We start from the raw sequence: 120,682 nt of genomic DNA on the forward strand, positions 1-120,682 counted from the left end.
TTAGGAATTTGGGCTTTGGAACTGAGCTTCAAATCCTGGCTCTTAGTGGACCTTGGGCAAGTCATTTAACTTCTTGGTTCCTGTTTCTTCATATTTTAAATGCAGATCATGTATTTCATTGATTCTATGGTCTTATTTTTCCTGTTTACATTTTAAAATCTCTGAAGAATCCATCTTAAATTGAAGACATGTCATGACATAATGGTATATATTACAATTGATGATATCTTAAATTCTATGAAATGTAGCGGTACTCACCTTACAGGATTACTGTGAGGTCCAAATAAATTCATATAAAACACTTGGGCCTGGCCGGGCGTGGCTCAGCGGTTGAGCGTCAACCTAGGATCCAGGCGATAGGGGTTCGATTCCCGGTCAGGGCACATGCCTGGGTTGTGGGCTTGATCAGTGACTCTCTCATCATTGGTGCTTCTCTCTCTCTCTCTCCCTCTCCTTTCCTCTCTCTGAAATCAGTAAAGATATATTTAAAAAAAAAAGATTTGCCCAGCCAGCCGTGGCTCAGCGGTTGAGCGTCAACCTAGGATCCAGGCGGTCGGGGTTCGATTCCCGGTCAGGGCACATGCCCAGGTCGTGGGCTCGATCAATAACTCTCTCATCATTGATGTTTCTGTCTCTCTCTCCCTCTCCCTTCCTCTCTGAAATCAATAAAGATATATATATATATATATATATATATATATATATATATATATATAAAAGTTTATTTAAAAAAACAAACACTTGGGACTGTACTCAGCATGCAGTGAGCCCTCATTGACCACTGGCCATTATGATCGCTTAGTTAAAATCTCCTCTGGCTCTGCCTTGCCTACAGAATATAGGCTTGGCCCGTGGCCCTGACATGCAAGGCTCTCCATCAGCAAGCTGCTCCCCTTCTCTGGCCCTCGGGCATACCTGGCCAAACATATCAAACTGGAATCTCCACGTGAGTGCCTCACAGGCTTCTCATAATCCACGTGTCCAAACCACCTTGCTTCCCGGCCCCCCCCCTTTTGTGATCTCTCCCAGGCTTAATGGCAGTGCCACCAGATCACGGGCACCCTCTTTCTTCATGCCACTTGCCTGCTTCTCATCAGTAAGTGATCTACCTTTGTAACGCTTCTTGGAACCTGACCCCAGTGTGTCCCTGGAGCCTTATCTCTCAGCTCTGCCCACCTCACAGTCACTCTGAATCATTCATAGTTGGCCAAACACTGTTTTCTTACGTCTCCGTGCCTTTGCCCGAGCTTGTTCCTATACCTTGGAAACCCTTCTCCTTTGGCTCAGACATCACTTTTCCTGGGAAATCTTCTCCGAGCCTCTGAGACGGGTATATTGTCCCTTCTCTAGGCATCTCTCATGTGGCACCTGCTACATCAGGTGGTAGTATTTCTTTACACATCCTCCCTCTACACCATGCACTGCCCTTCAAAGCTACTCCTTAAAGTTTTCTATCTTTGTTTCCCCTGTGCCGGGCACATGGTAGATTCCAGGAAGAGTTCTGACAACTCCAACTCCAGCCCCTTCTCTGAACCCTTGTGATGTGCCCTCCCCATGGAAGCTCTTCCTGAGCACGTAGCACAGGAGGCTGGTAGAGTTCGTGTTTCTTTTCTGTGCATATAAGGCTAACTCCAGAGTGTGGCCTGCCAGGGCAGGGCTGGTTTTTCTGAGCCCCTCACCAAACAGGGCTGGTTTTTCTGAGGCTGCTGTGGGTACAGCACTTTTAAATAATGGCCCTCATGTTCTCTGACATGCTTCCTATCCAGAAGTAGGATTTATGTATCCTTCCCTTGAACCTCAGCTTCTTGACTGGTTGACCAACTGAATGTGGCAAAAATGATGCTGGGCTACTTCTTGGTCTCAGGCCTTAAGAAATTGCCATCTCCCACCCTCTGCCTCTTGGGATCCTCACTCTGGAACCCAGTCACCATGCTATGAGGATACCCAGCTTACATGAAGAGTCCACATGGAAGAGTTCAGCCAAAATCCAGCATCTATTGCCAGGCATAGTAGTGATAAAACAGCCCCCAGCTGTCAAGTCACCCCCAGACTTTCAGTTTTTCCAACTCAGACCCCAGACAGAGTGGAGCAGAGATACACCATCCTCACAGTGTCCTGCTGGAATTCCAGATTCTTAAAGTCCAGGGGAATAATAAATTAAAAAAAAAATCCCCCCCCCACTAGGTATTATTACTCAACAATAGATAACTGGAACAGTGGGGCAGAAAAAGGAGCTTAGAACTTGGCAGTGAAGGCCCTTGATATGTGGAGTCTCTCCATAGAGTGCTTGAGTGTTCTTATGATATGGTGGCTGGCTTCCCCCAGGGTGAGCGATTTAAGAGAGGAACACAGAAGCCACACTGTCTTTTATGACCTAGCTCAGAAGTCACACACCATCCTTCTCAGAATATCCCACTGATTACACAGGTTAGCGCTATTCATTCTGGGAAGGCACTATACAACTTGTGTGACTACCAGGAGGGGAGGTTCATTGGCAGCCATTCTGGGGACTGGCTACCACACACGTAGGCACAGTTCATTTTCCAATAACCCTGTAAGGTAGATATTCCTAATAGGCTTATCTTGAAGACAAAGAAACAGAAGCACAAAAACATGAAGTAACTTGCTCAGATTCACAGGATGGTAAGTGGTAAAGCAGGGATTCAGACTCAGGCAGTCAGGCTCCACAGGTAAGGCCCAAGCTACCGTGCTGTAAGTGCCCTCAGCTCCACTGTAAGCCTGGAAGGATATGGTCGATATAGAAGTGCTTCTACTGGGAAAGCAAACCAGCAGATACATACAAGAGGGTGGACCGGTAATTCTGAAAACGAGCAAGGCAAATGCAAATTGGGAAAGGATGGGACTTCAGGGTCCTGGGAGATGGAGATGGGGCGATGGAACAGGAAGGTTTTACCTAAGGATTGGGAAACAGCCAACCATGGGGAGCCACAGAGTACCAAATGGGGAGGAAGACAAGGATGGGTTTACCAGGAACATGCTTATGGGTTAGGTTTGGGAACTCCCATCCCCATCACTCCCAGCAAAGGAGCTCAATGTCAAAAATCTTTGCTTCACCCTACTCAGATTACTATCTCATCCATTTGTCAGCAAAGGTTACTGAGTACTTACCATCTGAGCCAGGCACTAGGTTGGGCATGGGGGACACAGCAATGCCCAGGCAAGATGAAGTCCTTTTCTACCTGGAGCTTGGAGTCTAGCAGGGGAGACAGACAAGTTACTGGCAAATTCTACCAGACCAGTGAGTGCAAACACAGGGATCTTAGGGTGCAGGGAAAGAGACCTGACCAGTTGGGGGTAGTTTTCTTGCTCTTAGCAAGGTCAGGCTGGGATAAGGGTGGGAACACTTTTCCAAGCAGAGGGAAAAGCCATGCAAAGGCTCAGAAGAGAGAGAGAGATCCAGAGCCACTAAGGTGCTTTCCCCTGTTGAGTGGTTCACTGGGTGAGGTAGAAGGGAAATAGCCCAGAGATCTCAGGGGTCAGAGCAGAAAAGATGCCAAGGGGGCACTAATGTGATTCCCGAAAGGAGCAGAGAGGTTTCTACAGAGAGGTGGATCCCACCTCCAAGCCAAACCCAAGGCAAGAGAGGGGGAGGCCACCTAGGTGCCCTCTCTACTTATCCTCTAGATCTCTGCCCTGTGAGGAAAGACTTGGCCCCGGTGGTGTGAATGCGCTCATCCTTCTCGAATGCAGAGGCTACAGGGCAGGGCAGAGGTTGAAGAAAAACATGAAGGGGTGGTGCCTGATCTGGGCCTCCAGGTTTAAATGTTCACCTCAGCCTGAAGGAGGTGCTCCCTGAGGGTGGTGAGGATAGCCAGGCTGTGCTCCCCCGCACCTCACCCTCCTTTACGGGCAAAGGTGGGGATGAGAGGCACTTAACTTCAAAAGTAAGAAATGAATAGGGAGAAGGAAAGGAATAAAGAGGCCTCTGATTACCTATTTTTCCCAAACCAAAGACAAAGGTGGGGCTGAGCCTCTACCTCTGACTTCCTGCTGAAACAGGAGCCCAGTTGATAGTGCCCCATCATCAGCCTCTTCTCCATCACATAGCCAGGGCCAATCTCTCTCCCCTGAACCAATGGTAAGAGTCTCTTCCCTGAGCTTCCTGCTTCTTCTCTCTCACCTTTCCCCAGTCTCTCTCTACAGCAGGCTGGTTTTGTCATTCCCTGTTTAAAACTCTTCAGTGGCCCGTCTGGGCGTGGCTCAGCAGTTGAGCATCGACCTAGGATCCAGGAGATCGGGGTTCGATTCCCAGTCAGGGCACATGCCCGGGTTGCGGGCTAGGCAGCCGATCAATGACTCTCTCATCATTGATGTTTCTATCTCTCTCTCCCCCCCTCCTTTCCTCTCTCTGAGATCAATAAAGATATGTTTAAAAAAAATAAAAATAAATAAAACTCTTCACTGGTTCCCAGAGTCACTGGGTAAGGCCTAAAGCTCCTGACTGTGTTCTGTAAGGCCCTGTAGCATGAATCCCACCAGGGCGGGTATTCTGTCTGCTTGCCCACCTGAGTGCCCAGAACCAGGAACAGTGAAAGTTTGCTGGAAGGATAAATTGATGCCTAGTCAGGCTACTGTCAACCTTTCTGGATGTATCTGCCCATAATGCTCTACACTCCCCATGTGCTCTACACTCACGTGTTCATTCAACTCCCAGAGGGCCTCTAGTGCACCCAGATCTGTGAAGACACTAGACATTCAGAGAAAAATCAGGTTTCACATGCTCTTCCCTGAAGGAGCTTATGGAGTCATTGTGTTTCCCACCAAGAAATTGTATAACACCAAGATGAATCTCAAAAATGTGTTGAGTGAAAGAACCTAAATGCAAATAATAAACACTGTGTAACTCCATTAATAAGAAGGTCAAGAGCAGGCAAAAGTGATCTATGGATTTTAGAAATCAGAATAGTAGTTGCCTCTGGGGAATGGGATTGACTGCAAATGAGCACAAGGTAACTTTCTGGGATTGTAGAAATGTTCGGGGTCTTTATCTGCATTAATGGATGTGTACATTTCTTGAAATGCTTTGATCTGTACAGTTTAATTTGTACATGTCACTGAATGTAAGTTATACCTCAATAAAGTACTGTCAGCATAGAAAATAATGTTCATATGACTATAACAATGACAAAAAAACACAAAACACCCTCATGTTTTGGATTATGGATTAAACAGCACACCAGACATAACCAAAGAAAGAATTGGTGAACTAGAAGACAGAGCTAAGGAGATTACCTGGATTGCATCATGGAGACAAAAAGAATGGGAAACATGGAAGAGAAGTTAAAAGACAAAGAGGACAGAATGAAAAGGTCTAGCATACTTCTAATCAGAGTCCCCAAAGGAGAGGACACGAAGAATGGAGAAAGGAAATAGCTGAAGAGATACTGGCTGAGAATTTTCCAAAACTGATGAAACATGCAAATTCATAGGTACAGGGAATACAACATATTGAGAAGAAGAAATAGAAAAGAATCCATTAACTAGATACTTTGTAATAGAACTACAAAACACCAATAATATCCTAAAATCAGGGAGAAAAGACAGATCACCTACAAAGGAATGACAATTAGACTAAGCTGACTTCTTCAAAATATGCATTGAACCTATTATATGACTATACTGTCCCAGGGACGAAGAACACAAGATGAACAAGACAGACTCAGCCCCTACCCTGCGGAGCCCACAGTATACAGGAAGGACAGATATGGAGGGAGCAATTATGGTATGAGGAATTGACCTAAGTGGCGGGAAGAGAATTGGCAAGAAAACCGTACAGGCAGAACTGCGCACTATTAAGACTTCCCCATCAATGCTGGAAGATCCCATGTGCTTATCAAGATGGGATGGGCTTCTCCTTCCAAGGGATCCTGAGGACAGTAGCTGCTAGGGATAGGAGACAGAAAAGATGTCCTAAGACTGGCAGCTTCCCTAGGACCCCTGAGGGAAAGGAAAAGAGCATATTCCTCCTCAGAGCCTTCATCATTGTCCTAGACTGTGTCCCCACAGTCACAGGCCATGTAGCAGCTTACAGAGCCCTAGGATCAGCAGAGGCTACCTGGGGAGACGGAGGTTATGCCCGAATGAGGCCAGGAGGTGCGGGTGTTGGGCGGGGCAGCCCTGACATATGGAGTGCTGCCAAGACCAGGTACCAAGCTGGGAAGGGGCTGAGGAGCCGCTCAGAAGCTCTGTCCCCACCCCGATACACACACATACAAGACCTCCCACAGGTTCCACCCTGGGGAGCTCCCCAAAAGGTCCTCGAACTTCAGAGCTGGGAAAAGGACAAGGGCTTCTATCTTGGACTCCGCCTACTGGGGTCACCTTCCGCACCACCCTCAACACCTCTGCCTCGCTCCTGCCGGCGCCCGGAGCGGCCGGCCCTCCTCCGTGAGCGTGCTCGGAAGCCCTCTCCCGGCTGGGGCAGGGGCTGCGTCCGCCGCAGCCTGATCTTCCCAGCGCCTGGGCAGGTCGCCTCCATCGGGTGCTTATTCATTTAAGGGGTGGGGCCCAGGTTGAGAGGGGTGAAGCATGTGGCGAGAGGGGTGAGAGGCCGGACAGAGGAGAAAGTCTGGGAGGGGTGAAAAGTCCTTGGGAGAGGCTGGCGAGAGGGCGCGGCGGAGAGCGTGAAGGCGGGCAGGCCGAGCGCGGCGGGCCGACCCCGCGGAGGGCGGGCCCGCGGCGCCTCCCGCCGCCTCGCCGTGTCCTACGGGCGGGCTGGCGGCGCGGGCCGGCTGCCAGGTCCCGCCCCGCCCCCCCCCCCCCCCCGCGGCCTCGGGTCCCGCCCTTCTCGGGATTTAGTCCCCGCAGCCCGGGAGGCCCCGTAGCCGCCGCTTCCGCCTTCGCCAGGTGAGGGTCCGGGAAGCTGGGCGCCAGGGCCGGGCTGGCGCCGCCGGCGGGGCAGCTGTCGCGTGGGCTGCGGCCGCTGGTGCTGAGCTCGGCCGCCTCACCCCCTCTTCTGCCCTCCCCTCCTCTGTCCTTTCCTTCTGTGGGAGCATGTGCCCCCCACCCCGCTCCCCGCGAGCGGTGCCGGCCGCCCAGGGTCCTCCCCCGCCCGTGCTCTAGCCCAGTTCCTAGCCCGCCTCCGGGTGCCCGTGCGGGCCCCAGCTTGGGGGTCTCCGCTTCCTCCCGGCTTAACTGTCTCTCCCTCTCTCTCTCTCTCTCCCCTCCCCCGTGTGTGTGTGTGTGTGTGTGTGTGTGTGTGTGTGTGTGTGTAAAGGAAGAGTTTGTTTGTGCAGGCTGCCCGCACCCAGCGTGCCTAGAGCCTTCCATCCCAAAGGTTGAAGCCGCTGGGCTGAGTGACTCAGGTGTGCGGGCGGGGCGGAGGTGAGCGGCCGCAGGCAGCGCCTGAGCTTCCCTCACAAATGCCTGATCTGACGGATGCCGCCGCCCCCTGTGCAGGAGAGGCAGTGACCTGAGCCCTGGGGGAGGGGCAGTATGCCTGCAGAGCTCCGGTGCATGCGGACACTACCTTGATGTCTCGTGTGTTGAGTGTGTTGATGTGGACCTTGGTGCTCTGGGGCGCTGTGTCTAGGGGGCAGTGAACTGCCCTGTCTCAAGTACATGTATGTGAGAAGTATGTGGAGTAAGCCTGGGTGTTTTTGGCAGCATACTGGGACGTCTCAGATGGGAGAGGACACGTGTCCTGGTGTCTCAGGCATCTTTTACAGCATATCTGTAGGTCTCAGTGTGTGTGTGTGTGTGTGTGTGTTTGGGTGTGGGAGGCAGTGTACCTTTGTGTGTATGTGCACGCATGTGTGTGTACCTACATGCCTGAGGTTCTGCGGTATGGTGTGGTTAGCACATCTAGGCATCTCTAGTATGTATGTGGTAGGTTAACATGTCTCAGGTGTGTAAGAGGTGTCTCAGGTGTACATGAGCTGTGTGCAGTGGTGTGCCTCAGGTCTGAAAGGGCAGTGTCTCTGGGTGTCCTAGGGGTACAGGGGCCTCTCAAGAGTGAGCAGGGCAACATACCTGAAGTCTGGTAAAATCTCAGGTGTGACGGAGGGCAGGGTTCTCAGTGGTGAAGGGGGTGGAGGACCTCGGACTCGGGTGTGGGGAGCATTCTTCCTGGGCTTTGTGTGTGTGAGTGGCAGGATACCTGTCTCTGATGTCCCTCCTTCTGTACCTGAATGTTTCTGATGGTTAAGGGTGGAGCTGGGGACCACATCCTTGGTGTTTGTCTCAGGTGCCTAGCCTGGGCTCTGTGTCCGGAGGAGAGTGTACCATCCTGAGGAGTTCTTCCTCCAGACATGCTCCCAGAGGCGGGCTCCCTGTGGCTGCTGAGACTACTTCGGGACATCCAGCTGGCCCAGTTTTACCGATCCATACTTGAGGAGCTGAATGTTACCCGGCCAGAGCACTTCGACTTTGTAAGACCTGAGGACCTGGATGGCATTGGCATGGGCCGACCTGGTGAGGGACCCCTATCCGGAGGCACTATCTCTCCTTCCTCAACCTATTAGTTGCTACACCCTCCCATGCCCCTCCACCAGCCCTCTTCTTGCCTTTAAATCCCTTGCATCCTGCTCGACCCCCACCCCACCCCCCGCTGCAATACTACCCAGCCTTTTAATTCTGGCCTCCCCCAGCCCAGCGAAGACTGGCTGAAGCTCTGAAGAGGCACCGTTCGGGGCACAAGCCTAAGAACTGGGTCTACAAGGTGTGTGTTTTGGGGTGGGGGTGAGAGGTTTAAAGGGCCAGCTTAGTCTGGGGAGTGGGCTGGGCTGAGTGGCAGAGGTATGCAGGGTCCCACATACCTGATTTCCCACCTGTTTCAGATTCTTGGGGGGTTTGCCCCCGAGCAGAAGGAGACCACCCCACCTTCAGACAACCCTCCATGCCTCCCTGAGCCAGAGGGGGGACTCAGGTGTCTGATCCCAGATGGTGCTGTGTGCAGAGGGGAGCTGCTGGGCTCTGGCTGCTTTGGTGTGGTGCACCGAGGGCTGTGGACACTGCCTAGTGGTCAGAGTGTGAGTACTTAGGGAGCCCACTTCATTCTGGGTACCGGGGCCAGCTGCCCCTCCCTCCTGCTGCCCTCTCTGCTCTGGCCCTGGTATAACTGTTCCCTACGGTGCCTGATGGTGCTTCCCCCTACACCCCCAGGTCCCAGTGGCTGTAAAGTCCCTCCGAGTGGCTCCCAAAGGCCCTGTGGGCACAGAGCTGAGGGACTTCCTTCGAGAGGTGTCAGTCATGATGAACTTGGAGCACCCCCATGTGCTGCGTCTGCACGGACTGGTACTGGGCCAGCCTCTCCAGATGGTGAGCAGACCTGACAGTGGCTCCCGGGACAGGCCCGGGCTGAAGTGAGACGGGAGGGTGGGCAGCCAGAATCCCGTGGGGCCTGACCACCGCTCCTAAGGCTGTGCTCCGACAGGTGATGGAGCTGGCGCCGCTGGGCTCCCTGCACGCGCGCTTGACCGCACCGGCCCCTACACCCCCGCTGCCGGTGGCCCTGCTCTGCCTGTTCCTGCGGCAGTTGGCGGGGGCCATGGCGTACCTCGGGGCTCGCGGGCTGGTGCACCGGGACCTCGCTACACGCAACTTGCTGCTGACTTCACCGCGCACGATCAAGGTGGCCGACTTCGGGCTGGTGCGGCCACTGGGCGGCGCCCGGGGCCATTACATTATGGGCGGGCCCCGCCCCATCCCCTACGCCTGGTGAGTGAGGGCTGGGCCCCCGGAGTTGGTTTGGGAAGCCGGTCCAAAGGGCGACGCTCTGGAGGGCAGTAGCTAGCTAAATAGGAGTGCGGAGGGAACTGGTCCTCTGAGGGAGCCTGGGCCCAGAGGAGCCCGTGGGTCCTCAAGGGCTTGGAAAGGAGGATTTCCGAGGACAGTGGGAGCACAGGCATGCGTGCTCAGCCGCAGGTGGACGCTCGGAGGGTCACAGATCCAGCCCCCTTCAGCTTCACTTCCGCAGGTGCGCTCCAGAGAGCCTACGACAGGGGGCCTTCTCTTCTGCCTCGGACGTGTGGATGTTTGGGGTGACGCTGTGGGAGATGTTCTCTGGGGGCAAGGAGCCCTGGGCCTGGGTCCCGCCCTACCTCATCCTGCAGCGGCTGGAGAAGGACCACGCTCGGCTGCCTAGGCCTCCTCTCTGCTCCAGGGCCCTCTACACCCTCGCCTTGCGCTGCTGGGCCCTCCACCCTGCTGATCGGCCTAGCTTCTCCTGTCTGGAGGAGCTGATCCAAGAGGTGGGAACCCTTGTATCCCCAGATACACTGTCTCTCTTCCCTCCATTCTTTCTCCCAGGATTCCATGCACAAGACTAACAATACTGACTCCTGGGCTGGCCAGGGCCTGGGACCCCTGTTTGTCCCGGACAGAACTGTCCCTACCTGCAAGGCACTAAGAGCCCTGGGGAGCAGCTTTGGGCTACAGAGATGAAGGCAGAAGGACTGAGGGCTGAAGCTGGGCCAGAGAAGGGGGAGCACAGAGCAGGAAGCAGTAGGTTGAAGTGGATGTCTGACGAGAAGAGGAAAGTTTCAGTGTGGGAGGGGGAAGTACATGCGGTGGAGGTGCTCAGGGGCTGCCCACGGAGGGATCTGTAAGGCATGATAAATAACCAGAGCTAACGTAGAGAGCACTTGATCTGTGTAAGATACTGTACTAAGTGCCTTACATGTATCCCTATGCATGTTCACTCATTTAATCCTCACAAAACCCCAACAAGGTCATTGTTATCTTGATTTTACAGACTGGGCAGTTAAGGCACTGACAGTTTAGGTGACTTACCTAAAGGTACATGTAAATAGAGGAGTTAGGATCTGAACCAGTTTATCTGACTTCAGAGCTATTCCCTAAATGACTGCTGTTTTTGGTATTTTTTTTTGAAAAATTTAAAAAAGTTTTCATTTACAGTTGACATACAATATTATATTATTTTCAGGTGTACAACCCAGTGATTAGACATTATATAACTTACTAAGTGATCATCCTGATAAATCTTGTACCCATCTGACCCTACACATAGTTATTAGAATATTTTAAAAAATATGTTTCTATTGAGTTTTAGAGAGAGAGGAAGGGAGAGGGTAAGAGATAGAAACATCGACGAGAGAGAAACACCAATCAGCTGCCTCCTGCACACCCTGTACTGGGAAACAAGCCCAAAACCCAGGGATGTTTCCTAACCGGGAATCGAACCAGCAACCTCTTGGTGCATGCACCACTGAGACACACTGGCCAGGCTGGAATATTATTGACTATATTCCCTACTTTACATCCCCATGGCTGTTCTGTTACTACATATTTGTACTTCTTGGTCCCTTCACCTTTTCCACCCATCTCCCCTACTTCCTCTCCCATCTGGCAACAATCAAAATGTTCTCTGTATATATGAGTCTATTTCTGTTTTTTTTTAAATTGATTTTTTAGAGAAAGAGGAAGGAAGAGGGAGGGAGAGAGGGAGAGAGGGAGAGAGGGAGAGAGGGAGAGAGGGAGAGAGAGAGAGAGAGAGAGAGAGAGAGAGAGAGAGAGAGAGAGAGAGAGAGAGAGAGAGAGAAAGAGAAATATTGATTGGTTACCTCCTGCACTTGCCCTGACTAGGGCTGGGGATCGAACCCAGGTACATGCCCTTGACTGGGAATTGCACCCACTCCCCTCAGTGCCCAGGCCAACACTCTAACCACTGAGCCACATCAGCCAGGGCAACCTTTTCATTTTAATTATTATGTGTTTTGGTTTGGGCCTCTTTGGGTTCATCTTATTTGGGACTCTCTGCAGTTCCTGCACTTGTATGTCTATTTCCTTCACCAGGTTAGGGAAGTTTTCCATCATTATTTTTATTTTATTTATTTATTTATTTATTTATTTATTTATTTATTTATTTATTATGTTTTAAAGAATAGTTTATTGATTTTTAGAGAGAAAGGGAGAAGTGAGAAACATCGAAGCAAGTGCGACCCCCACCCCCCACTGGAGATCGAGCCCAAAACCCAGGCATGTACCCTAACTTGAAATCAAACCAGCAACCTTTTGGTGCACTGGACAGTGCCCAACTGAGCCACACTGGCCAGGGCAATTATTATTTTTTTGAATCCTCACCTGAGGATAATTTCCATTGATTTTTTTTTTTCTAGCGAGAGGAAGGGCCCTGGCTGGTGTTGCTCAGTGTTTGGAGCAGCAGCCCCCACACCAAAGGGTCACGGGTTTGATTCCCAGTTAAGGGCACATACCTCGGTTGCAGATTTAATCCCTGGCCCCACCCCAGTCTGGGAGCGTCATGTTCGAGAAACAATCAATTGATGTGTCTCTCTCATCAATATTTTTCTCTTTCTCTCACTCCTCTCTCCCTTTCACTCCCTCTGAAAATCAATGGAAAAAATATCCTCAGTGAGGATTAAAAAAAATTTTTTTAAAAGAGTGACTGACTTAGAGTCACAGCACTCAAAAAAGAGAGAGAGAGAGAACCATCTCTGTGAGAGAAAAACAATGATCAGTTGCCTCCCATATGCGCCCAACCAGGGATCAAATCTGAAACTAGCTTTGTGCCCTGACTGGGGATTGAACCTGCAACCTTTCGATGTGTGGGATGATGCTCCAACCACCTGGGCCAGGGCTCCGTCACTTTTTAAAATAGGTTTTCAATTTCTTGCTCTCTCTCTTCTCCTTCTAGCACCCCCATGATGCAAATGTTAGTACACTTGATGTTGTCCCAGAGGCTCCTGATCTCTCCTCATTTTTTTGGATTTTTTTTTTTCTTTTTGCTGTTCTGATTGAGTGCTTTTTGCTTCTTTATATTCTAAATCGCTGTTTTGTTTCTCAGCTCTATCTACTCTACTATTGATTCCCTGTAAATTATTCTTCATTTCAGTTAGGGTATCTTTCATTTCTGACTGGTTCTTTTTTTAATGTTTTTATTCATTTCAGAGAGAGGAAGGGAGAGGGAAAGAGAGAGATAGAAACATCAATGAGAGAAACATTGATCATCTGCCTTCTACACACCCCCTACTGGAGATTGAGCCTACAACCTGGGCATTTGCCCTGATCAGGAATCGAACTGGTGACCTCCTGTTGCATGGGACGAGGCTCAACCAACTAAGCCACACCAGCTTGGCCCCATGTCCCTTTTTTTTTTTTTAAATCCTCATCTGAGGATATTTTTTCCATTGCTTTTCAGAGAGAGTGGAAGGGAGAGAGATAGAAACACATCAATTGGTTGCCTCCCGCATGTGCCCCGACTGGGCCTGGAGATTGAGCCTGCAACTGAGGTATGTGCCCTTGGTCAGAATTGAACCCAGGACTCTTCAGTCTGCAGGCCAATGTTCTAACCACTGAGCCAAACCAGCTAGGGCTGTCCTTTTTTAATGCTGTTGAAGTTCTTTTAAAGCTCATCTACTCTTCCCCTGAGTTCACTGAGCATCCTTATAAAACTGTTTGAATTCTGCCTCTAGTAGATTGCTTGTCCCCATTTTGTTTAGTTATTTTTCTGGAGTTTTGTTCTGTTCTTTCATTTGGGACATGTTTCTTTGTTTCCTCATTTTGGCAGCCTCCCTGTGTTTGTTTCTATGTATTAGGTAGAGCTGCTTTGTCTCCCAGGCTCAGTAAAATGGCCTAATGTAGTACATGTCCTGTAGGGCCAGAGGCACAGCCTCCCCATTCACCCAAGCTGGGCACTCCAGGTGTGCCCACCCCTTCCTGTGGGCTGTGTACACCCTCATGTCGTAGTTGAGCCCTGATTTCTGTAGGAGGGATTTACCCAGGCCAACTGGCTGCAAGGACTGACTGCAACCACCATGGAAGATCAGCTGTGCAGGAGCCCACCCCAGGAAAGAGGACTTACTTCAGTGGGGCTCTGGTGTCCACTGAGTCCACTCCTTGAGTGTGTCACTTGCAGAGGTGGTTGGGTGGTCCTTCAACATGGTCTGAAGATGTCCACTGGGTGCACTGGCTCTGGGGCCTCCTGGAGGTGCAGGCAAAGATCCACAGCCGCCTGTGTTCTGCCCAGGGTCACCCAGCATGAGCTACAAAGTGATCTGCAAATGGCTGGTACTTGTGCTAAGCTTAGAGTTGCCCAGGAGAGGCCAAGCTGCAAACCAAGGCCGGCTGCCACTATGTGGGGCCTGGGGCCACTTAGGGAGAGGTATGGGGCATGCCGAGGCGGGATGCTGCTTGTTTGAGAAATGCTGGGAAAGTCTGAAGCATGAGCCAAGATAGGCCATTCATATGGAAAAGCCACTGGAAACAGCTTGGGTAGGCATGAAAGTTGGTGGGGCGAGGTCTCACGGAACCACCAGGGCTGAGCAAACAGTGATAGCCAGGTTGATGGAGACTCAGATAATGGTACCCACCTGCCAGCTCTGTGGGGGAAGGACTCAGAAAAGGAACAATGGCCTCTGTCAGCACTTTTATCTGGGAGAAAGCTGCCCTTCCAGCTCTTTCCCTGATGCCAGACACTTCGGTTCCTCCCTGCATGTCCCTGGTGCTTTCTGAGCTACTGCCCCAGTGCTGGAGCTCTGAGGGAGTGAATCCAAGTAAGTCTGTGCTCACGACCTTTAAGAGGAACTGCCTGGGACTCCAGAAGTCTTCCATCCCACTCAGCCACAATCCCCACTGGTTTTCACAGCACAAGTTAGGGGGACTTCTCTTCTGGGTACTAGAACCCTGGAGTGGGGAGCCTGGGGTGGAGCTGGGACCCCTCGCTCCTCAGAGGAAGACCTCTGCAGCCAAGATATCCCTCCCAATTTTTATCTGTCATACCTGGGTGTGGGACCAGCTCATTCTGCATCTCTACCCCTCCTACCGGTCTCCATGTGACTTCTTTATATCCTTAGTGTAGGACTGCCATTCAGCTAGATTTCAGGCAGTTCTGAATGATAGGATAGTTGTTATGTAGTTTAGTTGTATTTTTGATGTGGTTGTGGAAGGGTGTACTGCATTTACCTATGCTGCTGTATTGACTGGAAGGGTTACACTGTTAAAGGCATTTAGTTTTTACTCTGAGGGCACTTGGGAGTCATGGGAGAATTCTGAGCAGAGAAGGAACAAGACAACTTTACATATTGTATCACTCTGGCTTGGTGCAGGGATGGATTAGAGGGATGATACTGAAGATGGGAAGACCAGGTAGGAGACAATGGCTGTGGAGAAGTGATATGAAGAGTCTGGATGAGGGTCGAGACAGTGGAGCTGAAGAGAAATAGAAACTTTCCAGAGGTGCTTGGGAGGTGGATGTGATGGGCCTGGGTGTGGAATAAAAGTACATAGGATGATGCCCCCCTTGATCTCTCTAGGTAGAGACAGGCCCCCCCTTCTGTTGCTCTCTGACCCCTGGGCTGTGTCCAGCTTGGCATGGGATCCAGGTCTGCCACCTCCACTGGACTACAATTGGGGGACAGGGACAGTCTCAACCTGGGCCCAGGACAGAGGACACACCTGAAATGGGTTTGATTGGTGGGTGCATAAACAAAGAGGAGTCTCCTTTCTTCCCTGCTCCATGATACCCTCTCTCTCAAGCCACAAGCACAGCCACCCTTTCCTCCTGTCTCTACAGGCCTGGCCTCCTGAGGGGCGTTGTGTGAGGGATGTCACAGAGCCAGGTGCCCTGAAGATGGAGTCTGGTGATCCCATCACTATCATTGAGGGCAGGTGAGGGCCTCATGTTTCCCACGAATCCCCAGGAGGAGGACTCCCTCCCCAACTGTCTGACCCGGCCTCTTTTCTGCTCCTCCCCAACTCCTTCAACCCTGATCCTCTGCTCCATTTCCTCCTCTCCCCACTGGGCCCTGAGAGCTCCACCAATCCTGGCCTCCTGGCTGGAGCCACAGCAGCCCATAGAGCCTTTTTGTGTTAGGGAGAAAAGGGCTTTCCTTCCTCCAGGCAGATGCAGCTCCATGGCACACAGCTTGTGAGCCGAATGCTGGCGGGAGCCCAGCCTCCACTCCCTGCTTGCTCTCACCTCCTTCACCAGCCTCTTCCCACAGCCCCAGCTCCACAACCTGGAAGGGCCAGAATGGTCGCACACTCAAAGTGGGCAGCTTCCCAGCCTCGGCAGTGACGCTGGCAGACTTGAAGGGCTCACCAGCCACCTGTCCAGTCCACAGAGGCTCCCCTCCCCAGGGAGAGCAAAGCCGGGAAAACATAGATGGGTGAGGACCTGAAAGAGTGGGGGACAGAGCTGGGCTGGGGGAACCAAGTTCAGCAACTGCTCTGGAAGGGAAGCTTGGGGAGGGGCCCGGGTGAAGCTGGGAGGCTGGACTTGCCTTCCAGGTGAAGCTTCCACTCTGGGTCTCAGTCAGCCAGGGAGCACCAGAGATTCTTTGGGAAGGAACATTGATATGTGGGTTGGGACTGAGGTGGAAAATGAACTGGATCACTCTCCAGCAGGGTCAGAGTGAAGGCAAAGCTTCGGGAGCTACCTCCAGCACAGTGTCAGAGAAGGAACAAGGCCCTGCAGAGGGTAAAAGGTGGGTATGGGGGGGGGGGGTCTGAGATCAAGAACAATCCTCCAGTTCTGCCCCTGCTCTGAATACATATATGATTCTGCATATATGATTTCCCCACATACGACTTCCTTCCCCTACTTCATTCTGCCTGTTGACATCCCATCTGTCATTTAAAATCTGCCTTCTCCACTGAACAGCATCTCCTCCTGCAGCACCTACACTCCCAGTTCTTTGGGTACTTAGCTGCCTAGGCCCGGTGTCTGTTCTGCACACCTGTCTTATTGTCCCACCTAACACAAGGACCACCTGAAGAGAGCATAAGCAGACAGAGAGTGGGGAGAAGGCAAGGCCCAGCATCTGGGCTTCCTCTCAAGTTGTTTTTTTGTCACTGTGCAGGCATTTCCAAGAGTCTGGAATCTGTTCTGTCCCTGGGCCCCTGCCCCACAGGGGGTGGTTTGAGCCCCCCTGAACTTCGAAAAGCCAGAGATGTGCCCCAGGGACCCCCAGGCCTGCCATCCTGCCCACCCTTTGCCTCCAGCTCTTCTCAGCCCAGCCAGCCCCCCAGGGAACGGCCTTCCTGGCCCAGAAGAGAACCCCTGCACAGTCACCCCTTGGGAGCATCTGGGGCCAGCAAAGCTACTGTTCTCTCTGGAGATCTCTTGTCTGACCCTGAGCTGCAGAAGAGGGTTATGGAGGTGAGGCCCCCCTGAAGTGGCCTGGTGTCCAGAAGGGGCTACAGGCTGGGGTAAGATGCTAAGTGAGGCTTTGTCCCCTGCAGGTGGAGCTGAGCGTACATGGAGTCACCTACCAGGAGTGCCAGGTGGCACTAAGAGCCACTGGAGGAGATGTGGTTTCTGCCATCCAGAACCTTAAGGTAAAGCCAGACCCTTCTCTTGGGTTGCCACCTCTCCTGCCCCTGCCCTCTGGCAGTCAACTGCCCTCCCTCCTGCTTCCACAGGTAGACCAGCTCTTCCACCTGAGCAGCCGGTCCAGAGCTGACTGCCGGCACATCTTGGAGCATTACCAGTGGGACCTCTCAGCAGCCAGTCGCTATGTCCTGGCTCGGCCCTGAGCTCTGCTCCTTTAGACATGGACACCATCATGCACCAAGGGCCTGACCATGGGGGCCAAGCAGAACCAGAACAAGGTCCTGGAAGGGTATACTTTCCCACCTGAAGAGAGCCTGCCATAGGCAGGTATAGGAGGAGTCCAGAGTCAGGCACTGACGAGTGTCTCCTCCTACCCTGCCCCTTGGCCTCTGAGCTGGCTGGGTCATAGAAGGATCTAGTCAACTCTGCCAACCACATTTCCAACCAGGAAGAGGACTTGGAGGAACAGAGCTGCTACACATCATACCTATAGGAAGCTTCTACTTGCTACAGAGAGTGATCAAGTGGCCATACTGAACCATGGGAACAGCCATCCTGAGCTGCCTTCAGCTGCCACACTGAGCCCTGTGGGAATAGCCATGTTGGGTGATGGAAGCAGCCATACTGACTTGGGGCACATGGCCCAAACTGCCTTGGCTTGGGCCGGGGCCATCATGGGGCATGCAAGTTGCTGTCCTGGATGCAAGGACACTTGATCCTGGCAGCATGGATTATGAGATGGGACAGCCCCACCCAACGCAGCTGTCATATTTCCCTTTGTTTCTTCCCACACCAATTATTTCTTCTACCCTCTCCCATTACATATATCTTCTAGTGTCCAAAAAGTTACAAAGTTTATATGAATATAACATACAAAGATGCAGCCTCCTTTGTAGGAACAGGGAAGGAAGGGGTGGTTAAGGCACATGGAGCTGCAGCAAGCACCAGCTGAGGGCAGGGGCCAAGGGAGAGAGGAGGTTGGCACTGGGGCCTAGGCCCTAGAGCTGTTGCTGGGAAGTGGGAATACCCTCTGAGTGCCATGTTCTGAGGCTGAAATAATTGGTCAAGCTAAGGCAGGGAAGGGTGGCCATATCAGCCATCTTTGGTGCTGCTTACCCTTTCCCACCCTAGCTCTGTTGTAAAACTCCAGAGCCCTGGATTCCAAAGGCCTCACCCAGAGCAGAGGTCCTGGAAGGGGGTGGGAGGAACTGAGTAGGGCAAGTTCGAAAGCCAAAATACCTGTGTGCTGAGGGATTGCTGGAGACAGTGGTGAGAGAGAGCAGGAGAAGGGCTCTCATACATACCCTTCTGTGGGGGCCACAGGTGAAGGAGGCCAGGGGAGTAGGGTAGGGATGGGGGACCATGGCCCCAGCCTCTTAGACATCCTTGTGTGTCCTCTGCATTGTACATGGAGAAAAGGGTCTGCCTCTGAGGAGGAGCCAGGCCAGGGCAGGTGATCATCTTGAATTCTGGTTGAGGTGATGGTCTCCTCACCCTGAGATGCCGTCTAGCTGGTGATGGCAGAGGGCCCAGTGCCTCCTCGCTTCTCGAAGAACATGTAGTCCTGAGGGGAGGGTACTGTCAACAGGAGATGTGGCTGGGCTGGCCTGGCTCAGCTATCAAAACCCAGGTCTGGAACTGCAACCCCCAGAAAGTCTGTTCCTAACCCTTTCCTAGCAGGAGGCCAGGAAGTGCACAAAACCCCCAGTGGGAACAAAGGAGGGCAGCCAACTCACAATGAGGAATGTGGCTCCCAGCAGTACAGCCTTCACTCTCACGTCCAGATCCAGCGGGAACTGCAAGCCAAAGTCATCTGCATCCGTGAGGGCTTCTTGGAGCAGCCCCCCCCACTGCTTGCTGATGCGGCCCACACTGCGGGACTCATCCGGAGTCTTCACCTGTCAGGAGGGGGAGCAGGAAGAAAAGACCCAACTAGGGTGGATGCAGCTGCTCTCACCTGTCTCTAGTCTCACTCCCAGTCACGCTGTGTGAACGATGCTGGCTCTACACTTATAGAATCCTCCTAACAACCTTGGGTTTCCATGTGACTTCTGGGGAAACTGAGTCACCATAGGTCACACTGTGACTACAGTGGTACCTCGGTTTTCGAATATGATCCGTTCTGGAAGGCTGTTCGAGTTCTGAAACGTTAGAAAACCGAGGGATCAACAGCCGACAGCTAGGCCTCAGGATCTTGCACTCAGTGGAAGCCGCGGGGCATGTTCGAAAACCGAAGCATTTACTTGTGGGTTTATGGCGTTCCTAAACCGAAATGTTCGTCAACCAAGACGTTGGAAAACCAAGGTACCACTGTATATAGCAAAAATCAGGATTCAGACTTAGATCTGTTTCTCTTGAAGGGCTGCACATGACAACTGAACATCAGTGGAGAGAGAAATGGAAGCATAATAGAGTCTAATCTCCTTAGTGTATGGCTGGTTGCTAGGTTTGTTTTTATTACCAAAGTCCCTGCCACCCACATATGGTGCAGTTTGTGCCCTGTACAAAGTAGCTTGACCAAGAAGGCAAGGGAGACTGAAATCTATCAGCCAACAGGGCTCCTAGGAGGCTGTGTCTGCCCAAAGGGGTGCATTTCCTCTGAAAAGTAGGGAGGGCCCCTGACTAGCACTGTATGCAAGCCTCATCTAGAGGGGATCCAGGCCCTCTCCTGGGGGGACAGGACAGCAGTAAGTAGCCTCTGAGGACCATGCTTTCCATTGGACCCTCTGGGCCCAGCAGCACTAGGCCCTGCTGATGTAGGTGGTAATTCACAGTGACTGGTCCGTTTCATATGCTCGTTCTCCAGTGACTAGAACTAGCATGATTCCCTTCTATGTCCTTCCCACCCCCTTCCCTCACTGTCCTACACCTCTGGGACACTTGATGACCAGTCCCATGCTGGGCAGGGTCTCTCCCAGCCAACCCTGTGGTCCCAAGAGTACAGCCCCAAATATGGACCATTCATAATTATGTAAAAGGGAGACTGGCCCTATGAGAACCCCAGAGTCTACACATTCCCGTCCAGAAGTTACCAAATTATATCTTTCCCAACCAGTACCTATCACAGAATCTCCCCTCAGCTGCTAAGGTGACTCAATTTTTAAAAGTAACCTTAGGTAGGACACCTCATCAGATGCCTTGGAAAATCTACTGCATTATACCTATTATTTCTCCCTTATCTGCACAGGTAACTATCCCTTAAAGAATTCAAGGGTCTGGCCCTGGCCAGTGTGGCTCAGTTGGTTGGGCGTCATCCCATGCACTGAAAGGTTGCTGGTTCTATTCCCAGTCAGGACACATGCTTGGGTTTTGGGCTCGATCCCCAGGAGGGGGTGTGCAGGAGGCAGCCAATTGATGTTTTCCTCTCACATTATTTTTTCTCTCTCCCTCGCCCTTCCACTCTCTAAAAATCTTAACAAACAAAAAGAATTCAAGGGTCTGTAAAGTGCTCTGTCTTCTAGAAACTGTCACCACTTGGGTTCTCCAGGCTCCAGGTTGGTGATAGGAATACATGGTGTGAAGGATATCACCTGAATTCAGGTTGGAGGGACCATTTGGGCTTCTAGGTTGGCAAGGTAATCCTCAGGATGTTAATCCGTTAAGTTAGCGCTTGCTCCAGGGCCTGAGCTCACAAACTCATGCACAGCAGTCACATGGGTCTAGCCCATGGCAGCAGACTTAATAATCATCTTCACCCTTAGATTGTTTCCCCCCTCAACACGGGGCTGTAGGTAACAATGAGCATTGGCCCTCAAGATAAAACCCTCTTCGTCATGCTTTTATAAGACCATAGAGCCATCCTATTTCTAAATGAAGGAACACTGGGAATGTGGTAGGAGTCACAGTGAATTTGGATTAATGAGCTCAGTGTCTTGACCTCAGTGTTGACCAGTCTGCTTTGTGGAAGCTTCCATCTTGGTTTATGAAGGTCCCAGGAATCTCCCCTGATTCTTTTTTTTTTTTAATCCTCACCTGAGGATATTTTTTCTATTGCAGAGAGAGTGGAAGGGAGAGAGAGAGATCGATGTGAGAGAGGTACATCGATTGGTTGCCTCCCGCATGCACCCCCGCCAGGGCTGGGGATTGAGCCTGCAACCAGGCCCTTGTCTGGAATCGAACCTGGGGCCCTTCAGTCCACAGGCCTACGCTGTAGCCACTGAGCCAAATCTGCTAGGGCTCCCTTTATTCTTGATACCTCAAAGTTGGTGTCTGTGCCACAGCCACAGGTCCAGCAGGGCCCTACCACTCGCAGGACTGTATGGCGATCAGCATCTTGAATGGAGAACTTGGGGAGGAAGGGATGCCAGGTCTGTAGCACATGGCCAATGGTGGTGCCGGGTGGAGACTGTACTTCCATCTGGAGTGGAAGGCAGACAGGGTTACTGCTGAGCCAGGGAGCCCTGGCCCAAGCTCTCACCGCTCCAGCTCTGTCACCTGTCTCCCCTCACAAGAACTCCCACCCCCTTTACTGGACCACCTGCCATCCACCTCAGTAGACCTCCAGGCCCCCTGCTCACTCCCACGCCTCACGCGGGTGGGGGATGCCCCATCGTCCTCTGCATCACCGCCGGCCCCCTACCCCAACCTCCCAGCCCATCCCTCCCCGCCCACCTCCTGGAGGCCACAGGGGCAGCAGCTGCAGCCACAGTGGAGCGGGCGGAGCAGGCGCAGCACCTCTCGGTCCCCGGGATCCACCAGCCGGACACGAAGGGGCCGGCGGGCCCCGCAGCACAGACGGGCGCAGCAGTTGCTCTCTTCAGCCGCCTGACCCAGGGGCTGCCCAGCCCCGGAGCGCAGTTCATAGCGGTTACTTGTCTCCCAGCCTAGGAGCACTGCCAAGGGGTGACACGGGGCTCAGGCACCAGCGCCTGCCCAACAGCCCACTACCTCCGCCCCTGTCACCGGGACCAACCTACTCGTCCTTCCACTCACTTTCCACTCGCTCAGCCTTCTGGTGAATCAAGATCTGATCAATCTGGAAAGAGAGCAGGGGCCGCGCCCACCTCAGCCGGCAGCCCGGAAGCGTCGGTGTCTTCCCGCCGCGGCTCCCGCCCACCTCCCGCTCACCTGCACCAAGAACTGGAGACCAGAAGGCACCCCGGGCAGCAGCAAGGGGACAGCAGGTCCGGAGGCAGGCGCCGGGGCACTGGGGCCGGGCGAGGGGAAGAGAGCGAAGCCGGGAGCAGGGGCAGGCACGGGGGCGAGCACTGGCGCCGGCCCGGGCCCGGGATGCGGCACCTGCTCCGGGTACCCGGCGGTCACAGGGTAGGGAGGAGGGGGCGAAGGGGCGTAGCCTTTGGGGGGCAAGTATCCTGTGGGGGACAGGGGTAGATTAGAAAGGGACCTGTAGCCTCACCCCCTCACCCCTTAGCCCGTGGGGGACCTCGAGGCTGCGGGGGAAATGTGGCGAGAAGAGGCTGAAAAAGATGGGGCGGGGAAGCAGGGCGGCGGCTGCCTGAGAGGAAGGGAGGGGCCCCGCCCGGCCAGTCGGAGCACATTCCCGGAGGATGCGTGCGACACCCAGCTCCCGAGTCCGTGGGGGGATAACGGGGACCCCGGCCTTGCGCCCACCTACCTGCCATGGGAAAGGGCTGAAGGTTCGCGGCTCGTCGGCGTACCGGAAGCTTAGTTCTAGAAGTGGAGGCAAGCTCGGGGACAGCCAGACAGACACAGAGACAGACACAGAGACGGACAGGCAAACTCGGAGAGGCAGCTGCGCCAGGCGCCCGCCCAGGGTCTCTTGGCTGGCGCCTCTGACTCGGGGAGAAACCGAAAGCGTCAGCTGGGCAGAGTACCTGGGACCCCGGATTCCCTCTGGGGTTTCAGAACCGCCCCCTCCCTTTGTTCTCCCATTCTCCGCGGAGGCGGCTGTCGGCAGGCGGCAGGACAGATGGACCCCCGATCAGACCGACGACCCGACCTCGAGGGAGGTTTCCTGACCCCTCTGCGCCCTCCGCTCACCTGAAGCGCCTGAAACAGTCGGGGTGCCCAGCACCCGGAGGCTCAGGAGAGCTAGTGGAGGCGGGCCCCAGATCTGGCCCCGCCCCTCGACGGTCTAGGCCCCGCCCCCGCCCCGGGAGCAGCGCTTGCGCAGAAAGGATGCCGGCTCCTCTGCGTGGCCGCGGACCCGGGACCGCGGGCTCCGTGCGTGGCGGGCGTCCCCGCCTCTTCCGTTCGCGGAAGGCCGGAGAGGAAGTTCTCCCCGCGAGGGCCGCCTGCCGAGACCTCGCTCTGCTGCCCCCGCCAGGTGTGCGGGCGCTGAGTGCTCGGCGCCCCTTCGCCGAAGGCGACGACAGCTGGCACCGCCCGGGCCCCGGGCTCCTCCTCCCAAGGGTGGCTGGGGCCTCGCAGAACACCCTTCACGCTCTCACTCGCTGGCCCCTAGGACTAGCTCCTGGCCCCCTTTCTACTCCCTGGGGCCACCTTGCGGTCTCATCCCTGACGCAGCAGTGACCCACGTGGATACCTTGCAAAGACAGTGCTTATTAAAGGCGCGCCCGGCCACGCAGGTCACAGGCCGCCAAATAGTGTCACTAGTGAGTGTGCAGAAAAGGTTATGTTCAGGGGAACCAGGTGAGGCAGTGCAGTCAGTAGGAAAGAGTCTCTTCCTTTGGGTCCTGAGCAGAGGCCCCAGGCGTGAGGGAGTCCTGTGCCTTGAGGGCCTATAGGCAGAGTGGGAAGAGATGAGCTTAGAAGGCCTGTGGGAGCTGGAGCTTGGCCCCAAGGGCAGCAGGGAACCTACTGAAAGGGTTTAAGACCAAATTTAATTAAGAAAAATTTAAGGTCCAATTTTTGTTTTGGAAAAACCATTAAAACTGCGCTGTGGAAAACAATGGGTCATTGGCAGTAGTCTGAGGGAGAGGATGGCTGTGGTAGTGCAGACAGACTAGGCAATACAGAACTTGTTTGGGGGATGTGTGGCGGCGAGGAGTCCAGAGGAGTCCAGCATAACCTCAGGTGCCTGTCTGTTGACCAGGCAGATGAAGGAGAAACTCATCAGGATGAACATGGGGAGAAGCTGGTTTGGGGGGCTCTTTTGCTCATATATCCATGTTCCTCTGAGCTGGTCAACTGCTCCCACAGCTTCAGTCATCATCTGCTTCAGACAAGGGCTTGACCTCTCCCCTGGTATCCCTTCGTGCCTCAGATTCTACATGGCCCAAACCATGGACCACCCTCTACCAAAATACATAAACATCCAGAAATTCAGTTATTCAACAAAGATTTACTGAGCACTTACTGTATGTCAGACAGTGTTTAAGGTGATAGAAATATGTACCAGTCAAAAACAATTAAAAATTCCTGATCCCCTGTGGTTTACATTCTAGTGAAGAAGAGACAGATAATGTCAGATGGTGACAAGTGCTATGAAGAAAAATGGAGCAGAATAAGGAGGCTAGAGAGTGGTGGGCAGGGGTTGCAATTTTAAAGAGGGCGGACTAGGAAGGCATCACCACGAGGGTGATAGGTGAGCAAATACCTAAAGGAGGTCAAGGACTGAGCCATGCAGACTTCTAAGTGAAGAGTGTCTCACAGGCCACCGTGGCTCAGCTGTTGAGCACGGACCTGTGATCCAGGAGATCTCCATTCGATTCCCGGTCAGGGCACATGCCTGGTTGCAGGCTCGATCCCCAGTGGGGGGCGTGCAGGAGGCAGCTGATCAATGACGACTCTCTCATGATTGCTGTTTCTATCTCTCTCTCTCCCTCTCCCTTCCTCTCTCTGAAATCAATAAAGACATATAAAAAAATTTTTTTTAAAGAAGTGTTTCAAGTATAGGCAACAGGGCAAGGCCTTCAAGGCAGAAGTGTGCCTTAATTGTTCAGTGAACAAAAAGATTAGTGTTCCTGGACTAGACTGAATGAGAGGGAGGTAAGAGAGGTCACAAGAGACCAGATCACATACAGTCTTGTAGACCACTGGATTATACTCAGAGAGATGGGAAGTGTTGGACAGAGAAGAGACATGAGACTCACATACTGAAATAATGACCACAAGTTAGAATCAGTTGGGGTGCTTTAAAAAATACGTCTGCCTGGGCCCCACTTCACAACTAAATTAGAAAATCTGGAGTTGCAGACATAAGAACTTTTTGTTGTTAATCCTCACCTGAGGATATTTTTCTATTGATTTTGTTCTATTTTTTATTATTCTTTTTTTTAGAGAGAATGGAAGGGAGGGAGGGAAGAGAGAGAGAGAGAGAGAGAGAGAGAGAGAGAGAGATCAATGCAAGAGAGGCACATCGACTGGTTGCCTCCTGCACATGCCCAGATCAGGGCCAGGAATTGAACCCGCAACCCTTAGGTGCACAGGCCAATGCTCTAACCCCTGAGCCACACCGGCCAGGGCCATAAGAACTTTGTGAGAATTCCTCAGCAGGCTTTGATGTGCAGCTAAGGCTGAGGACTACTATGTTAGAAAGACCTCTCTTTCTGTCTCTCTCTGCTTTGTCCACAGTAGGCTGTAGGTAGGCAAGGGCAGAAGGAAATTCTTGCATAAAACTAGGCGAGATTTTATGGTGGCTTGGATCAGGGGCCAGAGTGGTAGCAGTGCAGGTGGGGGAAATGGTCAGATTCCAGTTACATATTTGAGCCAGCGGGACTTGATGAGTGCTTGGATATAGGATGTGAGGAAAAGGGAAGTCAAAGTTGACTCAGGCTTGGCCCAGGAGACCCTTCACAGTGTGAGCTCCACACTTACTATTTTGCCTTTTCCTGCTTCCCACTCCATCCCGAGCTCCAGGCACTCCTGTTCTCCCTCTTGTTTAGTTACCAGTATGATCTTGTCCCCTTTTTTTCTGGTGAACTATGCATGCTGAAAACCCAGCAGGCAGACCGAAGTCTTACCAATCTGAAAGGCAAAGCAAGCCCGCCTGTTTCTACTTGTAACACTGAACACATTGTATCAAATTATGTTTTAAATGGTCTGTCTTCACTACATTTCTCGGTATGTACAAGAAGGAAAGAATTTAGCTCTTGGAATTGAACAGAAGAGATTTTGAATCACAGCTTACCCAGGTCCTCCTATGATACAGAACAAGTTACTGTACCTCTCTTAGCTTTCCACTAACTCTCAGGACTGTTGAGATACAATGTGTAGTAATAATAGGGACAAATTATCAAGCAGGCCTTATTTATATTGGTTCTCCAAGAGCCCAGCCCACTGGTAGGACCAAAGCTAAATTAGGGATCACATTACATGGAGAGTGTATGTTCCAGAAGCCAAGGTCTCTTCCAGCTGGAGGTTCCCTATAGCCCAGACATTGCCTAAGATGAAGGATGAAGATGCATCAGGAACACTAAACTGGCCCAGCTGGGGTGGCTCAGCGGTTAAGCTTCAACCTATGACCCAGGTGGTCCGGGTTTGATTCCCAGTCAGGGCACATGCCCAGGTTGCCAGCACAATCCCCAGTGGGGGGCACGCAGGAGTCAGCCAATCAATGACTCTCTCATCATTGAAGTTTCTCTCTCTTTCCCTCTCCCTTCCTCTCTCTGAACTCAATAAAGATACTTTGAAGGAAAAACAAAAACAAAACACCACTAAACTGGGAGGTAGGAGCCTGAGGATCCCGTGCTGGCTCTGCCACTGGCGTTGTGGGTCACTCTGGGGCCTACTTTATTCGTCTTTCAATGAAGAAATATTGTGATCCTCTAATACACCTCAAATCATGTCTCTTCCCTGGATATAAATGCTTCAGTGGCTCCCCACTGTCCTCAGAAAATAGGCCAACCCCTTGGCACAGTCTCTCCACCATTTGACCCCTGCTATCCGCATCTTTCACTACTGACCCTCTCATGATCTTCAAGCCAGTCACCAGGAATTCTTTCAGATCTCTAATGCACTGGGCTCTCTTGTTTCGAGGCTGCCTTGAAAGCTCTTGCCTGGCCTGAAACATGCCTCTTTCTCTCATCACCTAACTCCTTCAAGACTCCACTGAACACTCTGCTTCACTGAAGCTGCTACAGGGGTCTGGAGCTCAGTAGAAATTAGGGTGGGAGACAGAAATTCTGGATTTAAAAATATGCAGATCCTAATGAAAGATGTGGGGCTGAATGAGATTACCTAAAAATCCTCAATTAGAGAAATGTTCTGTACTTTTCTGAATGTAAGTGCATACTTCAGAAAAATTAAGTATGCACCTCCAGTATACGATACAGATATGCACTTTCTAAAACATACACAGCCCAGCTGGGCGTGGCTCAACGGCTGAGCATCAACCTAGGATCCAGGAGATCAGGGTTCGATTCCCGGTCTGGGCACGTGCCCGGGTTGCAGGCTGCAGCCGATCCATGACTCTCTTATCATTGATGTTTCTATCTCTCTCCCTTCCTCTCTCTGAAATCAATAAAGATATTTAAAAAATAAATAAAATAAAAATAAAACATACACAAAGGTAGAAATTTAAAAGAATGAAATTAAAGTATGTATACATAGGAGTTCTAACTTTTTTCATTAAAATTTGGAAACCATTTATTTAAACTGCGTAGGGAGAAGCTGGCAAAGTAGCCACAGAGATAGGAAAAACCAGAGTGGTGTCATAGAAGCAACATGATGTGTTTCAAGGACAGTGTGGCCAACTGTGTCAAATGCTGCATAGAGGCTGAGGAAAATGAGATTGAAAATCATCCATTAGATCTGGCAACCAGGAGGTCATAGTGAGTCACGGCATCTTTCCAAGGGCATTTATGTGGAAGAAATGGAAGACTGACCAGAATGGGTTGCAGAGTAAATTTGAGTCCAGACCTCTCTCCTGAGCTCAGACACCTCTGAGCTCCCCACCTGCTTGGCGCCTCCAGTTGGATATCATCTCTTGGACATTTTGGAAGCAAAACTGACCTTCTGATTTGCCTCCCCCTAATCTGCCCCTCCTTGTTTTTCTCATCTGAGTAATAGCACCTCTATCTAGTCAGGTGTGTAAGCCAGAAATCTCCCTCATTCACTCCTATGTGCAATCCATCAGCAAGTCCTATCATCACTATCTTAAAAATATATTCTGAATTGGATCCTTTTCACCACCTCTCCCACCCTAAGCCAAGCCACCATCATCATCTCACAGCTGGAACTCTTCAGTGGCCTCCTGACTGGCCCCCCTGTTGCCATCGTCTGATTGGTTCTCCAGATCTTTTAAACATATCAGGTTCTAGCACTTTCACTTTCAAAACCTTTCAGCCCCAGCTGGTTTGGCTCAGTGGCTAGTGTTGGCCTGTGGACTGAAGGGACCTTGGTTGTAAGCTCCATCCCTGGCCCCCGCCCTGGATGCGGGAGGCAACCGATCAATGTGTCTCTCTCACATCAGTGACCGATGTTTCAAAAAATATATACCCTCAGGTGAGGATTAAAAACACATACACATACACACAAAAAAACACCTTTCAATAATTTATTGTTGCACTACAAAGAAATTCCGAGTGTCTGCCCATGCCTGCACTGACCATCCAGGACGCCCTAATCACTCACTCACTACATGTTGATCACACTGGTTTTGCTTTTTCCAACTCACCCAATTTTCTCCCGCCTCAAAGATTTTGAACTGCTCCCTTCTGACCTGTTTTGTGAGCTATTCTTTCTGCCTAGAATACACTTCCTTCCAGCTTTATGCATGGTTAGCTTCAGATGGACCTCCTTCTGCCAGGCCTTCCCATCTAAAGGAGCATAGCATCCACTGATCCGCTGTTCCACTGCCTCCCTGATCTTTTCCTCCAAGCACAGCACAACTCACAGTGATATATTTGCGTGTTTAGTTGTTTAAGGTCCATTTCCACTACTAAGTGGAAAACTCCATGAGGGAAAGGATGGCATCTGTCTTGTTCACAGTTGAATTTCCTTGTGTATCTGACACATGATCAATATTTGATGAGCACTGGCTTAATAAATACTGCCTTCTAAATATCTTCCAGTTCTCTCCATGCCGTGGGTGCTATTCCAGCCTGCCTTGCCACCTTTGCTCACTCCTTTTCTCAAAAACTGGGCCCACACTGAAGATTCCTTTAGTCCCATACTCCTCTGCTCCCCACCTCTTTGTTCACTGTGCTTCCTTCACACAACAAAGTTCTTTTAAGGATCATCTCAAGCACTATGAAGTATTTTCTAACCCCTAATACATAATGTTCTGTCCCTTCTTTGAAACCCAGAGTATAGTGTAAGGACAGTAGTCCCCCTGTATCCAAAGGGGATACGTTCCAATGCCCCCAGTGTATGTCTGAAACTGCAGAGAGTGCTGAAGCCTCTATGCTTTTTCCCTATACATTCATACCCTTGCTGAAGTCTTCATACAGGCTCAATGCTCTCTGACATGACAGGTTGCCATCTATCAGAACACATTTTCTGTTTATGTCTTCCACCCACAAATTTCATGCCTTTCCCATCTTAATTAAGCACTAATTGTGCACTGCGGCTGTAAGTTTTGCAGTTTGAGGTGCAACAGCAAAATGAGCACGAATTTCTTCCTCCACAGTTTCAGATAGAAGGTACATTCTTACTGTAGATCTCAGTAATACTTTTTTTCTTTCCTTAAGTTGAGAACTTTCACTTTTTCACTTAAAAGAAGCACTTTACAGCTTCTGTTTGGCATATCTGAATTGCCAGCATCACTCCCCTTGTGCTTTGGGGCCATTATTAAGTAAAATAAGGGTTACCTGAACACAAGCACTTCGATACCAGGACAGTCTATCTTATAACTGAGATAGCTACTAAATGACTAATGGGCTGGTAACTCTGGACAAAGGGATAATTTACATCACAGTGAGACAGAGTGGGATTGCATAAAACAGCATGCCATCTAAAAGTTATGAATTGTTTGTTTCTGGAATTTTCTATTTTGTATTTCTGGGTCGCAGATGATCATGGGTAACTAAAATGGCATAAAGTAAAATTGTGGGAAGTAAAACCACAAATATGGGAGGAGTACTGTAATGGCACTCCTCCTGTCCTGCCTTGCCATGACCCTGACTTCTAGAGTGAGTGAGTGCTCAATAAATTTGTGGAATGACAGGGCTGAAAACCACTACCCTACAGTCATCTTCAAATTCTAGTGAGCATCAGAACCACAAGAAGAGCTTACTAGAATATAGATTCCCAGGCCCCAAAGAGGGCTTCAGTGAGAATCAGCATTATTTCAGGCATTATTTATGACTCTGATAACCACCAGTTTAAGAACCTCATAACAAATTAACTTGAAGTGAACAGAAGCCCCAGACCCAAAGCTGATTCAGTCTAAGGAAAGTGAGGGAGTTCAGAGGCTGAGAATCCCTACCCTTCCTCCTCCAAGAGGTTAGATGAACAAAGACTCCGAAGTTCTTTATTTGCCTTTCTCTTTTAATCCCCTCCCTGTTCCATCTTTCAAAAAAAGTACCCAGAAATTAAACACAAGGAAGCTCAAAGAGCCAAGGCAAGCCAGCCCATGAGTAGAAGGCTCCCTCCCATAGGGGCCAAAGCCTGGATGCTGGGGTCTCCACTCAGAGCCTGGTAGTAAAAGCTGGTGCAGAATAAGGTGGTTCCAGAGGCTAGGAGTAACCCGGCCTGAAGGAGATACAAGGAAGAAAACAAGATAGTAAGGAAACGGCTGGCTGAGCAGTGGGTGGGGCTTGGTCAGGGTTAGGTAAGGGGGTGTTTACCCAGAGGGGCCTTCTGCAATGGGGCACCCCTAACAGGGCCAGGCTGTGGAAGAAGTGGTGTTTGTTGGCCTTGTCAAAGAGCTGTAAGAAAAAGAGTGATTAGGGGACTTCCTAAGCAACTCAGGAGCCTGGATCCCGTGGGGCAGAAGGTCGTTCCCAAACTGAGTCTCAGCACGCCCCACCCCTCAGGCACCCACACCTCAGGCTCTCAGCCCTCGCTGCTCCAAAGACCCGCACTCGGCCCCTCCCCTGCTTCCCTCAGGGACCCCAGACTTTGTGCCCTCAGAGACCCGGAAATCGGGGAGCCCCCAGCGCAGTGACTTCACCTCCTTCCCGTAGGCATCCGGAAACTGGGCGCCTGTGGAACGGAGAGGCAAAGGTCACCAGTCCTGACGCCCAACTCCCGGGAGGACCCAGGTGGACACAGGAGAGAAAGGGCACCCAGGAGGCTTGTGACTGGCGGGAACGCGCGTGGGCAGTCCCGGGAGCCAATTGGACCGCGCTGCGGGGCTTTGAAAGGTTTAGGGCTTTGCAGGCTGTCTGGTCTACGCGAGTCCTCGCCCTTCCCACAGACTCCGCCCCTGCACCAGACCCCGTCAGTCGCCCCAAGCACAATCCCAGCTCCATCCCCAGGCCCCTGACCGTGCGCCCCGTAGGAGGCCAAGCCTAAGGCCCCGGCTCCAGACAAGGCACCCAAGCGGCGGAAAGCGGACCCGGGCCCGGCCATGGCAGTAGATGGTCACGAGCCTAGCGAACACCGCCCAGGCCACCGACAAAGCCAGCCAATCCCGAGCTTCCATTCAAATAAGGTGCACAGGTGCCCAATCAGGGCTGTGTTTATTTCAGCGTCCAGCTCTTCACCCGGTACTTGCGCCTTTGTAAAACCTCTGCTGAATGGCGAAGACGTCTGGCGGGCGGAGAAATCAGAACCAATTAGGAGCAAAGGAACAGAACAGTGGGGGGTGGGGTTGGGGGCGGTACTAGAGGATTTGCGTCACGGATTGGCCCACTTTCCAAGTTGATCGCCTCTTTTAACACCCCCTCCCATCTCCGGCCAATTTCCAAAGATCCAGGTCCCCACGCAAAGTCCCGCCCCTTTCCCCACAGGCTCCTCCTTTTCAGCTTTAAACCAGACCTACACCCCAAAACAGACGACCCCACGGATACCCAAGCCCCACCCATCTCCATTAAACCCCGCCCGCTGCCCATATGACCCCTCCTCCAGGTCCGGAGGCCCCGCCTTCTTCACATGATGCCCCGCCCCCTATAGTTCGCCCCCACCACCCCCACCACCACCAACCACGAGAGCCCCGAGGATGGGAGACCGGGGCATGTCTCCATCCTGACCCGGTCCACTTTGTCCATCCGTCGGTCTGTCCACTCCCGCCCTCTTCCACCGTCTCCAATCCCCCACACTCTGGAGGGCGGGCGGGCAGGCGGGTGCGAGCAAGGGGTGTGCGCCGCTCTCTCTGCAGGGGGCGGGGGAGGCGGCCGCGCGGTGACGCGCGGGGCTGCTGCGGCTGCTCCGCCGACGGATCATCACTCTCAGGCTGGGATGGACGCGGGGCGGGTGGGCCCTGGCGCGCGGAGCCGGGAGTCCGGGCCTCCCGGCTGCTGAGCGTCCCCCGAAGCCTCCCCCTTACGCCCCTTTGCCTCCTAGGAGCAGTACTGCCCCCCGCCCCGGGGTTCCAGGCTCCACTCCCGCCTTCCTCTGATTCCCCGGACCTCCCACTCCCGCCCGCCCTCGGGATCGACTAGATCCCTCCCTCTCCCCGAGGATTCCGGCTGGATCCCTGCCCCTGCACCGCGGATCCTGCGCTCCCGGGCTTCGGGCCCCTGGGGATTGCCGTGGACTCCTCCTCCCGCACCCGATTCCTTAGGATCCTCCGCCTGTACCGCCTTCTGGTCCCTGGAAGCCGGCCCACGGAGCCAGTGGATCCTCAATCCAGTCTTGTCCCGTTGCCCCCTCCTCACTCCTCTGTCCCCACTGCGCGGTTCCCTGTTCTCGGATTCCTCCTGACCCCATCCCCTACCTCTCCCCGGGGAGCGACTGGATCCCGGCCCCGCCCCCTGGGGCTGGGGCGATCCCCCTCCCCCGCTGGGTGAGGCGCTGCGGGAGGGGGCTGGGCCTGCGGGACCGCGGGGGCTCAAAGGCCGCCGCCCCCTACTCGGAGCCCTGGATGGAGGCACCACGGCCCCAGGGCTGAGCCAGGTAGGAGCTAAGCCGGGCCGGGTGGAGGGGACTGCGTGGCGGTCCACTGGGGTCTCCCACTCCCCATCTCTTTCTGCGCCTGGTTTCCCCCAGCCTGCCCTGTCTGCTCGTCTCCGCCTAGGGATGCTCTTGCCGTGTCTCTCTGTCTCGGTCTCTTTGTCTCTGCCTCTCTCCAGCCCATGAATGATCCTTTGAATGGGCCCACAGACCCCGTGTGTTCCCATCTCCCCTCCCCCTCCTTCTCCCCTTCCCGGCCAAGCCATTTTTCCCCACTGCAGGAAGGGGGGGGGGCTGCGGCCTGAGCCCCCATCCCTCAACTCTTCCCGGCTGGGGGAGTCAGGCCTGGGCAGGAATGGAGAGAGCAAGGCAGAGGGCTAGGGAGGAGGGGGGAGCAAGATGTGGCAGACAGAAAGGAGAGAAGGGGAGAGAAAATGGGGGAGACAGAGATGAGGGAGGAGAGCAAGAAATAGAAAAGGCTTGAGGGAGAAATTTGAGGAAGGGATTTGAAGGAGAGAGAAAAATGAGAAACACTAAGGAGGGAGATATAGGCGAGAGTAATGAAAAAAAGACTGAGGGTTAGAGACTGAAGACAAGAGCTGGAGCAGCCTGGAAGAGGCTGGAAAAGGTGCTGTGAGGGAGCGCTATGGAGAGGAAGGAGATGAAGGGGCTCCAGGGGGAGGAAGGAAGGGAGAGAGCCTGGCAGAGAGAAGGCCAGGGGCCCAAAGTACCTTAAGGGAGGAGGGGCAACAGAGGCAGAGAGACTGAGTTAGTAGGAGGGGGAGGGGGTGGCAAGGCCAAAGAAGCAGAGCCCAGACTGGTGTGGGCAGAGGAGATCCTGAGGGAGCCAGCCCCAAGCCCCCTCTAGGTGGTGGGGGACAGGAGCTTTAGAGGGCCTGAAGAAGGGGAGGGCATGGCTGGGCGTGTGGGGTAAGGAGTCCCGTGTCCTCATCTCTGGAATAAATTGACACCTGCAGAGAGCCACCCGCGGGCTGGCGCCTGGCTCTGAAAACCCCGCGTCAGCAAACAGCTCTGGCAGCTGGGGGGGTGGGGGGGTTGCTGAAATGACCTGGGTGTCTGCCCCTTCAGTCTGATCTCTTCCCTTGTCCTGCTCCTGCTGCCCTGAGCATCCAGGCATCAGAGCAGCATCTGTGGGGGACTGGCCAGGGGAAGGGGAGGTGAATAGCTGAGATGGGATGAGCAGAAAGCCTAGGTTTGCTCCCAGGACATGGGTCAAAATGCCATGCGTGAAAAAAGAGGTGCCTGGAGTACAAGGCTGTTCAAGACTGTGGGAGGGGGGTAGTCAGTGGGTGCGTCTGATGCCCTCCAAACCCACCTCAGCACCCCTTCTCCCTAGCCAGAGGCCTGGTCACTAGGACTAGGCTCTGATTGGCCAACAAGGGCCAAGAGGCGGATCTTTTAGGGTTCTTTAATGCCCCCAATCTCCCGCTCCCTTCAACATACATACTTCTTCCTCTATCCTAAGGTTAGGGGAAACTCTAGCATTCTGACTCATGCCCAGAATGGACCCCATAACCACGCCAGTTCGTTACCCTCTTCCTCCAGACCGGCACCCCCCCCCCCTCAGGGTTAAAGCTGCAGCCCGTTGCCGAGGTAACATTGCGGGGCAGCATCCCGTCGCTCGGCAACTGGCTGCAGGATCACGCATCTGTCCCTGGATTTGCCCCCCTCCAGCATCCCCCCCCTATTCTAGCCCCTGCCTCAAGGCACCTTAACTTCTCAGGGAAGAAATGGAGAGAGCCTGGGGGAAAGGGGTCCCCTCCCACTGCTGCACAAATCCTTAGGGAATGGGATGTTGAAGGGAGGAGAAGGTGCTGGGCTTATGCAGTCCCAAGGAAGGCTGGGAGTCTGGCCTGGGGTAGGGGTTCAGTGCCATGAAATTACAGCTCAGGAGTAATTAACACGTATAAACAAACCCTCCACTTCTTGCTAATTAATGACTTGGTATTTTTATTTTCTCTTCCTTGTCTATCTCATCCCTCCCAGGGAGGTGGGAACTGGGACTCCTGAGTCCCTGAGGAGAGCCCTCCCGGTAGGGATAAAGCAGCTGAAAGGAGGCAGGCCAGGTCTGGGGAGCTGACCGCCCTTCCCCTCGGTTGTCCTGGACTTTTACCACATCTTGACCCTGCCCCGAGCCTCACACTTTTCTATCTGGGTCCCTTCTGATGGAGGGGGTTTTTGGGGTGGGGAGGAAGTGCTGGGGGGGGCCTGAGGGTGGAAGACGGGGGTCAACTGGTCTGAATTCCAAGTCACTAACCACTTGTCTCTTCTGTTTCCCCATTCCTTTCTGTCTGCCCTTCTTCCCTTCCCTTCTTCCACTCTCCTGTGTATGTTTCTGTCTGTCTGTTTGTATCTTGCATACCCTCTCCCTCCAACCCACAGGTCCAGCCTGTATTCACCTTCTCCCACTTCCTTCCCCACCCCTTGTCCCCTCCATGGAGAGGAACAGACCCCTTCTCTGTCCAATCTAACCCAGGTCCCTTCCCACTCCCTTCCTCCCTCCTTTCCCACCCCCTCCTCCCCCCTGGGGCCAGGGGGGGCCTCCCTCCCTCTCCCCCCCCTTCTCTCTCTCTCCGAGGGGGGGGGTCCCGGGGAGGGAGGGGGGGTCCCCCTATCAGCATGTGGCTCCTGGCGCTGTGTCTGGTGGGGCTGGTGGGGGCTCAACGGGGGGGAGGGGGTCCCGGAGGCGGTTCCCCAGGTGGCCCTGGCCTGGGCCTCAGCAGCCTTGGGGAGGAGCGCTTCCCGGTGGTGAACACGGCCTACGGGCGAGTGCGTGGTGTGCGACGCGAGCTCAACAACGAGATCCTGGGCCCGGTCGTGCAGTTCTTGGGCGTGCCCTACGCCACCCCACCCCTGGGCGCCCGCCGCTTCCAGCCGCCAGAGGCCCCAGCCTCGTGGCCTGGTGTACGCAACGCCACCACCCTGCCACCCGCCTGCCCGCAGAACCTGCACGGGGCGCTGCCCGCTATCATGCTGCCTGTGTGGTTCACCGACAACTTGGAGGCAGCCGCCACCTACGTGCAGAACCAGAGCGAGGACTGCCTGTACCTCAACCTCTACGTGCCCACCGAGGACGGTAAGGGCGGGGGCACCAGGTCGGGCACTCTGTGAACACAGCCCACAAACACACATGCAGAGCCTCAAGCACCGGCGCAGCCCGGGGCGGGAGCTGGGCTTTGTAGGGATGGTGAGCCGGCAGTATGTCCCTGCCAGCCCTGCTTGCCTTCCAAGGGTGGTTTCGGTGCCTGCCGGACAGTCCCAGGAATGAATCCCATAGACAGCCGCCCCAGAAGTTCATTGTGCCCACAGAGAACCAGTGGTAAGGTCAGCAGGCACTAGGCTGGACTTATACCCATCCTGTCCCCACAGGGGAGGCATCCATCACCTGCCTAGACGCCCATCCCAGCTCTACCCCACCTCCCACTCTCAGGCCTGGGCTCGTCCCTGGCTTGTCCACTTTAGCAACATCTATACCTCAAGGACAACATAGAGTCCTCCTTTCTCCCCAGTTACTGCAGACTTCCATCTATCACATCACATCCAGAGCCCCTTGTCCAAGCTGAGTTCCTCTTCCCCAGGATGCTATGTCCTCTGACCCCTATACAGTCCTGAAGGATCAGGGAAACTCCTTGCCAAGGGCCTCTCCACTTACAGCACAGCCCACCATCAAAACACCTTCCCTGGTGCTCTCCAACTGGCTGTCTTGTCAATAAACTCTCAGTTCACTGCAGCTCTGCTCATAGCCCCCAGCACACTCCTCCTGGACATTCTCCACCTGCCAACCTTCAGCACAGTAAGATTAATCAGTGTCTCTCCGAGTACCTTCCAGCTGTCCGCAACAAAGGTAATCAGCACAACTCCAGCCACCTCAACAGACTATCTTCACAGCCCCACATCGTCCTTCGAACACCCCATGTTACTACTCCAGAATATCCCAACACCTCAACAGAGACCATCCACTCCTACCACACCCCCCACAGGCCATTTTCCAGCAACTTTACACACAGGTCTGGTACCAGGAAGCCCTCTTCACCCTACCCATCCAGCACCCCCACATCATGTATTCAAGTCCCTCAACAGATCAGAATCTCAACTACTCAACATTCAGATCATGTACCCACCCAGCCTACACACTGGCCATGTATGTGTTCCAACACCCTACATACCACAATTCCCAACACTGTCACATACACAGTGCATACTCCAACGCTTCTCTAAAATTGTATATCCCATCAGCCACACCTGTGGCTCCCAGTATCCCTGGCTATAGATCCTGTGTCTAGTAACACCCATACATAGATAGACCTTTATCTCAATAACACTGCACTGGACCATGTGCTCCACCAGGCCACTCAGACCACATAGTCCCTGTACCCAAGTACAGAACATGCCAATCACAGAACATCTCATTTACCTCAACCCACCCATATCCTTTCCAACACCTATATGGACTATCTACCCTCTATTGCTCATGCCAGCCATGTATCCTAACACCCTAACGACCCCTCCCCATATAAACCGTGCCTCCTAGTAACCTGTACACACAATGCACAGCAGTACCATTCACTCTAATCCCATCCACATTCCAAGCACCCTAATAGAACATTTACCGAACACCCTCTTCATGAGAACCATCCACTCCACGTTCTCCTGCCCTTCATGGACTACTTACCCCATCCAGTACTCTCCCTCCTGTGAATTCTTCACCCCACTGCTTCCACGCAGACTGTCCATCTAAACACTCCCCATCCGTGTACTCTCCACTCCCACATATATTTTTTAAAAGCAATACATTTTATTTATTTTTAAAATTTGTTTTTATTGATTTCAGAGAGAGGGAGAGAGAGATAGAAACATCAGTGATGAGAGAGAGTCATTGATTGGCTGCCTCCTGCATGCCCCCCACTGGGGGTCCAGCCCAAAACCAGGCATGTGCCCTGACCTGTAATCGAACTGTGACCTCCTGGTTCACAGGTTGACACTCAACCACTGAGCCATGCCAGCCAGGCCCCACTCCCACATCTTCATATAAGCTGTCCAACCCAGTGTCCTCCAGTAGGCTGTCTTATCACACACCATGTAAAACATCCAGCCAGCACTTCCCACCGGTGGACTATCTACCCCAACATCTCCACACAAATTGTCCACCCTGCCCCACACCATCCATGCCCACACCTTCTGTATTTTTAACCACTGCTTACTGCCAGCCTGCTTGGGGCCTGACACATTCAGCTGATCTCACTGAATCTTCACACCATCTCTGGGATAGGAGGAAGAGGTTGACTCAGGCGCACACACAGACGCATACATGCACTTAATATTCTCACGTAACACACATGCCTTGCTGACTTCACCCCCGTCCCCATTCTGTCACAGAGAACAGACCCTGATCCTAATGGGTCCCCGTGGAGCCACTATTGCCAGTTGGGAGAAGCCTTCCACAGGCTTGCTTGGGCCTTGCTGACCCATCCCTCCTCCTGCTGTGAGGAGATACCAGTCAGCCTGGGGGAACCCCGGCAGGTCCCTGGGTTCCAGCTCTCCCCTGAAAGAAACCTGGAGCCAAACTCTGGGCCTAGTCTGGGACCTTTCCATGACAGTGCGCGTACTTTGGGCCTCCAAGCACTTCCTGGCACCCTATGTGTCAGGCTGGCTCAGGGCACTGTTTCCTATTCCCTATTTGTGGGCTGAACCCCCAATTGGGGAGGGGGGCTTTTTGGCATTAGAGCAGGGGTTGGTGAGGGGCTGCTGCCCCTGGTGGGAAGTTTACCGTTTGGGGGGGAGGAGAGCAGGCCTGGGTAGGGGGATGAGGTTTTGGGGGGAGGGGTACAGAGGGAAGAAGTGGAGTGGAGGGCAAGACCTGATGACCCCTTTCCCTGCTTCGCCCCACATTGGGGAGATGGGGTGAGAAGCCAGGCCTGTGAGTGCAGATGGAAGAGAAATGCAGGTGGCTGAGAGGGTGGGTAGGTGGGCAGGCAGCTTTAGCTGACCTACCCACAGCCCTCCAGATTGGTCCAGAGGGAAGCAGAGTCCTTTCTGCTGCAGCCCCTCCTCTCTACAGCCTTGGGGTGCAGGCAGGTGCTTGGCTGGCTTTGAAGAGGGTCTGCGTGAGTGGTGGCCCAGGTGGCACAGCTGGCCTTGGTCTCCCAGGCAGGCTTCCCCTCCCCTCCCACCCCACCTCTAACACCGTTTCATTTCCAGCAATTAGCCAACACATCGACAAGCCAAATCCTTTCCAGCCAAGTCAATATGTCTTAAGACAGGCCTCAGCCCACTTAGGCCCCCCCCCAAAACAAGACTTTTCTTTGGGGCATGACTTTTTCCGGGGAGGGGAACAAAATTGGGTTGTAGAAACGTTTTTCTCTTTTCTTGGTTTCTTTTTCTTGCAAACAAATTTTGCTTTTTTTGGCTTATTTTTTCTGCCCCCCCCTCCCCTTTTCTGCGTTCTCTCCTCCCTTCCCCATCCACCACCTCCCCCGACCCCCATCTTTCCCCACAAAATTGTCCTTTTTTCTCTGTTTTGTGTTCCCGGTCTTAGGTCCGCTCACAAAAAAACGTGACGAGGCGACGCTCAATCCGCCAGACACAGGTAGATTTAAAAATCCCGCTGCTGCATGTGGTTGCTGATAAGAGGACGTTCACTTTCACGGCCCTGCCCCTAACTAAATGCCCCACAGCCCTCAAGGCCTCAGCCGTTCTCCCAACTAAAAATGAAAAAGAAAAGAAAAGAACATTTTAGAATAATTGGAAAAAAGAATTATGAAATCTTCAAATGAAATTTGAACAATGTTGGACCCACTAGAAAACCTGCAAGAAAACTAAATATGGCGAAAATAAAGTGAAAAAGAAATTGGAATGTCAGAAAAAAAAAAAACCACCAAAGAATTGGATAAAATGTTTAGAGTTTGACAGAAATTTGGATTGTTTTGAAACTTGTGACATGTAACATTTGAAAAAATTTAAATTTGAAGCAAAACAACATTTGAAAAAAAATTTTTAAGGTGGCAAGTTGATGACACAATTGAAACATCAGAAACCTGCTACAATTTCGAAAAGCCTGTCAGATGCAGAAAACTCTAACATTTGAAGCAAATTAAAGAATTTGGAAATTTTTGAAAACAGGGCCCAATATCTTGAAGTTTCACCACAAAATTTTGGAAAAAAATGCAAAGAACTTTTTTTTTTCTTTTTTTTTTCAAAAAAACGGATTTTTTTTTTCTTTTTTCTTTTTTTTTTTTTTTTCCTTTTCTTGTTGAATCTGCCCCGAGAGCTTCTTGCTTTTTGGTTGTTGTTTTTTTCTTTCTTCTTTCTTGATCCTGTTTTTTGTTGTGGGTTTTGAATTCTTGTTGCCCCAGCCCCCCTTCCTGCTCCTTCCCTTTCTGACTCCCCCTCCCCCACATTGGGAGTGGAGGTGCTGTGTGGGGAGGAGGGGGAAAACTGAGGACATTTAGGACAGGGCCTTGGAGGGAAAGAGACTTCAGCCTGACCTGCTGGAAGGCCACCGGAGGTTCAGGAACAAAGGGAAAAATAGCATTTGGGGAGGACACAGAGGGGGCACTGCCCACCTACGAGCTCCTGGTCAAAGTCAGGCAGAGGGAGGTGGTGGAGAAGGTCCTAAGAGATAGGAGGCAGGAAGCCGCCTGTAGGGGATGGAGGGGAGTGTCTTAATGACCTGTTGGTTGACCTTCTGGCTAGAAGAAAGTTCCCATCAGGATGCAGGAGGCTGGCTGGCAGAGCCACTGGGGACCAGCTGTGGAGGCCTGGGCCTTGCTCTTGTTTGCTGAGTGCCCAGGCTAGTCAGAGACCACAGGTATCAAGAAAGGAAGGCCTGTGGGCCAGAAGTCAGCCCAGCCCTCGTGCTGTGGTGAATCATGGAGAGGCTGCAGGGGAGGGTACTTGGTATATAGCCTTTGGGACTGTGGCAGCCCTCTCAGACTCCCACCGTCTTATGGAATTAGTCACTCCTCAGTGCCGTCTGGAGTGCCTTAAAAGTCTACTACATGTAGCAGTGATTATGTGATCCTTTTGGGACATGACAAGAGAAGGGTCTGGTGCAGAACCCAGGGTTCAGGCCAGTTTGCAGGGGGTTCTGAGACTAGAGAGCTGCACCCAGTCTTCATTAAGCAGGCTCTTTCCCACCCTGCCTCCTTCTGCCATAGTAATTAGGCTGGGGGTTGCCATGGTGACTGGGGAGGTGACCTAGAAAGGAATTAGGGCGGGGAGGAGACCAAGCCCCCAGGGACCCTAGGGCCTGGCACCCCCTGATGGACAGACTAGGCTACCTTGTAGAGCTGAGGTCCAAGGCCTAAGTCTGAAAAAAGGCCAGGACCCTTCCAGCATCTTTAACTCCAGTGCCAGCCTTAGGAGCTCACTCTTCCTAGGAGCAGAAAGGACATTTGCTGTATGTGTATGGGGAGGGGGTCCCCTGGATCCAGCAGATGCCCTGAGGAGGGCCACACCCCACCCCTGCCTCTGTTAGGCTTCTTAGAAGGTCTGCCCGGCATTTGAAGTGCTGTGGAACAGACTGGCAGGAGGTGGGGAGGGACCTTCTGTCAGAGCTAGCTGGGGAGGGAGGGAGGGGAATCCGGTCTTGCCCCCCAGGGATGGGAATGACATGTCCCCTGAGCTCTGGGCTGGTCTTCAGCAGGCCTGGGAGCTGGGAGGAGCTGCTTCTGGTCTCACTGTGTCCTTGTCCCCACTCCCGGCCCACCTGCCCACCCCCTCCCCACGCAGATATCCGGGACTCTGGAAAGAAGCCTGTGATGCTGTTTCTGCACAGTGGCTCCTACATGGAGGGCACCGGGAACATGTTCGATGGCTCTGTCCTGGCTGCCTATGGCAACGTCATTGTAGCCACGCTCAACTACCGCCTTGGGGTGCTCGGTGAGGGAGGGCAGCCAAATCTAGGGAGCCTGGGAGGGGGGCCTGGTGGGTGGGGGTGGGGTCTTTTAAACCCAGCAGCAGCAAAATGGCTTCTGGGCTGCCCTGGTAAGGGTCAAGGACACTATAACACCCCCAGGTAGCTCCCTTTCTGCCTTTACCTCCAGGTTTTCTCAGCACTGGGGACCAGGCTGCAAAAGGCAACTATGGACTCCTGGACCAGATCCAGGCCCTGCGCTGGCTCAGTGAAAACATCGCCCACTTTGGGGGTGACCCCGAGCGCATCACCATCTTTGGGTCTGGGGCAGGCGCATCCTGTGTCAACCTTCTGATCCTCTCCCACCATTCGGAAGGTACCAGCAACCTCATCATCTTGCCAGCCCTGTCCCCTTTCCCATACCCCTGAACCCACCAGGCCCTCCTTTGATACGCCCAGCCTGAAGCCTGCCTGTTTCATTAGGGCTATTCCAGAAGGCCATCGCCCAGAGTGGCACTGCCATTTCCAGCTGGTCTGTCAACTATCAGCCGCTCAAATATACGCGGCTGCTGGCGGCCAAGGTGGGCTGTGACCGGGAGGACAGTGCTGAAGCTGTGGAGTGTCTGCGTCGGAAGCCTTCCCGGGAGCTGGTGGACCAGGACGTGCAGCCTGCCCGGTATGGGTATTGGTATGGGGATGGGAGAGGGCTGGGTCCAGGCCTTCACCCACCTTGCTAGTTCCAAGGAGACTGAGGGTGAGAGGTGTCTGCAGGCATTTTATTCGGCAAGGGGAGGTGGGGTTCAGGCCCCTCTAGTGGCCCTGCCTTCTATTCTTGGAAGCCTTTCCTAAGTGGAGGTACCCAAACAGAGCAAGTATGCACAAGGTGTCAGAGAGTGCTTCAGAGAAGACTTCCCAACAGGCCAAGTTCCCTTAAGGATTCAAAGGAGATTTTAACTAGGGAGAAGTGTCTTCAGGGCTGAGGGCTCAGCAAGCTATGAGCCGAGAGGAGGCCAGTGAGCAGGTGATGAGACCCTGACCCCTTCTCCCCAGCTACCACATCGCCTTCGGGCCCGTGGTGGACGGTGACGTCGTCCCCGATGACCCTGAGATCCTCATGCAGCAGGGAGAATTCCTAAATTACGACATGCTCATCGGTGTCAACCAAGGAGAGGGCCTCAAGTTCGTGGAGGACTCAGCAGAGAGCGAGGACGGCGTGTCCGCCAGCGCCTTTGACTTCACAGTCTCCAACTTTGTGGACAACCTGTATGGCTACCCCGAGGGCAAGGATGTGCTGCGGGAGACCATCAAGTTTATGTACACAGACTGGGCCGACCGGGACAATGGTGAGATGCGCCGTAAGACCCTGCTGGCGCTCTTTACTGATCACCAGTGGGTGGCACCAGCCGTGGCCACCGCCAAGCTGCATGCCGACTACCAGTCCCCTGTCTACTTTTACACCTTCTACCACCACTGCCAGGCTGAGGGCCGGCCTGAGTGGGCAGATGCAGCGCACGGGGACGAGCTCCCCTACGTCTTTGGTGTGCCCATGGTGGGTGCCACCGACCTCTTCCCCTGCAATTTCTCTAAGAATGATGTCATGCTCAGCGCCGTGGTCATGACCTACTGGACCAACTTCGCCAAGACTGGGTGAGGGCCAGAGGGGCTGGGTGGGGCACCATGCAGGCCAAAGCGCACACACCTTCCACCTTCAGCTCCTCTCTTTCTCACTCCCTCACAAGGCCATCACCCCTACATTATGGCACTCTTGCCTTCTTGACTCAGACACCTGCTGGGGTACCCTCTCTGTGCCAGGCACTGAGTTATGTGTTGGAGATTCAGCAGTTAAACAGAGAGGTCCCTGTCCTTTCTGGGGGTGGGCTCACTTGGTGGCTTTGGCTCCATGTCTGTCTCTTCTTTGCTCCCTTGCCTAGTCACCCTCTCTCTTGTCCCAGTGCTCTGCCCTCTGACTACTCCCATCTGTGCATGAGTGTGTGTAAGCATTTGTGTCTGTCTGTCTCTTTATTGCTCTCTGTATCTCTCATTCTTGAAAGCCATTGATATCTCTCCCTTTCCCTTTGATCTGTTTGCTTTTTGCTGCTGATTTCACGCTGGCTGTGTTTCATGTGTCTTTGTTTCTATATGTCTCTTTCTCACTCAGTCTCAGCCTCTGCCTCTCTCACTGGCTGTTTCTCTGTCTGTCTCTGCTTCTCCCTTCCCTCTGTCCTCATCTCTGGCTGTCTCTAGCAGTCTGTCTCCTTCCCTCTTTGTTTTTCTGTCCGTCTCTGGCAATTTCTCTGTCTCTTCTTATCCATTTTCTCTCTGTTTCTGCCTCTCTCTTTAACTCTGACTTTCCTTCTGTTCCTGGCTCTCTGCATCTCTGTCTCCCTCCCCATTCTACCCCCACCTTCTCACACCTGTTGGAGCCTCACCCTCACTCCTCCTTTTCCTGCCCTCCTGTGCCCACAGCGACCCCAACCAGCCGGTGCCACAGGACACCAAGTTCATCCATACCAAGCCCAACCGCTTCGAGGAGGTGGTGTGGAGCAAGTTCAACAGCAAGGAGAAGCAGTACCTGCACATTGGCTTGAAGCCTCGTGTGCGTGACAACTATCGTGCCAACAAGGTGGCCTTCTGGCTAGAGCTTGTGCCCCACCTGCACAACCTGCACACGGAGATCTTTACCACCACCACGCGCCTGCCTCCCTACGCCACGCGCTGGCCACCTCGCCCGCCCCCCGGCGCCCCAGGCACACGCCGGCCCCCGCCACCTGCCACTCTGCCACCTGAGCCCGAGCCTGAGCCAGGCCCCAGGGCCTATGACCGCTTGCCCGGGGACTCCCGGGACTACTCCACAGAGCTGAGCGTCACTGTGGCTGTGGGTGCCTCCCTCCTCTTCCTCAACATCCTCGCCTTTGCTGCCCTCTACTACAAGCGGGACCGGCGGCAGGAGCTGCGGTGCAGGCGGCTCAGCCCCCCAGGTGGATCAGGCTCTGGTGTGCCTGGTGGGGGCCCCCTGCTACCTACCACTGGCCGAGAGCTGCCACCAGAAGAGGAGCTGGTGTCACTGCAGCTGAAACGGGGTGGTGGCGTTGGGGCGGACCCTGCTGAGGCCCTTCGCCCTGCCTGCCCACCCGACTACACCCTGGCCCTGCGCAGGGCACCAGACGATGTGCCTCTCTTGGCCCCTGGGGCCCTGACCCTGCTGCCCAGTGGCCTGGGACCACCACCTCCCCCACCGCCACCCTCCCTCCATCCATTTGGGCCCTTCCCTCCCCCTCCCCCCACCGCTACCAGTCACAACAACACTCTACCCCACCCCCACTCCACTACTCGGGTATAGGGGAAGGCTTGGGGGGGCCCTCCTCCCCAGCCCTCCCACTGGCAGGAAGTGCCACTCGGAAGGCAGGGAGGGCGACTTGGCAACAGGCTTTTCTCGTCACACGTCACACGTCACACGTGGAAGAACATTAGGAGGACATGGGTCTCCTCACCAAGATGCGTGTTTTCCCATGCATAGAGGCCCATTTTTTTTCTCTGGACCTGGGCCTTTGAACAACTCGGGGGTATTTTGTCCCCTCCATTGGGACACCAGTCTTCGGTGTGTGGAAGGATTTTCCCACGTGGAGGTGTGCTTTCTCACAAGGGGGTGCGTTTTCCCATGTGCAGGGTGAGGTTTTTTTCGCCGCCCTGGACACATGTTGGCCCCCTCAAAGAATTTCTGTGGGGATTTGTACCCCAGAACCATATCCCCTCATGCCTCTCCCACCTCCTCTCTCCCCTCCCCACCCCGTGGAGACCCTGGAAGTGGTGTGTTCATGTACAGTGACCCTTGGCCACAAGACAACACAGGGTGGTTCTTGGGAAGTAGTAAGGAAATCACAGCCCCCCCATCCCCCTCCACTCTGGAGAAGCATGTCCCCCACCCCGTGGCACAAGTCAGGTGAAGCATGGTCTCCTGGGTAGGCCTCACCTTCCATAGACAACACACAGAATCCCTGCCAGGGGGTCAGGAGATCCATGCAGCCCTGTACTGCCTGGGAATTTGTGTTCCCACAGGTCCAGGGCACACTTCTCTGAGTGGAAACATGTTCTTGCATGTGGATGTGTGTTTTCCCATGCAGATGGTCCCTTTCTCTCCAGTATTTCCCTGCATCCCCCAGGCCTCAGGCCACCTAATTCTTCCTCACACGGCAGGTGGGAACAGACTTCTAACTGACAGAAGCTGAGGGGGATGTATCAACCCTGAGGGGAGACCTCTGCTCCTCCCTCCCCCAGAGATGCTGAGTTGGGGGTCAGGGGCGTGGGACCTGCCACCCGTAGAGGCCATGCATGTTTGACCAAAGCCCTCATTGGGGTCTGAAGACAGCCTTTCCCTCAGTCCTCAGACCATTACTCATCTGTGCCAAACTGGGTAGGTGGGTTTGCCAAGGATTCCCCAGGCCTGGGCCAGAGCAGATAAATGTGGGAGCAGGTGGGATACAGGGGAAGGGGAGGTGGCGGCTAAGGGGTCCTACCTGTGCCTCTTCTATCCTCACAATGTCTCATCCCTCCCTCTGTGCCTCAGTTTCCTTTTCCCATATCCCTTTCTTCCTCTCTGAAGCCATCCCTGTGTCTGTGTCAAACCAGCTTCTCCCTTCAGCTGCCCCTTCCCTTTCTTTGACCTGCCCCCTCTTCCCTCAGCTGCCAGGGCTGAAGGAAAGGAAAGGTGGTGGAGGGGAGGAGAGCAAGGGAGAAAATCTTCATGGTTGGGGAGAGAATGAGGTCAGCTATGCTGAGAAACAGATGGAGGGGGCAATGGGGGACAGGTCTTGACCAGACACCAGCCAGAAAAATTTCAAAGGACGTGTAAGGTGACTGCCCAGAGGGGACCTGAGGCTATAAGGAAAAGAACCTCATCAGGAAGGGTTTTAAGGGGCACCAGTGGAGGAGGGAATCCTTGTCTGCTGGCATTTTGTGGGTTAATGCCAAACTTGAGTAGGGGGCAGGGTGCTGTCTTCCACTGACACCCAGATCCAGAATCCCTGGTCTTGGCTCCCCAGAACTTTGCCTCTTGACTATCCCTTCTCCCACCTCCACCCATGGAAACTTCTTTTCCCACCCCTTCTCCTGCCTGGTCTAGTTCCTTTCCAAACAGCCATGCCCTCTAAATGCTAGGGCCCTGGGCCCTGAGCCCTATAGACAGATGTCCCACAAATTGGGACATGGGAGAGGGGCTAGGGGACCCCATGATTCAGCCACGGACTCCAATGCCCAATCCTCCCCAGAACAGTCCCCTGACAATCCCATGTCCCTACCCTTCGCAGCTCTGTACACATTTTTAAACCTGGCAAAAGATGAAGAGAATATTGTAAATATAAAGTTTAACTGTTGGTTGTGCCTGCTGTGATGTTAGGAGGTGGGGGCAGGGGGCTCCGAAGAAACAAGCCTTGGGGACGTGACTGCTGAGGGAGGTCTATACCCACAGCCCTTTTCAGTGAATAGCTCTGAGGTCTGAAAGAAAGGGGGAGTGGGTGCTGAGTAAGGTTGCCATGGTAATGGGGCTATTTAGAGAGTTAAGATTAGGACCTGCCCTGGCTGGGTGGCTCAGTTAGTTGGAGTGTCATCCCTACACCAAAAAGTTGTGGGTTCAATTCCTGGTCAGGGCACATACCCAGGTTGCAGATTCGATCCCTGGTCCAGGCGCGTACAGGAGGCAACCGATCAATGTTTCTCACATCAATCTTTCTCTCTCAACATATCCTCTGGCAAGGATTTAAAAAAAAAGATTAGGACCCGTGTCTGTGCAGAGGACTGAGCCTGGTGTACAAAAGGACCAAGTGGGTTTATTGGGGCCAACACCAGGCAGGCTAGAGGGCCTAGCTGGTTCAGGTAGCCGGCTACAGGAGAGGCATGCAAGGTGAAGGGCTTGGCTTCTGCCAAGGTGTGGGCCCAGGCTGGAGGGTTAATCCTGGGCCCAGGACTCCCTCTTGGCACATTGTGAGGGAGAGCCCCAGCATCATTGTGACCCGCTTAACCCCAGGAGCCTCTGGGACAGGCAAGCTGGGTGCTGTGGCACAGTGCGTTGGGGGTCTAGGGGCCCCGGTGGCCCTAGGGACCCCCATGGCCATCGCTGAGCAGCCATGGCCCAGGTGCGCCTCGTATCATAGCCCCAACACCAACTGCCAGGACCTGGGCAACTCCATCCTGTTGCTGCTGGGCTTCATCATCTGCATTAACATTGGCATCAATATAGTTACGCTGGTCAGGGCAGGGCTGGGTGGGAGGGTGCTGGCAGGATGGCTGGGGGGCAGGCCTGGTGACCAGGGCCTACCTGGGGTCACTGTGTCCTTCCCCCAGCTCTGGCGCAGACTCCAGGTCTTCTTAAAGCACACGTTCTACAGTATGGTTTGTGAGAAAGGTAAGCGGGACGGAGGAGGGGCAGATACCTGGTGTTCTAGCCCTTGACCCTAAGCTGGCCCTGTCCCCTCCCACTCTCCCCTCTCAGATACCATAGCTGTGCAGCTTCTCTCCCTGAACCCTGTTCCCCACCCCCGTAGGAGCCAGCATCCCCTCAGCCTCTCCCCTCTCCCCTATCCACAGAAGATTCTAAGTCATCCTCACCTAGAAAGAAGACCCAGCCCCCAAAGCGGAACTCCCCTGCAGTCCACCTTCGATGCACCATGGACCCTGTGAAAATGACCTTGACCCCCCCACGCACTCGCCGCCAGCGCCATCGAGGCTCACCAGCATGCTGTGTCCACCACCCAACAGCCTGGACCCCTGACACTGATGATGAGAAGCTCCCTCATCAGCACCCGGCAGTGTGCTCCCACAACTGGGATCAAACCCCAGACTGGGAAGGCTTCCAATCCACTCGGGGGTTCTGGGCTCCCTGGTCCCAGGACACTGTGGAGCTGCCTTCCCAGACCATTCGCTTCCAGCAGACCATAGAGGGAAGACCCCTCAAAAGAGAGATGCGGTCAGAGCTGGGCCTAGAGGCCTATGTGTACCCTGTGAACCCCCCGCCCCCCAGCCCACAGGTCCAGAGCCACAGGAACTGTGGAAGGGGGGCTGGGGCTGAGGGGGAGCAGGAGAAATGCTCGCCAGCCCCACCACCCATCAGGGGCCCAGCAGTTGTTCCAGATATCCCCCGGCGCCCCTCCTCACGCCGCCTAGTGTACGATGCCCTAGATGTGAGGCGGCGGCTGCGGGAGCTGACCCAGGAGGTGAAGGCTCTGTCCCACTGTTACCCCATGGGCTCCAGATCCAGCACTGCTGAGGGGATGAAGGACTGGGTATACCGTCCCCTGGCAGAGAGGTGACTGGGAGAAGAATTAAAAAAGAGAGAGAAGAGGTGGCTTGTGGTGGTTTGGGGGGAGGGTAGTGCTAGGGCCCAGGGAGGGTAGTGCTAGGGGCCCACGCAGCTCCTAGAAGCCCTGGTTGCTAAGGGAATGATTTCCTTGGGAACAGGGCCTAGAGAGCCCTGAGGACCCTCATCAACCTCTTGGCCTTAACCTCACTATCAACCCTGTCCTCAGACCTTTTTCAGGCCCTTCTTGGTTCTAAGTTTCCCAACTGCCTCTACCCCATTTTCTTTAGTGCCCAGAGAAGGCCCTCGGCCAACCCCACCCCAGATTCACAGGCAGTCCTACACTAGAAGGGAGACCCTCATCCCCGTGGCCCTAGGCCCTCAGTGGTCTGGTTCCTGCCAGAGGCCAGGCTTAGGCTGGAGCTACAGGTGAGGTATGGTTCCCTCTCAACCCCGTTTCTTCGGGGAGGAACGAATGAGAGTAAAGGTGGCCAGGCCCGCACAGTTCCCCAGTCAGAACCTTAAGTTCCTGCACCCTTAAGCAGGCTTGGAGTAAAGGGTCAAATATTGGGGACACTCACAAGGGCTGCCTCACCGTAACGTCGCAGACTTCTGTGACCTCACTCTTCTGATTCATATCTCCACGTCACAAGTGAGGAGATGGAAGCTCAGCGAGGCCAAGTGACTTATGGGTCACACAGACATTACGGATCAACTTCAGGGCCTCAGGCGCTTCAGCCCTTGCTTCTGCAGGTATATTCTCATTGCCACTGAGTCAGCCTCGCCCATCAGAGTCTTCCACCTTCTTTAGTTTGCCTTGTGAACTCAACAGAATATTCCATCCACTGTAGAGCAGCTGGGATCACACACATGCACACACACACACACACACATGTACACAACTTGGGAACAAGCAGCCATGTGAATGCACCCAGGCTGAAGCGGCTGGGCCTCACCTTCATACCAGATGGGCTCTTGGAATGGGAGCAGACAGGCCTTTTGTGAATCGCCCTGTGTCTCTGTTCATTTTCATTCAGTTAACGTCATTGATAGTTTTAAGCTGATTCCATTCAGTGGGTATGTACTGAGCACCTACTATGTGTTTGGAGCCTTGATGGAAAATACCCATTGGCTATTCCTCTATTTCTGCTGAGTTGTTTATTGTGCAAACAAATGACTTGTGGTCCCCAGGGCACCCCTTTCATAGACCCCAGTGATAAACCTGGTTTAAATAAAAAACTCCTTTGTTATATCAACAATTATATCTATTTTGTGCTTTGTGAATTTCATGTGGTTTTCTTAAGGTGGCAGCTAACAGTTTTTCAACTTGAAGGGGTGGCTCAGTGGGAGGACAGTTGGTTAAGGAGAGAAGCCATGGTTGGAGGTGATCCCTGGCAGAGGCAGCAACCCTAGCAAGGTAGAAAGCAGTCTTGCTCTGAGGCAAAGGGGCTAATGGGCTCAGTGACCACCAACACCCAGGGCTGGCCAGGAAGGGATGGGTAGGGTGGTGCTAGAGGTATGATGGGGAAATGGGCAGGGCAGAGAGGGAATCTACAGGGAGGTAACTTCAGAGGGGACTCTTGCTGTCACCCATCTATCTAGTCACCCTAGATGCTAGCCCCAAGTAGGTGTGGGTGGGAAATCCCAACAGGCTACATAAGCTGCCATAATGTCTCAAAAGAACAATGAAATACAGGAAATCCTTTATGCATGAGTCAATCTCTATGAAGGTTGTCTCACTACTGTAGCTACCATATTTTCAAATCAGAAATCAGGTGTGAAGCTCCCATGGAGACGAACAGACTGAACTCTGGGATATCTGGGGACTGAGCTAAGGGCAGAAATAGCCATAGGGCCAGCTGAGTGGGATAAAAGGGCTGTTACCTCTGCATTGTGACTCCTGCCAATGTGCCTCATTATGACCCGGCTCCCTCACCAGTTGGTCAGTGTCCCCAGGTCCTGGCATGAGTGCAGTGTGGGTCGGGGCCGGTGGGGGGGTGCGGCCCAGGTGGCCCTAGGACACCCCCCCCCCATGGAAAACAAGCTATGGCATAACACCCTGGGGTCCTGCAATCAATACCAAGAAAGTCCCCAGGATGCTGAAGACTTTCTACTCCTGCTGCTGGGCCTCATCATTCTTGTCAACATTGGGATCAATCTGGCAACTGTGGTCAGTGATCACTGTGGACCATCCCTAAGGGTGAAGAGGGCTGAGGGTGGGAGCCAGCTTCAGCCTGTACCTCCACCTGCAAGAGCAATCTTGTCTGGGAGGGGTGTGGGGGTTGGGGATGGAAAGCTTAGTCTTCACTACCACCCCACCCCACCTCCAGATGTGGCATGAGCTCCAGAGTGCCTTAGACAAGATGATCAATTGGATTAAACAAAAAAGTAAGTATGGCAGCTAGAGAGGAAGGAGACACCCCCACACCCCTGCTACCACCACAGCCCTAGAAAGACAGGCCCCAGTGTTCCCAACTGACAATTGCCCTGCCCTCATGGACGCTTGAATCCCCCAGATGAAATCTTGCAGGTTTGTGAAAGTTTTCCCAAAGTTGCCCCAGCCAAGGCCCAAGATGTCCACATCCACTGCACCCTGGACCCTGTAGAAGTGAAGATGGCCCGCCCCACTTGCTACTCCAATTCCTATCACCATCTCCGCAACCGCAACCGCAACCGCAACCGCAACTTCAACTGCAGCCGCCGCCGCCCACACCACAACCACCACTGCCGCTCCCCCTGCAGCCACCAGCAGAGCCCAAAGAACTACAGACAATTCCCCAACAATTGCTCAGTCTTCCATAGCCCACATCAGAGCCACAAAACGTCAGAGCTGTGGCCAATACCCTCTTTTGATCAGGAGGACCCGGACTCCTCTCTGGAGGAGAGGGATGACCTATCCTTCCCACGTCCCAAGTACCCACAGTGGGGCTGGGGAGGGCTCTACCATAGAAAGGGGGTGCCCTGCAACGTGGGGCTGTGGGGCCGCCAGGGTGGGGTCCTGGCTAGCTTGCCACCACCCTCTCTCTACCTGTCGTCCGAGCTGCGCCACATGCCCAAGCGTGTGGAGGCCAAGTCAGAGCTGAGGCTGCAGTCCCATGGGCTCCGCTGCTCACAATCCCATACCTGGGGCAATAAGGAGGCTGAGCAGTGGGCCTTGTCCCCGCCACATCCCCACCGGCTGCCTCTTAACCCTTCCTGGGTCCCTGGGCACAGCCCTTACCAGTCAAGGGGCCAGCTAATGTATGACTCCTGGGATCGGCGGCGTGGCCTGGAGGGCTCTGAGCTTCCGTCTGCCCTGGTGTCCCGGGGCTCCCGGCCTGAGGCCCAGGAACGCTACTCCCCACAGTACTACCGGCGGAGCCTCCCTGGCCATGCTTACAGCCACCCCAACCGCAGCCCCCACCCCTCCGCAGGATACCTGAGCTACTCCAGGGATCCCCATGAGATACGGCGCCAGGCGGCTGAATGGGCTGAGGCGCTGCCCACTCAGCAACCTCTGACATCCACCTCCCTCACTGTGTTGGGCGAGGTCTCATACCAACGGGCCCTGGCCCCCAACTCAGCCCTGCTCCCCCACTCCTCCCAGCCCCCACATGAAGTCCAGACTACTGAGCCCCCCCCGCCCCCACCCACCTTCATGCCACTCAGCCGGAGCCCGGGGGGCAATGCCAATTACCAGGTGTATGACAGCCTGGTGCTGAAGCGGCAGGTGCAGGAGAGCAAAGCTCGGGCCAACTCACTGCCACCACTTTCCAGCTCAGCTTCGAGGCCCTCTCTGCATAGGAGCCGGACTGGGAAACTTAACTGACCAGTGGAAGATGTGGGTGGTGGGGCAGGGCACTGAAAGAGAAATAAAGAGCAACAGAGTCCGGGAAACACTGTGGTGGTCTGTGGCTGAGAAGCACCACTTCTGCCAGCCTGGATCTCTGCCCTTGGCTTCCTGAAATGAGAAGCCAGTGTGCCCTTGCTGTGAGGCTCCCCTTGGTTTAGTGGCCACAGTCCTGTCTGCGGGCCCCTCCTGGTCCTGCACCGGACACTAAGTAGATCTTGCAGCTGCAGACTCTAAACCACTGGTCTCTGGGCACCTGCTCTGTGAGGCTCTCCCTGTCCCCAAAGGGGGCTCAGCAGCTCAGCCCCACACTAGAAGCTAAGGTTAGATTCCAGACCTGGGGGTCCCACATCTGGGTAGATCCAGGCTTGCTTGCAGCCTAGTAAAGGGCAGGAAGAAGGCCAAGGCTCTGGATTTCAACCAGGCCTTCGCCAGGGCTCTGAGGCCATGGTCCTCCTAGTCTCAGAAATGATCAGGGGGATGGGATGCTGTGTGTGTTTGAATGAGTGAGTCAGCAGGCAGTGAGGGAAGAAATGAGGGTGAGATAGGAGGTGTGTTGGCTTCTGGGCCCTGTTTGACTGTCCAGGCTCAGGTTACTCAAACCCAGTTTCCAGGGAATGCCACCCTGGGCCTTCCTTTTCCTACCCCTCCCTCATTGTGACCCCTAACCCCTGTCCCATTATGACCCAGTTCTCCCCCTCCCCCACCAGAAGAGTTTGGCTCCTAGTGAGTATGTGGGGGTCAGGGGACCCAGGTAGCCCTGGGACCCCCAGCCATGGGTGAACGAGTCTACCACGGAGCCCCAGTGTGCTCTGGCACCAACCCCAGGAAGTGCCAGGACCTAGGAGACTCAATTCTTCTGATTCTGGGCAGCTTCATCTTGCTCAACGTGGGGATCAATGTGGTGACTCTGGTCAGGGAGGGGTCTGGGCAGCAGGGTTGGGGGAGCCCTAGGGTCTAAGGTGGGAGGGGGTGAGGTAAGAGGGCTGCTGGGATGTGGCCAGGCTAGGGTTGGACTTCAAGGCTCACCCTACTTCTGGACTCTCTCCTCCCCTGCTTCCTCAGCTCTGGAGGCATCTGAAGAGCTCCTTGCGGATCCTTTTCCATCATTTTTACCCCAAAGGTGAGTGGTCCCCAGCATGGGCTCAAGAGGATGTAGCCCTGCTCTTTTTCTTCTATCACTGTCCCCATTTTCAGCCCCTCAGGAACTCAGGCCTTGTCTTATCCCATCTTTCCCTGCAGACAAGCAACACAGCTGTATAGGCAATCATCCCATGGGTATGCGCTACTCTGTGGATCCCAAAAACCTATGCTCAAGAATCTCTTCCCAGTTCCATCATTGCCCAAGCTTCCTGCTGGGGCACCCTAACCAGCTTGACTCCTGCATACTAGAGACGAATGATGAGAAGGCTTCTAGGTGCTGCTGGATGCCACCTCAGTGTGGACATGCCAGAGCTTCCATGGAGACTCCATGGAGACCGCGGAAGGAGGGGATGAAGGGAGCCGGGAAGGCCCTTCAGGCCACAGCCTCAAAGGCCCAAGCCACCTTTTCCTCAAGGCAAGAGACATCTTCCCAGTTCCCTAGGATGAGCAAATTGGATATGCTTCCACTCCGCTTTCCCCCGGGGAACAAGACTAAGGCCCCAGCCTATGCCCCAGCCCAGACACGGACTCACTCCCCAGCCTGCCCCCCTGAGCACACCCCCCCCCAGGCCCAGATCTGTTCCATAGTCCACACCCCTAAGGATACCCCCACCCAGGTCCATGGCCCTGAGCATACCTCTGCCCACACCCCTAAGGACACCCCCACCCAGGCCCATGGCCCTGAGCATACCTCTGCCCACACCCCTAAGGACACCCCCACCCAGGTCCATGGCCCTGAGCATACCTCTGCCCACACCCCTAAGGACACCCCCACCCAGGTCCATGGCCCTGAGCATACCCCTGCCCACACCCCTAAGGACACCCCCACCCAGGTCCATGGCCCTGAGCATACCCCTGCCCACACTCTGGCCCAGGCCACAGCCCAGGCTCTCTTGCATACCTTAGCCTACTCTCTGAGCCACACAGGTGAGCACATAACAGTTCACACCCCAGCCAGCAACCCTGCTCCTCTAACCCTTACCCATGACCACACCTTGGTCCCTCCCCCAACCTCTGCTCCAGACCCTCCTCTAACTTCTGCCCCTGCTACTACGCCTGCCCCAGCCCCTAAACCAGCCTCTGTTCCAATATCTGCTTCAATCCCTACCCCAGCACTGGTCATGGCCCAGACTACCACTCCAGTTCCTACTCCTATCCCTACCTCCGCTCCTACCCACAGCACAACTCCTATTCCCTCTACCGTGACTGCCTTCAGCCAAGACCTCTCCACTAACCATGTGGTCCATGATGCCCACACAGTAAAGCAGAACTTATTCCATGGGTGCCCCACCCAGAACACTGGGTATTCCAAAAAGGACTTGGATACTGTCTCCAGGCCCCAAGACGGGCAGGGCCTGGTAAACTCTGGTAAAGCGGAGCAAACATCGAAGCAACTTAGTGGGGACACTGCCAAGCCTTCCACAGGATCCATACTGGGTTACCTGGAGTTGGGGAATATGGAATGGAAGACCTCAAATGATGCCAAAGACAAATTCTTACAGCCCAAGACCTTCCCTTATTGCAGCTTCCATCCTTGCAGTTCTGAGAGGACAAACACAGACTCCCAGCCTACAGTCTATTCCGAATTCCTGGTCTACTCCAAGGATGCTTCACCTTCTCAACCTTGCTTTCATTTTCCAACCGGTGCCCAGAACTCGATGTGCACCTCTCCTTCACCATGCACTCTTTCTCTCCCTCTTGTTTCTCCCAGATCCTTTGTTTTTCAGCATCCTACCAACCACCAGGTGAAGCCCTCCACCTCAAAACAAACCCCAACCTTATCTCCAACCTCCAAGTCTCCTCAGTCCATACCCTCTCCCCAGTTTCCCATCCCTTCCCAGTTCTCCACCATTTCCCAACCTCAAATTCAATCCCAATCTCCTGAAGTTCATGAGAGTCTAGTCCTCAACCAAGACTCTGGCCTGCAAAGAACCCCAGGCCCTTCAAAAGACTCTAGAGTTTCCAAGAACCCAGGCCTTACCCAATGCCCTCATCTCTGCAAGAATCTAGGGCCTTCCCAAGACTCTAGCCTTCACAAGAATCCAATTACCAAAGAATCTGCCCCTCAAAAGAGCCTAGGTCCTCCTCAAAATGTAGGTATCTTTAGGAGTCCATGTCTCACCCAACCCTCTGGCCTCCATAAGAACATACTGTTTCCCCAAACTTCTGACATTCAGAGGAGCTCAGGCTTTGTGCAAGACTCTGGAGTCTGTAGGAATTCAAAACAAAACCAAGAGACTGTACTCTACAAAAGTCATATCTCCCAAACAATTGGCCTCCATAAGAGCCCAGGCCTTTCTCAAGATTCTGGAAGTTACAAGAGTACAGGCAATGCCCGAGATCCAGGAGTCTGTAGGAGTCTAGGCCTTACCCCAGATTCTGGCCCACAAAAGAGCCCATGCCTTGTCAAAGACTCTGAAGTAAACAAGAGTTCAGGTCAAGAACCTTGTCTCCACAAAAGCCCAGGCCTTGCCCAAATTTCAGGCATCCATAAGGGTTCAGGCCTCACCAAAGACTTAGGAAACTACAGAAATCTGGGCCTGACTCAAGATTCTGACCTCCATATGAATCCAGGCCTTACCAAAGCCAATGAAGTAGAAAAGAGATGTGGCCTTACCCAAGATGCTAGAATTTACAGAAGCCCAGAACATACCCAAGACCCTAACTTCCACAAGCACCCAGGAATTAATCAAGATCCTGGCCCCGATAAGGGCCCAGCCCTTACCCAAGACTCTGCCTTCCCCACGACTCAAGGCCTTACCAAGGAATCAAGCCTCCACAAGGACTCATGCCTTATCCCAAATCCTGACGACCATAAGGACCCAGCCTTTGCTCTAGGTATTAACTCTTTCCAAGTCTTGGGTCCATCTCGGAACCCAAAGTCCTCAGTGTCCTTGATGAAGTCATTTGTATCTGAGGAGTCTTCTCGGAAGGAGAATGCAGAGCAGCATCTCCCACAGACTTCTGACCCACTCAGTCAGTACTCCTGCCCTTCCAAGACCCAGGTGATCTACAATGACCTGCAACACTTCCCAGAGTTACCTATTTTAATAGAGTTACAACCATTCTCCCAGGAAGTAGGCAGCCAAGACTGGGTGTACCATCCTGTGGATACAGTTCCTCCAGCCTGCCAGAACTATCGCCAGATGTCTATGCCTCCCAAAACCAACTGGAAGACTCACTGTCCTGGGCCAGACACCCGGGTTGGGCATGTAGTCTTTGATGCCCACCAGAGATAGTTCGAAATGGGCAGAGACAAGCGTGAAGCTCTCTCTCCCAAGGGTTTTCTCCAAGAGGCACCCAGCCACTCAGTGGAGACCAATGAGTGGGGATATCAGTGTGTAATGAGGTCCTTGGAAAAAGAGGGGACAAAGGTGCCTCAGGAATAAAGAGTCAAGAGAAGTGTTTTGTGATTGTTTGAGGACATCCACCCCAGCCCATTCCCGACGCTGGCCCCTGTCAGGCCCTGATGAGGACTGAAACTGTACTTGCCCCTGCTTCTCCATAGCTGCAGAGCTAAACCCATTATCCCCAAGGCCCTAGAGCTGCATTTGCCAACACAGTGGTCACTGGCTACCAATGGCTTTTAGAATGTAAATTAAAATTTAAAATTATCTTCCTTTGTTTCATTACTTATATTTCAAGTGCTCAACTGCCATAGGGTGGCTAGCAGCTACTGTATTGGACAGCACAGATTTAGGACATTTTCATCATTACAGAAAATCCTATTGGACAGCAATGCTTTAGAGTTAGAGAAACTTTCCTTTCCCTTGTCACCCATCCCCAGCATCTTCAACACTCCCACAGAGCCCAGAGAACTTATTTCTTTTTAGAGTGTCTCAGAGGCCACCCTCTGGGGAGGAGGTAAGATGTAGGGATGTCAGGTGCCTGATTACCCCAGACTGCGAGAAAGAGCCCAGTCTTCAGTTTTCCTGATCTGGTCTCTTGGGTCACAACCAGATGTATGGAAATCTGCCTCTCCAGTTCTGGGCTATGTTTTGGGGCTCTGAGTTGCTGAGGAAGAGCTCTCTTTGTCAGTGACTAGGAACTCCTGAGATCTGGGCTTCCCAAATTGGACTCTGGATTCTGAGAGTCCTTTCCTTTACAGGCCTCTACTTTTTCTAGGTGTTCCTGCTTACTTCTCTTGTCCATGGACTTAGGCCTGTCTCACTCCAGAGATAGTCCCCAGGGAAAAGGGAATGTAGGAAGTCCTGGTCCAGCAATTGATAGGTCTGATCTATTAGACTGTCCCTGGTTTCCTATCTTTTGTCCCATTATTCTGGCTCCTTGTGTCATCCTGGACTTAAACTGTGTCCCTGATAGCATTGGTTACTGAAAACAATTTTATTCCCTGTAATTTCCCTTTGCCCTGCCCCCAGCCCAGCTGAGAGTTTCCTCCAGATTTTTCAGTCCTGATAACTCTTCTGTGTACACAACAGGTATGATATCCCAGAGTGTTTTCTCTGCCACCACGCTGGTGTATCTGAGGTGGATATCATTAATATGTCCCTTCCCTGAGTCAGATGTCCATCCCTGAGTCACCACCTGTGTGTTCTTGCCTAACACTACTATCACACAGATTTCAAGGGGAAATCACCCAGCTGTGGAGCCCCTTTCTAACACTCTTCCAGCTCAGCTCTGACCTTGGACCAGTCATGTGTAGCTCTCTAGGATTCAGTCTCATCTCCAAAACGAAGTTATAATTACATGGAAGGACCCTTCTGGATCCAAATGACCAGGGATCCTCTACTCACATGGGATACAGGGACCCCTATTTTTCCCCAGGCCCTAAGGTATGTCCCCCTTTATTGTTTGCTATTCAGATCTATCCTATTAGCCCTCTACTCCAACCCTAAGGAATGTTTGTGTAGGGCTGACCTGGGCTTTGAAAGAAACAGAACAGTTTATCTCCATAGAAACTGCAACTTCAACCAGGCACTTCAGAGGAACAGTAAAGGATGTGGGGGTGTAGTCTCAGCGCTCTGGTAGCGCGGAACACAAACTGCAACTCCCAGGATAGCGCGAGATCGGAAAAGAGCGAAAGGAGTGTTGACAGGCGGAGCCGGCTCGGAACCACCCAGCCAGCCTCTAGAAAGGGGCGTGGCTCTGAGTGAAGGGCGTGGCGTTGCGCACAGCAGGAAGGAGTTACCTGTTGGATTGTTCTATCCATTCTTTTCCCAGCTCTAGCAATTATCCCTAAGCAGGAAGCCGCAGACCGTAAGCCTTTTCGGAAAAAGAGGTAAGGGGGAGGCAGACAGGGATGGCGGAGGAGACTGGCTATTACATTACGGAGGCGCGGTGAGTCAGGTGAACCGGTCCATGGGGGCGGGGACCAGAATATGAGAAAGGGCAAGGACAGACTAGGTATTTATTTGGTCGTTTTCAAGCCTAAACATACAGCCCTTTACCTGCAGACCCTTTGGCGTACTTGTCTGGGGCACTCGCTCAGCCTCGGGAAGAGAGAAGGAAGGCGACTTTTCGGCAGCGAAGGAACGGCCGGGCTAGGCTTCCTCTAGTCTGTGTTCTCCCTACCCTGAAACGATAGAGCCGGATGGCTTCCGCGGTCTGGGGGAGTGCCCCCTGGTGGGGCCCGCCGCCCCCGGCCCCAGCCCGCCCGCTCACGGACATCGACTTCTGCTCTGGAGCCCAGCTCCAGGAACTAACCCAGCTTATCCAGGAGCTGGGAGTACAGGAGAGCTGGAGATACGGGCCCAAGACTGGACCAGACCTCCTACGGGCCAAGGACTTTGTTTTTTCTTTACTTAGTAAGTAACCCTCCCCGCCTTCAGAAACTCGGAGCTCTCAGCCCCGCCCCGGCACTGTGTCACGTTCTCACAATCCCTTCTCTTCCCGTAGGTCTAGTTCACCGCCGAGACCCCCGCTTTCCTCCCCAAGCAGAGCTCTTGCTGCTTCGTGGCGGGATTCGAGAGGGCTCCGTGGATCTGGGGCCTTCACCCCTAGGTCCCTATGCCCGGGGACCTCACTACGATGCCGGTTTCACACTACTGGTGCCCGTGTTTTCTCTAGATGGCACTGGGCACGAGCTGCAACTGGACATGGAATCTTATGCCTGGCTCTGCCTGCCAGAATTGATGCACGGAACCTCGGTCCGAAAGGCATGGCAGGATTGCCTAGGACCCCCAGTCCCAGGAGGACGTGATTCGATCCACCAAACCGAAAGCGAAGAAAGTCCCAAGAACCAGCAAATCTCCGTGGACCAACCGCACGGTTACGTCACTGAGCTTGAGCTGCAAGTGTCGCTGGAAAAGTCACCTAGTAACGGTTCTGGGCCCGAGTCGCTTCGGCAAGATTTAACTGATCTTGGCTTTCCCGCACCGCTGAAAAAACTGAATGGTGACGTCACCAAAGCAGCCTCGGATAGTTCAGTCCCAGAGCCCTCGGAGGCTCCGGAGGCGTGGCCCACGTTGTGCCCAGCCAAGGTGGCTGCATGGTTCTTTGCTACGCTGGCTGAGGTCGCCGAGTCCCTGATCCCGGTCCCGGGTGCCCCGCTCTTGGTCCACGCAGCCCGTCACGCGGGGTTCACCACCATCCTCCTGGCTACTCCTGGGCCCCCACGCCGCCTCCTGCTTTTCGACCTGGTCCCCGTGGTGTCCGTGGCTGGCTGGCCTGAGGGGGCTCGGAGCCACTCGTGGGCCGGCCCGCTGGCCTCCGAGTCATCCTCCTTCTACCTGGTGCCTGGCGGCGACATAGAGCGACCGGGCGCTTCCGGCTGGCGGCTGTGCTTCGCCCGCCAGGAGTTGGCGCTCAAGGAGCTCATACCCGCCCCGCTGCTGCAAGCGCACGCGGCTGCCCAGGCGCTGCTGCGCCCGCTGGTGACCGGGACCCGGGCCGCGGCGCCCTACCTTCTGCGGACGTTGCTCTACTGGGCTTGCGAGCGACTGCCCGCGCTCTATCTGGCACGGCCCGAAAATGCAGGCGCCTGCTGCCTGGGGCTGTTGGATGAGCTGGGCCGTGTGCTCGAGGCCGGGACTCTGCCCCACTATTTTCTGAGCGGCCAAAAGCTCTGGGCAGGGGATGGCGCTGCTACGCTGCTCGTGGCGTTGGCCCGGCTTCGTGGGGACCCTGCTCGGGCTCTGTGCGCCACGGTGGAGGAGGCCAAGACTGCGCGCAAGGGGGGCGGCTTAGCTGGAGTGGGAGGCGGGGCCCATTAAAGCCTACTCCTACCAGCATGTAAAGTGCTCACTACCTCACTTGGGAGACAGACTTAGCACCCTGGACCTGAAGATCCCGTTCTAGAAGGGATCCTTGAGAATTCCTTCTTCCCGTCATTCTACTCGCCTCCCGCCCCATCCTGGTACAGGTGGCCCCATTCTGGCTTCTCTGCTCTCCAAATATATGGCCAGCATCCCTCGTGCCCTGGTACATCCTCTGGCAACCATCTCCCCCCAGTTCTTACGGTCTTTTTGGAGTCAGTAGGAACCGGCGGCGGGGGGTGGTGGTGGTGGAACATATTTGCTGACAAAACGTGCAAAGGAGAGCAGCGTGGTGACCAGAGACAAACCAAATTTGGCTTCCGCAAAAGCAAACATTCAAGAGGCCGGATTTCGCCTGAGGCTAGATCTCGACCCCCCCCTCCCCCGCCCCAATCTCTTAGTTATTACCCTCACTTTTCCTCATTCAGTTCTGTACTCCCATCCCGGGGAGTAGGGTCCCTTTTTCCACTCTCCGGTAGTCCACCCTTCCATTTATCTTAAGCCCAACCTCTCCCCCCATCCAGGGTTCCATTCAGTGGAGTCACCTCCTGGTCCCTCCTTTGAACCCCGAGACATGCGGCCTTGCCTCAGCTCCCCCTGCTTCTAAAGACCGTCCCCACTCCCTGCCTCCAAGGAACCCCGGGGTTCCACCCGCCCAACTGCACCCCCCTTTCCCGGCGTCTCCGCCCCCTGCCCCGCCCCCAGGCTGGCTCTCAGGGAAGTGGGAGCTGCGGTTGCCGCCGCCGCCTCAGCTTCCCACTGTCGCTGCTGCTACTGCTGCCGCCGCCACCGCCGCCGCACTTGGTCCAGCCGCCAGGCCCAGTGCTCTGATTTCACCCGGCCAGGGCGCTCTGCGGAGACACCCTCACTCTTTGGGGGGCCCGGGGCCCTTACCAGGCGTGGAGGGAAGCTCCGTTTGCGGGGGACTGGGAGGGAGGAGCCTGGAACCGGGGCCAGCACCACCCGTCGCGGGATCAGCAAGACAGGACAGGTTGAGGGGCGTCGGGGAAGGGGGGGTGCTGTAGGTAGTCCCAGGGAGGAGGAAGCCCTGTAGCAGAAAGCTCTGATGCACTCTGTAGGGGGCCTGTTCACATTTAGGAACTCGTGACAGCATGGGTGCACTCCTCTCTTGGGGGGGCTGGTTGGATCGCAGGGCGTGGGATCTGAACAGCACCAGCTGTCCCCAAGGAAATTAAGGGGCAGCCAGAACCCCCCGCAAAAAAACCCCAATGCTCCTTATTTCCAGGTTGACAGAGGGCCCTCCAGACAACCACCTGGTGTATCCACTAGGAAGGGTGGATTTGGAGGTGACTTCAAAAATAGTGGAGGGTAACAAGGTGAGGAAAAGGGCTCAGCAACTTGAACCCCGTGTCACTAGAAATGGGGGTGACTTGGTGAAAAAAAAAATGTATTGTCCAGAGACAGAGTCTGGGAATCCGTTCTCACTGAACAGGAACAGCCTGGATATTCTGAGACATAGTTTTGGGGTACTTTAGTGAAAAAAAAGTGGGGGATTCTCTTCGCTTGGAGAGTGGGAAAAACACCAAGGTTGGGTTCTTCCCTGACATTGACAGTGCCTCAGTAGGGGTGGGGTGAGCTAATATCCTGAAAGCTAAGGATCCACAACCTTTAGATTGCAATAGTGGATTTGGGAGGAGTACAGGGGCCCTGAAATAGGGTGGAAAGGTGCCTGGGGATATTGGAACCACATATTGGAAATTTAGAGGGTTTTGACTTTGGGATAGGGGAAGTGGGGACAGGGATACTGGAGAGCAGGGGAGGGGCTAGTTTTCAGTAGGGGGCAAAAGTCCAGGGTGGGGTTTACTGAGAGGTACACAGGCCGCTGGGTCCAGGGGAGCTAGCACGGGGGCTCAAGGGTGAGAGCTGGAGGGGGTGTGCTGAGGCTTATCCTAAGGTGCTGTGGGTGGGGTGGTTAGTCGGGAAAGAGCGTCAAAAGCATGCCGTGGTGAGCGGACTTCTCTGGGGGAGCCCAGCGCGCTCCCAGCGCCTGCTGGTTTGGGGGTGTCTCCTCCCGGGGCGCCATGGCGGCGCTGGCTAGTAGCCTGATCCGGCAGAAGCGGGAGGTCCGCGAGCCCGGGGGCAGCCGGCCCGTGTCGGCGCAGCGGCGCGTGTGTCCCCGCGGCACCAAGTCCCTTTGCCAGAAGCAGCTCCTCATCTTGCTGTCCAAGGTGCGACTGTGCGGGGGGCGGCCCGCGCGGCCGGACCGTGGCCCCGGTGAGTGGCTGGGGCGGGGTCTCTGGGACTGGGGTCTCTGCCTGGGAGGTTGAGGAGAGGGGCTCTGAAGCATGGAGCCCGGCTGAGGGAGGCTCCCGGAAAGTGAAAAGGGGTGGACCAAGACAACAAAGTCTGCCAGTCTATGCCTCAGTTTCCCTTCTCTTTTGCCGGTAACCCGATTCTCCTTGCTTTCGAGAGCAAGGGGAAGGCTTGAGGGGCTGAGTCTGGCGCGCCAAGCCTCGTGGCTCCCGCTCCCCTCCCACCCCCACCCCCAGGCTCCCCACCCCCACCCCCCTTCTCCTACGTGCAGGCTCTCGCGATTCAATCCATCCACAGCTGAGGGGCCTGGGGGTTCCGGACGCCTGGGTCACCCCAAGGGTTTCTGCGGCCCCGGCAGCCCCGCCCCCGCCCCGGTTCTCCCGCTCCTCCACGCCTTGGCTGGATTCCTCCTGGCCGAGCTTGGCTGGCTCAGCGCCAATCTCCCCAGCTCTCCCCTGGGTGTCCTTGCAGCTACCTCGCCAAACCGCCCCTCTTGTGCGCCCTCCTCCTGTGACCTGAGCTTCAAGAGAGGAGCTGGGTACACCCCATTACCCTCCACGCGACTCCGAAACCGGGTCCCACGAGCTCAGGGGACCCTCTGCAGCGAGGAACTCAGACACAAAACCAGGCTGGTGAGAGACCCTCGCGGAGACTGGGGGGTCGTACCACCTACAAGGGGGTGCACGGAAGTCGGCGGAGAGCAAGCGACCGGCAAGGAGAGTTGTGAGGGATAGCGTGTGTGGTCCCCGTCCAGGTACCACAGTCAGAAAGTCCCTCTGGCCCCGCTCCCGCCCGCTCCCAGCTCCCCTAGGGCTGCCCCCTCGCGCCCTCCTCCCCTGCCGCGGGCCCGAGGCAGTGGTACGGTCCGCAGCCCACCCTTTGAGTGGGACCCGGCCCCCACGTGACTCAGCCTGCCTCCCCGCCTCCCGCCCCTCCCCCATTTCCTTGGTTTGGCACCGAATGTCCCCCACCCCAGGTGGGTTACCTGGCTGAAGGGGAAAGGCTGAGCCTCAGGGAGGCCTGGGCCCCCGAGCCAGCGGACTGACAGATACAGACAGATGGGTCAGTGTCAGACTGGCCGGCGCTGGGCCAAGGCGAGGCCCGCGCCAAGCGAGCGACAGCAGCAGCAGCAGGTGCTGAGTCAGCGTCAGGCCCTGTCCCACCCCCACTCTTGAGGAGGCCCCCCTACCCTGTGGTCACCTTGCTGCCCCCCACATTCGCAAACACACGGCCCTTTCTGCTGCCCTGCCTGTCTCCCTCTGCTTTTTGATGTACCTCTCCCTTCCTCTTCCCTCCCTCTCCCCCGCCCCCCCTCCGGTTTCTGGTTGAGCTGAAGAGTAGGAATTAAGCCATTTAAATAAATTTCAATAAATTAAACCGAAAGCTGGTGGTTAGAGGAAGCAGAAGAGACCCACACTCAGCATCCTCAGGAATCAAAGAGAGGTGGGAGAGAGATTTCTTGGAGGGTCAGAAAGTTGGGTCTTAGTATCCTATTCCTTCCCTCCACTCTCCCTTCTTTTTCCCTCTGATCCCACCAAGTGTAGGAATGTTTCTGGGAACAGAGATGTCATTTTCAAAGATTAATGTCTCTTTTTCTAGAGCCTCAACTCAAAGGCATCGTCACCAAACTGTTCTGCCGCCAGGGTTTCTACCTCCAGGCAAATCCCGACGGGAGCATCCAGGGCACCCCAGAGGACACCAGCTCTTTCAGTGAGAGGGGAAGCCTGCCCCTGGGTGGGAAGGGGGGATAGCGGGCCTAGGAGACTAGGACAGCCCTATTCCTGCTTCAGGTTTTGTTTTCAGTCTGCCTCTTTGACTCCCAAGGGACGAAGTGAAGCTGGGATGGGGGGGAGTTCTGATGGGAGTTCAAGGCCTGAGGTACTGATATCCCCTCTCTCCATCCCCAGCCCACTTTAATCTGATCCCTGTGGGGCTCCGTGTGGTCACCATCCAGAGTGCCAAGCTGGGTCACTACATGGCCATGAATGCTGAGGGGCTGCTCTACAGCTCGGTGAGACAATGAGGCTGAGTGACTTGGGGTTTGGAGATTCCTCAGCTACAACTTTTTCAACTACAGATATTTTACAGTTCAGGACGCCCTCTCACTCCAGCTCTTGCTGATGTCCTGTCATTACCATCCACTCCAGAGTGCCTCTCCAGGGTCCCTCTAATCCAGCTCTCACAATAGCCCTCCACATACCCCAGGCTTTTAGTGTCCAACTCTTTCAGCCATTTAGGGCTCCTGTTTCCTATCCTACCTCCTCCAGACTTCATTATTACTCACTTCCCCAGAGTCATCAGGATAGGGAGTGGTGAGAGGTTGGGAATGTAGTGGAGAAAAAGGTATCTTCTCATTCCAGAGCCCCCCAACGTCTAGTTCCTAACCCTCAGGGGCCTACCAGACTCTTCCATGTCCTCCCTCTCTCCCAGTTACCACATGGACTCAGAAGTTGGCCCTCCCAGCCTGAAATGTATGGATTATATTCTGACTTGTTCTTCCCAGGGCTCCCTTCTGTCCAATGATGTGTCTATTTGTCTCTTTGTCTATGTGTACCTTCCTGGGCCTTTGTCTCCTCAGCAACATTTCACAGCTGAGTGTCGCTTCAAGGAGTGTGTCTTTGAGAATTACTATGTCCTGTACGCCTCTGCTCTCTACCGTCAGCGCCGTTCTGGCCGGGCCTGGTACCTAGGCTTGGACAAAGAGGGCCGAGTCATGAAGGGAAATCGAGTCAAGAAAACCAAGGCAGCTGCCCACTTTGTGCCCAAACTCCTGGAGGGTGAGTATGGACTGAAGAAAATGGGGGCCACACGGGAGGGTACTGACTTTGACATGGATATTTAGTGACACACATCTCAGGGGCCAAAAGTGTGAAGAGGACACCTGTTATGACAGGTCAAGGCAGGAAAACTTTGGCCTTTGGGGATTTGAGGAGTTCTCCTATGGGTTGGGGTTCCCAGAGGATGAGTGTAGGGAAAGGGAGCCCTCTCAGAGCTCTGATTCTGTCTAGGTCTCTCTGTGCTTAACTCTCCTTCCTGCTCCTCTCTCTCCCTTTCACAGTGGCCATGTACCGGGAGCCTTCTCTCCACAGTGTCCCTGAAACCTCCCCTTCCAGTCCCCCTGCCCCCTGAAATGTAGACCTTGGACTGGAGGCTCCTGCACTTGCACTGGTCTAGCCACCACCACAGCCTGTCTCCCAGTCCTGCTCCTGGACCTGCTCTCATCCCAGCTGCTGTTCTCATGTCCTGAGCAGCCAGGTCCCACCAGGTGCTCTACCTGGAGGGAGCCTAGGAACTGCTGAAACCCTTAGATGCTTGGACCTGGGAGGAGGTCATACAGGTGGATGTTTGAAAATGGTCCTGGCTGATCACTTCTTTCCTTCCACACTTACAACCCCCCCCCCCCAAAGCCTTTTCCTGAGATGGCACTGGGGGTTTCCAAACTGAGAGAACAGGACACAAATATTCCCCACCCCAGGCTCAGCCAGTTCCTGGAGCCCTTTTCATTGCCTCTGAGCCATAGATTTATAGGTCTACTGGAGCTCAGGATTAGTTTCCTTTCCCTACTCCACCTTCTGCCTTGTTCTGGACAGGTTCTGGAACACCAGGCACCCCAGCCAGGGCCATTTCTGTTCTAACGCTCTGTGCTGGAATGCAGGCATGCTGTCAGGCTCTGTTCTGGATCCATCAGGCTTTCTTGACCCAGATAACCCTTGGTTTCCAAGTAGAGAAAGGCTGGATTTGAGTCCTGTCCAGCTCTTGGCCTTGGCCTGAACTGGGTCCAGTCTCAGATCACCACAGGTTTAACTTTTTTAACCCAGAGCATGGTGTTCTAGACACACATGGAGCCATATTTCCTTCTGAATCTCAAAGAATATAGACCACGACTCTCCACCCTTCCCTCCAGGATAGAACTGGGGCCTATATAGCCATATTATTGCTCTAGAGTAAGTTCTAGACCCATCCTCCCTCCCACCTTCTCTAGTGATACCTATTAAGGATGAGTTCTGGAAAGGACCCAGCTATGATTCATAAAGCACTAAGTCCTGGAAGAATTAACAACTACTTCTTGTTTTACCTAGATAATTTTCTAAAAACCTTATTCTTCCTATAGAATACTAACCTTATTTTTCCATGCAGTTGTTAGCTCTTACAACTCAGCTGGGGCCCAGGAAAATAAAGTCTGAAGGGAAGAGGAGTTTTAGAAGGAATCCTTGGCTCACTGTGGGGAAGCCAGGATGGGGAAGCAGCCAAAACTATGACATAATTGGACCGGTGCCTGGGTTGGGGGTACATGAACACTTAGCTACCTCGGCAAGAATTCCTTCCAGATCCCCTTTAAAGCTGAGGTCTTTAGGGTAATGGATCTAGAATAAAAAGGACAAATATGGCATAGACCTTACAGTGTACAGATGATGTGTTGTAGAATTATGCACCTGAAACCTGTGTAATTTTGTTAACTAGTGTCACCCCAATAATAAAAATTTTAAAAATAATAAAAAACATGACATAGGCTTGACCCCCCCCCCCCCCAGTGAGGATACCCCAATTCAGCAGTAAGTCCCACCACTCTCCCCTAGGTCAGGCCAAGGAGAGTGAGGGCCTCTTGGGTTCCAGACCTCATGTACCCCCAGAGCTTCTAATTGAATAGAACTTGTTTTACTTTACAGCTTATAACTTCAGCTGTGTTTTAGGTACCCAAAAAGGGCCTGACTAGATTCTTCTGAAAAACGCGGAGAGCTAGGGACAGGCCTGGAAAAGATCAGGAACCCACTAGTGAACTAGGAGGTAAACTGAGCAGCCTCAGACCTGGGCATGGAAGACTGAGGAGGCCCTAAAGGAAGGGCTAGGGCTCGGAGACAGTTCACTTTCCCTCAGGCACTTTCTACTTCTAGCTTGTTGCAAGAGGGGTTGATGCTTCCCTCACCCACAGAGACCCCGCCCAGGCCCCACTCATCTCCTGGCTCTGCTCCCAGGGGACCCGGTTCCACTCCATGCAATCCCAATTAAAGAAGATTTATACAACCTATGTGTTGTCTGTTATCTGTGGGTGGCGGGCATTGGCAGTTGTTCGGGGCGGGACCAAGTCCCAGGGGCGGGACGGGGCGGGTGGGCCGGCGGCTGCCCCCCAACAACAGGTGCACATTCTTGGGCGTCTCGTCACTTCCCCTGCGCTGGCCGTCCTGGCGGCTCACCGAGCGAACTCACTGAAAGCGGCCGGGCTATGACCCCAGGAGCGCTGCTGCTGCTGTTGCTGGGGGCGCTGGGGGCGTCGCTCGCCCCGGGTAAGTCTGGGCCTCAAAGGGCCAGTGACAGGGCCAGAGGTCGTGGCCGAGCACCATGGCTTCACTTAGTGCCTCTCCTCCAGGCGCCCGCGGCTCGGAGGCAGAAGGCCGGCTTCGCGAGAAACTTTTCTCGGGCTATGATAGCTCGGTGCGGCCGGCGAAGGAGGTCGGAGACCGCGTCAGGGTCAGCGTTGGTCTCCGACTGGCGCAACTCATCAGCCTGGTGAGGGCGCACGCGGGCGGGGGCGTGGCTTTAGGTACAGCGGGACCCCGGGACGACTGGGGCGGGACCAGGCTGAGAGCTGCACCACCGGCAGGTTCGGCCAGGGGCAGAACCGGGAACGGTGATGAACCTGCCTGGGGACGAACCTTGAAGTGGAACTGGGCCTGATGGACTGACTTGAGGCGGGGTCACGGGCTGGAGCGGAGCTTGGGGCGGGACAGCGTCAGTCACCAACGGCGCTGGGTGAATTTCTAGCAGTGGGTGGGGCCCGCCCGGGGCGGGACTCGTAGAGGCATAGACTGACATTACCGACTGCGGGGAGCTCCGAGGTAGAGGCGGGGCTTGGATCAGGAGGGTGGGACTCAGAAAAAGGGTGGAGTTTCCAGGGAGAGCTTGACCCGTCGAATCCCCCATTTCTCTCCACTTACATAACCTCTACCTTTTAAACTTTTCCCTTCTAGAACGAGAAGGATGAGGAGATGAGCACAAAGGTGTACTTAGACCTGGTACGGAGGCCCCACGGGGTGGGAAAGGGTGTCCCGCTGCCGTTACAAATTTCCTCTAATGTTCGGCCCAGTCAAAACTACTTTTTGCATCACAAACTCAAAACACATTTATAACTGAAACAGGAGCTTCAGGAAACAATACCCATCTTTACTACGGGAGTTGTACTTCATTTATTTTTCATTCTAATTTTTTTAAAACACTGGTTTGGAGCCCCTAATTTGATTCCTGACCCAGGAAAGGGTCCCGAATTGCAGTTTGAAAGCCACTGTTTTAGACGATAGCTAATGCAACATCTTCGTTGTTACAGACTAAAAAATTGGGGCCCGTTGCGAGGAAAGGGTAGATTAGCTGATGGAGTCCGAGCAAGTGCAGGTGGAGCGGGAATCAGAACCCCCGGCCTCCAGAATCCCAGCCCGGTCCGTGTTGCTCTCCACCCCTGCACGCACTGCCCGCTTCCTTCGGGCATCCCAATTGCCTCCCGGCCTCCAGCCCCTAACAGCCGCCCTCAGCCTCTGCTTCCCTAGGAGTGGACTGACTACAGGCTGAGCTGGGACCCCGCAGAGTACGAGGACATCGATTTACTCCGCATCACGGCTAAATCCGTGTGGCTTCCAGATGTGGTGCTGCTAAACAAGTAGGATCTTCCCAGGACTGGGGGTGGGCGAGGCCTCTGGAAGGGCGGGGCATTCGGAGGGCGGGGCCTGATCCCAGGTGAGCAGATACCTTCCCTGCAGCAACGACGGAAATTTTGATGTCGCTCTGGACATTAACGTCGTGGTAGCCTCCGACGGCTCCGTACGCTGGCAGCCCCCTGGCATCTATCGCAGTAGCTGCAGCATCCAGGTCTCTGGGCTCCACCTGGGACACTCAAGGCGCTCTTAGAAATCCTCCCCCTCCTCAGATACCCTGACTCCCGTCCCTTCTCCATTAATCCCCCTGATCCTCACATTTCTCTTGCCCTCCTGATTTTCCATTGTTTCATCTTCTCTGCTCACTTTCATTGACTTCCTTTTTTCCTCAGTAACTCCCCTCCATTGGTCCTGGCCTCCCCTAATAACCTTCCAATTCGTTGGTGACCCCCACTTCCCTGTGACCTCTCCTGGTGGCCCCCATCTCCCTGGTGCTCCATATCCTATGATCCCTATCTGCCCTGTGACCTCCCTAACTTCCCCAGCCCCGACCAGTTCTCTGCCAGTTCTAATGACTCCTCCTTCCATTCAGGTCACCTACTTTCCCTTTGACTGGCAGAACTGCACCATGGTGTTCAGTTCCTACAGCTATGACAGCTCAGAGGTCAGCCTGGACACTGGCTTGGATCCAGATGGACAGGAACAGCAGGAAGTCCATATTCATGAAGGGACCTTCATTGGTGAGTGGCCCTGGCTCCCACATCTATGGGTTTTATGGCTTCCAGTTTCTAACAGGCTGATAAATAACAGCAATGCCAATACAACCCTGTGGTGTCAGCAAGATACGTATGACTATCTGCATTTTGCAAATATGGAAATTAAGACTTATTTAAGTTTATTAGTGATGGGCTGTCCAGCCTAGTGTCCACAGCTAGCCCCTTATCACATCAGCCTCCTCTGCTCTAGAATGGGGCAGAGCAAGCCATATCCGGCACCAACAAGGACCAGGTCCCACATCTGTGTCTCCTTCTCCTGTTCTTCCCCTCCACCAAGAAAATGGCCAATGGGAAATTATCCACAAGCCTTCTCGGCTAATCCGGCCTCCGGTGGATCCTAGGGGAGTGGGGGAAGGACAGCATGAAGAAGTCACCTTCTACCTCATCATTCGCCGGAAGCCTCTCTTCTACCTGGTCAACGTCATTGCCCCCTGCATCCTCATCACTCTCCTGGCCATCTTCGTCTTCTACCTGCCGCCAGACGCAGGTAAGGGGTAAAGGGGGCCCAGCCCTCCTTTTTACTAAGAGCTCAGCTTCCACCTCTCCACCCTTAATCCAGGCAAGGTTTTTCTGCCAAGTCAAGCCATCATGGATTGTACTTCAGCAATCTCACTCAGGTTTTCTCTTCAACCAGAGCCTTTTCATCTGGATCCAGATTTTACCTCCAGCCTCAGGCTCTGCCTGTCTTCTGCTGCCCATTTCTTTCCACCCAGTAATTTCTGAACTCTTCAGAATCCTAGTATCTCATCCTTGCAACCTCCACTCCTCTGACCAACAAGATCCCAGGTTTAGACAACTCTCCTTTTCCCTGTCCTTATTCCTTGCATCCTCTTTGCCTCACTTTTTAGACACCTACTTGTCTCTTAAAGTCCCATTTTCCTTGGAAATAATAGCCAACATTTCTCTAGGAGGCAGCACAATGTAGTTGGAGTAATCTTGTGCAAATTCCTTAATCTCTATGTGTCTCATTTGTAATCTAGAAATGAGGACGATTATTGCTCCTACAGAATAGGATTATTTTGAGGATCAACTGAGTTAATTGAACTATGCCTGGGACCCAGTAAATTCTATGTAGGTGGTGGTATTGTCTTTGCTATTTTTGAGCAGTGGCTGTGCAGTAATACAATTAACACATTACAAATATTAACTCGATTCTAACCTTTACAACAACTCTGTGAGGTAAGTACTTCTTCGTCTTCCTATTTTACAGAGCAGGATAAAGAGGCTGAGCGAGTTTAAGTCATTTGTCTGACATTACACAGTTAGGAGAGGCAGTGTTGCTATTTCAACCTTGGTTAGTGCCAATCTGATTCAGACTGATACCCTTAACTCCTGGTATTCAAAATATGCTTTCCTTCTCTTTGAAATCAAGTCCTCTTTCTACCTAGGGAAGGAGTGTGATGCAGCTCGAGAACATACTTCCAAATGTGACTTTTACTTCCTCCTGGAGCAAGGCAAATCTTGGAACCAAATATTATAGGACTAAAGTAGAGCAGACCATAAAAGTTATTTATTTCAATACCTTCCATGAAGTTTGCAGTGCCTGTTGTATGCCACAGGAATAACCAACCACCTGGCATATATATTCTTATATACTTTGTTAACTTTTAATGATAGGATCTGATTTACATTTTAACAAGATAAATCTGGCTGTTCTGTTAAGAGGGAGGGGGAGGGGCAAAGGATGAAGCAAAGAGGCCTTTATAATAACTCAGACCTGAGGTAAGGGTGGTTTATAGCAGAGTGGTAAGGGTAGATGTGATAAGTCATCAGTTTCAGGATATATTTTGAAGGTAGAGCCGTTAGGGTTTCTATGAATCAGATATGGGATGAGAGAAAGAGGAGAGCTGAAAATGACTCAAAGGGTTTTGGCCTGTGCCACAGGAAAGATGAAGTTATTTATGAAATGGGGAAGACTATGGAAGGGGTTGGTGATGAGGGAATTTGTTTTTAGACATGTTAAGTTTCAGATGTCTATTGGACATCCAAGTGGAGCGATTAAGTTGGCAGGTGAATGTAAGTCTGGAGTTTAAGGGAATAAGTCCAGCCTGGAGGTATAAATATAGGAATCATTTGCATGCAGTTGGCCCTTCTAAAAGTCTGTCCTTCCAAAAGTGGGCTGGGAGCATGGTCACCAAATATGCCATGGGGATTGCCTTCTGGCAAAGCCTAATCCTTCTGCCTTACCCTCTGCCCCCCAAGGAGAGAAGATGGGGCTCTCGATCTTTGCCCTGCTGACTCTTACTGTGTTCCTACTGCTGCTGGCAGACAAAGTGCCCGAGACCTCCCTGTCTGTCCCCATCATTATCAAGTACCTCATGTTTACCATGATCCTCGTCACCTTCTCAGTCATCCTTAGCGTCGTTGTTCTCAACCTACACCATCGCTCACCTCACACCCACCAAATGCCCCTGTGGGTCCGTCAGGTAAGAAAATCTCTTCCTCTTGCTCTTAGTATTTGGCTTTTTGCCCAGTTATGACTTTTCCCTCCTACCACTTCAACCTTCCCTTTCACAGACCTGAGGGAGAACTACAACTGTTCATGGAGTGTTGAAGTGCCAAACCCTGCTGGGTGCTGAAACATTGCACAATTAAATTTACCCTCCCATCATTACCATTTCATAGATCCCACACTCTCTTCATCAATACTACCCATCCAGGGTCCCAGGGAAACACTCTCAGGGTTTGGTTCTTCATCCTCATAACCTTCCTCTCCAGTCAGGAAGCCTCCCAACCCCACTTAAGAGCTCTGAAGGCTGTGTGGTTGCATTTCCCTACCTGTGTAGCTCTGTAGGACATATACACGCATGCTCAGGAATGGGCATGTGGTGTGCGGGTAGTTGGCTGCTTCTGAAAGCATGAGACGCCCCGTCCAACATGCCTCTTCTTCTACTCTGCAGATTTTCATCCACAAACTCCCTCTGTACCTGGGTCTGAAGAGACCCAAATCTGAGAGAGACCAGAAGCTCGAGCCACCTCCTGTAGCCCTCAGGGAGTCTCTGGGAAGTGGCTGGGGTCGGGGAACAGATGAATATTTCATCCGGAAGCCTTCGAGTGATTTTCTCTTCCCCAAACCCAACAGGTAGAACCTACTCAGGAGAGGTAGAACTACAGTTCCCAGAAGACTGTGCAGAGGAAGGCGGTCTAAGCTCCCGAAAGATGCTGTGGTTGAGCATCATGGGAGTTGTAGTACCCCTTCTGCTGCTCGCTTTGCTGAAAGGTGGACGCTAAGCCATAGGGATGGGAGGAATTAAGGAAGGCTGGCGAGGTCATCGCCGGTGGCGGGGAGCCTGAAAGCTTCTGAAAGAAGGCGGGGTGTTGGGGCAGGGTGTTGGAGTGCTGGCAATGTCTTTGCACCCGGGACGTGATCGAACGGTCCCGCCTCTTCCAGGTTCCAGCCTGAACTGTCTGCCCTGGATCTACGGCGATTTATCGATGGTCCAAACCGCGCTGTGAGCCTGCCCCCCGAGCTACGGGAGGTCGTTTCCTCGATCAGTTACATCGCTCGACAGCTTCAGGAACAGGAGGACCACGACTCGGTAAGAACTGAGAGGGTGGAGCAGGGTAGAGCCGTGGTGGCCTTGGCTCCACCCGCAAACTCAGGCTCCGCCTCTATTCGCTCTTTATTTTTGATTGGAAGCTTCCCTCATTTGGTCCCGCCCCCTGCTTTCCGACTGGTTCTTTACTGTCACCAACCGTGGGTAGCTCAGCTCTCTGGTTTCGCAGTCGGCCTTTTTCTCAGAGCTGTGGTAGGAGGACCAGGGCAGGGTATGGGGGCTTGGGGGTGGCCTTCCCCGGGGTCTGGAGCTCAGGGACAGTTTCCTCTGCCTACCCCCAGTTGAAGGAGGACTGGCAATTTGTGGCTATGGTAGTGGACCGCCTCTTCCTGTGGACCTTCATCATCTTCACGAGTGTTGGGACCCTCGTCATCTTCCTGGACGCGACATACCACTTGCCCCCGCCCGACCCCTTTCCTTAGGACCTAGAGCCAAGACCCAAGTCCTCGGCCAGCTGACGGGAGAGTTCGGCAGTGCTCTAGAGCCCTATCCCTTCCTGCCTCTTAACTCCTTCACTAGGGATCCAGTCATCCCATTTCCCGGGAGAGAGCCCAAGTGGGGCTGGGTGTACGGGAGCCCAAGTGGGGCTGGGTGTACGGAAGCCTTGGGCCCACCAGAAACGCACTATTAGCTTTTTTACTCTTCGGCTTCTTAAAGAAGCTCTTTTGAATATCAACACCCAGGTTCCAGGAAAAAGGAACAAAGAACAAGAACTAGACTGTAAGCCTTATGAGGGCAGGCACTGCGTCTTGTACTGTAATATCTCCAGCACCTAGCACATGTCCTGCTCAACATTTGTTGAATAGGGACTTTTTTTCTGGAAGGAAATACACCAATTAATAGCACTTATGATGGCATGTTGGGACTAGTGGTTATTTTTCCTTTGTTTTTACCGTTCTATAACTTAATATGTTTTGAAATAAGTATTATCTTTAGGATAAGAGAAAAAGGTTATTTCCAAAAGGATGTATTTGTAATGAGGAGAGAGCATACTTTAAAAACTTCCAAGTTCCAGCTTTGGTACTCAAATTTTGGACAGGCTACTAAACTGTTCTAAGTTTCCAAATCTATACAGTGGAGCTAATAATAGTATCTGCTCCCTACTCTAAGGATCATATGAGAAGATGGGAACAAAAGCACTATGCAGTATGTATCAGAGGTTGTAAACTTATGTTTTGTGTGGCCCATGGCATTGGCCTGCAAAATTCTACATTTGAATTAGTTAGCTAATTTTAAAATTTGGATATTTCAGAGAAATTTGGATTTCTGGCTTCTCTTAAAAATTAAAAAGAGCTACAGTAACACCAGGCCTCATTCCCGTTGGCAGCAACCTGCTAGAGCTCATTAGTGGCTGCCCACCCTGGTCAGTTCCTCAAAGCTCCCACCCACCTGACTAGCTTCACTCATTTTACTTACCTATCCCTCTGTAACACTAGACAAAATACAGGGTAGAGCACTGGGGACAAGGAGTTGAAGCCAATGGGAGGCTAGGAGTGGAAAAAGAAAAGTGGTTGTGTCTCACAGCCATCACATATTTTGTGCCTGTTTCAATTTGGAGAAAGGGTTGCACCTGGTTTATGGCGACACCTTTCTGGGACATGAAGATCTTGTGCCCAGCAGGCTGTGCGAACTGAACTGAGTTTAATGTTTCTGCCTGGAGGTCAGACCGAATTCAGCTTGAGCCTCGTAGCTGCTGCAGTTACAATGAAGTACCTCATACCTACTCAATTGCTGGAGGTTGTTGTCCTAAGAGGGAGAATAGGGCTACAACTCCCAAGGATCCCTGTGGAACAAGGTCGGCATGTCCCTATCCAGCCAGACCCACCAGCCACGCAAATAATTGCACCTGGCATCCCACTGCGGAGCACAGTTTGTTTGTCTTGTTGGTTTATTGGCCTAGAGAGTTGGACACACACACAAATGCGGAGATAAATATTGGTCAGTTTCTCTAAATCTGGGTCCTCACTACATATAGAACTAGAGTCTGTAGAATTCTAAATCTTGCGTGCTGTGGCACAGAACCAGTAGCCTTCCCACTCCACCATCACCCTTCTTCCCAGGGAACATGAGGAAAGAGGGCACAAACTGACAAGACGGTAATTTTCAAAAGATGAAATTGCAACACCCCAAATTTCCAACATCTGAAGTTCACAATATTCAAGTTCCCCCTATCTTTTAATCTCCATTTCGCCATAATCTCATTTGTAGCCCAGAACCACCAACTTCTGGAAACTATTTTCCTAAGTCATATTTTCAAAAAATAAATGTCTACAATCTCAGTCCTCCCAAAATGGTCTTAGAATTTTGACCTGCAGAAATTCAAATTCCCTGGTCCATCCTCAACCCCTTCCATCTCCTGTGCCTTTTTGCCTCTGGAGTTCAGGTTAAGGATATAAGGGGACTGTCATCCCATCTGCCCCCTGCCTCCAAGACCTTCCTCAGTCTCTCTTGTGGTTCCGCTGTGTGTGTATATATATAATTTGTGTGTAGATATAGATATATAGATATATGTATTCTTTATTAGGTACTTTTTTCGCAGTTTTTTGTAAAGTGCCAGAAACAAGATTTGTGGGAACTTTTTAGTGATTTTTTTCTTTTTTTGCATTTTTCCCTGTTTAAATTTTTTTTTCTCCCATAAAAATTGGAACTTGGTACATTCAGTAGGAAAACTCTTCACTCGGACTGTGGCCAAGACCAAGAAAAGTGCAAAGAGACAGAGGAGTAGTGAAGGAGCAACACTCCTCCATGGTTAACATTCAGGGGGCCTGTCAAGAACCTCCCCTCTGTGTAGTCTGAGAGGATAAGAGGCAGGGGGATGCTCCTGTCCCTCCTCCCAAATTCATCTTCCTCTAAAAGCCATGATCTTGCCCTTTCAACATCTTTTGAGAGGGCAGCCATCTTGGCCCCAGAAAACAGTAGCTGGGAAAAAGGCTGCCATTTTGATGACAGCAACTTTCCCCCTTTTTAAAACTGCACTTCTCTAATTCCCATTTATCAAATTTGCTCCCCCAAGCTGGCTCTCCCCTTGTGAGCTGGGTTTTTCTGGAGGGGGAGGTGGGGGGATGGGAAACGTTCATCCAATCACAGAGTGGGGAGGCCCAGTTTATCAGAGAATTAGGAGCAAATGTTTCTCCAACAACCCACTGGAAGGAAACATAGGGACCCTGACCAGGGTTAACTAGTGCAAATTAGGGATTAGGGACTATTTAAGGTCCCTGCACCCCATCCCTAGGCTGGGATCTTTGGGTGTGGGGAGCTGAATCAAAGATGGGGTATAAGGTGCTATTGTAGAGGGAAAGTTGGTGGGGATACCCCAAAGCCCACCAAGGGAATAGTATGGTTTCCCCAAAACCATCTGGAGTGATTGGTGAGGGAGTGATACTGGGGAAGATGGGGGTAAAGGTAAGGATGGGAGGTCATGTGCAAATCTTGGGCTTACTCACCCATCCAACCCCCATTATTTGTCTGGCTATTTGGTCTAGTCTGGGAGAAACCATCAGGAATAAAACAGGGAGAAAGTAGATATCCTTCCCCACCCCATATGGAACTCCTCCCTCCTCGCCCCCAAATCTGGTTTAGCCCAGAAGAGGCCATATGAAGAGGCAGAAAGAGGTGTCATCTACTCACCTCTTTGCCTTGGAAGAATCTGGGGCTCACTGGATTTGGGGGTCGAGAGAGAGCCAAGATTGGTGCTGCCCTGGGCTGGGAAAGAGACAGATGGGTAGCCCTCCTCCCCAACACCTCCTTGACCTGGATTGGGAGAGGCCATCTCCAGAGTCTAGAAGTATGAGGAGGAATATGGAAGATCCAAAGGCATAGAAGCCAAGGAAGGCATGGCATCTTAACGTGAAGGAAAAAGGGACACATAAATCCACCATGGGGAGAATAGAATCCAAAGCCAAGCTCCCAGGTGGGTAGGTGTCAGGTATCACAATGGTCTGGTCCAGGCCCTGGGCCATGGAGAATGGAATGTGCTGGGAAGCATCTGGGCAAGGGCTTAGAGACAGCTTCAGAATGAAGGGGGGTCATTAGGTGAGAGATGGTTTCCCCCTAGGTATACGAATCAGGGGGGTGGGTTAGACATTCAGAGCTGGTGGGGGCCATGAGTAGAGATTCATTTAAGTATATTGCTCAGTTGCCCCAAGGGCTGGAGAAGGGAATGGGAGCTGGCCCTGCCCCTCATGGAGGCCATTCCCTGGAGGAGAACCGAGAGGGGGACCACCAAAGATCCCTTCCCAGGAGATAGGAAAACTACAATCTCACACAAAGCAGCCTGACTCCTGAGCTCCAGGAGCCCCTAAGTCCCTGCACACAAGAGTGTGGAGAGGCTCCCAAGGGGCAGGGAGGCCAGGGAGCTGGTAGTGGCGGGGGTGTTCAGGGAGGGTGACATCTGGTGAAAGGGGAGATCTGGACCCAGAGCTCACCCCACATCTCCCTTCTGGGTTCCCTCAACCCCTGCCCATTCCCCTTCTCCCTTAGGGGGGACTGATGGAGGAAGAGTTGGAGGGGGTGGAGTTGGGGGAGTAGGGGGTACTGCTTGAGGGTTGACTGCGTAGCCAAAGACCCCTGGTAGGAAAGGAAGGGCCCCCCCACCCTTCTCATCAGGTAGGACCATGTTAAGAGCAACTGGGAGAGCAGCCAAGTTGCTGAAGTTGTAAGGGTAGGCAGCAAGGAGCTGGGGGCCATAGACGAGTGGGTAGGGCTCAGGGTAGAAGGTGACTTTGGCAGCTCCTATCCCTTCCATTCGGTCCCCTTCCCCAGCCCCCACTGACCCCTCACTCCCAGGTTTTCCCCTACCACCACCAGGTTCCCGGCCGCTTCCAATCAGAGCCAGTGGAAATTCCTGCACAGGTGGGTATGCATAGGTGCCCCCTCCTGCCACCACTGGGGGCTCCTCACCCCCCGAGATGACAGGGTCCTGGACTGAGGCCATCTCAGAAGCTTCCTCAGCAGCAGCACTCCCGCCACCTGCCTCCCCGCTGGATGAGGAGACTTGCATCTCTTGGGGGGCCTCTTCCTTGACATCCCCGGGTCTGGTGCCAGTGCTGCCCTTGGAGTAGGCAATGACAGGTGTGGGCGTGCCCCCAGGCCTCTCAGCAGCATGCCTCTGCCCGTGGCGGCTCAGGGCGGCTGCTGTCTTGCACACCTTGGCGCAATGAGGGCAGGCAAAGCGGGTGGAAGACCTCCGTCCATTCCGGGAGCTGTGGGAGCCCCCACTGTGGGCCTCCTGGTGCTTTCGCAGCTTCCTCAGGGTAGCAAATGTTTGGGCGCAGTCCCCGCAGCGGTGCCTCCGCTCGCCACAGGCACGGCCGCCAGGGCCCTCAGCCGCTGGGGTCTCCTCCCAGCTCCTCTGCTCGAGCTTCTGTCTCCAGCGTGGTGGCCTGCGGCCTCTGGGCCCCCCGCTGCCCCCACTGCCACCTGTGCCTGCAGCTCCAGCCTTGCGCTTGGGCTTGTACGAGTAGTAGGGCCTCCAGAGCTGGTCCTCCCCAGCAGCCTTCGATTCCTCCTCCTCCTCCTCCTCCTCCTCCTCATCGTCCTCATCTTCCTCACTCTCCTCCACTTCCTCTCCGCTCAGTTCCCCAGGACGCAGGTCAGTTTCTGAGATGCGGCGCTTCACAATGGCCTCCTCACCGATCCGCACAGTGATCTGACACAGTGGAGGTGGCACCTGTAGCTGAGGACCCCGGCCAGGCCCTGCAGGAGGACCCCCATCCCCACCAATCCCACCAGCTGGCTTGGCCATGTAGGTCAGAGTCCTTCCGGCCCGCAGGTTGCGGCCTTTGGCCTCCTCTGTGGCCATGGCAGGCCCTGCAGCCGTGGCTGGGCTGCCTGCTGTGGCTGGGCTGGTTGGCATGGGTGCAGGCACTGGGGGAGGAGGGGGGTACTCACGTTTTTTGGGGGGCCTCGGGGGAGCAGTGTAAGTGATGACCGAGGCAGCTTGGGCCCCGCCTGTGTTGGCCAGCCCACTCCCTGCTCCACCACTACTACTGCCCCCGTGAACAATGACAGAGGGAGCTGGGTGGGCAAAAGTGATGACGGAGGGTGGGGGGCCAGTCTCTGGGGCAGGTGGGGGTCCAGGTGGTGAGCTGGCTGGCATTGCTGTAGGGGCCGGTGTGTTGAGGCTTGGAGAAAGAGGAGCCTCGGGGGCTCCCTGGCTGTAGGTCTTGTAGGGTCGCTTGGCTGCCCGCATGGGGAGCAGGCGGTATAGCTTGAGGGTATTGAGCTTGGGCTTATAGCCTCCATTGGGTGTCTTCTCACTGGCTAGGAGGCCTGGGCTAATACCATGGAAGGCTCGCTGGTGGGTCTTCAGGTTATAGTAAGTGACAAAGGTCTCCCAGCAGAAGATGCACTGGTACCTGGGCCAGGACAGAGGAAACGGGGCAGGGACAAAGCCAGCTGAGTCAGGGCCTCAACTTCCCACACCCTCTACTTACTACCCTCCACTCAGACCTAGAACTCCCTCAGCCACTTGCTCACCCTCCTTTCATGCTGCTTATTCCCACCCTGCCAGCCTCAGGAGGGACAGCAGTCCTAGCTCAATGCCCCCACCCCAGCTGTGAGACACTGGGCCTCAGCTGTTTCATCTGTAAACGGAATAATCATACACCTTGCCTAACTCACAAAGCCTTCTTTTTAAGCTCTAACGACAGAATGGGGAAATGTCTTATGGACAGGGACACGTTGACTCCACTGCCCCGCCCCCCCCCCCCCCCCCCCCGACACTCACCTGCGCTCCCCCGTGTGCCACACCTCGTGCTTGGTGCGGTACTCAGCCAGGGCGAACACCTTCTCACAGTAGCGGCAGGGATACTTCCTCCGCCAGGAGTGCACATTGCTGTGCCGCTTCAAGCTGGACAGGGTCACGTAGGAACGCTCACAGGCCGCGCACACATACAGCACATGGCCGCCCACCACCTTCACCACGTGCTCTGGGCCACCTCTGAAGCCCACTGTGGCGGGCAGGGCTGAAGCATCCACTCCTGTGGGGCCACTAGGGCCAGAGCTCCTAGTGCTGGCCCCCCTACGGCACTGTGCTTCATGGGTCTGTAGCCTCTTGGGATGGATGAAGCTTTTTCCACATCGGGGACAGGGGAAGGACTGTCGGGGCAGGGGGGGCTGCGAATCAGGGGCCTGGGCCTCAGCCCTGTCACTCTCCCACTCCCTGGCTGGCCTAGGCCCAGGCCTGAAGCTGTCCTCTTCAGGCTGCAAAGTGGCCATGGGGGCTGGGGCAGGAGGTACCCAGGTATCACCTCCCTCCCCCAGGCCCTGTAGGCGAGAGATGCCCAGGCGCCGCCCCAGAGCTCCGATCTCTGCCACAGCTGCTCCATCCCCTCCGCCATCAGGCAGTGCAAGCCGGGCACTATAGATGAAGTTGAGGACATCAGAGAAGGCAGCTGCTGGGACCCCTGGCAGTTCTAGGACCCGGGGTGGGGAGGAAGCAGGGGGTGAGGCTGGAGGAGGAGAAGAGGAAGAGGAGGACGAGGAGGAAGAGGAGGAGGCAGCTGTGGTGGTGGCAGGGTTAGGGGCTGAGCCCCCAATAACTGGTGGGAGGGGCAGTGGCGCTGAAGCAAGCAGGGCCTCTCTGAAGAAGGGACTAGAAGCAGCCAGGACGCTGCGGTGAGCAGGAAACTTGGTATCTCCAGCTATGAGGGTGACGTCACAGAAGAGGCCACGGAGCCGCTGCTCGTTGAGCTGGCGCAGGACAGCAGGGGCATGGGATGGGTCCGTCACCTCTGCTGGGGGGGGCATGGCGCCAGCCTAAACCGAGAAGAAAAGGCCGGAGGAAGATCTCAGAGGCTGGGCAGAGAGCAGGGACCTCTAAAATCAGGGAGGTGAGCTGGAAGAGGTCAGACGTTGTTGGTCAGAGACTAGTGGAAGGCTAACTTCTGATCACAGAAGTCAGAGGTTAATCTTAACCACCCACATCTGGCCAGCATCCAACACCAGTATGTTAAACATTTGGGCTGGAAGATGCCAGGGATACCTCAGGTTTTGATGAGGGTCAAAGGTTAAAGCCTCCAAAGTTACAGACTAGGGAAATAAGCAACGGACACCTCTTTCCCACTGGGAGAAGGAAGCCCCAACTACTGATGACTGTTTCACAAGACTCCGTGGCCTGGACAAAATGGCTGTCCTTGCTGGCCTGCTGCTTCAGGTCCAAATTTTCCTAGCTGCAGACCTCTCACCATCTCACCTGAGAGCACAGCCAACATGGAGCAGAATGGGGGTGGCTCAGCAAGTCCCTTCTGCCAGGCCTCTTCCCTCTGTGAAGAAACAAACCATGTCCTCAGTAAGGGACCTGGAACATAAGGGACCCCAGGAACTAGGGGGTGGTTCAGCGCTCAGGGTCAAAGAGGACATGGGCTGCTTTGCAGACCCTGACCGTCCCAGGAGCCTCTGTCAGATTATTCGCTTAGCCATATCCAATTGGACCTAGGAGATAGCACAGGTTACTGCAGCCTTGTTCTGCTGGCCCACAGAAGTACAGGAAAAGATAATTTGCATATTCCCAATTTACCTCCAAACATACAGCAGCTCAGTTTAGGCCTGTAAGTCTAGGGAAGCCTATTGGATCGCTCTCAAGTCCCTTTGGCCCAATTTTGAAGCTCAAAGGAAATCAAACATTTGCATATTGTCTTTTTAAAAATGGGCTCATTACGTATCAAAATAGTTTTGCCTGAGATTTCTTATTGGACCAAGCTGCTAGATATTCAAATAAGGAGAGGACCTCCTCTCACAGGTGCCAGACCCATAAATCTTTGAGGGGATTTCTGGCTCAGGTGCCAGGAGACCACCAAAGACCACAAGTCATACACAAGTGCCCAGCTTGTTCCAGTCTCTGGAGGGCACTGGGAAGACCACCAGACTGGGGTGAGGAAACTTAGGCTCCACTTCTTAATCTGAGAGCTGGGGGCTTTAGGACTTTGGCTTAAAAATGTGGGGTAGAACACAACCCGTATCTCATCTCTTTCTGGGAAGCTCATCCAAAAAGAACAGCAGGCAACCCAAATGTGAGCTGTGGCAGTCACTGTGCAGAAGGCATGTCACAGCCACTCTCTCCCCCGTGGGCACAGCCAGGGCTTTGGAGTTGCATTTTTTAGTTGAAGATCTGAGTTCAAGAGCCATACAGTGACTTAGCCAAAGTCACATAGAGCTGATAATAACAGGCGGGGCCTGTTCATAGAGCCAGGCCTGCTGACCTGAAAACAGAGCTCTTGGCCCCTCTTGTCAGCCCTTCATTCGTGGGAGCACTCTCTTCTGAATGCCTTGGGTCACACATGTTCTCTGAGGTGTCCTGCATCAGGAGTTCCTCATACGATTCCCACCCCCTGCAAAAAAAACCCTTCTTTTCCCATTTCATAATCATATTATCTGGATTAAAAGGCCTTCCCTCCATAGTCCATTTCAATTTCCCAAATGACTGCTCTGACTCCTCTCCTGGAGAAGTAGGAAGGTGATAAACAGGGGTGATATGCACAAGTTCAACAGCCCCAATGGCCAGGCACATACCTGGGTCAGTGCTACCCCGTTGTCGGTTGCTGGACTGCAGATGGGTCTGGTTGTGACGTGAGGAAAGGGAGCACTCCCTCCCATGACAGCCATAAGCCCACTGGGACCCCCAAGAGTCAGTGCTTTACTTGCATTACCTCATTTATTCCTTCCTTTTCACTACCCTCAAAAGTAGCAGTTAGCTTCCCCATTTAAAAGTGACCAACTGAGGCTAAGAGGTGCTAGATAGCTTATCCAATACTATATGACCAGTTAGTAGCAGGGCTGGGGTCTGATCCCAGGAAGTTTGGTTCCAAAGCCTGTGTTCTTGACTATTTCACATCGGGGTGAAGGGTTTGTTTACAGCTATGATATTGTGATATAATAGGAATATATATATTTGGTCTTCATTTCCCTAACAGACACAGAGCTCCTAAAACTCCTGAAATTCCGTAAGTGATAAGAGCATTAGGAGCATCTTTTGTTCTAATAGTTGGTCTTTGACCTGCTTCCTGACACCAAGCTCCTAAATCCCTTGGAATTTCTAGGTGACAGGAGCATTTTCTTGTTCTAGTGAGGTGACTGCTTATGGACTCCCGGGTAGGGGCTGGTCATCAGAAAGACCAAGCCATGATTAGAAGCTTGGAACTGCCCTAGCCAGTTTGGCTCAGTTGTTAGAGTACCAGACTGAAGGGTCCTGGGTTCGATTCCGGCCAAGGGCACGTACCTCAGTGGCTTGATCCCCAGCCCTAGTCGGGGCACATGTAGGAGGCAACCCATTGATATGTCTCTCTCACATCAATGTTTTTTTTTCTCTCTCTCCCCCTTTCATTCTCTCTGAAAAGCAATGGAAAAAGTATCCTCTGGTAAAGATTAAAAAAAAAAAAAAAAGAAGAAGAAACTTGGAACTTTCAGTCCCATCCACCCCCAACCTCTGGGAGGGGAGAGGGACTAGAGACCGAGTTAATGATCACTCATGCCTACGTGATGAAGCCTCCATAAAAATTCCTAAACTATGGGTCTAACAGAGCTTCCAGGTTGGCAAACGTCCACATGCTGGGAGGATGGTGCACCCTAACTCTGGAAACAGAATTCTGCCCCTGCTCTCAGGACCCTTCCAGACCTTGTCCTACATATCTCTTCAATGGCTATTCATCTGTATTATTATATTCTTTATTATATAATCAGTAAACATAAGTATTTCCCTCAGTTCTGGGAGCCATTCTAGCAATTTATCAAATCTGAAGAAGGGGTCACTGTAAACCCCAATTTATAGCTGGCCAGTCAGAAGTGCAGGAGGCTTGGATTTGCAACTGGCATCTGAAGTGGGGATGGTCTTGTGAGACTGAGCCCTTAACCTGTGGGATGTGACATTATCTCCAGGTAGTTAGTGTCAGAATTGAATTGAATTGTAGGACACCCAGCTAGTGTCAGAGAATTGGTCAGTGCAGGAAAAACCCACACACCTGATATCAGAAGTATTGTGGGCACAGTGTACAGAAAAACAGTTGTGTTTTTCTTTCAACAGCCCATATGTTAAAATTAGAGAAAGAGCCCTTCCTCCAGGAAGTAGCCCTGCACATGTGAGCGAAGCAAAGGTTCAATTCCAGTCCCCATACACTCCCTTGGCCAGGCCTGCCCACCTGCACAACCATATAGGCATGGTGCCTGCTGAGGCATGGCTGTGTGCTGGCTGCCAAGATACTTGGACAAGGCCTACTAAGGCTTCTTAGAATCAGAAAAATCCAAAGCTGGCCTGGCCCTTAGAGATCACCTAGAATCATCATAATCATGGTATGTACTTATAGCTGACATTTATGAAATACTTATTATGTACCAAGTAGAGAGCAGAGCATTTTATCTGCAACATCTCAACACTCAAAAGGACCATAGTGAGGCAGGGGCTATCATGAACTCCATTGTACAGATGAGAAAACTGAGGTTTTAAATACTTTTTAAAAATCCTCATCTGAGGATATTTTTTCCATTGCTTTTCAGAGAGTGGGAGAGATAGAAAACATCGGTGTGAAAAAGACACATCAATTGCTTGCCTCCTGCATGTGCCCTGACCAGGGCCGGTGATTGAGCCTGCAACCAAGGTGTGTGCCCTTGGCCAGAATCAAACTGAGGCCCTTTAGTCTGCAAGCTGATGCTCTAACTGCTGAGCCAAACTGGCTAGGGCTGTAAATACTCTATAAACTCTTCACTTTCAGGTATAGAGAACATAGTAGCAGGTGATTTGCCCCTGGTCTCATTGCTAACCAAGTAGGGTTTGAATCCAGCTCTCCTGAGTTCAACAGCCCCACCACTGGCCACTGCCCTACAAGGGCTTATGGGAGGTGGAGGAGACACTAACTAGGTGGCCCTGGGCACTACTTAACCTCTCTGTATCTTAGTTTCCTTGTCTATGAGGTGGAGAAAATGAAAAGTTCCCACTTCGTAGGGTTATCATAAAGAGTAAGTGAGCGGGTAACTGGTAGTCCCTAGAAGAGTGCCTGGCACACAGTAAGGCTAAGTGCTAGCTCTTATTATCACCTGGGAACTTAGTTCCAGAAAGTGGTGGAGGGAAGTGGTGAGGAAAAAGAGGCCGAAATCAGGCTTCATGGTGGGTTTGGTGGCACTGTGGTTTTTAGTTTTTTATTTGTTTTTACTGTTTCTCTACTCTTGGCTGGTGCGTGATCTTAGAGGTGTGACTGAGGTGGGGATGCAAGCATTGCCACCAGACACACTCCACCTCTTGCAGTTTCCTCTGCCTAGAATGTCCTTTTCTCAGATAGCTTCATGCCTTACCGCCCCACCTCATTTAAGCCTAGATTAAAAAATCACCGCCCCCCAGGCCTTCCCTGGCCACCCCCTGCCTCTCCAAACTTCCTATCTCTCTCCCCTACTGTATTTTTCTCTTTGGCACTTAGTAAAACATATTGTTCATTTACCTCTAGAATGTAACCTCCAAGGGAGGGAGATATTTCTAAAAATAGTTTATTGATTTTTAGAGAGAGAGGAAGGGAAACATCGATGAGATAGGGCAACATCAACCAATCGGCTGCCTCCTGCACGTCCCCCACCAGGGACTGAGTCCGCAACCTGGACATGTGCTCTGACCGGGAACAGAACTGGCAACCCTTTAGTGCACAGGATGATGCCCAACCAACTGAGCCACACTGGCCAGGGCAGGAAGGAGAGATTTTTGTCTACTTTGTTCACTGCTAACCCCAGTGCTTAGAACAGTGCCTAATATGTAATAGGAGGTTTGGTTTTTTTAATTTGGTGAATGCATGAACCTGTCTTCTTCAAAGTCTGCCTGTAGTCTGTCGGGAAGGAAGCCATCCTCAGTGCTGGATTGAGCTGGCCAGGAGCTGGGATGATGGGTGCAACTTGACCACTTCTGGGGTACTCACACCTTGCCTGATATGCTTCCAGGGCTTTACATGCATTGCCTTACTTAATGATTTCCCCCAAACCACCACCCAAAGTTGGTATTGATATTATCCCAATTTTACAAATAAGAAAACTGAGGCTCACAGAGGGGTCGATATACCTTGCTCAAGGTCACACAGCTGGTGAGCAGCAGTCAAAATTCAAATCCAGGCCTGTGTGAATCCAGATGCTGAGTCTTTCCCTCTGTCATACTGCTGGATCCTGCCCTGAAGAGGCCTATGGCCAGCCAGCGGGTTGCAGGAGTCACCACACAAAGTCTCACGTGCTAAGTGCTAACTGTGTCATGTCTGACTCTGGCCTTTCCTTCGCTCCCCACATCCAGCAGTCACCAAGTCTGGTCATATCTGCAGTCCAGCTTGAAAATGGCTTTGGAAGTCTTCCCTTCAACCCACCTCTGGCCCCCAAACTAGCTCAGGGCCTTGTTAACACTTGCATGGTCCAAGGCCATGGCTTCCCACCTATTCCCCTGCCTCCAGGCTTACCATCCAGCCTTCCTCTCACTGAAGGTCAATGTCCCTAACGCAGCTCAGGAAGTATTACTCCTAGTCTCAGACTCTTCACTGGCCCCCACTCACTCCAGAATAAAGTTCAAATTCCTCAGCCAGGCATTCAAGGGTCTAGTTCCAATCTTCCTTTCTAATCCTGCCTTGTGTTAGTCTCCCTTCAAGCACCCAGTGTGCTATCCAACCTCAACACATCCCATACCTCCATGCCTTTGCCTATGCTGGTTCTCCTGTCAGAAATACAACCTTTCCTCAACCTCTTTTCCAAAACCCTCTGAAGTATTAAGATTGAACTCAAATGCCATCTTCCTCTTGGCCTTCCCTGACCCACAGGACAAGGACAATCTCTCCTTCACTTGGCTCATCAACGTATTTTTTTACCTCTATGGCCAGCACCCAGCAGCAGATATTAGCTCACTCCACAAGCTAGGACTCCCTGAGTTACTAAGCACATGGGTCTTCTGAAATGCAGGTGCTAAGTTATACAGAAATTGGGGAGAAATGTGTGCATAGAGAGGCCACAGAAAGCTTCAGAAGGGCAGCAGAGGAAAGCGTAAAAGAGCACAGGATCTGGAATCTGACTGCCTGCGTTCAAATCCAGTTTTACCTCTTACTAGCTAAGTGGCTTCAGAAAAATTACTTCTCCGGGCCTCAGATGTCTCATCTGAAAAAGAAAGGCGCCTAGAGTACCTACTTTCATGGGGCACTGCGAAGGCTAAATGAGTGATCAGATGTAAAAGCTGAGAATAGTGCCTGGTACATAGTAAGTGCTAAATTCGTGTTTACTGCTATTGTTATTAGCCAAGCCCCAACAGGGGCTCAGCACTGGCAGAGGGTTCACAGTTGTTGGCATAGGCATAGTCCCAAACTGTAGCTACTTTCCAGGTACATTTCCCATGTGCTACTTGCTTACAACCCTGCTGGAAGATAGGCAGGGCAGCCAATTAGTCCCACTTCACAGATCAGGAACTGAGGCTCACTCAGGGAAATGCCAGTGAGGAAGCGGTAGGGCCAGAACCCCTCAGTTATAGCAAGACCTCCTTCCCCTCCACCCAGCAGTGTTGCACCTGTTGTGCAGGCCTCTCACAGCACCAGCAACTCCTCCGTGGAGGCCCCAGCCATCATGCTTCCCTGCCCTTCCACCCTCCATGCACATCCACTCTCCCAATGGGAGCACACACACCATTCACCCCATACACACACACACATCTACCAAAGGGCCCAGGCCCCAAAGGTGAGGAAAACCTGTTCTGAGGAATCTGCCTAGTGAGTGAATTCAGACCCTTCCACAGTCACAGGAGCTGCCCAGTGTGCGTCACTGACACAGAAGAGATGGAAAAGCAGAGATACCAGCAAGGGGGGCAGAGAGAGGGTGAAGCAGGAGGTAGGAGACTGAAAACTTTGTGTTTCTTTTTTCCATTTCAGCGACAAGAGTCACACCCGACCTTTACGTAAACATGACCAAGGAGCCACTCTGTCCAAGCTCAGTTTCCTTGCAGCCGCCAGGCCTCTCCTCCCAGTGACCCTGACACGCTGGGCAGGCCAGTGAGAAGAAAGCTCACAGACCCTGTACAAGACTAGCTGGGCCACCCAGACGACACCCAAGCCTCCCGCCTGCTGCCCTTGCTCTGCCCCATATTTATCTCCCTGCCTTCTTCCTAACATAGCCCCACAGCAGCCCCACAAGGCCACTTAAACACACAAAAGGCAGGCACGCACACACAGCTTGCGGCTGATCTCTCGAGGCTGAGGCCCACATGCCCTTGTCACGCCACCTCCCTCCCCACAAGTGTTTTCTGAACAGCTCGCCTCCCAGCCCAACAGTAGGGACAGGCTCCCCACAAACAATATCACAAAAGAATCCCTTAGAGAATGTTGCACACAACATAACCTTCCCCTCACTAGGCTGCCCACGATCCCATAAACACAACCTGCACATTCCACCCAGAGCCCCTCACACCAGTGCCAGCTGCTCCACAAGTACTTGAGACACACCCTAGGGTTTCTCAAGTCTCACATGATAGGTGGTGCCTGAGTTCTAGATGTGCCCCCCCAAGCAACTCACTCATCACAAAGACACAGGAACCTATCCAGTGGGGCCATCCTCAGCAAGACCGGACCGCACCTCAGCAGCACAGAAATGGGACCCAGAAAAGACACCTTCCAATTTAAAGGTAAACAACCACCCCTCCAAATAGGCACATACACCCTGCACTCTGGTGCTGTCCAGAGCACTTACACCAGCTAGCTATGCAGAAAACAGTTCATAAATAGTTCATATGTGGAGTAGGTAGAAGAAAACACATGCTGGTATAAAACCTGCCTAAAACCCCACATCTAACAAACTCTGCATGTATTATACCTTGGTTGGAATGTGGACCTGTCACCCAAAGCCACAGGGCCACATGTTGTAATTCTGCCCCACAACACTGGACACCCCACCATCTGGCTTTCTGTCCCTATGGCCCAGGGCCCTACCCAGACCCCTGGTTGCCAGACCAACAAACAGTGGAGCGAAGGAAGGAGAGGTTTACCTTGCCTCACAACACAGCAGGAAACACACAATCTCCAGGACTCACAGCCACAAACCTGCCCCGACGGCGCAGCGGCTCTAGGGGCCCCTGCTGGTCCTGCGCACCCCGCACACCCTAACTCTGGGGCGCTCACCGGCCCACCCCTCCCCCTCTCTGCCTGGCTCCTACGCCATCGCCCTCCCAGCAGCAAGCAGCGCCGGCCCGGGCTCACACCCGCCCAATCCTACCCCCAACCTGCCCCAGAAGGGGAGGGGGACACTCGGCTGCAGAATTAACCTTTCAAATAGGGAGCTAGGGCGGCCCCTTCCCCGGCCCCCAGCGATCGCGCCTCCCCCGGCCGCCTCTGGGTCGGAAGCCGTACCGGGGCCCCTTAGTTTCCCCCCAGCGCCGTGCGCGCCTGGGGGCGGGGCCAGGCCCAGCCCCCGACCCCTGAGCCCCCAGGTCAACCCCAAAGGGTAGCGGTCGGGCGCGGGGCGCGACCCTGGCCCCCGCGGCACCGGGCAGCGGGGAGGGGGCCCGGCTGTTGGCTCCGGTCCGCCCTGGCCCTGCCCGGTTCGCCCGGGGCCCACCTGACTGCGATGGCGCCGCGTCCGCCAGGCCCGGCTCATCACCGTGGCCGCCCCCGGCCGCTCCTGTTTCGCCCGCCTCCAGCTCCGGCTCCGGCTCCGGCCCCGGCCCCCCCAGCGCCCGGCCCCGGCCCGGCCCCGCAGCCGCCGCCGCCGCTGACATCATCGGCTCCCCCCCCACCCCGGTCCTACCCCCACCCCCACCCCCGGAAACAGTCCCCCCCAGCGCCGCTGCCGCCGAGAGAAGGCCGGCGTAGTGCAGCCCACACCGACGCAAGGCTCCGGGCTCGGGTTGGGGCAAGCGCGCCCTACGGCCTTTGCCCGGACCGATCCCGGGAGGGGAACGGCTGTGCGCTGGGCCGCCGGACGGCTGGGCATCCAGCGGGGCGCGGGCCTGGTTGCAGCACTCCCGCAGGATCACACGACCACCCACTCCCTAGGAAGGGACAGCCCCCCGCCCCCCTTAAATGCCCTTCACTCAGCGTTGCACACCGCCCGGAGCAAGCACACCCACTCAGGGCGCAGACCCACAACATGGCAGGCTGGCAATCAGGCCCCGGTGTGACCCGCAGAGCCAGGCTCAACACACAGGGCCAGGACACACACACACACACACACACACACACACACACACATCATCCCCAGAAATGCAGGGGACCCCCGAGGGCCAGGAATACCCAGCCTTTCAGAATAGGCACACATAAATGACTACCAGCGCAGATGAACACGCAGCTAGGTATTTTGTCCACCAGAGGAAATATCCAATTCTATGTACTTGTCGGTAAATGCAGAGGCCTTGGTGTGGGCCTCCTGGGACAGCACCAACGAAACAGGTGGAAGCACACACAGAAGAAACATATTCCTGAAACTCCAGAGGGACAGTCCCAAAGACTCCTCCCTGGTGTTCAAAAATTCAAAACTCAGGAGACAGAGAAACCAGCCCTCGGAGCTCCGTTCCGAAAAACCTTTCTGAAACCTTTCAATAAACAAATTAAAGCCAAAGAAGTCTCACCACAGAGCTAGTCGTAAAGAGAAAAAAAGAATCAGAAAAACTTTGGAGTCACAGACATAGATATAAAGCAAGCAGAGTTGTACACAAGGAGAAAATAGGCCCACCCCATCTTAGGGAGGTTCCAAGGAAGAACCTCCCACCCCCAGCTCAGGAAGATTCCAGCGAAGAACCCCACCCCCACTCCAACCAGGTCACAATGGCTGGTGCTCTGAAGGGGCCCAGGGGCCCTGAGCCAGGAGGGTAGGAGCAAGTCCAAGAAAAGATGGTGAGTGTGAGGGCTAAGGAGGCATGGCCTCTTTCCCTATAACTCCTGGCTGCTCCCTTTCCCCTCCTCCCCTAAAACTTCCCAGCTGTCCTAGAGAAGGAACAAATAAAATTCACAGTGGTGTACCCAGATGTCCCTGGAACCTGTGACATCACATAAACACATAGCATCTGAGGCCACCTCCCCTTCCTCAAAACAAGAGAGCATTTTTGGATCTTCTTTTTCTCCTTCTGGGAACAACTTACCCAGAGAAACTGGGTAACGGCCCACCCTGTACTACCTCATCCATCTTTCAGGCAAACCGCCTGCCCCTCCCCTGGGTCCTAGACCGCATCTTGGCGTTTTCCCTGCCCCAAGTCGCCTGGACTATGGCTGTCCTAATGCCCGAGCTTTTTCCTCCCTAACAAGCTGGCAGTCACCCCTACTTCAGCCTGCCTGACTTCACCCAGCCATTGGGGCCTTCCACTCTGCCCAGCCTCCCTTGGCACCTGTACTGCCACCAAGGGTCTGCTTGTGGCCCTGCCGGGTGGGGGGCCTGCCTGCTGGTTTTGTGGGCCCCTTTTCCCAGGTGTCTTACCAGACTTCCCACTTACCCTTGCTGCAGCTGCTCATCTGTCGATGCCTCTTCCAGCTGCCCTTTGCCTTGCCCCTGCCTCCACAACCTCCTCACTTGTCTTCAGTAGGACTAATCATTATTGTGGGACCTGGACTAGGGATACTAACGGAAGGGAATGAAGGGTCTCTACACTGCCCTGAGTTATGTGCTCGCTTTCCTGGGCAGCCTGGCACTATCGCTGGGGCTTCCCATCCTGCCTACCAACAGTGGCCTTCCTTTTTGGCTTGATGGGTCTGGTGGGCTCCATACCAGGACTCTTTCTGCTGTCCCTTGCTGCCCATTGATCCTACGAGTTGGAGGTGTGTGGGGGCAGTGTTGATCCTCGCCCTGGTCTCCTTTATGTGTGTGAGTTAGGTGGTCACCAAGGCCCACCCTGCCCTGGTATGTGCCATCCTGCACTCTGAGGTGGTGGTGGTCCTGATGCTGCAGCATTATGTGCTCTATTGAGACCGTGGCATCTTCTCTTTTATTTTTTATTTATTCATTTATTTATTGAATTTATTATTTTTTTTAGAGGGAGAGGAAGGAGCAGAGAAAGGAAAACATTGATGTGAGAAACAATTGGTTGCCTCCCACACCCACCCCAAAAGGGACTGAACCCACAAACCGGGTATGTGCCCTGACAGGGAATTGAACCCACCATCTTCTGAGAGCTGGAGGTTGGCGTGGGGTGGAGGGACAAGGGTAAATAGAGAGTGGCATAAAACCATGGAGTAACTGGAAAAGAACTGCTGTGGGAGAGGGACAGCCTTTGGAGTCAAGGGTAACTTGGGGACTTGGTGGAAAAGGACTGCCTGGAAGACCTGGATCAAGCCTGAGGCCCAAGAGATGTGGAATCTAGGCTGGGGCTAGAGGATCAGAGCATAACTAAGGGATACGGTCTGAGGAGCAGATCAAAGCAGCTGAGGCAGGCAGGCCATGAGCCCTGGGAAGATTTTCCCCCCAGCAACAGGGAGAAAAGCATTGGGGCTGGAGTGTTCGGAGCTTTCAGGCAAACAGAGCGAGCAGCTGCGCTGGGGGAAGGGAGTCTGCCCTTTTTCCTTGAGTGAGGTTTCCCTTCCTGGTGGTTGTGCAGCCCGCCTCCCGGGCCAACTTGGGGTGGTGACGTGATGTTGACATCAAACAAGGATCACTCTGAATGTGGCTGTGCAGTTTGTGTCATCTCTGCTTTGGAAGTATCGTGGAAGTCCTACCCCGCCTCCCCCCACCCCGATCTTTTTTCCGAAATATTCTAGAAGGGGGAGGATTCCCTAACGTTCAAATGCCTTGACCCCGAATCCCCCAGGGCTTGTGTCCCGCCCCGTGGCTAATCTGCTTTTCCTGGATTGTCATGGTCCCGTGATCTCTCTCCCAGACGGCGGCCAGCCTCTTTCCGGAGTAGGCCTCTGAGCTGAGGTCTCTGTGAGCGGCGCTAGCCGGGGAATCCCGCACTACAGTTCCGTACAGGACTCCATTAGCGGCCAGAAGATGCCCACCGGTCCCAGGAGGCCTCTCGACAAATAACTACTTCCGGACAAGCAATCGACCTCGCCATCTTGATTTATCATGCATATTCAGCGAGATTACTGCATATTCATGACCAAGGACGGCCCCAGCACTATCCCCTCCCGGAACACTGACCGGCCCCGCCTTCTTCATTACCGATTCACAGAACAGACCATTTCCAGCTGGCGGGGGGGGATATTAATGCCAAACTTTTATTGAAGGTGAAAATACACTCCAAATTAGAATATAAGCGGTCTATATTTACCCTCAGTCCTTCAAATCTTAAACCTCAGTGCGGGACTGGGCAGTTTGGGGAGGTGGAGAGGTAAAAGTTCCCTCCCCCTGTCTTTTTAAAAGGTCGCTCAACCCAGGAGTCGGGAAGGGAGAAGCAACGACTGCAGCGCGCGCCCGGCGAGGCCAGCTCTGACCCTGTAGCGCAAGGGAGGGCGGGAAAGGAAGGGGCGGGGATGCAGGGGCGAATCTATAAAAGGCGTCATTCGGTCAGTTCTCTTCTCAGAAGCGCCGAGAGCGCGGCCGGGACGGTTGGAGAAGAAGGTGGCTCCCGGAAGGGGGAGAGACAAACTGCCGTAACCTGTGCCGTTCAGGAGCCCGGTTAATTATTTATTCGTTATCTTTTGTCTTCTCCCCCCTCCCAAACCTTTTCCTTCCCCCTCCTCTTTATTTTTCCTTTTTGAGAGACGAAAAATCTCCGGAAAAGGGGAGGAAAACTCCTTTCGCTCCTTTTTATTTCCCCGCCTCCTTCCCTCCCCCAACCTTTCCCTCCTCCGGCTTTTTCCTCCCAACTTAGGAAGGTCCTTCCCGGTGGCCACCCCGACGGGGTCTGAGCACTTAGGCGGAGGCGGCTCAGGCTTTTTGTAGTAAGGTTTGCGCCTGCGCAGCGCGCCCGACTCCGCGATGCACGGGGGTGGCCCCCCCTCCGGGGACAGCGCATGCCCGCTGCGCACCATCAAGAGAGTGCAGTTCGGAGTTCTCAGTCCGGATGAACTGGTAAGCTGCTCTGCCCTCGCACTCTTCCTCCGGTCAGCGCAGCGGGCGGGGTTTGACGTTGGCTGCGGAAACTTGGCTCTTTTCTCAGCTTTAGGTGACAGGCAGGGGGGATGGGTTAGCAGCGCCAAGGCAGTGCGGGGTCCAGCCTTGCCGCTGCCCAGAGTTAAATTTTGCTAAAGTGTTGAGCTTGGCCGCAGGTGAGGCTGGAGGGGAAGAAGAAAGGGGAGAAGAGTGGTGGCACCACACCGCAGAGGTATCGACGTTAAACGAAATCCGACGAATTCTAGGGGCCCTTTGCAAGTGTAGATAAGCCGAGCTCCAGATTTTCCCCCCTCCCCTGTCTATAGATATTAACTGAGCCCCTGCAATGTGATAGCCACAATAGATGCTGGAGATGCAGAGCTGAAGGAGGACAAGGACCTTGCCTTTTAGAGAACTTTCTCTAGGAAGGGTCGGGGGAAACCCACAAAACACATACAAGTAAATGAAAGAACAGGTTATTTAGTTAATGGCAAGTGCCTTAAATGGAAGCTGTAATGCGATGGAGAGTCACTGAGGTGAGGCTACTTTAGATGGGGTGGTGTCAGGGTCCCGGAAGGCCTGTCTGAGGAGATGGCATTACCTGAATGAGAAGCAGCTAGTCATCTAGGCCTGAAGAATGAATATACTTGGTGTGTCCCAGGGGCTGAAAGAAGGCCAGTGTGGCTGGGATTCAGTGGGTGAGAAGGAGAGTATTATTGAAATGGACTAGGGAAGCATGGGGTGGGGCAGGTCAAGTGGGTTATTGTAAATCGTGGTAGATATCTGGATTTAATTTTATTTTCAAAAGGAAGCCATTGGAAAATTATAGAAGCAGGAAAGTGACATCAATTTTACATTAAAAAAAAACAACAACAACTGCTTTGGTTGTCCCATGAAGAGCCCGTGGGGCAGGGCGCTAACCATGGAAGCAGGAGGGTCCAGGGCGGAAGGTAGTTCTAGGGGAGAGCTGTTGGTGACTTTGTGACGTGAACTGGAGGGAGCCAGTTGGCTGGAGAGAATGGAGTTGAATGGCTGTTTGTGGATGGAAACAATTTTGCTGGAAAAGATTCAGCTCTGTGAAATTTGTGTCTGGAGTTAGAACCTCCTGAACTCACACCATACCACAGAATAAATTCCAGATGGAGTTAAGGTTTAAATCTAAGAAAACAACTGAAGCATTCAAAAAATATGTAAAGCTTTTGGGGGCTGATACCAGAGATAGAAACCCTTAATAGCAATGAATTAATTATAGGTACATTTTATTGAGTGCCTACATAAAATAAGAGCCACTTCTGTTTATCAGAGACACCATGGATAGCTAAAAACAAATATTTGCAATGTGACAGACAAGATTAGACTTATTAATATACATAGGACACTTAATAAATCAGTAAGGAAAGCACACATCTATCTACTAGACAAATGGATAAAAGATATGAATAGGCAGTTCACAGTAGTACAAATGGCCAATAAAAATACTCAGTTTCCTAATAAAAACATGCAAATTAAAATAAAGTTGTGCCTGGCCAGTATGGCTCAGCCGTTGAGCGTCAACCTATGATCCAGAAGATTGTGGTTCGATTTCCAGTCGGGACACATGCCCCGGTTTCGGGCTCCATCCCCAGTAGGGGGCATGCAAGAGGCAGCTGATAAATGACTCATCATTGATGTTTCTCTCTCTCTTCCTCTCTCTGAAATCAATAAAGATACATATTTTTAAAAACTTAAAATTGTTTCCCTGCTTGCAAAAATATTGGGATATAGGAATGCTTATATGTTGTTGGTAGGAGGATAAATTGATACAACCTTTTTGGAGGAGAGATAATTTTATGAGTAGTTTAATGCGCACACATTCCTGGGTGCAGCACTATTTCTAAAACATGCCCCTCCCCCAGTCTTGCCTTTAGCTAGCAAGCAGTGGCTCCACTATTCATCTAGTTGCTCAGGCCAAAAACCATCTTTGATTCTCTTTCTTACAACCTCTACTCAGTCTATCTGCCAATCTTAGTTCTGCCTTTAAAAATATGCCTGGCCTGGCCGGGCATGGCTCAGTGGTTGAGCATTGACCTAGGATCCAGGAGATCAAGGTTCAATTCCCGGTCAGGGTACATGCCCAGGCTTCGGGCTCCATCCCCAATGACTCATCATTGATGTTTCTGTCTGTCTCTCTCTCCCTCTCCTTTCCTCTCTCTGAAATCAATAAAGATATATTTAAAATAAAATAAAAATAAGTCTGGAGCCCTAGCCAGTTTTGCACATGGTTAGAGGGTTGGCCTGGGGACTCCTGCCAAAGGCATGTACCTGGGTTGCAGGTTTGATCCCTAGCCCCAGTCGGTTGGGGCCAGTTCGGGAGGCAACCAACCATGTGTCTCTCTCATTGATGTTTCCCTCCCTCCCTCCCTCCCTCCCTCCCTCCCTCCCTCCCTCCCTGTCTCTCCCCCTTCCACTCTATCTGAAAAACAATGGAAAAAATATTCTCCAGTGAGGATTAAAAAAAAAAAAGCCTGGAATCCAGCCATTTATGACTATGTCTCAACCACCATGGTACACCCCATCATCATCTTTCTCATAGAGTACTGCAGTAGCCCTAGCTAGCCTCAGTTGTCCTTCCTGCAGTTTGCAGAACCCCTAAAGAGATCTTTTCATCATGTATCTTTCCTTCACAGAAACCTCTTCAAAGGATCCAAACCACTTTTACTGTGACCTATGAGTTCCTGTATTGCCTGGCCCCTGCTTGCTTCTCCATCTCATTACCAATCTCCTCTTTGCTCTTCTTTAACCACACTGATCTATTTGTTTTTCAACACTACAAGCTCATTCCTCCCTCAAGGACTTTATTATTCACTGTTCCTGGTGCTCAAAACAGCATTGCTTATACTTCCTCAGGCCTGTTTCTTTACATTATCAGTAGGTTCTCTGCTTAGATGTCGTATCAAGGGAGCTCTTCCCTCACCACCCTATTTAAATGACATCCTCCTGCATTCTATAACCCCTAGTCTTGATTTTATTTTACTTCATAGCCTATCACTACCTGAGAGGATTCGTTTTTATGGTTTTTTGCTCCCTTGATAGAATGTAAAATTGATGAGACTTTGTATTCACTCTCAGCATCTCAAATAGTGCCTGGCACATAATAGGCATGTAATTAAAAATTTGCTAAATAACTGAGTGAATGAAATAATTGGACAAGTACACAAAGATAACATACAGAAGTATTTTATTGCAACATTGTTTGAAAATGGCATTGAAATTATGAATTGCCTAAATATTAATTTACTAATAGGAATCCAATTGAATAACGCAGGTTCTATTTTTTTTTCTTTAAATATATATCTTTATTGATTTCAGAGAGAGGAAGGGAGAGAGAGAGAGAAACATCGATGATGAGAATCATTGATCGGCTGCCTCCTGCACGCCCTCGACTGGGGATCAAGCCCGAAACCCAGGCATATGCCCTGACCAGGAATCAAACTACGGTCTCCTGGATCCTAGGTCGATGCTCAACCGCTGAGCCCTGCCCCGCCGGTTGAGGGTCTGTTTTTAAAATAGAACAAGACCTTCCCAATAGGTTAAATCGCAAACTGCTGAGGCACTGCAGTAAACTCACAGGGGCCCAGTGAGAGATTTTAAATTGTCCAGAAGCACACTCTGGGAACTACTAGTTCCAGGTAGTTCCTTTTCAACATTAGGTGGCACCAAATCCCTTTGAATGACATCATATATTTGTGAAGCGTGGTTTTTAGCAGTTGCTAAATTCTGGGCAAAATCAGTGTAGAGCAAGAAATAGGGTGGTGCTGTTCAATCTGATTCCAAGATTTGAGAAGTTGTGCAGTGCCCAGCAGGTATCATAAGTAAGTAATTGTGGTTATTTGGGAAATAAAATGCTTTAATATATTAAAAATGTTTTTCTCAACTTATGTGTATTAGTTTTTCAAGTGGCTCTTAAGTTGGTAGGACATAAATACTTAAGTTGTTTGGATCTAGGTACTTAGTAAGTGGGTCTTTTTTTTTTTTTAATTATTATTATTTTTTTTTTGCCTAGGGAGTGCTGTGAAAATTACTGAGACACTAAGGGCACTGTGAACTGATAAAGTTTAGGAATCTGGATAAATGAAAACATTACTGAACAGTGTGCAGAATGAGGCCCCATTTATGCAAAAATGAGAACATATCCCCCCTCCTCCCCCACTTTTCAGGTAGAGTGGAAGGGAGAGGGAGGGGAAACATCAATGTAAGAGAGACATCGATTGGTTGCCTCCTGCACTTGCCCCAAGGAGGACTAGGGCTAGGGATCAGACCTGCAATCGAGGTACATGCCCTTGGCCAGAATCGAACCTGTGACCCCTCAGTCCCCAGGCTGATGCTCTACCCACTGAGCCAAACTGGCTAGAGCCTGTGGTAACTTATTTCTTAGCCAGATTGAGGCTTGCTTCGGCATTTTGTGTTTCATTAAAAGGCGAGCAAACTCCCACGTGTTTCTCGCAATGCAGCTGATGAGGTTCCAACTTTGTGAATTCAGTCACCCACCAGGCCTGTCTCCCTGAGATTTCATCAGGTCGTATTGATGAGTATCATGGGTGCTCAGAATCTCTTCAGCCTTGCATCTGTAGAAAATTGTGGTTTCTACCCAGCAGTGGCCAATCAGATCCATTAAGAGGGGACAGACAGTCTTCTCTCTTTTAACCAAGTTATTTGAGGGTGCTTCCCTTGTCTTGGAGGGTTCTAAGCAGTTTAGTTCAGTTTAACATTTATTGGGAGCCATGGGATCCAGGATGACAGAGAAATGCTGCCTGCTCGAAAGATGCTTAAAATCTGTGGGGAAGACAGACCCCAAAAGATAACTTCACTGCATATGAGATGTACAGGGATAGAAGGGTTGTAGAAGCACAAGAGGGGTGGCTGTGGAAGGGCTTTGGAGAAGTAATGCCTGAGCCAAGTCTTTAAATAGTAGTTTGTTTTGTGGGGAAGGTCATTTCAAACATGTGTAATAGCATGTACAAAGATCTAGGGGAGGTCAGCACATAGCTAGGTGATAGGGGGACCACAGGGGACTCTGGTACTGATGTGGAAAAAGAAAGGAAAGTGAAAACATCATAAAACCCTTTTTGTAAGCTGCCTTGCTGAATTTGGAGATCATTCTGAGAACAAGAGGGTAGGAAGATTAGATTTCCATTGTAGAGGGAGCACCCCAATTGTGTGTAAGGATTGGAGAGAGATAGGTTGGTGACCTATGGAATGCTCTGATGTAGACCACAAAAGAAAGGCCTGACCTCGGGCAGTGGTAGTAGGGATGGAGAAGAGGGGCAAGATTCAAGAAATATTTAGGAGATAGAAATGACCAGTACTTGGTGAATGACTAGACAGTTATATCCTTGGTTTAAGCAAGCTAATTAAGTCCTTAATGATTACATAGTTTAGAAGTGATAGAGCCAGAATTCCAAACCAGGAGTCTCTGACCTCAGCCCATGCTCTTTCTGCTGTTTTGTGCCTGAGGATAAGAAGAGGTAAGTATTGGTTTGGGTCTTGAGTGCCACCATCTTAGATGGAGACTAAAGGAAAAGGAGAGATTTTTGTGGAAAAGGGAGTTTGATTTTAGACATGTTGAATTTGATTCATCAATAGTATCTGCAGGGGGTTCACTAGATAATTTCAAAGTCCCGAAGAAGGGTGGTTGGTGCCTGGAGGTAGAAATTTGGGCATCATCAGTATGTAGTGAAAATCATGGGCTAGCATACAGGGTGCTATGAGAAGTGTGGATAACTTGAAACCTTCGGGAGTAGCAGTGTTTAAGGTGCAGACCAAAGCAGATGAGCCTGGGAAGGTCTGAGACTAAGAAGCAGCAGCCAGAGAGGTAGGAAGAGAGATTGAGTGTCAAGGAGTGGTCCACTGTAGTGTCTGATAGGCCAAAAAGCCAGGACAGAGACGGGTCTGGTCTGTTGGTCTGGCAGAGTAGAGCTCGTCGGGAGTGGTTGTAGGGATGTGTGGCCGTGGAAGGAGATGGAATATTTAGGAAGATAGCTGTGTATAAGCACTCATAATCATTGCAGTTTGCTGATTTGAACTCACCCTTTCTTCCCCAGCGTGATGACGCAGTGGAAAGAATGCACAGGCAAATCCTGGCTCTAACACTTTCTAGTTGCGTGACCTTAGGCCTCTCAGTTTTGTAATCTGTAAAAGGGAGACAATGGTGCATATTTTGTAAATTAGTAATGAAGATAAGAATGAGTCAGCTACCACTGGACTTGGCACCAAGAAGATGTGTCCTAGAGGTTAAATAATCATTTATGCTGCAGCATGGTAGAGTGGGATGAGTGTATGTTTGGGACCAGAGAGGGTTGGGTTTGACTTCTTAAGCTGGCGCCTTGAGCAAATCACTTCACCAGCCTCAGGTTTCCCTGAGGTCTAAGTTCTTTCCTTTGGAAGTTTAGTGGACCAAAAACTTACCTACTATAAGTCTTTGGTTGTCGGTGTGTGAAAACAAAAGATTTCCTGAACCAACTTCTAGCCCAGGACAGAAAACCCTTCAACTTGTGTCTGCTTCTGAGCTCTTCCATCTTTCTTTCACTGAATTGATCCCAATGAGTCCTGGCTCCACCATTCTCAGATTAATGGCCCTTGCCTCTGCCTTCATCTCATGAGGTGCTTGGGTTTACTTCTGCTCCAAATAATTTTCACCAACCCTTCGCTCTAGCTCCTGGCTCTCCTGTCTTATCATAAAATCTCCATCTGAACATGGAAGGGTTCAAGCTGGCCAGACCCTTGAGAAAGAGGAGGTTATGAGGATGGGGTAAAGAATACCTAACTTTGTAGAGTTGGCAGCGCGTATCTTGCAGCAGGACACCTGTGCTGTTTGGTGGGAACTGAGGCTCCTGCCAGGGGCTCAGATTTTGGGCTTGTTTGCAGCTTTGGGGAAGAAACGAGGCATTGATAAATTTTTTTTTTTTAATTTTACTGTTAAATCCTATGTATGTTAATGGCTTAGAATTCAACCTGAAGGGATGTCTGGTGTTCAAGTCCTAGAGGTAGGCAATTTATATGGAGTTTGGGATTAACTATATGCTGGTCTGACCACTTCCCCCAACTCAGACAGTGACTGGGATGGGCTTTTGACTCTCGACATTCAACTTTGGTATTTCCAGAATATGCACACGCTGATCCCAATTCCCTCGCCCCAAGCTAAACCAGGTTAATCTTTTGTAAATAGTTTGTGATTCTTTGAGGCCTTAGTATGTAAAGGCTGAAACTAGGAATCCTATTTAGTTGTTATTGGCCTTTTCTTTCTTTCTTTTCAGAAGCGAATGTCTGTGACTGAGGGTGGTATCAAGTACCCTGAGACAACTGAGGGAGGCCGCCCCAAGCTTGGGGGGCTTATGGATCCGAGGCAGGGAGTGATTGAGCGAACTGGCCGCTGCCAAACATGTGCAGGTGAGTATTGGGGGGTTGTGGAATCACGAAGGAAAGGAGAGAGGTGTCAGTCCTTAAAGAAAACCAGGCCTAAGGGGGGACATCTGGAGACCTAGTCTCTGAGGTGAGAGCTGGGAGGAAAGTGTTAGGTGTGTGTTCCCACAGGAAACATGACAGAGTGTCCTGGCCACTTTGGCCACATTGAGCTGGCCAAACCTGTGTTTCACGTGGGCTTCCTGGTGAAGACAATGAAAGTTTTGCGCTGTGTCTGCTTCTTCTGCTCCAAATTGCTTGTGGACTCTGTGAGTGGGGAATGGGCCTGGCCTGGGGGACGGGTTACATGGTGCGGAGGCAGAGGAGCGGGCCCAACTGACACTGCTCTGCTCTTTCCCCAGAACAACCCAAAGATCAAGGACATTTTGGCTAAGTCTAAGGGGCAGCCCAAGAAGCGGCTCACACATGTCTATGATCTCTGCAAGGGCAAAAACATCTGCGAGGGTGGGGAGGAGATGGACAACAAGTTTGGTGTGGAGCAGACTGAAGGCGATGAGGATTTGACCAAAGAAAAGGTAGGCGGGGGTGGCAGGGGCTGTAGGGAGGGTGGGGCCTGGTGTGGAGGAAGTGGCCTGATCTCTGGGTTCTAAAGGTCCCTCGTTCTCTTCGGAAGGGCCATGGTGGCTGTGGGCGGTACCAGCCCAGGATCCGGCGCTCAGGCCTGGAGCTGTATGCAGAGTGGAAGCATGTCAATGAGGATTCTCAAGAGAAGAAGATCCTGCTGAGTCCTGAGCGAGTACATGAGATCTTCAAACGCATCTCAGATGAGGAGTGTTTTGTACTTGGCATGGAGCCACGCTATGCCCGGCCCGAGTGGATGATTGTCACAGTGCTGCCTGTGCCTCCGCTCTCTGTGCGGCCTGCTGTTGTGATGCAGGGTTCTGCCCGTAACCAGGTCAGTGGCTTCTGGACTCTTCCTTGCAGCTGAATGGCTGGGTGTCTAAGGGGAGGGAGCCCTGAGGCAGGGTGGCAGGGTGGCAGGGTATGTGGTTAGGTGTACAGGAGCCAGCGGTAAAGTACCACTGTGCATGGATGATGGACAGATCACTGGGGTCTGAAAATACCCTGCTACTTGCTAGTTGTTTGACCTTGAACAAGACCCCTAAGTTGGTTAAAGTTCATGAAGGTGCTTCTGTATCTGTGAAATGAGAGACCAGACCTGCCTCCCAGGGTGTGAGGATGCCAGAGGTGCTGTGTGCTGGCACATGCATGCTAAGTGCTCAGTGGCAGCTGGATTGTGACCATACTGACTTTCTACTTCAGGATGACCTGACTCACAAACTGGCCGACATCGTGAAAATCAATAACCAGCTTCGGCGCAATGAGCAGAATGGTGCAGCCGCCCATGTCATTGCAGAGGATGTGAAGCTCCTCCAGTTCCATGTGGCCACCATGGTGGACAATGAGCTGCCTGGTTTGCCTCGCGTGAGTCGGCATACTCTCTGTACCCTGTGCATGAGAGAAAAAGGGATTGGGGCCAGGGTAGGGGGCCATCGGGAGGCCTCTGAGCTCTGGAGGAGGGGCCAGTGCTGACTGCTGGGGTGCCCCCACCCTGTGTTTGCTCACAGGCCATGCAGAAATCTGGACGTCCCCTCAAGTCTTTGAAGCAGCGGTTAAAGGGCAAGGAAGGCCGAGTGCGAGGGAACCTGATGGGCAAGCGAGTGGACTTCTCCGCCCGCACTGTCATCACCCCTGACCCCAACCTCTCCATTGACCAAGTTGGCGTGCCTCGCTCCATTGCAGCCAACATGACCTTTGCAGAGATTGTCACTCCCTTCAACATTGACAGGTGTGCTCAGTTCAGAAGTCCTGTCTGGAGTTGCAGGGGAGACCTGAGGGGAATGGACTCAGAATGAGCAGAAGGGAGGGTTGAAGTTTATAAGTTGGGCTTCCACTTGGGGCTTTGGGGTGAGGAACACCAGTACGGGCTTTCTGAGAAGTGCCTTATTTCACCTCTTTCCTTCCTAGACTTCAGGAACTGGTGCGCAGGGGGAACAGCCAATACCCAGGGGCCAAGTACATCATCCGAGACAATGGTGATCGCATTGACCTGCGTTTCCACCCCAAGCCCAGTGACCTTCACCTACAGACTGGTTATAAGGCACGTAACAGGCCAGGGCCTCTCACTCACCTGAGCAAGGAGCTGTCTAGAATGGGGCTGGCTGGAGTGGGCCGGCTGAGGCTATCCTGTTCATTAGGGTCCAAGTTCATTGACTCTTCAGAAGACTGCTGCCCTAGGCTAGCTTGTGGTTGTTAGCCACTGGCATTCTGGGTGGGGGTCACATAAAGCAAAGGGCAGCATGAGGGACATATACGGCAGGGAAGAGGGACCCAGGGAAGAACAGAGTAGAGGCTTCTTGTTTAGAATCTCTTGATTTTTTCCCCAGACTGAGTTCCCTGAGGCTGGTGGGTACTATTCTTAGTCATCTCTGATAACCTGGTATCTACCCCAGGGCCTGGCCCAAAGTGGGTGGTTGATGTGTTCCAAGTGAATTAATACCAAAGTATCATCTGTTTCCATCTACAAAGCATTTTAAGTCCCCCATCATTTCATTTTTAGCATACCCCCTTCACTGAGACTTTTCCACACTTCACCTCCCCAGGTGGAACGGCACATGTGCGATGGGGACATTGTTATCTTCAACCGGCAGCCAACTTTGCATAAAATGTCCATGATGGGACATCGGGTCCGCATCCTCCCCTGGTCTACTTTTCGCTTGAACCTTAGGTCAGTCCCCTGGCTTGAGGGCATCAGACGGGCTGGGCTGCTCCGTGAGCTTTCACTGCAGGCATCTTCCCAAGTCTGACTTCTCTCTTTTACTGCAGTGTGACAACTCCATACAATGCTGACTTTGATGGGGATGAGATGAATTTGCACCTACCACAGTCTCTCGAGACACGGGCAGAGATCCAGGAGCTTGCCATGGTGCCACGCATGATTGTCACTCCCCAGAGCAATCGCCCTGTCATGGGCATTGTGCAGGACACGCTCACTGCAGTGCGCAAATTCACTAAGAGAGATGTCTTCCTGGAGCGGGTGTGTGGTCCTAGAGAGGAAACCTGGCTTGGGCAGGCAGAGGGGCCCCAGTGCGGTGAGGCCGAGGTTGGGGAGGAAGAGCTGTGACTTTTGCCCTGACCTGTTCTGTACTGACCTGTGAGGTAGAAGGAAGGGAGGTTAGGAAACCTCAGAGGCCAAAAGGGCGTGTGACTTTAGCCCCCCATTTAATTCTATAAAATGTTATGTAATTTCAGATATTGTCTGGGAAGTAAAGGTGAAGGGAAAAGTGACCTTGTTAAAATTCTGTTTATCTATTTCTTTTTACTTTTACTTATTTCCTAATTATTATAAGTAATTTGTACTTACTAGTTAAAAAAAGTTTCATTATGATGATGAATTTTGTTTTTTTTAATTCTCACCCAAAGATATTTTTTTCCATTGATTTTAGAGAGAGTGGAAGGGAGGTGGCAGAGAGAGAGAGAAACAGCGATGTGAGACACATCGACTGGTCTCCTCTCAAATGCGTCCCCACTGGGGCCAGGGTTCAAACCCACAATCCTTCGGTGCATGGGCTGACACTCTAACCACTGAGAAAGACCGACCAGGGTGATAATGAATTTTTTAAATTTAAGTTTTGAAAAACATTTTTCTTGACATCTATTTGCCTCCAAAATCTGGCTTTCCTTCTTGGGCAGGGTGGCCTCCCCTGACATTTCCAGGAGTTGAGGCTGGCAGTTCTAAGTTCCTGTCTTTCTTGCTCTTTTATCTCGCAGGGTGAAGTGATGAACCTCCTGATGTTCCTGTCTACGTGGGATGGAAAGGTCCCACAGCCGGCCATTCTGAAGCCCCGGCCCCTGTGGACAGGCAAACAGATCTTCTCCCTTATCATACCCGGCCACATCAACTGTATCCGCACCCACAGCACCCATCCTGATGATGAGGATAGTGGCCCTTACAAGCACATCTCTCCTGGGGACACTAAGGTAGGGCCTGGCTTCTGGATGTATGGGGTCAGGATTTGGATGTGGGAGCCTCAGCAGGGGCCTTGAGTGGGTGCTTTGTCTGCAGGTGGTGGTGGAGAACGGGGAACTGATCATGGGCATCCTGTGTAAGAAATCTTTGGGCACATCAGCCGGCTCCCTTGTCCACATCTCTTACCTAGAGATGGGTCACGACATCACTCGCCTCTTCTATTCTAACATTCAGACTGTCATCAACAACTGGCTCCTCATTGAGGGTAAGTATAGGGGCTCTACCAAGCCCTCTCTGTGAATCCCCTCTCTCCCACCGTTTATTGTTCTTCTATCCCTTTCGCTTTTCTCCTTAGATTTGGTGTCTCTCCGTCTCTTGGCTGTGATTCAATCCCATGTTTCTTGGGAGTCCAAAGGTGTTGCTTATGCTCTCCTTGTCTCTAGGTCATACCATTGGCATTGGGGACTCCATTGCTGATTCTAAGACTTACCAGGACATTCAGAACACTATTAAGAAGGCCAAGCAGGATGTAATAGAGGTGAGAGGGAAGGCTGGGCAGACTGAGTAGGAGTCTTTCATGGACTTTGAATCTAATTAACAAGAGCAAAGAGGGTATCAGGGTTAGAGAGGAGGGGAATAAAACGGGTTGGTGTTTCACTGAGAACCCTGCCTCCTCCTCTGCGCCCAGGTCATCGAGAAGGCTCATAACAATGAGTTGGAGCCCACTCCAGGAAACACCCTGCGACAAACATTTGAGAACCAGGTGAATCGCATTCTCAATGATGCCCGAGACAAGACTGGTTCCTCTGCCCAGAAGTCCCTGTCTGAATATAACAACTTTAAGTCTATGGTTGTGTCTGGAGCTAAAGGGTCTAAGATCAACATCTCTCAGGTAGGGATCCTTGTTTTTCCACATTGGGGCCACACTGAAGGTTGGGAGGGGAGGGGAAGTATGTGTTGCTGGGGGAACAGTTGGGGAAAAAGACTGGAAACTCATTCTTAAGGCACAAGGAGTTAGATGTACTCTACCTTATCTGTTTCCCAGGTCATTGCTGTCGTCGGGCAGCAGAATGTGGAGGGTAAACGGATCCCATTTGGGTTCAAGCACCGGACTCTGCCTCACTTCATCAAGGATGACTATGGGCCTGAGAGCCGTGGCTTTGTGGAGAACTCCTACCTGGCCGGCCTCACACCCACCGAGTTCTTTTTCCATGCCATGGGGGGTCGTGAAGGGCTCATCGACACAGCTGTCAAGACTGCCGAGACTGGTGAGGCCTTGAGATCCAGGGTCCTTCCTTGGGCTGGTACCAGGGAGTACCATACCACAGGCAGAAAAGTGCCTGGGGGTGAGGAGGAGGGGTTCTCACAGAGATAGAATTTTGGCCTTTGTAGAAAAAATAGAGACTAAACCTCAAGAGTTAGGCAAATGCCCTTGTTTGATTGCTATATAGCATTTCAGGATGACGGATAGAGCCTCGGGGTCTCTGCTCCTGACCTATTGCATGGGGGCTGGTTCCTAGGGGACACTGCTGGGCACTGGTTCCATTTGGTAGTAGATTTGGCTTTTAGTGAGAGACCTCAGAAATGAGGGGCTACTAGCTGGCTCTTCTGAGAATCAGGTTAGTTAAGGCTCCAAAGTGACCAGCAAGGCTTGTCCTGAGATAGGAAGGACTCTGGGCTTTGTCATCCTCTTCTTGCCTTGGGTCCCATAGTTGATTACCTCCCCCCCAGGATACATCCAGCGGCGGCTGATCAAGTCCATGGAGTCAGTGATGGTGAAGTATGACGCCACTGTGCGGAACTCCATCAACCAGGTGGTGCAGCTGCGCTACGGCGAGGACGGCCTGGCAGGCGAGAGCGTGGAGTTCCAGAACCTGGCTACCCTTAAGCCTTCCAATAAGGCTTTTGAGAAGAAGTGAGGAGGTGGCAGGCGGGTGGTTCTCACTTCAGTGGCTCAGGCCAGAGTTATAGGATTCCTCTTCCCACACACTGAGAGATCACCTGGAGTATGTCTTGCAATGTACCTTACCATTTATAGCCCTTTCCCCACCCCTCTGACAGCAACTGTGCTGTGGGGCAGGGTGGATGGAGGACAGAGTTGAGGTCTGTCAACACTGTTCCTGGTAATGGTACAAAGCAAGCTTAGAGCCCTAGCCAATTTTGCTCAGTGGTTAGAGTGTCAGCCCACAGACTGAAGGGTCCCAGTTTGATTCCAGCCAAGGGCATGTACCTCGGTTGCAGACTCCATCCCCGGCCCTGGTCAGGGTGAGTGCAGGAGGCAACCAGTTGATGTCTCTCTTGCATCCATGTTTCTCTCTCCCTTCCACACTCTGAAAAGCAATGGAAAAAATATCCTTGGGTGAGGATTAAAAAAGCAATTTTAGAGGGGCTGAGACAGGCTCAGATCCCACTGGTGATCCTTGGGCCTAGATCTTATATTTCCCTATTCAGGATTCCTGTCACCAAAACCCTGTTCCTGCAGAATGCATACCTTTGGTAGCCTCACAGTGCTCCTTTGCAGGAATCAGGCCCCAGACCCCACCTGGTCCTAGACTCCATACCCTGTTATCTGCAGATTCCGCTTTGATTATACCAATGAGAGGGCCCTGCGGCGCACTCTGCAGGAGGATCTGGTGAAAGATGTGCTGAGCAATGCACACATTCAGAATGAGCTGGAGCGAGAATTTGAAAGGATGCGTGAGGATCGGGAGGTGCTCAGGGTCATCTTCCCAACTGGAGACAGCAAGGTACGGATGGGCAGGAAGGGCTGGGCTGGAGAAGTGCTCCCCCATGTGGCTGTCCCTAACTTGTGATCCTTCTTTCCTTCCTGCCTGCCTCAGGTTGTCCTCCCCTGTAACCTGCTGCGCATGATCTGGAATGCTCAGAAAATCTTCCATATCAACCCTCGCCTTCCCTCCGACCTGCACCCCATTAAGGTGGTAGAGGGTGAGTACCTGCTTTGAGCCTTCTGGCAAGAATAGGGGTCAGGAGTATGCTGGGCTTTGGTCTACAAACTCTTCACCCCTCATTTGGCCCCCAGGAGTCAAAGAATTGAGCAAGAAGCTGGTGATTGTGAATGGGGATGACCCATTGAGCCGGCAGGCTCAGGAGAACGCCACGCTGCTCTTCAACATTCACCTTCGATCCACACTGTGCTCCCGCCGCATGGCTGAGGAATTTCGGCTCAGTGGAGAGGCCTTTGACTGGCTGCTTGGAGAGATTGAGTCCAAGTTCAACCAGGCCATTGTGAGTATTGTCATCACCTCAGACTTGTTTTTCTCCTTTGACCTCTGACTTCTCTGGACACTGAGAACAGCTCACTTCTGCCCACAAACACCTAACAATAGGTCTCATTCATTGAGGGTCTGCTGTGTATCAAGTCCTGTGTTTGAGGCTTTATACCTTTATTCCTTAGCAGACTAAGGATATTTTTTCCATTGATTGTTTTTCAGAGAGAGTGAAGGGGGGGCGGGAGAGGGAGAGAGATGTGGGAGAGACACATCAATTGGTTGCCTCCCCCACGCTCTCCAACCTGGGAATTGAACCCACCACCTTTTGGTGCACAGGATGGCACACCATCCAACTGAGCCACACCAGCCAGGGCGATGGTCACTTGAATTTTGACAAGGGTGCCAAGTCAGGTAATGGGGAAAGAATAGTCTTCAAGAAATAGTGCTGAAACAACTGGATAATCACATTCATCAGAATGAAGTCGAGTATAAAAATTATCTCAAAATATAATGAAGACCTAAATATAAGATCTAAACTATAAAACTCTCAGAAGAAAACACGGGTAAATCTTCATGACATTAGATCAGGCAATGGATTCTCAGGTATGGTACCAACAGCGTGAGCAGCAAGAGTAACAAAAATATATAAATTGGAATTAATCAACATTAAAAACTCTGTGATTCAGAGGACAGCATCAAGAAAGTAAAAAAAGACAACACAGCCCCGCCAGAGTGGCTCAGTGATTGAGCATCTACCTATGATCCAGGACATCGAAGTTTGATTCCTAGTCAGGGCACATGCCCAGGTTGTGGGCTTGATTCCCAGCAGGGGGTGTGCAGGAGGCAGCCAATCAATGACTCATCATTGATGTTTCTATCTCTCTCTCCATTCCTTTCTATGAAATTAATAAAGATTAAAAAAACCCAAAAAACAGAATGGGAGGAAATACGTCTGTGCAAATCCTCTATCTAATTTAAGGGCCATGCAGAGGACTATTACAAGTCAACAGCAAAAAGAAAAAATGTTAAAAAGGATTTGAGTAGACGTTTTCCCAAAAAGAGATATATAAATGATCAGTAAACACATGAAAAGATGTTCTATATCATTAGCCATCAGAAAAATGCAAATCAAAGCCACAGCCTGGCCAGTGTGGTTCAGTGGTTGAGTGTTGACCTATGAACCAGGAGGTCACCATTCCATTCCCGGTCAGGGCACATGCCCAGATTGTGGGCTCGATCCCCAGTAGGGGCATGCAGCAGGCAGCCGATTAGTGACTCTCATCATTGATGTTTCTCTCTCTCTCTCCCTCTCCCTTCCTTTCTCTGAAATCAATAACATTTAAAACAACAACAAAAAAACCACAGTGAGATACCACTTTATGCACACTAGAATGGCTAAAGTAAAAGATAAAGAGACAAGTGTTGGCCAGGACATGGAGAATTTGGAACTCGAACTCTCACACACTACTGGTGAGAATGGTGCAACTGCTTTGGAAAACATTATGGCAGTTCCTCAAAAGTTTAAACATACAGCCCTGGCCGCATGGATCCTCATCCCATGCAGGGGGAGGTCGCTGGTTCAATTCAAGGTTAGGGCACATGCCCAGGTTGTGGGTTCAGTTCCCATTAGGGGGTGTGCAGGAGGCAGCCGATTGATGTTTATCACATCATGTGTCTTTCTCCCTCTCCCTCTAAAATCAATAAAAACATTTTTAAAAAAGTTTGGACATAAAGTTACCATATGACCCAGCAATTCCATTTCCAGGAATATACCCAAGAGAATCGAAAGCTTGTGTCCACACAAAAATCTGTACACAAATGTTTATAGCAGCATTATTCATAATAGCCAAAGCAGTAGAAACAGCCTAAATGTTCTTCCATTAATGGATGTATAAACCAAAGTGGTATGCTCATACAAGGGAATATTATTCCATTATGAAAAGTAATAGACTATCAAGTCATAAAAATACAGTGATGAACCTTAAATACATATGACTAAGTGAAAGAAGCCAGTCTGAAGAGGCTATATACTGTATGATTTCAATTAAAAGGTTATGTTTTATGGCATGTGATTACATCTCAATTAAAATAATGCATTGAGGAGCTTCCCATTTAGAAGACTATTACCAAATGAATATTTACCCTGTAACTTTAGCATACTTTTAGAAATTTAGGATTTAGATGGTATGGTACCTTTTTCTGGGTAATGTAGCACAGAAGGTGCAAAATGATGTCTATAAATTGAAGTCCTGTCTGAGGGAAGGGGACGATCAAATAGGACTGATTTTTTTTTAAGTCTCTGTCTTTTTCAAATGCCTCTGCCCCATATCCCTTGAGAAGAGAAGATAGCCCTGGCCGATTTGGCTCAGTGGTTAGAGTGGCGGCTCTGGGACTGAAAGGTCTCAGGTTCGATTTCAGCCAAGGGCTTGTACCTTGGTTGCAGGCTCAATCCCTGGCCGCCTGGTGGGGAGTGTGCAGGAGGCAACCAGTCAGTGTGTCTCTCTCACATTGATGTTTCCTTCTCTCCCTCCCTCCTATCCACTCTCTGAAAAAACAATGGAAAAAATATCCTCCAGTGAAGATAAAAAAGAAGATAGTCTCAGCCCTGATTGCATCTCATTTTCATTCACCAAAAGGGAGGGGCTTTTTCTGATGCATTTCTTACTCTGTAGGCCCATCCTGGAGAAATGGTGGGTGCTCTGGCTGCACAGTCCCTTGGAGAACCTGCAACCCAGATGACCTTGAACACCTTCCACTACGCTGGTGTGTCTGCCAAGAATGTGACGCTGGGTGTGCCCCGTCTTAAGGAGCTCATCAACATTTCCAAGAAACCAAAGACTCCCTCACTTACTGTCTTCCTGCTGGGCCAGTCTGCTCGAGATGCTGAGAGAGCCAAGGTAAGACTTGGAATGGGCTTCCCGGCAAGAGGAAAAGGAGGGGAAGTTTGGGATTACCTGTACAGGAGGGTTTGATGAGGCCTTTGGAGCTACCCAAATGCCTGTCTCATGAATCCCTCTTTCTTCCCAGGACATTCTGTGCCGTCTGGAACATACAACCTTGAGGAAGGTGACTGCCAACACAGCCATCTACTATGACCCCAACCCCCAGAGCACAGTGGTGGCAGAGGATCAGGAATGGGTGAATGTCTACTACGAAATGCCTGACTTTGATGTGGCCCGAATCTCCCCCTGGCTTTTGCGGGTGGAGCTGGACCGGAAGCATATGACTGACCGGAAACTGACCATGGAGCAGATTGCTGAAAAGATCAATGCTGGTAAGGCTGGGAGGGCCACCCCAGCTCGGGTTTTGCCTGGGATCCCTCTTGGTCATGATGCTGTATTCTAGTCTCCAACAAGCCACCTCCCCTCACTACTTCCATGCGCTGGTTCTGCTCCTCCAAGGCATCTGTAGTTCGCCTCTGCATCCTCTTTTCCTTCTCAGTGTTTCACTCCCTCTTTCCAGAAGGGTTCTATGAGAAGGAGGGGGGAGCCAAAGAGCACCTTGTAAGGAGAGAGCTGCAGATGAACAGTGACCGGGAAGCAAGTCCTATAGATGTGCTCTTTGTCATGGCTCCTCCCCACCAGGTTTTGGCGATGACTTGAATTGCATCTTTAATGATGATAATGCAGAGAAGCTGGTGCTGCGTATCCGCATCATGAACAGTGATGAAAACAAGATGCAAGAGGTAAATGGAACCTAAGAAAAACTTGATATGTCAGACATAAGAAACTGTTAAATCTTGTTCATGACCAAAGAAGTTAAAATGAAAGCAGCATTGAGGTGCCAGTCACACCACCTAATGTAGAAATGGGTAATGGTGGTTAGCAGTGATTTTCAAGACTTTTAGCAGGAGAAGTCTTTGAAACCTGAAGTATCAGTCATATAGCTAAAGCAGATAGTGTTGAAGTGGGTTCATCTCCATAGCCCTGTCATTGGCTCTCTCCTCCCCTGAGGCTCCGGCATGAGGGTGGGGGTACAGTCGGGGGCAAGTTGGACAGTGGGAATTGCTATGTCCTGGGTAATGTGCTATGATAGCAGGTGTAACAAGACCCAAGGAAATATTTGACTAATGACTTCACTCTTGGGCATAACTCCTAAAAAATTGTTCAGGAGGTGTGGGTGCCTGGTGCTTCAGTAATGAAAGTTCAGAACATACTGTTGAACTGTTGGAGAATAGATAATCTCGCTGGAACTGAAGAGGAGAGAGGCTGGGGCCTGACTTGCCTGTTAGGGCCTGAGGAGGCTGTGGTTCGAGGTGAGCCTGGGAAGAGGTCAGAGGGTTCCAGGAGTGCTCACCTCTCTCTTGTAGGAAGAAGAGGTGGTGGACAAGATGGATGATGATGTTTTTCTGCGCTGCATCGAGTCCAACATGCTGACAGATATGACTCTGCAGGGCATCGAGCAGATCAGCAAGGTCTGCCATTCCCTTCCCAGCAGCCCTCCACCTCCCACTTCCCTCCCTCCCACCCCTGCCCCACCCAACCTGAACTCACTCTGTCCCTCTCCAGGTGTACATGCACCTGCCACAGACAGACAATAAGAAGAAGATCATTATCACAGAGGATGGGGAATTCAAGGCCCTGCAAGAGTGGATTCTGGAGACGGACGGTGTGAGCTTGATGCGGGTGCTGAGTGAAAAGGACGTGGACCCTGTGCGCACCACATCCAATGACATTGTGGAGATCTTCACGGTGAGCCCCTTAGGGCCCCACTGCCCAGGAGTCTGTCCTGCGTCTCTAGCTCAAGGCCCTATCCCTGGATCTCTTGGCAATGGTTGCATTCTCTGTTCTCTACTCACGGGATTTCCTCAGTCAGTTTTTTTTTTTTATGCCGGCATCCACTTTTGGTTCTGGGCTTCACTGACTGCCCTTTGGATCTGTGTGATGGTAGAAGCTGGGAGCAGAGCTACTCTGCCTTGACCCTTCACCCCCACCCCCATTCTAGGTATTGGGTATTGAAGCTGTGCGGAAGGCCCTGGAGCGGGAGCTGTACCACGTCATCTCCTTTGATGGTTCCTACGTTAATTACCGGCATTTGGCTCTCTTGTGTGATACCATGACCTGTCGTGGCCACTTGATGGCCATCACGCGACACGGAGTCAACCGCCAAGATACTGGACCTCTCATGAAATGCTCCTTTGAAGAAACGGTAATGGCAGAACTTTTGAACAGGGTGGAAAGAGGGAGTGCTGGGGAACAAGGGCATCCACCAGGGTGAATGTGTGGTGTGCATTGGTGCTGGTCTTCCATCTATCGGGTGCGTGTGCTATAATGATGGTGCCACAGCCCTGGAGCGCTGTGTGGAGGGTCTGACAGGGCCTGCTCCCTCTTCGGTGGTTCAGGTGGATGTGCTTATGGAAGCAGCTGCTCATGGAGAGAGCGACCCCATGAAGGGTGTGTCTGAGAACATCATGCTGGGCCAGCTAGCTCCAGCTGGCACTGGCTGTTTTGACCTCCTGCTTGATGCAGAGAAGTGCAAGTACGGCATGGAGATCCCCACCAATATCCCCGGCTTGGGGGCTGCTGGACGTGAGTATGAGAGTCTTAGCTGCACAGAACCTGGCTGGGTCTTTGAAGGGGAGGCAGACCATAGATGGGAGGGTGGCCAGTCCCTAGGTGCTGTTACTCATAAGTTACTCTGTTCCTTTTTGCAGCCACTGGCATGTTCTTCGGCTCAGCACCCAGTCCCATGGGAGGAATTTCTCCAGCCATGACACCCTGGAACCAGGGTGCAACCCCAGCCTATGGTGCCTGGTCTCCCAGTGTTGGTGAGTGACCCAGCCCAGGAAAAGAGCCCTCTTGGTGGTTGAGAAGGCTCGTGAAGAGTCACCATGTTGGAACACTGGAGGCCAGGGCTCTGGGGAAGGTGTTGGACTCCAGCTCTGGCTTTAACTTAATGTTTCTCTCACTTTGCAGGGAGTGGAATGACTCCGGGGGCAGCCGGCTTCTCCCCCAGCGCTGCTTCGGATGCCAGCGGCTTCAGCCCTGGTTATTCCCCTGCCTGGTCTCCCACACCAGGCTCCCCAGGCTCCCCAGGCCCCTCAAGCCCATACATCCCATCACCAGGTGAGCTGCCCCTGTCTACCTGGGCCAAGTTCGTTTCTTCTCTAATCTTTCCTTTTGGGCTGGAGTCTATCACTTAATTCCTTTTGGCTTCTTTCCTACAGGTGGTGCCATGTCTCCCAGCTACTCACCCACGTCGCCTGCCTACGAGCCCCGTTCCCCTGGGGGCTACACGCCTCAGAGTCCCTCTTACTCCCCCACCTCACCCTCGTACTCGCCTACTTCTCCATCCTATTCTCCAACCAGTCCCAACTATAGTCCCACATCACCCAGCTACTCCCCGACCTCTCCCAGCTACTCCCCGACCTCTCCCAGTTACTCTCCCACCTCTCCCAGTTACTCTCCCACCTCTCCCAGCTATTCTCCAACTTCCCCAAGCTACTCGCCCACATCACCTAGCTACTCACCAACCTCTCCCAGCTACTCACCGACCTCTCCCAGCTACTCACCAACCTCTCCCAGTTACTCGCCAACATCACCCAGCTATTCTCCTACCTCTCCCAGCTACTCGCCGACTTCTCCCAGTTACTCTCCAACATCACCAAGCTACTCACCAACTTCCCCCAGTTATTCACCCACCAGCCCTAACTATTCCCCAACCAGTCCCAATTACACCCCGACATCACCCAGCTATAGCCCAACATCGCCTAGCTACTCGCCTACTAGTCCCAACTACACACCAACGAGTCCTAACTACAGCCCAACCTCTCCAAGCTACTCCCCAACTTCACCCAGCTACTCCCCAACCTCACCAAGCTACTCCCCTTCAAGTCCACGGTACACACCACAGTCTCCAACCTATACCCCGAGCTCTCCCAGCTACAGTCCCAGCTCTCCCAGCTACAGCCCTACCTCACCGAAGTATACCCCAACCAGCCCTTCCTACAGTCCCAGCTCACCAGAGTACACCCCAACCTCTCCCAAGTACTCGCCTACTAGCCCAAAATATTCGCCCACCTCTCCCAAGTATTCTCCTACCAGCCCCACCTATTCGCCCACCACCCCAAAATACTCACCAACATCTCCTACGTATTCACCAACCTCTCCAGTCTACACCCCAACCTCCCCCAAGTACTCACCTACTAGCCCCACTTACTCCCCCACCTCCCCCAAGTACTCGCCCACCAGCCCCACCTATTCACCCACCTCCCCCAAAGGCTCTACCTACTCACCCACATCCCCTGGCTACTCGCCCACCAGCCCCACCTATAGTCTCACCAGCCCAGCCATCAGCCCAGATGACAGTGACGAAGAGAACTGAGGATAAGCAGGAGGCAGCAGCAGCTGGCTAGGGTGAGCAGCAGCCTGGTGGTGCTCTGCAGTCCTCTCACATCCCTTGTGGGGTGCAGGCCCTCTCCCTGGCTCCTTTGTACATAGCTCCTTGTGTCAAAGTTCCCCATTGAAGTTTTGGTCCTATTACCAGTGGGGCTTTTGTCTTGTTCTCCACTTGTGCTGTCTCAGAACCTACTCACCTGACTGTGGTGGTGTTTTTCCTACTCCACCCACCCAGGCCTGTCCCCAAATTGAGGATCCCTCCTTGCCTGTGGCTTGATTGGGGGTAAAGTATTTTAACTTCTTAGGGGTAGTTCCTGCTCTGGGTCATTACAGCTGATCCTCAAGAACAAAGCTAAAGCTGCCTTTCTCTGTTTTATTTTTTGAAATTTAAATAAAGTTTACTAAAAAGCGTGTACCATTGAGTGCTTAATTGCTAGGCAAGTACCCAGGCCCCTGCTTCCTGCCTGGGCTGCTGTGCCATTTAGCATGTTTCAGCTGTTCCCTTGCAAAGGGCGAGTGTTGGGGGAGGCAGGAAAATGAGAGCAGATGGTACATTCGCCCATTGAACAAGCACATACTATGTGCCAGGCATTGCTCCGTGTCTGGTCAAACAGATAGAACCCTTGTCTCGCATTAAAGCAACATTGAACAGCCCGGGCCGGTTTGGCACAGTGGCTAGAGCGTCGGCCTGCAGACTGAAGGGTCACGGGTTGGATTCCGGCTAAGGGCACCTACCCCTGTTGCACGCTGGATCCCGGGCCCCATCGGGTGTGTGTGGGAGGCAACCAGTGCTGTGTGTCTCTCACATCAATGTTTCTCTCCCACTCTCTCTGAAAAGCAATAGAAAAATATCCTTGGGTGAGAATTTAAAATAAAAAATAAAGCAATATTGAACATAATGGCTTTTTAACCTATTTTAGTGATTATAATGTATAATTTGGAAAAGTATAGGAAGATGTGGTACAGGAGCAGAGAAGTTACCACCTTTAACTCTACCACCAGGAGGCAGGTTTTCTTTTGGTATTTTTTCTACATGTTTCTCAGGTCACTTCTAACTACTTTCTGTTTTGTCCTCAAACCAACAACAAGATTATGAATAATATGTTTTAAAGCTGAAGGTCAAAGATTTGGGGGCTAAACTGCTGTTTTCAGTTGGCTATTGCATAATTTCTTTTATTAGCATCTTAACATAGATAACAGCTTTCTATATGCTCTGCAGCTTATTTCTGGTTTACTTTAGGTATTTTAAATTTATATATTTTCAATCCTCACCCCAGGATGTTTTTTGTTGGTTTTTTTTTTCTTCTGGTTTTCCTTTATTGAGTGACTTTCAAGATGTAATTATAATTAAAGGTGACGTGTTAGGATTTTTTCTCCTGGTTTTGAGGATAATGTTTATTGATTTTAGAGAGGATGGGAGATAGAAACATAGACTGGTTGCCTTTCATAAGTGCCCCTACTGGGAATGAACCCACAACCTAGGTATGTGTCCTGACTGGAAATCAAACCTGCAACCTTTTGGTGAATCGGCAAACAACTGAGCCACACAGGCTAGGGCTAATTTATTTTTATTAACTTAAAAATACTTCAAAGAATAAAAAATGATATGGCCAAGATCTATTCATTTATCACCAAGATTATAAATAATAGATAATATTTTGCTATATTCAGATTTTTATATTGTTTTGAAAGAAACGACTTTTTAAAAAAAATCCTCACCCTAGGAGTGAGGGTATTTTTTTCCATTGATTTTTAGAGATAGTGGAAGGGAAGGGGGAGAAGGGAGATAGAAACACTGATGTGACAGATAAATTGATTGGTTGCCTCTTATACCTACCGCAACCAGGGGATGGGGATTGGACTTGCAACCTGGGTATGGGCCCTTGACTGTGAATCAAACCCAAGACCCTCTGGTATGCAGGGCAATGCCCTAACCATCGAGCAATGCTGGCCAGGGCAAGAAATGACTATAAAAATGATATATGGCCTGGCTGGCGTGGCTCAGCAGTTGAGCATCAACCAATGATCCGGGAGATCGCAGTTTGATTCCCGGTCAGGGCACTGCCCGGGTTGCGGGAGTAGGGGCCGTGTGGGCGGCAGCCGACCAATGACTCATCACTTATGTTTCTGTCTCCCTCTCCCTTCGTCTCTCTGAAATCAATAAAAACATATTAAAAAAATAATAAAAGGGATATATTGTATGTTTGTTATAGATCTCCAAGCACTATAGAAAGAAAACAATCTCCCCAAGTCCCATCACTAAGAAACTAGTGTTGGCGGTTGGTGAACAGGATTCCAGACCTTTCATCATACAGAAAGTTAGAAATTGTTTAATAAGAATGGGATTATTTATATACTGTCGAGTTTGGGCTGCAATAGCAACACCATAGACTGGCTTATAAACAAGTTTATTTCTCGCAGCTCTGGAGGCTGGGAAGTCCAAGATAAAGGTACTGGCAGATTTGGGGCCTGGTGAGAGTTTGCTTTCTGGTTCAATAGATGGCCATCTTCTCACTGTGTCCTCACATAGCAGAAGGGGCAAGGGAGCCCTCTGGGGTCTCTTTTATAAGGACACTAATCTATTCATGAGGGCTCTACCCTTATGACCTAAGCACCTCCTAAAAGCCCCACGTCCAAATACCATTACATTGGGGATTTTCAACATAATTTTTGGAAAACAAGCATTCAGTCGATAGCACATACTATTTAATAGGTTCAATGATTTTTAGAAGAAAAAAGTGAAACATGAATTTGCTGAATGTCGTATCACTGATATATCTCCATAAGAAATATTTCTAGGAGGTCACTCTAAGACTTAAAAAACTAAATAAAAAACCATGAAAACTGTTGAGAAATTGAGAATGTTAGACTATTTTTATTTATTTTTTATTTTTTATTTATTTTAAAAATATATCTTTATTGATTTCAGAGAGAGGAAAGGAGAGGGAGAGAGAGAGAGAAACATCAATGATGAGAGAGTCATTGATCAAGCCCACAACCCGGGCATGTGCCCTGACCGGGAATCGAACCCCGATCACCTGGATCCTAGGTTGACGCTC

General features: G+C 52.4%; 13 protein-coding genes across 26 annotated transcripts; 10 read left to right on the forward strand and 3 right to left on the reverse strand.

Moving 5' to 3' along the window:
- Window positions 1-6,799: 6,799 nt before the first annotated feature.
- On the forward strand, window positions 6,800-18,154 carry TNK1 (tyrosine kinase non receptor 1). Of its 3 annotated transcripts, none has more exons than XM_081162892.1 (13): window positions 6,800-6,867; window positions 8,269-8,433; window positions 8,610-8,680; window positions 8,799-8,990; window positions 9,124-9,279; window positions 9,395-9,678; window positions 9,938-10,211; window positions 15,512-15,606; window positions 15,942-16,106; window positions 16,345-16,424; window positions 16,800-17,098; window positions 17,182-17,277; window positions 17,362-18,154. In XM_081162892.1, exons 2-13 carry the CDS (start codon window positions 8,271-8,273, stop codon window positions 17,473-17,475), a joined length of 1,989 nt encoding a protein of 662 aa, XP_081019018.1. In that variant the 5' UTR covers window positions 6,800-6,867; window positions 8,269-8,270; the 3' UTR covers window positions 17,476-18,154. The 3 variants fall into 3 exon arrangements, with proteins under 3 accessions (XP_081019018.1, XP_081019016.1, XP_081019017.1); XM_081162891.1 differs by having other exon boundaries at window positions 6,818-6,867; window positions 8,207-8,433; window positions 16,342-16,424; window positions 17,362-18,153; XM_081162890.1 differs by having other exon boundaries at window positions 17,182-18,106.
- On the reverse strand, window positions 18,110-23,448 carry PLSCR3 (phospholipid scramblase 3). 2 transcript variants are annotated; one of them, XM_081162893.1, is made up of 8 exons: window positions 23,234-23,448; window positions 22,848-23,025; window positions 22,340-22,584; window positions 22,205-22,247; window positions 21,884-22,104; window positions 21,468-21,629; window positions 19,009-19,170; window positions 18,110-18,836 (listed from the first exon to the last, which is right to left on the reverse strand). In XM_081162893.1, exons 2-8 carry the CDS (start codon window positions 22,852-22,854, stop codon window positions 18,780-18,782), a joined length of 897 nt encoding a protein of 298 aa, XP_081019019.1. In that variant the 5' UTR covers window positions 22,855-23,025; window positions 23,234-23,448; the 3' UTR covers window positions 18,110-18,779. The 2 variants fall into 2 exon arrangements, with proteins under 2 accessions (XP_081019019.1, XP_081019020.1); XM_081162894.1 differs by having other exon boundaries at window positions 22,848-22,903; window positions 23,234-23,311.
- A 5,195-nt stretch (window positions 23,449-28,643) lies between these two features.
- Window positions 28,644-32,937, reverse strand: TMEM256 (transmembrane protein 256). Of its 4 annotated transcripts, none has more exons than XM_081161433.1 (5): window positions 32,754-32,937; window positions 31,528-31,792; window positions 31,212-31,243; window positions 30,886-30,966; window positions 28,644-30,790 (listed from the first exon to the last, which is right to left on the reverse strand). In XM_081161433.1, the coding sequence occupies exons 2-5, from the start codon at window positions 31,610-31,612 to the stop codon at window positions 30,647-30,649; spliced, it is 342 nt and encodes a 113-aa protein (XP_081017559.1). In that variant the 5' UTR covers window positions 31,613-31,792; window positions 32,754-32,937; the 3' UTR covers window positions 28,644-30,646. The 4 variants fall into 4 exon arrangements, with proteins under 4 accessions (XP_081017559.1, XP_081017558.1, XP_081017561.1 ...); XM_081161432.1 differs by having other exon boundaries at window positions 31,176-31,243; window positions 32,754-32,903; XM_081161435.1 differs by lacking the exon at window positions 32,754-32,937 and adding an exon at window positions 32,233-32,358.
- A 77-nt stretch (window positions 32,938-33,014) lies between these two features.
- NLGN2 (neuroligin 2) lies at window positions 33,015-47,863 on the forward strand. The gene is made up of 8 exons (XM_081161431.1): window positions 33,015-33,097; window positions 35,498-36,191; window positions 39,651-39,701; window positions 41,846-41,995; window positions 42,160-42,345; window positions 42,453-42,645; window positions 43,020-43,616; window positions 44,436-47,863. Exons 2-8 carry the CDS (start codon window positions 35,735-35,737, stop codon window positions 45,307-45,309), a joined length of 2,508 nt encoding a protein of 835 aa, XP_081017557.1. The 5' UTR covers window positions 33,015-33,097; window positions 35,498-35,734; the 3' UTR covers window positions 45,310-47,863.
- A 133-nt stretch (window positions 47,864-47,996) lies between these two features.
- On the forward strand, window positions 47,997-50,473 carry SPEM1 (spermatid maturation 1). The gene is made up of 3 exons (XM_081161963.1): window positions 47,997-48,209; window positions 48,306-48,366; window positions 48,549-50,473. The coding sequence occupies exons 1-3, from the start codon at window positions 48,069-48,071 to the stop codon at window positions 49,268-49,270; spliced, it is 924 nt and encodes a 307-aa protein (XP_081018089.1). The 5' UTR covers window positions 47,997-48,068; the 3' UTR covers window positions 49,271-50,473.
- An 801-nt stretch (window positions 50,474-51,274) lies between these two features.
- On the forward strand, window positions 51,275-53,065 carry SPEM2 (SPEM family member 2; the record flags this gene model as incomplete). The annotated part of the gene is made up of 3 exons (XM_081161492.1): window positions 51,275-51,427; window positions 51,588-51,645; window positions 51,774-53,065. Exons 1-3 carry the CDS (start codon window positions 51,290-51,292, stop codon window positions 53,063-53,065), a joined length of 1,488 nt encoding a protein of 495 aa, XP_081017618.1. The 5' UTR covers window positions 51,275-51,289.
- A 796-nt stretch (window positions 53,066-53,861) lies between these two features.
- Window positions 53,862-57,468, forward strand: SPEM3 (SPEM family member 3; the record flags this gene model as incomplete). The annotated part of the gene is made up of 3 exons (XM_081162044.1): window positions 53,862-53,999; window positions 54,152-54,209; window positions 54,329-57,468. The coding sequence occupies 3 exons, from the start codon at window positions 53,862-53,864 to the stop codon at window positions 57,466-57,468; spliced, it is 3,336 nt and encodes a 1,111-aa protein (XP_081018170.1).
- A 1,869-nt stretch (window positions 57,469-59,337) lies between these two features.
- TMEM102 (transmembrane protein 102) lies at window positions 59,338-61,778 on the forward strand. Of its 2 annotated transcripts, none has more exons than XM_081162317.1 (3): window positions 59,338-59,468; window positions 59,644-59,994; window positions 60,086-61,778. In XM_081162317.1, exons 2-3 carry the CDS (start codon window positions 59,781-59,783, stop codon window positions 61,399-61,401), a joined length of 1,530 nt encoding a protein of 509 aa, XP_081018443.1. In that variant the 5' UTR covers window positions 59,338-59,468; window positions 59,644-59,780; the 3' UTR covers window positions 61,402-61,778. The 2 variants fall into 2 exon arrangements, with proteins under 2 accessions (XP_081018443.1, XP_081018444.1); XM_081162318.1 differs by having other exon boundaries at window positions 59,349-59,468; window positions 60,257-61,778.
- A 480-nt stretch (window positions 61,779-62,258) lies between these two features.
- Window positions 62,259-68,731, forward strand: FGF11 (fibroblast growth factor 11). Of its 2 annotated transcripts, none has more exons than XM_081162319.1 (5): window positions 62,259-63,678; window positions 65,317-65,427; window positions 65,625-65,728; window positions 66,296-66,494; window positions 66,776-68,731. In XM_081162319.1, the coding sequence occupies exons 1-5, from the start codon at window positions 63,486-63,488 to the stop codon at window positions 66,844-66,846; spliced, it is 678 nt and encodes a 225-aa protein (XP_081018445.1). In that variant the 5' UTR covers window positions 62,259-63,485; the 3' UTR covers window positions 66,847-68,731. The 2 variants fall into 2 exon arrangements, with proteins under 2 accessions (XP_081018445.1, XP_081018446.1); XM_081162320.1 differs by having other exon boundaries at window positions 66,380-66,494.
- Window positions 68,732-68,890: 159 nt separating this feature from the next.
- On the forward strand, window positions 68,891-90,640 carry CHRNB1 (cholinergic receptor nicotinic beta 1 subunit). 4 transcript variants are annotated; one of them, XM_081115662.1, is made up of 11 exons: window positions 68,891-68,999; window positions 69,083-69,222; window positions 69,684-69,728; window positions 70,254-70,363; window positions 70,464-70,572; window positions 70,951-71,098; window positions 71,412-71,621; window positions 73,337-73,560; window positions 74,035-74,216; window positions 74,526-74,673; window positions 74,973-75,539. In XM_081115662.1, the coding sequence occupies exons 1-11, from the start codon at window positions 68,939-68,941 to the stop codon at window positions 75,111-75,113; spliced, it is 1,518 nt and encodes a 505-aa protein (XP_080971788.1). In that variant the 5' UTR covers window positions 68,891-68,938; the 3' UTR covers window positions 75,114-75,539. The 4 variants fall into 4 exon arrangements, with proteins under 4 accessions (XP_080971788.1, XP_080971789.1, XP_080971790.1 ...); XM_081115663.1 differs by lacking the exon at window positions 74,973-75,539 and adding an exon at window positions 89,547-90,640 and having other exon boundaries at window positions 68,898-68,999; XM_081115664.1 differs by having other exon boundaries at window positions 68,898-68,999; window positions 73,484-73,560; window positions 74,973-75,322.
- Window positions 79,105-91,332, reverse strand: ZBTB4 (zinc finger and BTB domain containing 4). Of its 2 annotated transcripts, none has more exons than XM_081115660.1 (4): window positions 91,225-91,332; window positions 82,886-82,955; window positions 81,419-82,449; window positions 79,105-81,047 (listed from the first exon to the last, which is right to left on the reverse strand). In XM_081115660.1, the coding sequence occupies exons 3-4, from the start codon at window positions 82,438-82,440 to the stop codon at window positions 79,112-79,114; spliced, it is 2,958 nt and encodes a 985-aa protein (XP_080971786.1). In that variant the 5' UTR covers window positions 82,441-82,449; window positions 82,886-82,955; window positions 91,225-91,332; the 3' UTR covers window positions 79,105-79,111. The 2 variants fall into 2 exon arrangements, with proteins under 2 accessions (XP_080971786.1, XP_080971787.1); XM_081115661.1 differs by lacking the exon at window positions 91,225-91,332 and adding an exon at window positions 87,719-87,820.
- A 609-nt stretch (window positions 91,333-91,941) lies between these two features.
- Window positions 91,942-93,561, forward strand: SLC35G6 (solute carrier family 35 member G6; the record flags this gene model as incomplete). Its single annotated transcript, XM_081162045.1, is given in 8 exon segments — window positions 91,942-91,957; window positions 92,907-92,985; window positions 92,987-93,026; window positions 93,028-93,231; window positions 93,233-93,297; window positions 93,299-93,379; window positions 93,381-93,465; window positions 93,469-93,561. Coding segments are annotated over 8 exon segments (663 nt in total).
- A 1,566-nt stretch (window positions 93,562-95,127) lies between these two features.
- Window positions 95,128-118,036, forward strand: POLR2A (RNA polymerase II subunit A). Of its 2 annotated transcripts, XM_081161160.1 has the most exons (30): window positions 95,128-95,211; window positions 95,408-95,607; window positions 102,921-103,053; window positions 103,198-103,334; window positions 103,428-103,601; window positions 103,700-103,981; window positions 104,350-104,511; window positions 104,655-104,875; window positions 105,055-105,187; window positions 105,690-105,814; window positions 105,913-106,123; window positions 106,858-107,067; window positions 107,153-107,321; window positions 107,500-107,594; window positions 107,745-107,948; window positions 108,102-108,324; window positions 108,788-108,971; window positions 109,632-109,803; window positions 109,897-110,002; window positions 110,097-110,302; window positions 112,959-113,183; window positions 113,314-113,560; window positions 113,871-113,971; window positions 114,596-114,700; window positions 114,795-114,977; window positions 115,231-115,434; window positions 115,628-115,814; window positions 115,940-116,053; window positions 116,202-116,351; window positions 116,453-118,036. In XM_081161160.1, exons 2-30 carry the CDS (start codon window positions 95,515-95,517, stop codon window positions 117,607-117,609), a joined length of 5,913 nt encoding a protein of 1,970 aa, XP_081017286.1. In that variant the 5' UTR covers window positions 95,128-95,211; window positions 95,408-95,514; the 3' UTR covers window positions 117,610-118,036. The 2 variants fall into 2 exon arrangements, with proteins under 2 accessions (XP_081017286.1, XP_081017285.1); XM_081161159.1 differs by having other exon boundaries at window positions 95,129-95,607.
- The last annotated feature ends 2,646 nt before the right edge of the window (window positions 118,037-120,682 follow it).

The sequence above is a fragment of the Miniopterus schreibersii genome (assembly GCF_964146895.1).
Source record: "Miniopterus schreibersii genome assembly, chromosome: 16".
NCBI classification, from domain to species: domain Eukaryota; kingdom Metazoa; phylum Chordata; class Mammalia; order Chiroptera; family Miniopteridae; genus Miniopterus; species Miniopterus schreibersii.

Coding starts and splice junctions, on each gene's coding strand:
- NLGN2 (XM_081161431.1), top strand. CDS start 35,735: ATGTGGCTCCTGGCGCTGTGTCTGGTGGGGCTGGTGGGGGCTCAACGG. Junction 39,702..41,845: donor GCTCAATCCGCCAGACACAG/GTAGATTTAAAA, acceptor CTCCCCACGCAG/ATATCCGGGACTCTGGAAAG. Junction 42,646..43,019: donor CAGGACGTGCAGCCTGCCCG/GTATGGGTATTG, acceptor CCTTCTCCCCAG/CTACCACATCGCCTTCGGGC.
- ZBTB4 (XM_081115660.1), bottom strand. CDS start 82,440: ATGCCCCCCCCAGCAGAGGTGACGGACCCATCCCATGCCCCTGCTGTC. Junction 81,048..81,418: donor TGGCACACGGGGGAGCGCAG/GTGAGTGTCGGG, acceptor GTCCTGGCCCAG/GTACCAGTGCATCTTCTGCT.
- CHRNB1 (XM_081115662.1), top strand. CDS start 68,939: ATGACCCCAGGAGCGCTGCTGCTGCTGTTGCTGGGGGCGCTGGGGGCG. Junction 69,000..69,082: donor GGGGGCGTCGCTCGCCCCGG/GTAAGTCTGGGC, acceptor CCTCTCCTCCAG/GCGCCCGCGGCTCGGAGGCA. Junction 74,217..74,525: donor CTCTTCCCCAAACCCAACAG/GTAGAACCTACT, acceptor CGCCTCTTCCAG/GTTCCAGCCTGAACTGTCTG.
- TNK1 (XM_081162890.1), top strand. CDS start 8,271: ATGCTCCCAGAGGCGGGCTCCCTGTGGCTGCTGAGACTACTTCGGGAC. Junction 10,212..15,511: donor TGGAGGAGCTGATCCAAGAG/GTGGGAACCCTT, acceptor CTGTCTCTACAG/GCCTGGCCTCCTGAGGGGCG. Junction 16,425..16,799: donor GGCCCTGCAGAGGGTAAAAG/GTGGGTATGGGG, acceptor GTCACTGTGCAG/GCATTTCCAAGAGTCTGGAA.
- POLR2A (XM_081161160.1), top strand. CDS start 95,515: ATGCACGGGGGTGGCCCCCCCTCCGGGGACAGCGCATGCCCGCTGCGC. Junction 106,124..106,857: donor GAGATGTCTTCCTGGAGCGG/GTGTGTGGTCCT, acceptor TTTATCTCGCAG/GGTGAAGTGATGAACCTCCT. Junction 113,184..113,313: donor GAGATGCTGAGAGAGCCAAG/GTAAGACTTGGA, acceptor CTTTCTTCCCAG/GACATTCTGTGCCGTCTGGA.
- PLSCR3 (XM_081162893.1), bottom strand. Junction 22,105..22,204: donor GAAGGCTGAGCGAGTGGAAA/GTGAGTGGAAGG, acceptor ACCCCTTGGCAG/TGCTCCTAGGCTGGGAGACA. Junction 21,630..21,883: donor GCCCCTGTGGCCTCCAGGAG/GTGGGCGGGGAG, acceptor CTTCCACTCCAG/ATGGAAGTACAGTCTCCACC.
- SPEM1 (XM_081161963.1), top strand. CDS start 48,069: ATGGCCATCGCTGAGCAGCCATGGCCCAGGTGCGCCTCGTATCATAGC. Junction 48,210..48,305: donor GCATCAATATAGTTACGCTG/GTCAGGGCAGGG, acceptor TCCTTCCCCCAG/CTCTGGCGCAGACTCCAGGT. Junction 48,367..48,548: donor CAGTATGGTTTGTGAGAAAG/GTAAGCGGGACG, acceptor CCCTATCCACAG/AAGATTCTAAGTCATCCTCA.
- TMEM256 (XM_081161432.1), bottom strand. CDS start 31,612: ATGGCCGGGCCCGGGTCCGCTTTCCGCCGCTTGGGTGCCTTGTCTGGA. Junction 30,967..31,175: donor GGGGGCTCCCCGATTTCCGG/GTCTCTGAGGGC, acceptor TTTTTCTTACAG/CTCTTTGACAAGGCCAACAA. Junction 30,791..30,885: donor ATTGCAGAAGGCCCCTCTGG/GTAAACACCCCC, acceptor TATCTCCTTCAG/GCCGGGTTACTCCTAGCCTC.
- FGF11 (XM_081162319.1), top strand. CDS start 63,486: ATGGCGGCGCTGGCTAGTAGCCTGATCCGGCAGAAGCGGGAGGTCCGC. Junction 65,428..65,624: donor AGAGGACACCAGCTCTTTCA/GTGAGAGGGGAA, acceptor CTCCATCCCCAG/CCCACTTTAATCTGATCCCT. Junction 65,729..66,295: donor AGGGGCTGCTCTACAGCTCG/GTGAGACAATGA, acceptor TTGTCTCCTCAG/CAACATTTCACAGCTGAGTG.
- TMEM102 (XM_081162317.1), top strand. CDS start 59,781: ATGGCTTCCGCGGTCTGGGGGAGTGCCCCCTGGTGGGGCCCGCCGCCC. Junction 59,995..60,085: donor CTTTGTTTTTTCTTTACTTA/GTAAGTAACCCT, acceptor CTCTTCCCGTAG/GTCTAGTTCACCGCCGAGAC.